The 144,179-nt window shown below is 42.0% G+C and overlaps 3 protein-coding genes and 1 long non-coding RNA gene across 5 annotated transcripts in view; all 4 read left to right on the forward strand.

Annotated features, from left to right (window-relative positions):
• Positions 1-31,005: 31,005 nt before the first annotated feature.
• Positions 31,006-44,532, forward strand: PCMTD2 (protein-L-isoaspartate (D-aspartate) O-methyltransferase domain containing 2). Of its 2 annotated transcripts, XM_075176681.1 has the most exons (6): positions 31,006-31,512; positions 36,141-36,452; positions 38,047-38,149; positions 41,661-41,832; positions 41,926-42,049; positions 43,075-44,532. In XM_075176681.1, exons 2-6 carry the CDS (start codon positions 36,146-36,148, stop codon positions 43,455-43,457), a joined length of 1,089 nt encoding a protein of 362 aa, XP_075032782.1. In that variant the 5' UTR covers positions 31,006-31,512; positions 36,141-36,145; the 3' UTR covers positions 43,458-44,532. The 2 variants fall into 2 exon arrangements, with proteins under 2 accessions (XP_075032782.1, XP_075032783.1); XM_075176682.1 differs by lacking the exons at positions 31,006-31,512; positions 36,141-36,452; positions 38,047-38,149 and adding an exon at positions 38,171-38,326.
• An 895-nt stretch (positions 44,533-45,427) lies between these two features.
• Positions 45,428-107,943, forward strand: LOC142094480 (peroxidasin homolog). The gene is made up of 20 exons (XM_075176680.1): positions 45,428-46,968; positions 65,024-65,095; positions 70,981-71,052; positions 71,169-71,240; positions 72,506-72,577; positions 75,687-75,758; positions 75,874-76,043; positions 76,883-77,000; positions 82,570-82,739; positions 85,842-86,114; positions 87,120-87,236; positions 93,940-94,098; positions 94,216-94,318; positions 94,439-94,596; positions 98,664-100,164; positions 100,890-101,024; positions 102,815-103,023; positions 105,041-105,155; positions 105,410-105,491; positions 107,034-107,943. The coding sequence occupies exons 1-20, from the start codon at positions 46,817-46,819 to the stop codon at positions 107,115-107,117; spliced, it is 3,906 nt and encodes a 1,301-aa protein (XP_075032781.1). The 5' UTR covers positions 45,428-46,816; the 3' UTR covers positions 107,118-107,943.
• Positions 81,201-81,791, forward strand: LOC142160415 (uncharacterized). The gene is made up of 2 exons (XR_012693209.1): positions 81,201-81,417; positions 81,514-81,791. It is a non-coding gene; the product is annotated as an uncharacterized LOC142160415 (long non-coding RNA).
• Positions 107,944-139,291: 31,348 nt separating the features above from the next.
• Positions 139,292-144,179, forward strand: part of SRMS (src-related kinase lacking C-terminal regulatory tyrosine and N-terminal myristylation sites) — an 18,738-nt gene continuing 13,850 nt past the window's right edge. Inside the window, exons 1-2 of the mRNA XM_075176683.1 lie at positions 139,292-139,829; positions 141,428-141,549. Coding sequence (XP_075032784.1) covers positions 139,426-139,829; positions 141,428-141,549 — 526 coding nt within the window. The 5' untranslated portion in view covers positions 139,292-139,425. The remainder of the gene's footprint in view (positions 139,830-141,427; positions 141,550-144,179) is intronic.

A 144,179-nucleotide genomic window follows, 5' to 3' on the forward strand; every position in this document is an offset into this window, starting at 1 on the left:
AGTACTCCAGTGCACTTTGTATTATGTTCAATGGAAGAGAGGAAGAGAGAGGAAGATCAGTCTTACAGCAGCATTTAGGATGGATTGAAGTGTGGATATATGGGTGTCAGGAATGCCATCTAGGAGGAGGTTGCAATAGTCAAGATGGGCGATGATGAGAGAATGGATAATAGTTTTGGTAGCATGTTGAGAAGAAAAGGGGGTATTTTGGCAATGTTTTAAGGTAGAATCGACAGGACTGGGAGAGAGACTGGATATGAGGAATAAAGCAGAGGGCTAAGTCCATTGTGACACCAAGGCAGCGGGCTTGGGAGACTGAGGAAATTGTGGTGTTATTGACAGTTAGGGAGATTTGAGAGTAGGTGGTGACTTTGGCAGGAAGGAAGATAATAAGCTCTGTTTTGGAAATGTTGAGGTTTAGGTAGCGTTGAGACATAAATGTGGAGAAAGACAGTTGGTTACACAAGATAGTACAGAAGGAGAGAGGTCAGGGGAAGTGATAAAGATTTGAGTGTTATCAGTGTAGAGGTGGTATTGAAGGCAGAATGAGCAAATTAGTGCCCCAAGAGAAGAGGTGCACAATGAAAAAAGTAAAGGGCCAAGAACACAGCCTTGTGCGACCTCAACAGATAGAAGGGGTGAAGGGGAAGATGTACCAGACATAGAAACACTAAAGGAGCGGTTTGATAGGTAGGAAAAGAACCAGTAAAGAACTGTGTCAGGAAGGTCCAATGGAGTGAAGAGTGTGTAGGAGAAGAGGGTGATCAACAGTGTCTAAAGCAGCAGAGAGTTCCAGGAGAATGAGTATTAAGAAATTACCCTTAGACTTTGTAGTAGGTAGAGCAATGATCACTTTTGTGAAAGCATTTTCAGTGGAATGTTAGGGGCAAAAGCCTGATTGCAGAGAGTCGAGTAAGGAATGTGAGGAGAGAAAGTGAGACAGGCATTTGTACACTAATCGTTCAAGTAGTTTGGAGACAAGGTGGAGGAGAGAAATAGGGTGATAGTTGGAGTGAGAGGCTGGATCGAGAGTTGGTTTCTTTAAATAGGTGAGATGAGCGCATGTTTAAAGGGGGATGTAAATGTGCCAGTGGAGAGAGACAAGTTGAAGAGGTGAGATAGAGCTGGGCATAAAGTAGAGGAGAGGGAATGGAGAATTTGGGAGGGAATAGAGTCGAGTGGACAGGATGTATGGTGAGATGATGAGATGAGTGCAGAAACGATATCAAATTTCATTACATATGAACACAAATTAAATACATGCATCTGTTGTTTTTACCTTTAAAATATCAAAAGGGAACCTTCTAACCAGTGTACAATTAAGGGTTTAGGCTGCCTTAGGCTAATACGCTCGTAGTGTCCCCTCACCTTCCACGCCAGGATAATAAGTGGTAGCAGAAACAAACTTGTCCTTAATTTAAAATGTAGAACGCAGGTGTGAAGAGTGCTACTCAGAGTGACAGCATAAAGGTGAAGGTGTGCTTGTTGCCATCCTTATCTCTGCTACTCGCTTATCCTGTAGCACCTGCCCGAGTTTGTCTTCAGCCTTTACCATGGGAATACGTCAAGATTAAAACCTTGCTACACTTTCCATTTATGTTTTCTTTTTACTTTGAAGAATATTCTCTTATTTTTTAAAATTACAGTTCATATCTGTCAAAATTTTGCACCCCCCCAAAATAAAACAAAAGCCTTGCACCCTAGGCTGTAGCCTATTGGATAATCAAGCCCTACTTCTTACCTGCAATGGTCCTAAAGAAAATGTCAGTTAAGTAATGCAAATAGACAGCAGCGAATTGATAAAATATAGCCACAATGCTAATAAATTTAGTATTCAGCTGGAGGGATCAATAAGCAGCCAATAAGAAGCACTAGATAGTTCTTCTGATAGCTGTCATCATAATTACGTATTTTTTACACCAAGACTTTACCACTCGCAAGAGGTATACCTCCTAAAAGTTGTGTCTGCGGATACATCCACATCTAATTGTTTTGCAAAAAGGGCAACACTGTGGCACTGTCGCCCTTCCCCTAAAAAAATAGTCTAAATCCGCCCTTGTTCTTTGCTCACCCGCATTCCAACTCTTCAAGTGTAAGGAGACAAGTCATTGATACACAAAAAACTACATATGGACATATGCACCCATATTTTTGATGCGCACCACAGTACGAAAATGTGTATCTTATAAAAACAACCAAAAAATTAGTTATATCCAACTCTAAAATGAGCCACATTACCTCTTATCAAGTTAAATCTTGCAGCATTGAAATTGAATAAGGAAGGTCTAGGCTGCCGTCAAGTGATATGCTAGTTGAGGAGCTGTGATACTCTACGTTTACATAATCATCCTCAATAAGCACAATGATATCACAGCCCTGGAAACATCCCAGTGCTGAAAAAGATTTATTTTCTAAATATTAAAAGGTTGATGTAGGCAATCCGTAACTGTCCAGCTGTTGTGGAACTACAAGTCCCTGACAGCCAAAGTTTGGCATTGTATGTTGGGACTTGTAGTTCAACAGCAGCTAGAAAACTGCAGGGTACGTATCTGTGCTACATAAAAATCCTTTAAGAACTTAAAAGTAGGAGTTGTTTTTTACTTGGCTTTTATCTTTTTAATCTTAACGAGGAAAACATCTAGCCCAATGTTTCGAAGTGTGAAATCTTAGGACTAAACTACATCAATAGGGACCTCTTGTGGACAAACTACCAAAATGTAGCTTATTTTTTTCAAGCCGACCCTACAGCTGTTTTTATTTGTAACAAATAAACATGTTTTTAACATATCTGATGCTATAGATCTGGCAACTGATAAATATAACATTACACTATGTTAAATTATAGTTCCCAAAACACAATTTTCCTGATATTACATAAATCATCCAGGTGATGAATTCTATTCAATATTCCTGTGTTTTTGACAATTTGCCCTCCTGTTACTAGTCCATAGCAGAAGGCAGATGCTCATCCTGTAAAAATTGCTTCCTTATTAGAATGTAACCCCAAATGAGCAGGCTCATATTGATATTATTATCCCTTAATTTTAAGTGTCCACATTTTATGCAGAGCTGTACAGCGAGGGGGAATGATACACTGATACAAATACATAAGATAAAATGGCATGCAACAGAAGGTAAAAATGACCAAGTAGGCTTACAATCTAAGATGTGTGAAGAACAAATATTACATAAGGAGGCAGAATACAACTAGTGGTACGGCATGGTCGGAATGAGGATTGAAAGAGGCAGAGGAAAGTGGAGATATAAACATTGGACTAGTCATTGTAAGACAGCCCGTTGCTTGCAACCACAATTGTCCTTCACCATTTAAATTAATCAAACTATCCTGATGCTGGGTCCTTCTTGAATTTGGTGTCAAATGGCAATGTACAGCTTGGCCATCAGTGTGTCCACAACTGTCTTGTGATTGTTGATATAGCCTTCTGCCCTTACCTTGCGGCTTGTTGTCTACTAGTTTATAGTAGCTATCTGACCTGTGTTTTTCTTTGGTATCATGCTTGGGGCTGGACACAAAGCTAGGGTGCTTGTGTGGGGGATTTAATTATCTGCACACATGGAGAACAAATCTGTCCTCTGTGATGGAACTCCTCTGCACCACTTTGTACTTTCCCACTATAGTCACACATTTTTAACTGTTTCACAATGGTCAGAAGAACATTATGTGGGCGGTAGGGTAGCAGTGCAGTCACCATTAACTGTGTCTGCATGCAAATTGTATTCCCCTTACTGCTATCAAAACTATACAGCAAAAGTTGTACATCACAGTGACATATGGTAATACAGATTCAGTGATGCCAATCAGCATATTGAATGCAATGTTAAAAACTGTAATTGCTTATTCTGATCTTTATATACAAAATAAATGTCACAACTACTAATGCAGCATTATAATAGTCTCCCATCTGCTAACATAAAAGGCACCAACTATTTATATAGTAGGTAGAACAGATGAGCATCTTTAATAATTTTCTTTACAACCTACCCTCTGTTCTAGTTATAATAATCAGTATTACTGTTTTTGTTCAGCAAAAGTACTTTGTAGAAAATAAAATATTTTTTCTTCAATAGGTTCAACACTCTATAAAAAAAAATGGATTTTTCAGTTTGTGACAATGAAAATGAGACTGACTAAATCACTTCTCTGTATGCGATTCTTCTATTTCATTTGTTTTGTTTTCCTTCTTAACTAACCGATGCCACCAGTTGACTGCAATACAACAATACCAAGTTGTTGCTGGGTATTTTCAGCTTTGATTTGATCTAAGCTGTTATTATGCTAATAAGGCTCTTAGGAATACGGTGGCAGATGGAAACCAACGGAACAGTGCTTTTATTTTGTTTTGTTTGAATTTTTTTGGGGGGGAGGGGGATTGAATTCAATCATCCCCACTCACTTATCAGAGTGAAAAAGTTCTGTAACATAAGTAAACACACGATACAGCAATAGAAAATAGGTATGTCATGTAAACACCATCTGTCACCTTAGTGCTCTACTGAGTTCCTGATATTCGGCAGTCCTTAGTGCACTCCTGACACTCTACTACCAATAGGCAATCCTGATATGCCTCTCTGGCCTAAGGACTCCCAACCACTGCAATTCTTGTATGTTTTCAAGTACAAAGAGCTCTGCACTTTCGCAGATCTCGGACTCCACTTGTGACATAATTCCTGACAGTATGAGGCCACCGCACAACTGATTCATGATAGGTGAGGGACTATGGTGTGAGCACTTCTCACACAATAATGTTCTAAATTGTTTTGGTTAGAGCAGCACTTGCAATAGATTTTCTGTGGACATCACTCACAGTTTTCCATTGAGGCAAATTAATAGCACTTAACATGCATTAAGTAGTACTCATCAGTTTAAGGAATAACTTTTTGCAGAGTCCTGCAACAAAGTAGAAAACTAAGTCTAGGACCACACAGACAATCTTTGCAGACGATGTGCACATAGCTTAATGGTTATTATCAGCTCCATTTTAATGCAAGTACAGGGGGAGCCATGTAGGGGGCCTATTAAATTAACAGTGGAAAGGGGGCCCAGTGCTCCTTAATTTATAAAGCTGAGTCCCCTGGCAAGAGGTCACCTCTTGCCGCTTCCAGGTTACTCTCCAATAGCTGTCTTCTAGATGTTTAGAAAAAGTGACAACAGTCCTTCTTTCTAGCATCGAACAAGCAGTAGAGCTGGACAAGGGTCTGCACTTCATAGGGGCAGGTGTGGTTTGCCATACATACTAGACAATATCTTAATATTAGAGATGCTCAGGCTCGTTCCAAAAACGACACCCCCGCGCCGAACATAGCCAATCCGAGTAGAAAGCCGAGCCGGCTTGGTACTTTCCCGCTTTCTCAGATCTGAATCGCAGTAAAATGTCATGGTTGCATCGTCGGATCTCACAGATTTTGGATTCTATAAGTACTCCCATCCCCAGGAGATCCAGCACCATTACTCATAAAGAAACAGGAGTAGCAATGTTATTGTCACTCTCCATTCTCCAGTACCATCGCTCAGTACCATTGCTCATACAGAAACAGGAAGGGTAGCAGTGTTCTTGTCACTTGACAAAAGTGACTGAAAATGTTATTGAGGTTAATGATAATGTAGTAACAAAAAAGAGCCAAATTATGTGATTTTAGCATTTTTTAGCAATTTTTTTTTGGTGAAATACAGATTCAAAACCAAAACACGGGGGACAGTGAACATCCCTACTTAATATACTAGCCACCAGATTGATAGTTTGCTTTATACAATAGCCACCAGACTGGAGGTCTACTATGTACTAGCAACAGATTGGTGGTATACTGTAAACTACCCATGTACAATGGTTACCATAGCAGATTACAATCATTTTTTTATTGCCACAATAATTAATTATTGCCAAGATAATCATTAATTATCTCCACGATTTAACAATGTTTTAATGCCATCACAGCTGATCGATATTCAGCTGCCACAGGAAAAGAGAGGATGCTGCTGGTATCCATCAGGCTGCAAAATTCTTGCAGAGTAAGCCCTGCAGCCAGTAGGTCAGCAAGGCTGTGTCTGACAGTGCGATGTCGCACTCCCCCCCAACATTTCACACTCGCTCGCGCACCACCGGATGAAAACAAATGTCATTTTAAATAAAGGGGAAAAAATGCATTGCACACCAGGCTACTTCTATTGGAAGCCCAGGCCCTGGTACTTTGTTTCCCCCAGCCCCCCTTGCGCACCCCTGATTTGAGCTTCCAGTTGCAATGCTATTAACATAAATAAATATATGAAAGCTTTATGAAGCAATGAAGTGATGAGATAGGATGAGATGTTCAAGCACCTAACAGGGCAGTGATGACAGGATACCCACCAAATCCAGACCTGGCAATAGCAGGATAGTAAGAATCATAGTCACATATGATACAGGTTGGTGACAGAATAATCATGGTCACAGGAGAGGTTTCGGTCCAGGCAGCAAACAGAATAGTCAGGGTTACAAGCCAGAGTCAGATACTAGAGAAGAGACAGGAAACTCAGCAGCACAGAAACACTAGCATGTGAACATTGCAACTGGGAAAATCTATCTGAAACAGGTGAATATTCAAAGCAGCTGGCAAAATTGAGCAACAGGGAATGGTCCAGACCCCGGATGACATAAAAACAATGTGCCTGCAATCAGGGCTGCCATGAGTAGGGTATAGGGAGTACAGCAGAATGGGGCCCCAAAAGCCCTAGGCCCAAACAGATTTATTAGGAGAGATGGCCTCCGCAGTGAATTTCTAGGCAACAGTTGTTCCTGAGACATGAGGGGTGAGGAGATATTACGGAAAGCATCAGCAGGACCCCCTATAGGAAGTACATCCACCTCCACTCCCAAAATGTGGGGGCCCCATGGCTGCAGCCAATTGTTCCAGTCCAAGCCACCGAGTGCACATTTTCCAGAGAGAGTGGTGCTTAACTCCCGGACAGAGAGTCACAACAAGGCAGAAGGCTCCCTGCAACATTGATGATGTCATGTAATTAATAACGTCACAAAGCTGTCAATGGAGAGGAGTGAAAAGGAGCTAACAATAAGTGACAGAGAGGTAAATAAACTACAGCGGAGGTTAGATAGGACCAGGAATGAGCGGGCTGACTGAAGATAATGGGAGGGAGGATCAAATGTTGGATAGAGGATAACTTAAAAATGGAAGTGGGTGAGAGAAGGGGCCCTGCCTGTTAGATGTGTACAACTTTATTATTGCTAAATTATTGCTCACCAATAAAAATCCTGCTCAAGCAAACTATCTTGGTTTATTAAATCTAATTTAACAAAATTCCACAAATGTTGGCATTTCGTTTAAAAAAAGTGGGGCCACATTTAATTGAAAGTCAGAAAGTGACAGAGAGAAAGAGTATTGCACAAGGTCACCAAAACAACTTGACATTCCTTTAAAAGTCTATACGCAGCTGCAGATGAAAGCTTCAGATTCATTACACTGCAGAAGGTTCTAACTTGCAGGCTGCTGAACAGACATTCAGGAACTTGTGACTGTTCTGTGTGAGCTTTCAGTGTGACAGTTTTTAACAAAGCGAGAACCTATGCACAAATGGATTAAACAAGCCCTGTTAAGGACCCAGACACAAAGGGGAAATTTAACCTTCTAACAACAGTTGGTAAGAAGTTGGTGCTAATTTATTCACCAGGCAGGAGAGGGCAGAAGAGCTGACATATGGGAAATGAGAAGGATTTTCATGGGAAACTGAGCTCCCCAGTAGCAGACAAACTTTCCCAGCTTGTTCATTGATTTTATGTACGGAACAAATGGCAGCAACCCAGCCAGTGGCCTTTGGTTTGGAGAGGCCAACTCTCTAGGGTGTAAAAACCCACCTCTCACAGAAATTTAAACATTTCAGTGGGAAGAAAAGGGTAAAAGGGCAGAAGAGATCAGTAATGAAACAAACAAAAACATGTCCTTCTCTAAATGTCACAGAATCCCAGAACAATGATAATTTGTAAGTATTTCTAGCACTCTCATATATAAATTTTATCATAACTATAGAGTTTGGCCAGTTGTCTGTAATATATTTATATATCTAACTTCATTGAACATAACTTAACTGCTATAATGCATTCAAAGCAGAGGTCATTAAAATTGCTGCAACATATCAAGGACGCTCAAAAACTTATCCAGGCTAAAGTGTGACTGACAAGTGATTGGCAGCATGAATGAACCTTTTCCGATCAGGCTTGGTTACAGACAACTCAGGAGACAGACGATATTAATCCCCATTCCCAAACATGATTTTTATTTCAATACTTTGTGTTTCTGTGCAAGACTCGCATTGAAATATCTCTGCTCAAAGGGTTTATTCTGAAAAACACACCGCAGCGCTTCAGCACTTCAACATAAATTTTATAATAACATAATAGAATTCTTTGTAGCCATTTTTTGAACAGATGGCACAGATGAAAGGCAGTACAAAATCTGTTCCTTGTTTCTTGTGAGGTCACACAACCGTTACACCTGATTTTTGCCTTTACATGTGGATTTGCATTGCAAATGTTGCATAGGAGGGTGGACTGAGCACAGTGTACTCAAATAGCAATTTACTTGCAATTTCAAGAGACATTTCAAGCTTTTAAAGATTTGTCCCTGGAAATATTTGTCTTTATTTTATACTATTGAGCAACTACACAATAAAATTATTCTGTTGCATGTAATTTCTTTTTATTCTTATTCTTGGGGCTTTATAATTATTGTTTTATTGAAGAGGAGTATTTAAAGTGCATAAAAGTATATTATAATTAAATTCAGTAGAGATGACATGATGGAGATTCTATAACAAGTTTCCTTATTAATTGATGATTCAGTATATTGAGAAAGTTGAATGAAATTAGATAGGGACAATTGCTATCATCAGCATCATCACCATTTATTTATATAGCGTCACTAGTTGCACTGTACAGAGAACTCACTTACATCAGTCCCTGCCCCATTGGGGCTTACAGTCTAGATTCCCTAACAAACACACAGACTAGGGTCAATTTGATAGTAGCCAATTAACCTACCAGTATGTTTTTGGAATGTGGGAGGAAACCGGAGCACCCGGAGGAAACCCACGCAAACACAGGGAGGACATACAAACTCCTCACAGATAAGGCCATGGTCAGGAATTGAACGCATGACCCCAGTGCTGTAAGGCAGAAGTGCTAACCACTTGCTTCTACCTAGCAATAACTAGAGCTGAAGGGTAAACACAAACTTTTAACAAACTGTGTCAGCTGTAGAGAAAAAGCACAAACAGTTTATTGAAAATTGTTTTGTACATCTTGACACTTGCAATACATTTTGACCTTAACTTTTTCTAAAGCTGGGTACACACTATAGGGTTTTTGTCCAATAATCGGATCAACCAGCCGGCATACGACCGCTCGTTCGAAATTCGGGTCAGTGTGTGTAATGACATGATGGTTGAAAGTCTGCCCAAATGGATGATTGTCGCCTCAATTGGTTGGTCGCATGGCTCAATATTTTTGTTCCAATCTCCTTTCCGTTGTGTAGTGTGTATAAATTTCCGACCAATCCACGATAATCCACCGATACTTCCTCAACCTGGGGGGCGTGTGTATGTAAATTTGTTATGCCTGTACCAGTCCCACGTGGTGCGGTGTCCGCACATCACTGACTTGTGTTTTGTATAGATATGTATTGCACCTGTCTGGTTGCAGACCATTACACTTGTGTAAAGCACGTGTGTTATTACCCTTTGCATCTATATTGTGAACCTATTCATATTTACCTTTAATAAACGTATACCTTAATAAACTATTAAACTTATAGGGGGGTATTCAATTGTTAGCTTTAACGGGGAAAAACGAGCGCTCAAATAATCTTAGCGTTAATACGGTAATTACTCGCTCAATTTCAGCTCGCCGCTCCCTGAGCAGCGAGCTGAAATTCCGCGAGTAAACTACCGTATTAACGCTTTTCACGCGCAATATTACCGTATAAACGGTAATATTTTTTGAGCGCTCGTTTTCTCCCGTTAACGCTAACAATTGAATACCCCCCCTAAAGTCATATTAACCTTTATTAACTAATATTTGTAAAATACCCAGAATAAACCATACAGTGTTAATGCAACAGTTTTATTGCAGGAAAAGTACAAAATATATTATTGCAGAATATGACAAGTGAAAAAAATAGTATTACACTTTAAGGTTGCTAGTGGTTTGTGGCAGAACAGTTCCAAACAGCATATACATTTCAACAAAATTTTTCTCAAGGTTTTTAATTTTTTTCTTGATGTCGCTTGGTTTTATATTCCCTTTGATTTCTTTACTTACGAAACAAGGAAATAAAAAATGTTTACTATTACACTTCTATATCTGTAATCTATTTCCAACACCAGAAATACTCTCATTTGCTCACTGCTCGAGATCAGTTTATGTTGTGGTCCCTCTGGCACAATCGCAATAATAGCGGCTTAACCTCCATATATTCTGGAAAACAGGTGCCATTTTGGTTATTATAATGGTACAGGTATGTGCCCAAAGCATTTAGTTGTATACACATGTTCACGGAAATACCTTTGTGTATAACTTCTTTCATATCTTGGTATTCAACATCAATTTTTTCTTGTTTGATAACAGGTGTTACATTAGTGGTATCAGTGGTATCTAAACTGGCCTTCTCACTGTTAATTCTTCGTTCTGACAAAAAAAAATCTATGTTACAAATCAGGTGTTTGCATTGCTTTGTGTGAAACTAGAATGAAATACATAAAGTCCTTCAAACAGGTACACTACACGTGCTACTCACTTTTTTTAATGTCGTAGTCGTACTGGTCCAGTACTTTTACCATCATCTACACCTGTCTTGTGCTCATTGGCAATGCTCTTCTTGAGCATCTCCATCCCCCACCTTAACTTTTTCAACATTTTTTGGCCCTACCAGCACCATCTCTGACTCCATAGCTGCAACCCCCACTGACACCTTCTCCTCACCCGCCATCTTCTCACGTTCCTCGGTGCAAGATAGGCTCCTGTCATTTTATACACCCAGACATGGGTCTTCGTTTCTGCTGTGGAACAATCAGCGATGATGCCCACAGAGAATGGAGCATTGTGGGTGATGCCTATTCGTGTATAATAACCTTGTGTATGGAGATTTTTTGCTATACCTTTAATCCATACAGGACCATTACATACGAAAGGGATTTTACGATCGTTTTTAGCTGTACATTCGTTCACATATACGGTAAGTTCTTTCTGATAGGTGCATACATGAAAAAGTGCAGTTGCTTTTTCTTTTTCTACTGTATCCATTGTAGGTTAAAAAATAGGAATGAATGACAGTGTTGTCTTCTCTTTTTATGTGGTTTTGGGTGTTAACTATAGTGAAAGCTCTACCCTTTTATGCTAATGTCTTTGGTATATCGTTACATGCCCCGCAAATGTTGCTTCAGTGTGTACAAAATTAAAATCATTTCTCATGACAACATGGCTGTAAAAAGTTGCTAATGGGACGGCCGCTCTTCCCTTTATCATCTAAAACAAGGCTAGTGTGTATGCAGTCCATGCACCGAGCAATTGGAACATCCATCGGATGTAAAATCGATCGGCATAAAAAGTTGGTGGAAAATTCTGTAGTGCTTAACCCAGCTTAACTAAGCTCTTTACTTTCCTTTCTTAAATTACATCAACTGATGTACTGGCTAAGGGGAAGGGGGGAGGAGGGTGCTATAATACTATGGCACCTACAGGCTATTTGTCTGCCCCCCCAGCAGAGAGTTAAATGCCAATGACTCCTGCATCAATGACCAAGACAGAGATTAGCGGCTTGCCCTAGTACTGTGGACGTGGGAAAATATTTTGATCCCCCACTTGTTCTATGGCTGTATTTAGTATCATCTTTGTTCGCTGGATTCAGAGTGCTATTTGTAAGGAATCATCATCATTAATTTATATAGCGCCACTAATTCTGCAGCTCTGTACAGAGAACTCAGTCACATCAGTCCCTGCCCGAAACTAGGGCCAATTAACCTACGAATATGTTTTTGGAGTATGGAAAGAAACCAGAGCACCTGGAGAAAACCCACACAAACACAGGGAGAACATACAAATATGTTGCTAATAAAAGCTCCACGTGTTGAAGGGGTGATCAGGACCCATACTCCTCTTGCTGCAGTGCATATCATTCTCCTGCTCCTCTTCCCTATGGATCATCTACATTTTGAAGGTGAGCACTCCTGTTATCAGGCTGGGTATTTGTGGAGGAAAGTCCACCACTGCTACTTCTCTTTTAAAGAATACTACTGCTAGCTCAGGGTGTCAGGAACATGTTCTGGGATCAAACACGCAGCATTTTTCATGCAATCTGCTCTGTGACTTCCTCCAAGGCTTGTTCAACAAGTTCAGGTTTATGATGTTTCCTTTGCCATTAAGTATACACCAAGAAGGCTGCTCATCTATTCCTACTTATTGGCCCCTTTACTCTTGGGGGTCTCTTGCATGCATTTGGTGGTTCAGCAAGAGAGGCAGAGGTGATTGCTACAGATATTACAGGCACAGTGTAGCTAAAACCATATGGACATCTCTCCTTCATCTCACTCTCCTTGCTGCAGTTGGGGCATTTGTTCATCCTCCTCTGAGGCATCTCTCTGGTGAGGCTGGTATCCACTACTCTCTACTGTGGGGCTGAGACACACTTTTTGGTGGGGCTGGTACCAAACATTATTTTTCCACTTAAAGGAGAAATCATTATGACCACCTTACTGTGCTTTTCCCCTGCCCAATAATCTCTTCCATTTGAATGGTCAAGCCTCACCAAGCCGGTACTTAGGCAATTCTCAATCTGTGCCTACCATTGGTTAATCTGCATGAATTCCCCCTCTTGAGTTACATCCTAATATTGCTAGTGCTTGCAGGATATCCCATCCCTTGCCAAGCCAGCATATAAACAGACTGTAGAACTAACTTATTGCTGCGGTGCCCCTTATGGAACATGGACCACTACTTTTAGTGTGAATACATTCTCACCAAGCCGGGTGGCTCACTGCCCTCGCATCTTCGATTGGCTACTCAAAATATGTTGCTTACACAGACAGGAAAAAGAGCTACATCACAGTTTACAGTGTAAGCAGTAAATGAACAAGAAACTTGCAGAGCCCCTAAATGTCTCTAGTGTATGTTCCCTTGCAGTACTTCCTGGCTTGCCTAAACGGCACTGTGTGATCCCACTACCTCCACCAAATGTCTTAATTCTCAGAATTACACGCCAATGACTCCCACACCAAAGCAATACTTACTGTGCTATCTTTCATCCTAACATTTGCCCAATACCGTGAACGCGGGAAAGTATTTTTTAATCCAGGCAAATATCTATAGTATTGGCACTGGTTCACATGCTCATGGATTTTGGGTTCAGGGAGGAAGATATTTCTGAATTAGAAGCCCTTACCTCCCAAGGGCTGGACAGGGACTAAGGCACTGCCCATCTCACTCCTGGACCCCCTGCCTATAATGGCTTTGCAATGTATGCAGATTAGAAGCTTTCACAATGGATCTCAACAAAGGAGCCTAATTACTGGTGATGAAGCTGTGGTAAACCTGTATAAACCCTGAGTTGCAAATAACAAAAAATAAATATGTACATCTCCTTTCTCACTCCAGCACAGTTAGTCACCCCCTCCTCTTTGGGAGGCTTGAGCCTTATCCTTTGGACTAGTACACATTCTTACTGTGCTTTCTCTGATCCTCCTGGCACTCTCACTTGAATTTGCTCATACTCTGAAACCTTCACCTTTGGATACACTCTCAGCCTTGTTTGGTAGATCTGACACTCTTACTAGTGTCCTCTTGCAGCCTCTTCACTCACCCCTTGGGCTATAACATCCTCAATGGTGTCCTCTCTTCCCCTCTGGGTAATATTAAATACCGCAACAACCCTCTCCATAGAGTCTTGTTACATGCTCTCCCCTCTCTAGACATGGGGACCTGTCTAGAGAGGGGAGCCACTATTAATTGGCTCCACACTGCTGTGGCTGCATTCCTCACAATGTGATTCCCCCCCCCCCTCTTTTTTTTACTCTAAGGAACTTTATTTAATTACCATTATGGAGACAAATTCAACTTCTTGTGGCTCTTTAAACTTGGGGCCTCCTTCCCTTCTTAATATGCAGCCACACACTGATGTAATTTCTCCCTCAAATCAGTCCCATTTCACTCATATTCTCTCAGTTATGATGTACTTTGGCCCGTCATGGGAGCAGGCCACAGACGTACTCCCAAAATTGCTGGTGGATCTTCATATCAGCCTTATGCTGCTAAGCAGCTGTTCCTGGTGTGCTCCTCTGGGTCCTAGTGCTGGGGCCATACATTCAGTTACTGAGAGGTGTGAATAACAATGCCAGAGGGGGTGTTACATATATACATATATGGGGAAACATAATTCAGCTACATTTAGAATAAAGCCCGGTGGGCTTAACAGTTATCTCAGCAGGGTGGTATCCCTCTCTTCTTGCCCATGGGAATAACTGGGGTAAGATATATCCCCACAGTCCATACACTTGGGGCAGGAGGTGTAGCAATAATTAGGCAAATTTAATTTTTTTGCCTCATACATCCCACACTTTTTATCCTTGTGTCCCAGTGGCTCTTAATTGCTCCGGATGGTCTTCACCTGCTGATGTCGCTGTGCTGGCATGCATGTTAGGAAAAACTAAAATGGCTAAGTGGCAGAGAAACGGGTAAACCACTTGGTGTCCTGTGGCAATGTCTAATACATAGTTGGGGCTGCCTCTGGGCTAAGATTTGAAATCCTAAACTTCGTCTCCCATGGCCAGCAGAAATGGGTCTCACAAACACCAGAGAACCTTAAAAGCTCAGCAGGGGCATATACTTGTTTTCTTCTTCCGCCTTCCCAACTCCAAATTTACAAGTTAAAGCTGACAAGCGGGGAAAAAAAATGCAGCTCAAGTGATCATATGGCAGCCCAATCCACAGGCTTGGGCTGCCATATGCCAGGACAGAGTTGGGGCCTCTGGGTGTCTGTCCTCCGGTTGATCAATCTGATCCACTAGTGATTGGAACTTTGGCTCTTCTGGCAGGTCATTTGTGGCAGATGTAGCTTCAGGATCATTGGTTCCATCATCTCTTGGGCAAAGCTCAAAGGAAAAGGATCACAGTATATGATTAGCCCCCTGTCAAGAATTGGTGGGATAATATTCGCTTGCCTCATTTCGCAATCTCAAATGAGGCAGAGCTAGTCGGAGGTCAGGATATGTGGCATTAGTAGGATCCCACATCAACAGATCATGGGTGGTATCTTCTCCTGGGTAATCCCATTCTTGGAATTTGTTCTTGAGTCCAGCTGGCAGAGAGTACTCCAAAGCTGACATTTAGACACATAATGGCTTTTCTACAACTATTTGTAATAAACTTTTATTATGTTTCCGATGTCTTCTCCCTCCTTAGGGGAATTGTTCCTACATGGATTGTAACCTGTAAGGTCCATTGAGACAGTATTGCACACCACTGATTTAAATGCATTAGCTGAGCAGCGAAGTGTCCCTGCAAATGGTTTAAACCAGGCCTGTCCAACCTGCGGCCCTCCAGGTGTTGTGAAACTACAAGTCCCAGCATGCCCTTCCAGCTATCAACTGGTTGTCTACCGGCAAGGCATGCTGAAGCTTGTAGTTTCACAACACCTGGAGGGCCGCAGGTTGGACAGGCCTGGTTTAAACTATGGCTAAATAAAAATGTTTTGCCAACTACAAAAAACAAGTATCGTAAAAACAGAACACTAAAAATATAAAGGTCTCTGGGATGTTCATGTGCTGGGCAATTTATTTTGTGTTCATGACAAAAATCCTAGAGCCCATCTGTCAGTCATAATTGTCCCACATTGCTATTTGCACAGCTGGATCTCACCTAGATGTATGCAGCCAACCACTAGTTAAGATTTTAACAATGCTATTTAAAGGATAGAGAAAACCTTGCACTTTGTCTTCTCTTTAACTACTTGTTAGAGGTGCATATTCTCAAAGCTTCCCTTCAAAATCATGCATTAAGTACTTAATGAGCATTCCCATAGGACTCCATTATATTTTACAGAAAATGACCACTTTACAATGATGCAGGCAGCATCAAAATTGATGCAAAGCAACGAAAAGTAAAAACTTGTCAGAAAGTGTGTGTTTAAAAGTCCATTTGCTTACATTACATTATGGGCTATCAGTGTCAAAGCACATTTACTAGGCTTTAAGAAAGTGCTCCAACTCTATGGATATACACATACTATATGAATAATTTAATCAGAAGCCAATTGACGTACCGGTATGTCTTTGGAATGTGGGAGGAAATCAGAGCAAACTCATGCAAACATGAGAAGAACATAGAAACTTAACACAGATAGCACCAAAGTGAAAATCGAACCACTGTAAGACAGCACTGCTAACTACTGCACCACCCAATAATAAATTTGCTTACAGATGCTGAATTTGATCCAAAATTAGTCAAACTAATAAGGGTGTTTTAGCAAGATATAGGGGCTTTTCATATTAACAAGCATCAATAAGCATGATTTTTTTTAAATTGCCATTTACTGTAGAGATAATCTGTTAACATCGACAATTTATCAATAAAATGTCGCAGAGGCAGCAGATTGTCCATATAACAATATAGGCCTGGAGCAGAAAAGGGTTAACTTATCTCTTTGCTGGGCCAGTTTCATGAGATATGCACATATATGATCTGGCTAGCTAGTTCACACATGAGCAGTGGAAGTAAAAGCACAGAGATGGGCTTTTAGTAAGACATAAAAAAAAATCAATTAAATTCTTAAAAACAATATAAAATATTGACCATTAAAAAAATGCTTCATTCAGAGAATAATAGGCTTCCTATGAGGCTGTCAATGGTGAATTGTTTTCTCTGCCAATTTTACTTTCCTTCCCTAGATACATATATGACGCATTACAATTTGGACAACTGAACTTAAATTCTGTTTTTCCTGCACTTTTAATTCACAGACGTTATGGTGCTAAAATTGCAAATACCAATTGATCATTTTTATTTTAAAATTAAGGGCGGTTTCAATTCAGTATACAGAATATTATTTTAGATTGAACATTGGATCAGCTCACAAAATGCCAGAAGGGCTTCATACCTCAGTGATTTCACTGGTTATTAGTGAACTGAGGCTGCATTTTCATGAATATTGGCTCACCCACAAAAAGGCTAACAACACTGTGTGTAGGCGACAGGTGCACTTTAATAAAAAATAAAAAAAATTGATTGATAACGTATAGTACCATTTGCTATTAGACTATGACCCATCAAGGTACTGTTCTATTGAAGTTTGTGTATAATAAACATTTACATGTTACTTTAGTTGGGCAAAATGGCAACTCTGCCCGACCTCTGCCATAAAAAAATCCCTGAAAATAAATAATACTTTAAAATCCTAGAGTATTTTCTCTAAACAAACTATAAATTATAACTGATTTGATGCACAGCTAGCAAAATTCCCAATGCGTTTGTACTACTGAAGAAACAGTAGTGTCAAATGTCTGCAGTTACAAAGAGGACAGTTGGAAAAAAATTTAAAAAATAGACACCAACAAAAAAGACCTTTTTCTACCGTTACATACTCAGAGAAATCCCAGAAAATTACTTACGCTGGAAAGTATTCATCTAGCTCTCAAAGGAAAAGAAATACCAAATATGTATACTTTAAATAAAGTTCTTAGGGAGTTTGAGGGATGTGTTGCATTATATTTCCAGTTTTTACTTTTATATTTCAGTTTTTTTACACCTTTGTTAGACCTTTTTAATTCATGAGATACTCTAGTAGAAATATATCTTATAATACAGGGAACATACCCCACATTTCTTTATTTAACTTTAATTAACTAAACTAAAGTTAATGAATCGTTTGTTAGATGATACCACAGTGCTGAAGTATCATATCTGACCTCAGTGTCCCTGCCACGGTAGTTGGGTATTGTCTTATGTGGCTTTAGCCCTAACCAGAGGACAAAAGCATATGAATGGACTTAAATGTTCTAACATGGGAAATGCAAGGTGTTCTGGAGTTTGTGACTTGCTAGGGATTACAGTTCCTGCTGGATCGACACACTGAGAGTGGAAGCGTGTGTTCCAACTGAGGTGAAAGCACAAGTGTTGCCCGTCCATAGGTTCTTGCTGTCAGCATGGGCCCTTCACTTCACCAAAGAGGAAAAGCCCCTTTATTTCTGAAACCCACGGCCATAAGGCTCAGATGAGGCAAGGCTCTTCAGACTAGTATTGCTGCAAGGCTGAAGAGGAATTTTTACACTTGTTTACTCTGAGATTTGCACAAGCCTCTCCCATAGATTCAGTATTTTTGGTTACACCTTTGTAGAGCCTCCGAGGGGGAATACATCACTTCCCCTAGGTCTGTGGGGCAGAGCTTATACGACAATGTGCAAAGTGACTTACAATGAATAAGATAATAATTAAGCGCAGAAATAGACAGCCCAAGCCTTTGGCTGGGATTATAAAAATGTTTATGTTAAACCAGAAGGACATGGCAAATTAAGTTAAAACAGTGGAGGAAATACAGCTGTTGTGGTGGGGGCAGGTGTGCTGCTCCGGGGGCCCAGAGATGGACACATTCCCAGATGAGCAGAGCAGGGGGCTTGCTGGAGGACAAGCTGCATTGCCAGGAACCCCTTCCAAATTTTGCGAAGGGGCCCGGGAATATGAAGATGTTTACTCACCGTAAAATTGATTTCTCTTACTCCAAGTTTTAGCCCGGGGGGCAAAACTAGACTCAGCAGCCATTTTTAAATGAAGAAAAATTCTGGTAGCGAATGCCCCCCTGCCCCCCAGGCCAGCCTGCCCCTGTGGGACTAGGAGTTTAGGCACTCATCAACTTGTTTGTTCCTTACACTTCTACTCTATTATGCCCCTCCTCTCCAGCTCAGACCTCAGGTTTGTATAACCAAGTCAGGAAGAAAGGAGAAGCAATACAGAAAATAGCATAAAAAACCGCACTACGTTTAGAGCAAGGATCCTCCAATGAAGTATGACTGAAGATACCGTGATCCTATAAACCGACGCTGAAATTGATGTAGAGCATTGGGAGCTGCATCTTGCAGGAACCTAGGCGGAGTCCCTTATCAGAGCCAGCTTGCTAAAAAAAACAACTTTAGGGAGCCAGCACTGGGACGAGTGAAAGCCCTGGGACTCACACCAAGCGCTGTACTGGCCACAGAGGTAGGCGGAAGGGAGGTGTCACCTCCAGCCGCCAATGTCTGAGAACTGTGCTCTGCGAGGTAAATGAAGGGCCCCAGGACAGCTGGAAGCCACACTCCTAGAGAGCTCTTTACCCATTAGATCCTGGGACTTGGAAGCGACAGGTACACCAGACCAAAGTTTCAGAGAACATCCTGGCATCGGAAAATTTCACTTAAGGGTCTCTAGATTATGAACAGTAAAGGCGGGACCCGAGAAATAAGTATGGACGCCCTGGGGACTAACCATAAAATATATAGTGATGTTTTCTCTGCGCGGTCTATCCACAAAGCTGCCTTTCCTCTTAAAATGCACAATCCCCAATTTATGCAGAAATAGTAGTCTAAATAAAAAATATTAAGAGAAATGGGCGCTACCGGATATCACATAGGAAAACACAATAAAACCAAAACTGTCCTGCTCTAGACTATGGAATGATCTTACAATGTCTAAAACATAGAATCCAAAACACATAAAGCAATAAACAACAAGAAACCAATTCCAATCGTAATACTCAAGAAAGTCTATAAAGTTCAATAACTGTGTATATTCATACTTCTTTGTTGCTCCAAATCTTTTATGGTCGCTGGTCAGATGAATGAGCTAGAGTCAGTTAGAAATCAAGCATATCACTGAACAGATGTATTCTTGTTCACTTTGTATCCGGAACACCAGATTCCACTCCACCGTTATATAAACATGGGAGAAAAACAGTACTACATAGTGTAAAATCATTTTTCAATTTATTTCAAACATATAAAAAAACTAAAAGACGTTTCTTGTACAGGAAAAACTTCATGCATACATTCTTGATATAAAAAACTCCTGCACCGAGGGTGGGTGGCCTCTTACCCTTTAGCTGAAAACGATAAGCATGATGTCAAATACAGATCAGCACGGAGTATCCCGGGTAGAACTCCCGCAACTATCGCTTCCTAAAAGGGGGCAAGGTCCTCACACCAACAGAGTCCCGGTCGGAGCGTCTGACGTCACTTACTTCCGACGCGTTTCGATTCAATAATCTTTATCCAGGATGCCTGAGCACCTTAGCCATCCATTCTAGCTGTACATACACATACAAAAAACAGCGCTGTGGATTGAGAAGTATTCAAAGAAAAATAGGTTCAGAGGATTCCAAGATTACTATATGAAAAGGATAGGTCTCAAAATTAAAAAACACATTTAATCAGTGATTAAATAAATACATCAAAATAAAACATAAAATGTAAAATATAAAACACAATAGAAAGAATAAAAAATATCATAAAAACAACTGATATAATATAATGGTGACGTGTGAAAAGAATCCAGTCTAAATTCCAGCACTATAGATCAAACAGGGTCAAACACAATCCAAAACGAAACTGCTACAGAAATAGTCTCCTGAGGAATCCACATATAGCCCCACTTAAGATGTGAAAGTGCTTAGTACTAGATCCGATTAGAATGACCAAAGAGACAGAGTTCTTGTCCGTAGTTGAAATCCAACAATAAACTTTCTAGATTATAGTATCTTGGAATATTCCTTATTAAGACAACCTTTTAGAGTCCCGATGAGAAAGGAAAAAAACTTCTTACCGGTTTAAAATGATCAACAACCCTCCAGAGGGATGGAACCTGTATATTAGTCCATGGTATCGCGGACAATCACCCGTAGACCAGCCACAATCTGGTGTATCTATGTCTGGTAGACAACAGGGAAAGAAAATTGGTTCCGCCTGTAATGAAGGGCTTGTCAAAGGATGAAGTCTGAAGCCAGCGTCCGCTCACTCACAGGTGACGCGTTTCGTTTCACAACACCAAGACTTTCTTAAAGCTGGTTAATTAGAGAACAGACCATATTTAAAGGCTGAAATAAATCACAAACTGGGTAATTAATTAAGCTCCAATTAATTATCCGACAGCTCCAATTGTGAAACTGGCAGACTCAGCGTTACAAGTACCATAGCCATAAACAGAATGAAAAATATATTAACACATGATAATCTAATAAATCATAAGATACCTTGTTTTCTAATAATCCAATTAATATTGGCCAGTGTGAATCACAAAACATAATCCTATTCAATAATTACAAAATAAATTAGAATGCCAATTGATTAATCCAACCTTTTAGCTTCCCTGGGCCACATTGGCAGACGACGAGTTGGTTTGGGCCGCACATAAGATACACTAACAATAACGGTAGCTGATCATCCAAAAAAACATAGAAAACATAGTTAACATATATATATATATATATATATATATATATATATATATATATGAGAAAAAAAGTGATATAGATATCACTTTTTTTTAAAATCCCCCTATACTTACCTTTCAATTGCCCTGTTCAAAAAATCCTCTCTAGTTATTATACTATAATCACTTTTTGTATTGTTTCGATGCAATATCATTTAAGCCAGGCATTGTATATCAGGGTGCCCTGACCAGGCCTGCGGTACCTGACATATACACCACTGTGACCCTAAATTGTGACCTGTTTTGATAATTACACCACTATGTTAGTTTAAGGTTAACAACATATAATGGGCCCATTAGTAATACAAGTAGAAGTATGTAGCAGGGAGATAAGGTCCATGATGCTCCAGGACCAGGTGACTTTTATTCACTGGTCAGCGTACCTTGAAATAATAAAAAAAATCCCCCTTAACTTACCTTTTTAATCGGCTTGTTCTCCTGTCCTCTTCTCTTCTTTTCTCCAATTCTCTGCTGCTGATTGTTCTTCTCGCGCGGGTGAATCCTTCGTGCTGCGCTCCACAATGGATGTTGGGCGTGATGACATCATGCCCAACATTCACTGCGAGCGCCGCACGTAGGAGGAGACAAGGGAGGGAGCCGGAGTACAAGCTGACGTGACCGCAAGGTAAGTAGTTTCTTTTCTTTCTTTTTTTTGCAGGATTTTTTTTTTGCCATTAAGAGCGCTGCCCCCTTGCCACAACCAAAACTCCTTCTGGGCCACATTTACAGGCATGCTGGGCCTGTAAGGGAGGGAGCCGGAGTACAAGCTGACGTGACCACAAGGTAAGTAGTTTCTTTTCTTTCTTTTTTTTGCAGGATTTTTTTTTTGCCATTAAGAGCGCTGCCCCCTTGCCACAACCAAAACTCCTTCTGGGCCACATTTACAGGCGTGCTGGGCCGCATGTGGCCCGCTGGCCGCGTGTTGGACAACCATGTTCTAGAGTAATCTCAAACTTCCTCATTAAACCAAATCCATCCCAGAAGAATGTATTAATTACAAAGTGATATGCATATATACAAGTATTCTCAGTATCATATTACTTAATATATCTTAAGTAAAACACTATTATATTAAATTGACATAGTCATTTTAAAAAATACACCATAACATATAGATACTTAAACATTGGGAATCACAATAAGGAATAAATTGTATAGACAGATATAAATATAGTGTGCCCCACTAATCAAAAATAATGTATCATCAACAATCAACCCACAACTAAACAACCTGGAGACAAAAATAGAATCAACCACTAAAAAATAATAAAATAAAAACATTCTAGACAATTACTTTTATTAAAGTAATTTTATCATTTTCCAATAAGCATTGTCTAAGCGATTTCTTGTGTTTCCAAAGAACAAACAATTTATTTAGCAGATGCAAAAGTTTTAGCAACTCAATACATAATTATAATACAGTACAGCCGATACCAAAGATACATACATACCGCTGCGCCCGCCTACGCTAGCTGCGCTCCGCTGGTACCAGCAACAGTACTTCACTCCAGAATACTGTGGTCAGAGAATGACTGCAGCTGGTCCCAGCAAAGCTGTATTATATACACTCAGTGTTACAGAGAAAACAATACAGATGATGTGGCTTGCTTCTATAAGTCCAGGCTTCAGGAGGGTCCAGTGTAAACAGGTCATAGGCCAGTTTAAACAACCCTCTCCAAGGGTGAGGGTCAACATTCCAGATGATTCTCCCACCCAGAAACCAGTTTAAGCTAGTCTATTCACAATACACAGTCAGTAACATTTTAAACATTTATTCCATATCGCTAACTAGAGTATGCAATGTGCGATCCCTTCGACGAATGAACCGGACAACTGTGGATGAATAGGGGATTAAAATGACACTAAACATGGCATGTTTTCTTGTAACCTGAACCCTAAATATCACTAAAGTGTACATAGAACCTTAATATATAAACAACTATAAACTAAATACCATCTGCTCATAAATCACTGTGGAATGGAACCCTTATAAATATGAAATATATAAATAAATGAATGTGAGAGTATGAGTTTATGCGTGCGTATTTTATCGTGCGATCGCACCGTGCATGTGTTACGTGCATACTGATCACAATCGCACGGTAAAACAATATTAACGAATATACTTTAGTTCATCCAATTATACGACTTCAACACTTTAATTCAAACAATTATGGTCCAAGGCCTCATTGAGCTCCATTGGGCACAAAGTGCCAAGTTTCAGGATCCAAGAGGATTGACTAAAACATAATTTGGTGACTATATCACCCCTCCCTACTGTATAAGCTATAAATTCTACTCTTATTAATGTTAATCCATCAGGATTCCCATCATTTACATCTGAAAAATGCCTTGGTACACTATGTACCCCTATGTATTTAGTATATTTCTCTTGTGCTCCCGAGAGCAGGCTTTTAAAGGTCTAGAGGTTCTGCCCATGTATTGCAATTTGCAAATGCACTCAAATACGTAAACCACATAGGTAGTATCCAAACTAATAAAACCTTTTATCGGGATCTCTGTCTCCAATGAACTAGATATGACCCCTTTTGATTTATTCACCATATGTTTGGATGTAATACAAATAGACTTCGTATAGCAGAAGCACCTATTGGGTCTCATAGGAATCCTTTTTAGATTTTAACATACTCGGAGCTGGAATCCTTTTTAATTCCATATTTTTCTTAAATATAACAAATTCCTGTGTTAAATCCTTACCCCCATTTCAAATAATAAAAAGGCCATCAATAAAACGGCTGTACAGGACCAGGTTTGTGCAGAAGGGACCATTCCAAATGTATTGATCTTCAAATTGACTCATGTACAGATTGGCAAAACTCGGCACGAACCTAGTGCCCATCGTCGTTCCTGACCTGTAAATAATAATTATTTTCAAAGAAAAAATAATTGTGTGACAAAATAAATAAGATAGCTTTAAGAAAAAAGTCATGCCTGCCACCTGAAATATTTGCATCAGTTTTGGTAGCTTTTATTTCTTCTTCATGGGGAATATTATTATATAATGCCTGGACATCAAGTGTCAGCAATCCATAACCTTCATTCCCCTTAATTGTTTCCAATAGTTTAATTATATGCAAAGTATCTTTAATATATGACTTTAGACGGGAGACGTGACCTTGTAAACAATAATAAAAAAATGAAGATAAATTAGGAGTCAAAGATCCCACATCTAAAATAATAGGACGTCCAGGAGGTGAAACGAAAGATTTGTGTATTTTAGGAAGGTGATAGAAAACGGGGACAACTGGGTGCTGTGTATAAAAAATGAAATTCCTCCCTGGATATCACCACCTCTTTGTCAAGAAGTCCTTTAAGTTCTAATTAAAATTTCTGAGTTGGATCACTCTTCAATGGTTGGTAGAATAGAATATTCCGCAATTGAGTCAAGGCCTCATCCATATAGGCATCCCTATCCATTACAACTAGCCCTCCCCCCTTATCAGGCTGTTTAATAACTACTGATGAATTGAGTTGCAATTTCCTCATAGCCTTTCTTTCTTCTTAACACAAATTATGTGTACCCCAAATCAAGGAATCACCCCCATTCGTATAGTTTCTACCAAAAGACTTGGTGCTGCCACCATGTTTATTTGTCTGAGCACTTTTAACAGTTGCTGCTATCAACCTTTGAAAAGAACCACACAATCGTTTTCATACACATAAAAGACTTCATATAAAACCAAAAAAGTGTCCAGCGCCACTGCCTGTATTCAGAAAACAAAATTCCATAGACATATTCTACTGAGTATTAAAATGTGTACATATTTAATTCTTCTATTATTAATTAAAAAAACAGAAATGCATAAACAAAGCAATATACTTGGAAAAATTGTACTTATATTTGGTTAAATGATGGATAGTTCTTTTTCAAAGATCCTTGAAAAAGACCTATTTTGTGAGGTTGAAACGCGTTGGTTGAAAGGGCTGTGAAGTCTGGAATAGGAAGGACCTCACTAATACCATCTAAAGGACCAGAGACTGCACAGTAATCCTGGGGATTCTTTAAAATCATTCTCTTATCTATCTCTATCTGGTAGGGATCCTTATACTGCACCATGTTCCAGTTTTCTTCATTTTAATATTTTCTATATATCTAGACTCTATGTGCAATAAATGTATTTTTCAGTTTTTAAACAGTATCACGCTAGATCCGATTTTATCTTTTACTTTCCTATATATTCACACTTCGTTATTGGACCTGGGAGGAACATCTATTAACACCTTAAAAGGAAAGACAAGACATCAAGCATTCTGATAGACACCTGTCATTAATTTTCCTCTAGTAAGCATTATCACATAAGGGGATTTGTGAAGGACCAATCAGCTCTCTACACTGTGTTTCACTTATTTTATCACTGAAGGCAACTTTCAAATCGCTTGTACAGTAAGTGGATTTCTAAAGGAGAGACACTGGATTGATCCACAACAATTATTTTGTCAACACATTTTTCTCACATGTGTATGATTATATGGTTCAAAAAATATCACACTATGTTGTATTTTTAACTTTTTTCCGCATGTTATATCACAATGAATTTCACATGTAGGAGAAGATCTTAAGGCAGAGATATAGAGATTCATCCTTTAACCAAATATAAGTACAATTTTCCAAGTATATTTTCTTGTAATACACTACTGTTTTTTTTATTAATAGAGGAATTACATATGTACACATTTTGATACTCACTATAATATGTGCATGTCATTTTGTTTTCTGCATGTGAATACAGGCAGTGGCGCTGGACATTTTGATTATCTATGAAGTCTTTAAATATGGGCTGTTCTCTAATTAGGACCAGTTTTGAGAAAGTCTTGGTGTTTTGAGATGAAATGCGTCAGCTGTGAGTGAGAGAACGCTGGCTCATCTTCTTTCTTTCACAAGTACTTCTTTACAGACATAACCAATTTTTCTTTCCCAGTTGTCTACCATACGCAGATACACGATACATCTGATGGTGACCGCGGATACTCTATGGGTGATATTCCGTGATACCATGGACTAATATACAGGTTCCATTCCTCCGGAGAGTTGATATTTATTTTAAACCAGTAAGAAGTTTTTTTCCTTTATCATTGGGACCCTAAAAGGTTGTCACAATAAGGAATATTACTGGACACTATAATCTGGAAAGTTTGATGTTGGATTTCAACTACAAACAAGAACTCTGTCTCATTGATCATTCTAATGGGATCTAGTACTAAGCACTTACACATCTTAAGTGGGGCTGTATGTGGATTCCTCAGGAGACTATTTATGTAGCAGGTTCGTTTTGGACTGTGTTTTGAACCTGTTCGATCTATGGTGCTGGAATATAGACTGGAATCTTTGTACACGTCACCATTATATTATGCTGTTTTTAAGATATTTTTTATTGTTTCTATTGTGTTTTATATTTTACATTTTATGTTTTATTTTGATTATGTTTATTGTAGTAATTTAATCACCGATTAAATGTGTTTTTAATTTTGAGACCTATACTTTTCATATAGTAATTTTGGAATCCTCTAAACCTATTTTCAATTGAATACTTCTCAATTCTTCGAATGCGTATGCTTGGTTGTTAGCAGGGTGTGCAATTGGCCCTGAAAATTAGCTGCAGGGTGATTGATTTGTTTATCCAACTGTTGGTGTTATTTTTAGTTAATTTATCAGGATTGACAGCTTTTATTAATGTTGAGTCCCTATCCTAATAGCGCCGGAGTAATCCCCATTTGTGGGAAAAGATAGTTATTTGAAATTGAATCCATTCTAGCTGCCAGAATGGGACTCCTGAGCACCTTAGCCAATTCTTCTGGGTGCCGAAATGGGGCTATGAGTACTTTAACCCATCCATTCTGTGTGTTTGAATGGGTCTTCAAATACCTTAACCATACATTCCAGGTTCCGAAATAGGGCTGAGTACCTTCGTTAGCCACTCTGGCTGCCGGAATGGGGCTCTGACTACCTTAGCCAATTCTTCTGGGTTCTGAAATGGGGCTCCGAGTAGTTTAACCATCCATTCCGCATGTTTGAATGGGACTGCAAATACCTTAACCATCCATTCCAGGTGCCAGAATAGGGCTCTGATGTCACACACAAGACCCTCTGATCTCTAACTCGGTCAGAGCCCGATGCGCTTCCCTGGAGGTCCCTTCTGGCGTCATCTCCTTCACTGACCACTGCCGCACGCTCCAGGCGGCTGCCATCTTTGATTTGGGTCTGCACATAGCTTTATTAATTAAAATCTCCTGCCATTGGCTAATGCCTTATTACTGTGAGACTATTTAAAAGCACCTGTTACATCCCAATGGTGCCCGTGCCTGATCTTTGAGTCTCTCTGCCTGTGCAGACGTGGCTTTCAGCAGCTCCTCTTACTGCAGTGCCTTAGACTATTGTACCTCCTGTGATCCAGACCCAGAGCTTCTCAGCTTACCTGGACCTCCTTGTACTTCTGTCACGACAGTCCATTTCATTCTTTGTGTTTCAACTCCGAGCTTTCTTTGTCCTCCTATTGGTTCAGTATCCATGGACTTCCTCTGCTACCATCTGGCCTCCATTTCATAGGCCTTCCCACCTTACCTGGATATCCTAACATAGCCAGTCTGCGGACTACCACGCTTCTTCCTACTCCTTGTGCTCTGCACCTGGTCTCACTTGGAACCTACTCCGAGAGCCGCGACCTGCAAGCTGGAAAGCCTATACATCCTTGCGGGTGTCCCTGGCAAACACCTTCTGCCTTGTTAGACTCTGTGCCTCCCTGTGGGTGAAGCGAAGCAGAAAACAAAGGTCCTGCAGATCCTTCGAGTACCTTAACCATCAATTCCGGGTACCAGAATTGGGCTGAGTACCTTAGCTAATTATGTCAAGTGTCAGAATGGGACTCTGAGCACCTTAGCTGTCCATTTTGCATGCCGGAATGTGGCTTTCAGTACATTTGCCATCCATTCCAGTTGCTGGAATAGACTCGGAGCACCTTAATCATCCATTCTGGATGCTGAAATAGGGTTTTATGTATATTAATCATCCATTCTGGATGCCAGAATACAGCTTTGTGTATGCTAACTATCCATTACATCTGACATATGCAGCAAAGTCATTTCAATTAGTGCGGGATGGAACTACTTTTGCAACAAATAACCAATAACAGAAACATATCACTTTTACTTAGTACTACCGGGAGGCATGAGGATATTACAGGGTTGCCAGAACATAAACACAGAAATAAGGTTAAAAATTTACATAGATATGTGCAATGATTAAATACTTAGCAGAGCAAGAGACTATGCAAATGAAGGGGGTCATGCAGAGTTAAACACAAAAAAAGCGTACCTTATGCTTTTAAAAAAATGTATGTTACTTTGGTATACATTCGCCCTGATTCAGAGATGCGTACCGCTCTGCAGAGTAAGCAAATTGCGTGTGTTTTCATTAGAAACACTTAAAGCGTATCTTAATAAGTGTAGGATTCGTTTTTAGCGTAACCTGCTCAATAACCCATAAGATCATTAAATAAATAATAACAATCAAAAGAACGAATAACCCCCTGCAGAAAGCATAAACAGCCCTAATGCTGCTAGCCTAGTTTGCTACTGATAAAATCCCTAGGGGGATCGGGCCCAAAATAAACATTCAGGACCCCCTTTCTAGGTTTAACCAGCCCCATGCTGAAAGCACAGGGGCTCTTCCCACAACCATGTGCAGCAGGTGTGGTGGTAAAAAGTTTAATAAAACATTTTGCCTGTGGTGCACTACAGTTCCCAGCAAGCCTAGGCTATCATTAAGTGTTATGGCATGCTAGCTAAGAGTTTAGGCAGTGGGAAATCCCCCAGTTATAAATAGCCCGGCAGAGATGCTAGGACTTCAACGGCGGCAGGTTTCTGTATGGAGATGTTTGCGACATCTGTGCATTGGTTTTTTTTGTTGTTTTTTACAAGCATATGGATTATTGGTTTAAGAAAAAGGATTCCATTGGATCTATGGGTTGAGGGTAAAGATGCCAGGATGGATCTAGGTGAGTAATATAGAAGGGCAAAGACGGTGGTGTCCAGGTGTGTTTATGTCAAATAAAATTTGACATAAACAAAAGTTAAGGAACCACAAGGGTTTCTCAACTTTTGTTGACATAAACAAACGGTGAGTAACCACAAGGGCCATCATGCCCATGAGGGCATGCTTACACTTATTACCCCACAAACGCTGCATGGGTGAGGGAAGAGCCCTTCTACTTTCAGAATGGGGATGGAGTTGGTTGTCACTATGGTGGGGGGATCCCATGCAGGTTTCCCTGCTATACTGCCACCAGTCCTGGCTGGCAAAGCTTTTTAATGATTTATCTAATGGCCTTACGGGCGGCTGCATAGGATACGATAAAAGTGCATCTTATGTCTGTTAAGTAGGATGCGTTAAAAGTGTATCTTATGAATACATACACAATTTGTGTATTATGCAAAGCAGGACTGATCTCTGACTTTGAAATGGGATGAATATATGCCAAAGTTGTGTATGTTTCAAAGTTGTGTATGTTTTTTTTTTTTAAAGCATAAGATACGCATGATTTTGCATTTTTTGGCACTAAACTGTAGTTGCCACTCTCTTGACCATTCCTCTAGTTCACCTAAATCATCAGTCATTTGTTTTACCCCTCCTGGTGTGTCTACCCTGTATTATAATATTGGTGCTAGTCTTTTCTAATTTTTGAACACTGTGTATCTAATTACATTTTTGGACCGTGTACAGTACAGGAGATATATGCGAGTACTAAACGCATCCTCTCTTTATACATATACACACACACATATATATATATATATATATATATAATGCTTTTTTGTCATAGAACTCACAGAACTGAGTTCCGCCACCTTTTTTCAACGGATTTTCCAAGTTTTAAAAGTAACTTTTGAACATCTGATGTGTGATCCACATGGACTTGAATTGCCCTGTTGAGTGTAGCAGGTCGGTGGCAAAATCATTAAAACGGTGCATGTGTGCTGCTTGTGTGTCGAGTCTGATGCATGCGTACTTGTCCGCGCTGGTTGTGATGGCGCTGTTTCGCTAGTGGCACTACTCAGCTTGTGATTGGTTGTGTGGTCGCGTGCAGAGAGCTTACTGCGGGTGGTGACCGTTATGTTTCGTTACACAACTGACTTGTGTGGGTGTGTGGACAGTGATTGACTACGTGATGTGAGTTGCGGCACCTTTTTTCTTACAAAAAAGTGCTGTATGTATGTGTATATATATATGTGTGTATATACATACATACATATATATATATATATATATATATATATTAGGTGGAATATGAGATATATGTAATTTATAAACCTTACACACATTACACAGAACATACCTGTGCAACATAACAGAATACAACATACAGGGAGAGAGCAAACAAAGCAAGTTTCACTCAAAACACCAAGCAGTCACTAGAGGGCGCTGTAGGAAGCCGACTCATTCCGGCGTTCCAGTATTTCCGGTTCTCACCTATTCCCCTAGGCGTGTTTAACACGTATTGTCTACTCGGGCTGTGGTACCTCAGCTGTAAATCACATGTTCCAGCATGCCCTGTGGTTAGAGAGAGGACACGCTGGGATCTCTTGTTTCACAACAGCTAAAGAGTAAAGGCTGTCTATCCTCTCTGACGTTTTTCATAGTTATTACCAACTGTACCACACGCATTACTGAGCGAGCTACACACTTGTATCCCGGTGCAGTCTGCAGGGCACCGTTACTGCTGGGTTAGGACACGTGACTGGCCAGCACTACCCACACAGTATCAGTTAATGCGGTGAGGACGAGGTATGTAAGTTGGGGGCGTGGTCAGCAAGCAGAAGGCCGGGCCACACCAGCCTCATTAGTCTGTCTGGTGACGTCACACACGGTCAGCTGGTTGTGTGTTTACAGCAGGAGGTGAGCAGTTCTGGAACGCGCGTCACAAGCAAACAGCATCTGCACCAGGTTCTTCTCTGCGTCCGCGCTCAGTCCTGGCTCCGAGGGCGCTATATTGAGGTAATATGCAGCTGAGTCCTGGGGCACCCGGAACTGGTGCGCTGTAGAGATAGGACACTGAGGAGGACGCAGGCCCGTTACACTCGGCGGATAGACCTGTGGTGTCGGGCACTGGTTCTTTACCAGCATGTGGAGCCAAGTCCCCAGTATTAGGGCTTTACAGAGGTGGTAGTTACAGCTCCCCAGTATGCAGTGCCCGTGAAAAGGATGAGCTAAGCTTATGGGAGCTGTGCTTTGGGGGGAGTACAAGAGCTCTTTTAGTGGAGGGGGCAATAGGGGGGGATGGGCTAGTTAGGGCCCTTTCTTGTGGGCATCAAGGGGGAGGGGATGTGGTCTTTTCCATTGCGATTACAAGTGTGAAGAAGCCAGGGGTCATATTATTATTAAACTTTCTAGTGCCAACGAATTATCTCTACAGTAGACAAGTAGTGCCATCTTTACAGCGATTGTTTAATTATACTCATTAGACCTTGCCCCTTTGGAGGTTTTCTGTAAACAAACCTAGCTGCTCTGGTCGATTTTGTCCAATGCCAGTTAATCTACCAGTATTTCTTTTAGTCTAAAAGGGTTTTGGCTAGCAGTCTAGGACCCAATGCTCTAAGCAGACCCAGGCCTTTTCCATTCATAGCTGATGTTACAAGTATGTCCTTGACAAAAGTTACATTAATCTAGTGAGGTTATGCAGTTTAATGCAAAATACTTGCAGTACAAAGCTTACTGTGTGTATCAAAACACTTGTTGTAAAATGTGTGCTCTAATGAGCATACTATAAAGTGTTTAAGGTTTCATAATTGACATTTTCAGTGGGTAGCAGGCCTGAAAAATAGGGAGATGGGAGAGCCCATTGCAGTCTGACACAATAGAAGGGTAAGGTTAGGGCATACAAAGTAGTTTTCTATCTATCAATCGTTAATATCCATTTCTCTAGTTCCTCTTTCCTTTAAAATAGTTTAACCTTAGCATCTGATTATAGTTAAGGACTAATGCATAGTTGGGCCCCAAATCGCAAGTGTCCAATTGAAAGCTGCAATATGCATATCGGAAACTAACTTAAGAAACTAACTTAACATGCATGTTGATCTGCAGCCTAGCTTACACCAGACATATGTCACGCTCTACCCCCAGGTCATTCACTGCTCACTTTTTTGCTAGGCATTTAAAGTTTTATTTATGGTTTGTGTAAATTAAATTTCTCTTATAAATAAAAATGTTAGGATTTTTCTAGTCCCAACAGTATTATTACAATAAACCTAAATATTAAATGAAGTGCCTAATTCTACTGGTCATCAGTGTACAAAGAGTGATACATATGGATGGATACTAGCTAAGAACATCCTGAAAATTAAGAGTATGATTGTATAATAGTGGACAGTGCTAAACCATGCTTGCCAACTTTTCTTTTGTGTGCTCCTGGAGATGTCGGAGGCATAATAGTTAGGTGGCAATTGTGGGAGCGGGCACAATTTTATCTCTGTAGCATCGCCCTTGCTGTCCAATGTCTCTGTTTGCAGCATTGTGTTGCGGGGCTTGCGCTTCATGACACAAATCTCGTCACTAAGCACCCCACCTGGGTGGGTGCCTGCTCTTCTGGAGTCTGGGAGCATAGGCAACTATGTGCTAGACTAGAGCATTCATGCATGAGAGATCAGTGAATACAGGAAATTTAGAGGTAGATTTATCAAGCTGCAAATTTTATGGCAGGTTTGAAAAGTGGTTACTATAGGCAATATCTCCATCAGATTCTAGTTATTTAGTACATTCTACAAAATGATACCTAGAATTTGATTGGTTGCTATACGCAACATCTCCACTCTTTCAAACCTGTCGGGAACTCGCAGCTTGACACATTTAGCCCTTAGTCTCTAATAAATCACAAATGTTCTCATGTTCAGTCCCTGCTGGGTACACATAGGCCAAACCTTTTGGCACACTCAAGCACAGATGTGTTTAATCATATTTTTCCTCTACCTTAAGACTAGGTACCTACTGATGTTGGGCTTTTTTTTTTTTGTCTGAGAGTGAGTTCATGTCAAAGGTGTTTATTACTACTGGCATTAGGCGCTCATTGCAGGCTTCCATAGTTCATTTAATGTAGTAAACGCATATGGATAGACAAAGATACATTCCCAATCCGGATTGCTACTGCTACTAGGTGGTAGTGGGTATGGTTAGCATTATTGACATACATTTTACTAGGCCTCATAGTCTACTTATGTCACTTTCCTTCTGTGAAAGACCTTTCAACTGGGACACTGGAATTCATTAAGTAACTGCTTGCCTAATCTCCTGGACTCCCGGAAGAGCAGACACCCACCTGCATACTGGGCGAAGGAGGGGCTTAATAAACGCATTGTAATGGCCCATTGCGCGATGCAGGGGATCGCGGCATTGCACAGCAGGGGGAGGGGCCACAAAAGGGGCAACATGATGGAGACACGTCACCATGTCCCGCCTGCACTTTCCATATGACCTCACCTCAGAGCTCTAAAAGAAAAAGTAGGCAAGTGTGAATAAGTCATGCTCACTTTATGCTGTGTAGCTATATCCTGATAAAAACATAATCTATATTATGCAGTGTTTATTTCTTCCTAAGGAAATAAAGTTGCACATTTTTTGAGTGAATGTTTTTTTGTGTTGTAACCCCTTTCGCCTTGTATAGACAAGGTGTTGAGGTTTGACCTGCCACGTATAGATGCAACCAGTTCGCATTATCATACATGGCATGATCTTTTTGTGCCTCTAGTAAGAATCTGGAAAATGTATTTTTGAATATAGCATTTTGCTGCTTTGATTTGTTTTTTCCATGATGAATGAGGCATTAATATATTATAGGGAGCATGGGCCTCTATGGAGAATGACCTTACTGAAAACACAAGTACTCCTAGCTAATGCTGTACAGATCATGAACGCAAGAAAATAATGGATACTTCGTCTGTGATCCATAGTCCATACTGTATTGGCTATGAATGTCTCCATATGGCTATAGGGCACAACATACTATGTTTTTATGCATTTCCAGGCATTGTGAATCTTGGGGGGAGGTGCATTAATGCACCTCTGATACACTGCAACTATGCCCTTGTAGCAGGGGTGGGAAAAATAATGTATTTATAGAAGTAAGCAGTATCATTTAGCAGCAAGGGAAGATGTAAATACATTTTCTTCAAGAGTAATGGCTCACAAAAAATTAAATATGAACAGTGATTATTTTGGATGCCTTGGCTACCTTTCTCCTGGGATTTGTCCAGAAAATCGACAAACACATCAAAACCGACGCACACTTAATGCGTGAGAAACGGCTTGTGCCACATTCTTAAATGATAAATACATCGCTAGAGCTTTAAAATGGTGTTGGGAGCGACACTTATTTCTAATGTTCTTTTCATACATTTATTAATATGTCATAAGACAAGCCCTGAAATTGATTGCTCCAAACAATTAGTATACAACAAAGGTAGCCAACTTGGTCTTTCCATCCGTTGTCACCACCTGGCAAGACATGCTTATACCTCTAGTTCCACAATAGCTAAAGACCCACAGAAGTATTCAAAACGTTCACTTTTTTTTTCCTCTTTAAAGAAAGTTGGGTTCTTTCCTATTTCCTGAACATCACTGATTTCTCTGTGCACTTCTATGGGATATGAAGGAAAAATCAGTGATGTTACATCGCTGTGTACATTACCTTCACATCCGTCCTAGCACACTGTGGCACATTGCGAGTAAGGATTGCCCCATTAGGTTGTGTATGTGGCTGTAAAATCACTAATGTACTACATGTGCTGAAAATAGTCAATCCTTTCTTTTTATTTTTATTTATTTACATTTACCTGTTTGTGTGTATAGATAATAAAAAATGTAGAAGGGGGGACTTCAGTTGTTCTAGAAGTATTTGTCACTGCTATTTATTACAGCCGTTGCCACCTCTGTAAACACCCATGACTAAGAAAAAAAACCCCAAAAAAATCACACATCTGGGCAAACAGTTCTCTGTAATCAGTCCTTTTTAGATAAACTACTGGCTACAGTGTCATTTAATGGGATTACTGAGGGAAAGGAAGTCTGCTGTGCAGGAAAGAAAAATTCTCCATATACACACAACTGCGACTTTATTGCAATATCTTTATCGCTAACAAGCTCTTGAAATATTTTTACATATACTTGTGATTGTTCGTATTAGTTCTTGTATATAAACCAGCTTGTGTAATGGAATTATTGGCTTTTTAAAATTATATTTAACCTACCGTATATTGACAGTGACAGCTTAATAGGTTCCTGATATCAGTTATTTTATTTCATTGTATATACAGTTAAGCACAGTAGCTTTTTTAATTGTATTGAAGCTTCAGTTGTATTATAAGGTGCCCATACACTTTCGGCATGAGTGTACTACAGCAGGGCACCAATAGTTTATTTGGACACTCGCACCATACACATTGTCTGACCACATTTACAGTTTGTCCTGATCAACTTCTGATGGTTGTTGATTGGGGTTAGCTGTTTTTGGGTACCTTCATGCTACAATTTGGCTATTAAAAGGGTAAAGGTCTTAAGAGAATGTGGTTGTGAATATGTGACATGTAATTTCCATGCAGTTTTCCTCCCTCCCCCTTTTTTTTTCCCTTTCCCAGTTGCAATGGGAGGGGCTGTGAGTGCCGGAGAGGACAATGATGACTTGATTGATAATTTGAAGGAGGCTCAGTACATCCGCACTGAGGAGGTTGAACGGGCTTTTCGAGCCATTGACCGTGCAGACTACTACCTGGATGAATTTAAAGACAATGCATATAAAGACTTGGCGTGGAAACATGGAAATATTCACCTTTCTGCTCCATGCATTTATTCTGAGGTCATGGAGGCTCTCGAATTACACCGGGGGCTGTCATTCCTGAACTTGGGCAGCGGGACCGGCTATCTCAGCACTATGGTTGGATTAATCTTGGGTAAGTGGTGACACACAGGTTTAAATAGACTAATTGTTCTTCTCCCCCTTTGAGCAACATGAACATTAAGGCATAATTGAATAAAAAGACTTTAGTTAAAGACCTTTATTTTCTATGATGGTTCCAATTACCTTGCAGAGAGATGCCATTATTTGTCTTTTTTCTTCTCCATAATCCCTTTTATCTTCTCCCAGAGCTGTGTTGTCAGTATAGTTTTGGGGTGTGGCTTATTGGCTGGGAATGTAACATCATTGGGTATTCATATCATGACTTTAGAGGCCTGTCTGTCTGGGGGGCGAACAAAGTGAAAATGTGACGGAACAGTCAGAAATACAATTATTGAGTTTACTTTAACATGCACAGTGAGATAACAAATACGTCTAGCATGTACATTCCCACTATAAATAAATAGTAAAACTAAATAAATTATTTGGGGTTAATGTCCCTTCAACCCTGGCTGCCCCATGTATATTTAAGATATGTGCTCATTTATGGACAACAGTGCTCAATCTTCTATTTAAAAAAAAAAAAATCTAAAAAGTAGCCTAGCAAATTGTTAAACTTTTTTGCATGTTCTCTAGTAATAGGGCACCTTTCACTTGGCCTCCACCCCCTTTACACGCAGCTCACTTTTCTACTTTATCTCATCCCTAGATCCTGCTGTACTCGCTATGACATTGCCCTCTCATCATCTCTCTATTAACATGTCCACTTTGTTACTCTTGTCACTATTACCATCCTTTTCCCCTCATATTCAACAAACCCCATTATCTCCTACTTTATCATTATTATGCAAATTAACCTCTTAATCCTTTTACCACACCTTCCTACATAATCATTAACGCTGCTATTGTGCATCATTATTGGCTGTCACCCTGTCATTCACTCAGTCTTCCCTCTTATTAGCCCCTCAGAACTTCCATAATACTGCAGACCCTGAGCCTGCTTTATGACGGATGTTACTGGGTCCCCCACCTGCATTCAATCAATTTTTCCTAACTCCCCGGATGTTTGTTTGCAAGAGTGTGGCCAACGAGGTACCCTAATCACATATGTCCGCCCAGGCTTTCCCTATTGGCATAAAATGTATTCTCATTGAATCCATAACCACTGTTCATATGCCTGATTCTGCGCTATACTCGCGGTTAACTAGACCTCTCACTAATGCCCCTCGCCCCACACAGAAGCTAATTTGATACATGTTGAATGCAGCAAAATGTCTTATAGTATCACACTGTAAAAATGTATCCCTGTCCTTTATGTCCACTACCATACAGAGCATATATGGGCCACGTATCAGAGGGGAGAGTATCATGCCCACACTGCACAACGTCTTTCAAACGACATGGGCCCTGTGGACCAACTACTATAAAGCAGAACTCTACTGCCCCCCTTGTAATTTCTTTTGACTGCTCTCTCACCTCACATTGAAAAGCCCTAATGTTTTGCTATTTGTAATTGTAAAGTATTTTGGGATTCCCTTAGAAAAAAAAAAATGTGTGGGGTCTTATTCATGGCTACTGTAACATGATGTACCATTAAGATAAAATGCTTTCTCTGATGGTCTGTACAATCCTCTTAACTTTATCGTTAGGACCCTTTGGCGTTAACCATGGAGTTGAACTTCACCCAGATGTCATTGAATATGCAAAGCAAAAGTTGGACCTGTTTGTCCGCACCAGTGACAGCTTTGACAAGTAAGCCTGTTATTTGTGGAACATACACAGTTGCGGGAACCTGGGGAGGGAACAGGTGTGCAAACTACAGGAAGTCTAATACTAAAACATCATGATCAAGGTTGTGTCCTGCACACACCAAAGTGTTCCGCAGCTATAAGGCAATGGAGTCGAACATCAGAGGGATTTTGTTCTAAGGTTAGTAGAAAATCTGAAAGTTTCATGTCTTGAGGAATGGGAAGAAGGGGGGGTGGGGGGAGGAACACTTCAATAAATGAGATAAGAGCAAGAGATTCCACGCAGTTTGAAAACAACATGCCAGCTTGGTCAGGGTAGTGTGCAAAATGTTTGGTTGCCTATAATTATGGTTAGCATGGCTGCAAGAGGAGATTATAGAACATGTTTGGCAGGAACTTCACTGGCAGTCATCTCATCTTGCTAATGTTTCATGAGCAATAGTATCTATCGTGATATGAGCATGTAATGCTGGTGGAAATTAATAATCCAGGCAAGGCAAAATCAAGAACAACTATAAATAAGCCTAAATTCAAACAAATCTTGTGGAGTAAGTAGCTAGGTCCATTAAAAACAAAAATAACTTTGCAGGGCAGGACGTCCTAGTCTGTTGCGCTGCATAAACTGTTCCTCACCTAGCAATGCAAGTTTGTGAGTCTAATTGTGTAATGAGCACAGACAAGGGAGCAGTGTAAGAATTTTAATATTGGGAAAGTCGTCTGTTCTCAAAGGCACGAGTGCATGTGTGGCACCAATCTAAAGAAGTCTGCAACCCTGAGTTTCCAGCAAGAGTTCTCGTCATTCTATAATCTGTTGGGTGCAGTTTCCTGGCATGGTTTGGATGCAATCATTGCCCTATAAGGCAAGGTCAATGCTTTTAGGATGACAATGCCCCCATCCACAAAACAGGTGTATTGTTGAATACTTTGATGCACATGACGCTGATGTTATCCATTGTGAGGACACCGTGGTTGGAACTGTAGTTCTTTTAGGCACATGTTTTTGTTTTTTATATTCAGGAGTCACACAGGTAAGGAGGAAGGAAGCAAGAAGAGATGATCACCTCTTTATTTAAACAAAGTGTACACAAAAAGTAAATGCAACAGTGCTCTCCAATGAGAAACGTGTTCCCCCACCAAATATAACAATATGTATGTAAAAAAACAACAAAGTTCCCAGCAAGTTACCTGTTTAGAGTCATAGCGGGCACAAACTCCTAGCAACAAAGTCCACAGATGACAATCCAGGTGGGCCAGGGGGTTGTGATCCGTTGGGTGGGTTTGTTTATCTTGCGGGTCTTGGCCAACTTTCCATCAGTAGGACTCTGGGTTTCAGTCTATATAGGCTCACCAATTCTCTAGAATCTGCGAGTGTCTCCTGGTGAAGTGTTGACAAAATCAGTCCTAGAGGTTTAGCACCTGATAGGGCTGAATAAACTCCTGCTTCAAAACAGTCCTCTGGCCCTGATAGACTGATGTTGAGTAGCCATACCCTAAGTCCTCTCTCTCTCCAAGATCCACCAGCTACAACCGCCACTACCCTCCTGGGTCTTTTTGTCTCTCTCCAAACTTACCCAATCATTGGCCATGATACATTTCCCTGGGCCATGATACATTTTCATTGGTGGTGGATGGAATCTAGGTGCTAACGGGGGTGAAGGTAGAACATGACCTCAGCAGTAGCCCACCTGCTCTTTCTGTGCTATCAAGTCTGGTTTGAGATATGCTGGGACAATGGTTAGTCAATAGTCATTTCCCAACTCCTGTTTTTAATCCCTTCCACTACTTTGTGATGTCAGAAGGTCCCCAGCTGTTCCTTGCTTTCTGTTGGCTGCCGCCCCCTCCCTCTTTGATCAGAAAGCGCTGCTGGATCCGGCCACCGGGTGTCATTTAGTAACTGAGTGGGCCAATGTTTCTCAATTGGTCCACTGACAGACTGGTTCGGCCAATATCCCCCTTGTGGTGCCTTGTCTTGTCACATCCGTACATTCTTAATTGCCAAATCTTAAACAAGTGGGTTTCCATCACCATCAGTCGTGCATCAGTTGAAGTGACCACTTTGTGGAAGAATGGTGCTGCATCCCTCCTGCAAATTTAGGCATTGGGCAGCACAGTGGCCTAGTGGTTAGCACTTCCAAAAGAAAGAGATGGAAAAAGGTGTATAGAGGGTCACTCCAGGGATGTAGTAATTGATTATTTAAAAGGTGTATGCTTTATTGTCTTCATTTAAAATTATATCAAGAGTATTTCCGGCAGAAAAAGCTAGCGAAATATAAAAGGAAAAGTGAATTAAAATTTGCGGATCAACCGCAAATGTCGATCTACCTGACAATTATTTCTATTACTGTTGCACCAATTAGTCTAACCTCATAGGTGTGATCTTGTATTGAATAATTGGCACCGGAACTAAGTTAATAGTTTTGAAAAGAAGGGCACTAATAAAGGGTATAATGCATATGTCCGCCTCCCCTGAAATTCTTTCCACCTAATATACCCTAAATAGAAATCTTATAGGGATCTTGATCGGTCTCATAATAATGTCCCTGAAGTGCTAGTTGCACTAACAGCAGGTGGTTCAGGAGGATAATGGCTTGCACATTAATATAGGTGCTCCGTATCTAGGTATATTTGTAGAAGCAATAGAGGCAACTATCTGTTCGGGTAAGGCTGATGGTGCCATACCCAATAGATTCAATATTAGGATGCAAGTCGGGTAGGACAGAGCGAACGCCTTGATCAAGCTTCCTAAGCGAAACGTGCGTCGGCGTTCGCTCGGTCCTACCCGACTTGCATCCTAATATTGAATCTATTGGGTCTGGCACCATCAATCTTACCCGAATTGAACAAACAGATAGTTGCCTCTATTGCTCTAGAAATATACCCAGATACATAGCACCTATAATAATAGATATGGTGGCAGAAAGTGGTGGGAAAGTAGTAATTAGGGAGCTGGTCTTATAGTGGGTGACAGAAGTTTAAAGTGATGTTTTTCCTTGTGCTGCCATTCTCAGTCCTATGACTGAAATATACATAAATTTTCACTCTGAATAGATGAGGCATGAATCTGTGTAAGCCAATGGCCAGTGAAAACAAGTGTGCTTGTCTAAATTGTGATGTCTGCTTTTTTTTCCAGATTGTAAAAGACTCTCTAATCTTCTTGTTTTCACCTTCCCTCACCTGTTTGCTGAGATTCTTAATATTGCAGATTGTGCTGTCACTCTTGCTATACTGCAGATGTCTGGTAATGAGACACTTTATTTGATATTGGTGACATCACTGAAGCATGAAATGCCTGTCGCACTAGTTTTGGTTCTTCATTGATGTCCCTCTTTCCTACAATTATTTGCGTATATCCACAACCTGTACCTTGTGATGGGATTGGTTCATAGGCTATGCTTTCCTAAAAGTGCAGTCTGATGTAGTCATTGAACGATGTATGCAAGAGAAGCTGTTGTGGAATGTCTTTTGTGTGTTAAATACTGATTTTCCAGTCTCATCAACCATATCTTTCCACCAAGGTTTGATTTTTGTGAGCCATCCTTTGTGGCTGGGAACTGCCTGGAAATTGCTCTAGAGTCATCTGCATATGATCGCGTGTACTGTGGAGCTGGTGTCCAAAAAGAGCATGAGGAGTATATGAAGAATCTGCTGAAAGTGGGTGGAATCCTTGTTATGCCACTTGAAGAGAAGGTATCCAAATGGCACAAATGAGTGGTTACACTGTGGCATACATAGTGTTTATTGTGGGGTTAAGTATAAATCTGTTTTTAATCTCTGATGCAGCTCACCAAGATAACTCGCACCAGCCCATCAACATGGGAAACCAGGAAGATCCTGGCTGTGTCTTTTGCTCCTCTCATGCAACCGAATAAAGCGGATACAGGAAAAAGACAGACTCTCCATTTACGTATGTGACAAATTTCTTAAAATTCTATAAAACTTAATGGGAAGGTCTGGGTTCTTGCTAGTAATTTCAAACACAAGTAAAGACACTATTTGACATTAATATAGAGAATGATGTGTATCACTGACTTGAATAATCTACAGAAACAATTGGAGTGTTTTGGACTTTTTTTTGGACTATTCGTCTAAATAGTTCCATTCTCTCTCTCCACTTTTTACTAAGATGTTTCTCTAAGAAAGCAGGTAGCATTTGAGTGACTGCTTCTCAGACTTGCTGTGAAAAAATGCATTGTGTAGTGGTGAAATCATACACCAGGCAGGGCCAGTGATCTCGGTAACTTGGTTGACTGCAGTTTCTGCTTGTTGACCTGCATGAGGTCCCATCAAGACCCCATCTTAATGATGTGAGAGGGGGCTTCAACTGTCTGTAATGGAGTGTGGAGGTAATGCATGGCAGATGAGCAATGTATGTTACCTCCTTGTATCTGAACCCTTCTTTTTTGGGGGGTTTTGGTTTTGTTTGTTTTTTGCCATTCTAGGTATTGAATAGATAACCTGTTACAATGCATTATCTTTTTTTTTAAATTGTGTTCCGTGTTTGCATTTCCCCTCAATGGTGAGGATACAATTCCTGTCCTTCACAAGCTCAATGGTTACTGACGCCTTTTATTTTCCTTTTGCCAGTCACTGGCAGGAGAATTTAATACTCAAAGGTGGGTTCTCGGAAAGGTTTCCCTAAATATAACAATAAATCTCTTGTATTAATAAGTAAAACCAATATGAAAGTATGAGACTAGCAACAGGAGTAATAAGCGTTCTCCTGTCTGATGCGCATGGAAAGGTTAAGAAGTACATCAGGCTTGCTTTCACACTCCCCTACTTCTGTCTTTATTATTCATTTTAAAACTCAACACTGCTAATAACTAGTATTTTCTGTTTCATTAAGATGACCATTTGTATAAGTTTTACATTTGTGTTATGCTGTCACTTCAGGAAATTAATTTAACAATCTCTCTCTATACCTTCTAGCCCCTCCGAATGTGCGCTCCCTCCAGGACTTGGCTCGCATTGCCATCAGGGGCCGTATTAAGAAGACTTTTAATCGGGAGACTACAAGCAGAGGAAGTGGATTACTAAGATACCCACCTCGTTACAAGCGCAAGCGTTTGCGCAGACGCCGGATGGAAACCATAGTCTTCCTGGACAAAGAGGTGTTCGCCAGTCGTATCCCAAACCCCTTTGATGACAACAATAATTGTGAAGATGTGGAAGAGGAACAAAGGGAGGAAGAGGAGAGAGTGGTCTCTGAATCAAAACCAGACCCTCCTGTTAACTTTCTGAGAGAGAGAATCCTGAGCCTGCCTCTTCCAGACCCTCTGAAATACTATCTGCTCTATTACAGAGAGAAATAAACTATATGCCTTAGTCAGATGGGAACAAGCTTATGGTTTTCTAGGCCGCAGCAGACGGCAATTTAAACTAAGTAGTTGTGTCTGGTTCCTTTCTGGTAGTGAGGAGAGTGACTCATTTGCCTTTGACCATTTCTTCTCCAGCTCAGCAACCATGTAATTTCTTTTTTTTTTTTTTTTTTTTTTTTTTTTTTTTTTTTAATATTGTCCAAGCAACCTGGTCACAGGTCTGTAAAAAATCCAAAGTGTCCACTCTCTATTTTAATCACACGTCCTTGACACCTGCTTCCTTTTTAGAGGCTTGGATAAACCTCTTACCACATTGGTGCTTCTTCCAACAGCTACTATAAGCACAACGGTTTTCCTGCTGGGTTTTTTTTTGTTTTGTTTTTTTGTCTGGATTGTAGGCAGGCGGAAGTGTTTCTACTTGGCATGCCATAGAGTAATCTACATCCTCTGCCTCAAGTGGTTTGTGGAGCTTCTGCACAACTTTGACTTCAAATTAATCTCAGATTCTTTTCGCAGTGAGGTGACCTAGGGCATTGATTGATATGTAGCAGTTGACAAGACGGAAACCTCCCTGTATGGTTTTTATTTCTTGAATGATTAATAGACATGGTGGAGGTTTATAATGCAGACCATGAATGGTTAAGCTTGGAAGGTCTTGATTGCATGTTGAACATTGCTGGCTCCTTGGAAGCTATAGACCATTTTGCACCTGAGATCTTCTGGTTATACTGGGGCCATCTGCAAGCGCATACACAATTGTCAGATGCAGCATTGATGCTTCCATGTAAGACATTTAATACCTCCTGTGTTTTCTGTATGATCTTGTGATGTAGGACCATGAAGAGGCAAGACATTAGTCAGTGGTCAGACGGGACATCGCCCTGACATCCTATTTATTGCCTCTTTAAAAGACTTTATATCCAGCCCCAGTAATGCCCCTGCCTCCACATAGGCCATCATTTTGAAATAACCATGTTTACACAGACCAAAAGAAAATGTAACTGATCCGGTTTTTGCTTGCAAGTATTTACATTTTCCTGATTCTCATGATTAAACAAACCTTGCTTGATGGAGTCCCATCATTCAAACAGTACTAACATAAATGTGTTGGCAGGTATGCAGTACATTCTTACATGTGGTAGAGACTAACAACCCTCATAAACTAAGGTTAATATTGAAATGGTGTGGCATATTTGCTTATTAACTTCTTAAAGTTGCAAAATTTATGTTGGCATTTAACAAAATTAAAAGAAGCTAATTTTGAGGAGAATTATAAACCTGAATAGTGGGAAGGTCAGTGGTACTTGCAATGCTCAATTGCAACCACAAGATGGTGCTAGATGTCTAGTTGCATTGCTCTTGCACATATTCTGTGTGTGTGACCCAAGATTAAAAGCAGTAAGAGCAATTTATTCAGTGCTAGTGGGTACTCGCTTAAGCTGTGTATGCAGCTTTTTTTTTTATATAAATTAAGTATGGAAAGAAACCGTTCGCTTGGCGTATGTGGGTGTTTGTTTAATACAATGCTTGGCATGTTTAAATCAAACAAAGCTAAAACGTGTTTTGAAAGATATGTACAAACAAAAAAGTAACGGGCGATATTGGCCGTGGTTGGTAACGTGAACGAAAGCATCTTGTTGCACTGATGCAGGCTTATGGGAACACCTATGAAAAGGTATTGGGTGTCAAATGGCAAGTCTGGGTTCTCCTTTGTGCACATATTTGTAATATTGCTGTGCTCATGATTAGGGCTGAAGTCAAAACTGCATCTTTTCTTGCTTGTGTCAAAAAAACAAACCTTCTCTGGATCTATGGTATTTTTGTCTGTATATTTCTGTAGCCTTTAACTTAAATATAAGTGTTTTTCATAACAGTCCTTCAAGTGCTGTGTTTTTGTCTTTCTCTTCCCGTCCATTATTGCAAGTGCAATGACTAATGAATGAGATGTTTCCCAAAATGTTAAGAAATTGATTAATATGACACATGCATTTTCTGAAATTTACTTAGTAGATCATTGAACTAATGCTACTGGAGTTCTCCCAGTCCCCATCCCCTAGGCCATCAGTTAGCAGATGACCCAGGCCACACGGTTATAGCTAGGAACTTCTACAGGTTATTGTTGAATCCTCCAAATGAGAAGGTCTGAAGCCTCAGACTACAGTTGAATATAGACTGCTGCACGTGAAAGTTCCATTCAGCTTACCAACCTCAATCAGCAGCAGTCTTCTTGCAAAATACAGTGAGACTTAGAGCATCATGTGGCTGCAATAGCTGGTGGGGTGAGGTGCTATCAAACTAGCAGAACTGTGGGGGGACTCCATCAGTGTTGCTGCTGCCCTTATTGACAGCCAAGAGACTAGAGTGCTGAAGTCATGCTGAGCTTTCTCCAATCCGTTCCTATGCATGAAACGGAGAGTAGTATCTTAAATTGCTCTTGGTTATAAGTACAGAGGTAAGGAAGTTGTTGCTGTGCTCTTAATGGCTGCTGTCCTAAACTGTGTGTGTTGCATAAAATAATTGTGGAGTTGTCTCTTATACAAAGTTCAATGAAGTGATGTCCCTGGTTTTGGTTAAGCTGTAAAGTATACCAGTTTCCCTGCACACATTTTATGGGCTGGGCTAATATCCATGAGTGCAACAGTTTACTAGGTACTAGCGACATCACTGAGGTACTTCATCCATCTCCACCCCTGCACAACCACTTGTATATCTATACATCAGAAACTAAAAGAATATTTCATATGCTGAGCCAACTAATCCATCAACCATAACTAAAAATGTCTTAACATACAAAGCACCTTGATGATGTTCCTGGTCAGTTGATAGGCTGCTTTCACATGTAAAGTGGTGTAAATACAGGAGAACAAATCCAAACTTAAACCAATAATTTGTGAGCTAATTTGGCTTGCATGCATGACCTTGCCTGCTTGTGCATGAAAGTGACAGGTAAGTGCGACCGATCATGTGGCATTTTGACCAGTGACGATCATAGGCAAAAATCGCCTGTGCAACCTAGCCCAAATTTCAGTCCCTCTGTCTAACTTGCTGTATGATCTTACTTTGGGGATCTGAGCATATCTACATATTATGTTTCTTTTCCCCCTCCCCAAATATGCACAACCAGAATGTGCCTGGGAGTCTGTCTGGCACCCTAGATAAATTTAATTGACAGTCTAAGGGCAAAGTGGAATATTAAGAGCTCCGTACAACACGGGAGGGAACATGTGCTTGGGCAGAGGGGTGTGAGTGATTATTAACAAGAAACACATGTTCTTAGCTCCCTCCTACAGAGCCTGAGTTTTAAGGAGGCTGCTCTCTGTTTTACAGACCCAGGGAAAACACATTTTGTTAACATGCAGTGGGGATTTTATGGGTTTCTTCTCTTGCTTTTACCACCTGAGCAGGCAGCGTGCCCTAGCAGGTGCTTGTGCTTTCGGACAACGGTCAGGTGCATGCATTTGATGCTTGATGCCATCCCAGACATACCAATCCAGACCAGCATACTGTGAGTCTTGTTCTGTTTCACATTATTGTATGTCGTGATTTGTCTGGGGGTATCGCTGCGGTAACTATAGATACAGGAACTGCTATATAAGCAAAAATAAGTTTGTCTCTTTAATACCAGTCATCAGCATGGCAACTCCTTTTCCTCCCCCTCTGCACTGCAGAGTTTCATGCAACCACCTGTGAGAAGGTAATATATGGAAGGGGTCTAAAGACTTGTTGAATGTTTCATTTCTGAAATGGTGTTTCTACTGCACTGACTATCTTTCTAAGACTTTACATCTTCTAATTCACTCAAACTTGTTGTAGTATTTCTAGTTCTCCTTGGCACAAACCTGTTCAGTGATTAGTAAATCTGAGCTTCACAGCAGAAAATATGGTTAAGAATATCTGCTTCAAATTAAAGGCTTAAGTACCATTTTGGTTAATATGTAAAATGTAATATTGGTATTCTAAAGCATTAAGAAATTTGTTAAAACCTGGTTATATTTGAGTCTGGATTTAGTAATGAAACTAAATGATGTGATACCCAGGGGCGGCTTCTGCACAACAGAAAATAGGAAATTAAAGAATCATTTCTTTGATTTCAGCAATCTTGCTATCGAGCATACAATTGCATGAGTCGTGGACATTTATAGCTAGTGAAGGAGGGGAGGAATATTACCCATAGCAACTAGATGTTTGCTCTTATTTTCTTGGCTGTGCTACAAAATATATGCTATATAGTTGTATAGTTGCTGCGAGATAGAGATATATATATATATATATATATATATATATATATATATATATATATATATATTCTCTATTTAATTTTGTGTTTGTCAGCACAGTGCTTAGCATTGATCCTTCAAGCATTTAAGGTCATGGGTTCTTTTACAACTAGGGTCCTATCTGTATGGAACTTGTATGGTCTCCTTAAACATCCAGGTGGGAGAAAAAGCTGACCCAATTGTAAAGCGCTACGGAATTTGCTGGCGCTATATAAATAAATGTTGATGATGATGTTAGGGAGCATGGCTTGGAAGTCCCACTGGGACATGGGCTGTTGTGAATGATTAAAATATTCTCTGTAAAGCTCTGCAGAATATGTAAGCGTTACAATAATAAATGTGGTGTTCATGAGTAACGCCATGCTGAATTGCCGTTACTACGGTAATTTTAACCTAGATTTTTCCTTGCGGCTCCTGGAGCCGCAAGGAAAGATCGGAGTGGAGATTACAGTACTAATGGTAATAGTGCGCAGTATGCTTTGTGCTAAAGAATTGAATTTACCCCTTAGGCTCCCCTCTAAAACTATAAACAAATGTGCGTGGTGGCCTCTGAATTCCCATAGGTTCTACACTTGCTGCTTAGCAATCCTGAGTATATGCATGCACACTGTAATCGGTTCTGCTTGTTTTGTGTCCTGAGGCCAAACCTGTAAAAGAATGCATGACGTAACATGGCTGGAAATGTGTGTTCAGTCATTTGAATTTCTTCTTGGATTGGAGCCAATGTGATTTGCGTGTATACTCTTAACAGTCCGACATGTGTGATCACTTGTAACTGATTTTAAAACTGTTTTGGCAACCTGTGACTCTCCAGCTGTTGCCGAACTTAGATTGCCAGTCTCTGACTAGTCTGCCATGCTGGAACTTGTAGTTAGCAAGCTGTGGCTCTAGGGTGTTAGAACATCTGGTTTAGACAGGAGTGTGTGGTTTTATTTTGTTTCGGGTTTTGTTTTTTTTTACTGTAAATTGGACAAGACTCTACAACTGGTAACACTGCATTGAACTGCACACCACACAAATATCATTATCCAGTCCACATGCGTCTTGTCCATTCAGCCTCTCCTTCATTGGCAGCAGTTTACTTACAAGATCCAGGGAGTGAAACCTGGAGCATCATGGGGCTGGTGTGATGAGCTGTTTCCAAAGTGGCAGTAGCATATTGTGTTTTACAGGATGAGTCCACTAGGACATAAACTGAGCACAATAGTCTGGAGGCACTTGGTCACATGAGTATATTTGGATGACTTGACTATTTTAAGAATAGTTTGATCGGATCAGCATACTACTCCAACACTCATGCAGATAATTGATTCTTTTACTGCATGTCTGCTGTTCAGAGGTGTGCCAGTGTAATCCACATGTAAGCCCATAATGGTGTTTCCTTCATTTTCTAGTGTTAGGTGTCTGAACAGCATGCATGGGTTTTAATTTGCAAATAGAACAGCCCCTGTTTTGCGTACATTAGTTTGCTAGACACACTCATGTAGTGTGTAACCCTTCATTGCAGTGTCTTCATCTTCAGGGCCACTGGTATATGCAGACTTCTGCTTTTATTACCAGTCACCACTAGAGAGTCAGACAGAAGCTGACATTCACTCTGCTGTGAGCGCAAGTGCTGTGTGTGTGTGTGTGTGTGTGTGTGTGTATATATGTATGTATGTATATCACTTTTACCTAGCACAGGGGGTAATCTTGCAAAACTATATAACTCTGATTATTAAAAGTATTCTAGCTATTGGCTCTAATATTGGCAGCTCTTAGTTGTGAAAAAAGCTTCCTGACATTCTATTACGTCTTTATGCTGTAAAGGCATTTCATACAGTCTCTTGAAAACACTCGGCTGTCCTTAGAAGCAGAAAATAATAACTAAATGTCACCATGGGTGCTAATGGATAACTAATAAAAAATAATAGCGAAACCTGACAGTAACCGCTTTAAATTAAACTGAAATGTAATGACTAAATAAATTACTTTATTAACAGAATTCAATAACTTTTTATACATTACTTTACATGTAGAAATTTTAATGGAGTATAATTAATAAATAACTATTATCGATCACTATATTAAAGGAACTAAAGCATTTCTTTATACACTACAATATATGTAGAAGTTCTTCCACTGAAGTTACATTGCTGGGCATGGTCCATGCAGGCGGCACTGGTATAGTTGGCTGCAAATAATTGTCAGTTTCAAGAGCAACCAGCAGGTTCACAGGTGTATTGCCAGCTGTCACATTTTCCAGGAGACAATGGTAATACATTGTTTTAAAGGATGGGTGGAATTTCTGCAAATCCTTGTTCCAAGACCTTTAATTTGGCATATGATGTGCCCTGCTTAGACAACAGCATCATAGAAATAAGTTGCACACAAAAGTCAGACTTATGCAATTAGTATATAGATATCATCAAGCAACTAATTTGCGGGACATTGTGTTTTGTTTGAATCGTAGGTATCGGCAACAAACTACTTTAAATTATATATAATGTGTAAATATCACAAGTTTGGGCTTATAATATATGTTTATATCTGTGATATATATAATGACACATATAATTTTTAGTGCTGTTGTTTTTGGTTTTTTTTTATTTGTCTTGGGTCACAAATATTTTTATATTTCACATTCAAATGTTTTTGCTTCTCTTTTTATTAATGGTCCATCTACTCCCCGCAGTGCCGTAACTAGCCATTTTAGTGCCCTGGGCGAGATAGGGAAGCGGCGCCCCCCATCTAAGTGGGAGTGTCAATTGTCGAGTGGGCGTGGTCAACCTACTGTGGGGGGCGTAGCTAGCTCTTTACAAGTTCTAGACCGCACTGAAACCACCTCCCTCCCCATTCTTCTCGGTCTGGCTTTGTAAGGATCTTTATGTAATAAGCCTCCATAGATCAAAGTACTTTAAATGCAGCTATCACATGCTAGCTGTATAAAAAAATGAATTGGTTATTGAAATAAAACTCACTGAAACAAATTAAAACAAATGTAACAGTACCATCTGTATCACACTGCCCCTTCATCACACTGTGCCCTCCATCACAGTTTCTTCTTTATCACACCGTGCCATGGAGCCATCTTTATCCCATCGTGCCCCCTTATCACCATCGCACGAAATGAATATATATATATATATATATATATATATATATATATACACATACACACATACAATATAAAGAGCCTCCTAGTGTCCGCCATACCTTACAGAGAGCATTCCTGTGACCACCATACAATACAGAGAGCATTCCTGTGACCGCCATGCTATACAGAGAGCATTCCTATGACCGCCATACTATACAGAGAGCATTCCTATGACCGCTATACTATACAGAGAGCATTCCTATGACCGCCATACAATACAGAGAGCATTCCTATGACCGCTATACTATACAGAGAGCATTCCTATGACCGCCATACAATACAGAGAGCATTCCTATGACCGCCATACAATACAGAGAGCATTCCTATGACCGCTATACTATACAGAGAGCATTCCTATGACCGCCATACAATACAGAGAGCATTCCTATGACCGCCATACTATACAGAGAGCATTCCTATGACTGCCATACTATACAGAGAGCATTCCTATGACTGCCATACTATACAGAGAGCATTCCTATGACCGCTATACTATACAGAGAGCATTCCTATGACCGCCATACAATACAGAGAGCATTCCTATGACCGCCATACTATACAGAGAGCATTCCTATGACTGCCATACTATACAGAGAGCATTCCTATGACCACCATACAATACAGAGAGCATTCTTGTGACTGCAAAACAGATAAATACCTAGCCTGAAATAGACCCTACCATTAAATTAAAAAGCCCCAACAATAAATTTAATTGACCCACCAGCACCCCACAAATAAAATAGTACCCATTAAATAATTAGCCCCCACCTAAACGTCACCATTAAATTAATAGCCTACCTCCCACCCATGTACTAAGACACCTAACCTCCCTACCCTCATATCACACAATAATACATCCCCCCCTTCCCTCACACATTATGGCAGCATACCCCCCCTTCCCTCATAAAGCATAGCAGCATCCCCCCTCCATAATAGCAAGATGCAGCACACATTCCTCCCCTCCATAATAGCAGCACACCCCCCCTCCCTAATAGCAGCTCACATCCCCCCTCCTTAATAGCAGCTCACATCCCCTCCCTCCATAATAGCAGCTTACATGCCCCTCTCCCCTCCCCTCCCTCCATAATAGCAGCTCACATCCCCCCCTCCCCTCCCCTCCCCTCCATAATAGCAGCTCACATCCCCCCCCTCCCCTCCCTCCATAATAGCAGCTCACATCCCCCCCCTCCCCTCCCTCCATAATAGCAGCTCACATCCCCCCCTCCCCTCCCTCCATAATAGCAGCTCACATCCCCCCCTCCCCTCCCTCCATAATAGCATCTCACATCCCCCCTCCCCTCCCTCCATAATAGCAGCTCACATCCCCCCCCTCCCCTCCCTCCATAATAGCAGCTCACATCCCCCCCTCCCCTCCCCTCCCTCCATAATAGCAGCTCACATCCCCCCCCTCCCCTCCCTCCATAATAGCAGCTCACATCCCCCCCCTCCCCTCCCTCCATAATAGCAGCTCACATCCCCCCCCTCCCCTCCCCTCCCTCCATAATAGCAGCTCACATCCCCCCCCTCCCCTCCCCTCCCTCCATAATAGCAGCTCACATCCCCCCCCTCCCCTCCCCTCCCTCCATAATAGCAGCTCACATCCCCCCCCTCCCCTCCCCTCCCTCCATAATAGCAGCTCACATCCCCCCCCTCCCTCCATAATAGCAACACACATCCCCTTTCCCCTGCTTTGAAACTTACCTTTTTCCTCTTTCTTCCTGTCCAGCCGTCGCTGCCTGGCTCCTCTCTGGTTCTCTGCTCCTCTGTTGCCTAGCAACGTCATGACATCAGACGCTGAGGCAGAGGGCAGAGTTCAGAAGGGGGTGGAGCCGGGTGCCGGCCGCCATTTTGGATGCGCCGGGCGGCCGGCAGTCTGAATCTGAGGTCTGTTTGATTTTTATTTTTTTTCACTCCTCACACAGAGGCAGGTGCGGGCGGCCATTGCGCCCCCTTGGGACTGCGCCCGGGGCGGCGGCACCGCCCGCACCGGCCTCGTTACGGCTCTGACTCCCCGGTTGCTATGAATAGAAATAAGGGTACCTCCTCTCTTCACTCTTATTTAATCTAGCTCTCGATCCCCTTCGTCTGATCTTGGCATCTCACACAGACCTGAAAAGGAGATGGATAGATAGATATATCTCAGTAATAAATTATCTGCATATGTAACTACTCTAACTTCCTGCAATTTTTTATCTGATCCACATCCTATGTTATGGCCACCATTTAATAAAATGGAGAACTACAGTATAGTCTCCGGATTCATGATTGATCAGTCTAAATCAGTGGCAATGTCCTTAGGCGCTGAGACTAGATCTCTCCCTTTTGACCTGGCAAGTCAAACTTTCACACATTTATGTGCTATTAAGTTTCCAAAACAAAACACAATCTCTGTGCTTAAAGTGAGAAACGTGTTCAAGACAGCCATTGATGATATTGATGTTGGGAAACATCTCTTGCTTTCATATTTAGGGAGCGGGATTGCTTAATTAAGATGATAATGTTCCCTAATTAATCTGTTGTATCCATTAAAAATGCTACCCATTTTATTATCGGTAAAGGACAAACTTGCTTAATAATGAATTTCAGCATTGTATTGGGTAGTCCAACTGCCCAGGTTTGTACTCTTCAAAATTCAGCAGAGCCTGTCTGACAGGCTCTTCCCTAAATTCCCTAGTTTAAAACTCTACCTGTGTGGGGACATTTGTGATACACTAGGGATTGGCTACATAAATAAGCGCCTATTTTCTCACTCTACATTACCTCCCTGGGCGATCTCATACTCTTCCTGTGGCCTCCAGTACCATCTCTACACTGATGACATTCACCTTTACATCTTTTCTCCTGACCCCCCCCCCCCCCCCCTCATTCCCCTTCCCCTCCTCTCTTCTGTCTCCGACTGCCTCTCTGCCACCTCCTTCTGGATGTTTTCACGCTTTCTCAAAATCAACATTGCAAAAACTGAACTTTGTATTCCCTCCTTCTAAATATCCCCACCAATTTAACTATCCATCACCATTCATAACACCACCATTGTTGCTGTTCACCAACTTCGCTGCATGGGTGTCACCCTCGACTCCTCCCTCTCCTCTCTGCCCCCCACATTCAATCTCTTGCCCAATCCTGTCACTTCCAACTACAGAATATTGCATCAGGCCCTTCCTCTCTCAGGATGCCACCAAAACAATCATCCATACCCTCATCATTTCACGTCATGATTACTGTAACCTCCTAACTGGCTGCCCCCACTCCCATCTCGCCCTTGTTAATGCTGCTGCAAGACTTATCTTTCACGCCACTCTTCCTCTGCCTTGCCTTGCACTGGTTCCCTTTCCTTTCCAGAATCCTCTTTAATCTCCTCTCCATGCACGTTCCCTGCGTTCAGCCAATGACTGTCACATTTCCTCTGCACTGATCACCTCAGGCCATGCCATAATTCAAGACTTCTCCCGTGCTGCCCCCCTCCACTAGAACAACCTCCATTCATCCATCTGTCTGTCCCCTAATCTTGGCACCTTTTAAACGGGCTCTCAAAACACATCTGTTTCTCAAGGCCTACCAGCTATCTATTTAATCTTCTCCTTTCTTGTTCACCTCCCACCTCCCCTGTCTCCTCCTTTGCTTAATCCCCTCTACTGTTTCCTCTCCTGCCTGCTGTCTGTTTCCCCTCCCTTTCGTATGTAAGCTCTTATGTGCATGGTCCTCTTCCCTTTTGTCTCAATTCTATTTCTTCTACTCCTACACCCCTACTTGCTATGCTTGGAGATTTTGAAATCTTGGTTATACTCGTTTTACTTTGTTCTATTGTACCTTGGTTTACTGTCTGTATTGTATTTTTGTACTCTGTATGATGCTGCGGATACCTTGTGGTGCCGTATAAATAAATAATAATAACCTATGTTAATTAGGACTAGGAACAATCATTCCTGCCAAATATGCTCTGGACAGGTTTCTCATCCGTTCAACTAATGGTAATAGTCCAGACTAGGCATTATGTACGTGATATTTTGGGATCTTTATCACTCCTAGGAGTAAATATATCATCCTCCCATTTCTGCAAGTCACCGGAAATTGGCGCCTTTGCAGTGAAAATTTAAATCGGCGCTGGCTTGTAAAGGCAAACTTGCTTGTACAAGCCATCACAGCTTTAGCTTTTCACTGCAAAGTTGATGATTTCCGGTGCCTTGCAGAAATCTGAGGATGATGCATTTACCCCCTAGATTGGTCTAATGACCTTGATATAGTTTTAGATAAAATGCTCAGTGGTGAAAACCAATTTCATTACAATATCAATCATTGATATGGTTGTTTTATTTAGTTGATACTTGTTTTTATTGAAAAGTTTTTTGGGGTTTTTTTTGTTTTAAATTTCCCCAGTAAAGACAAAACATCCCTAGACCAAGATCTCCATGTTGGAGAAAGTAAACTAAACATATATAATCAAACAATTTACGGTCAACAATTCAATGTACTACTTGAATGGAAAGAGCAAAGTCAAAAGCAGATGTAAAATAAATCATTTAAATAGAACATTTCAAAAGAATATCTCGTAGAAAGCCCAGAGCACGTATTACACAGTGTATGTCAGATGGCATTTGAATGTCAACAACCTATACCCAATGCACGGCTGGGAAACGACTACTTACTATTATCATGAACAAGAACAAAGAAGATCTCCCTTAAGTAATTGAATAATATACCGGGACTGCATGATGCTTAGAGAATTTATAGTTGGACTGTATGCTATGGTGTTTCTTGCAGGCTTTTCTGCTATTGTACATCAATCTCTTATGGTTCATTGTATCAAGTCTTACCTGAAGAAGCAGGCAGAGGTCTGGGAAACGTGTTGTAGTGGAGAAGTACTGCCGTTTGTCATGCTTTTATGCAAAATACTTTTATTGCGAATCTGTTGTATTTCTAACTTTTTTTTTTTTTATATATAGATATTTTGGATTTTAGATGATAAAATCTATGTGCTGTTAAATACTTCTTGTCAAAAAAGACAAAAGTATTATAGGAGTGATACCTTTTATTAGCTAACCCAAAAAATTATTATATTTGGTAGCTTTCAGAGCACAGAGGCCCCTTCATCAGGCAACTTTAGAAATGAATGACTAAGGAACAGACACAACATTTAAGAGCTATTACACTCAAATTTGTACATGGGTGGGGTGGGAAATATATCATTAAGGTAAGCTAAAGTAATAAAACTGAGATTTTTGTTACAGGTGGAAGGAGAGGGGGAGAGAGTTTTTATTTAAGCAGACGTGCATAGAACACAGAAATTCTGTATAAGCAATGGTGTGTTTTAAACATATCAAAGGGCAAGGTTAGTCCATTGCGACACCAGTTCTTGGATATTAAGGGTTAACAGTAGTACAAGGTGCTAGTAGGCCAACCAGGTTTCAACTACAAATGCAGGTAGTGATTAATGGTTCATGCTATAGCAACACACATTCAAGGTTGGATGTAATGCCAGTTGTGGCCTGTGTGGTTATGGTGCTGGAGAGCAACACAGTACAGCAGAGGGCAGATAAAGATGCAAGTGTAGATGGTGGAACACAGTGAGCACAGGTAAGTCTAAAGAAGCAGACACCACAAACCCAATGCTTGGATGTGAAATTTCAAACAAAAGTCAGTCAAATAGCAGGTAAAGTGGTGCTCCAGGCAGCAATATGTGGAGTAGGGGGTCAATCCAAGCAGCAATCAGGGATGGTCAGGTTACAGGCAGATGTCAAACTGGAGCAGGTTAGTCACAAGGATAACAGACAGGAAACAAATGAACTTCAAGGGGCAATGGCTGTGGCAGGTATATAAAGCGGTGGAACAGGTGCAGGCACAAAACAGGGAAGAGGGTTAATGCCTGCAGGTGCAGTGGAATGGTCAAAGGTAAAACCATGCCATCTCTGGTGGGAAATGGGTACTGCCAGCTAATTACAAACTAAAAGCAGAGTCCTAACAGTTCACATAGACTAAACAAAGCTGAATTCTGACAACCATTGGTTGTTAGCCTAAAGCATTGATATTATCAACACTCGAAATTTAAGGATTTAGTGCCGGAATAAACTTTCTGAATTTCTGCGATATTGCCAATTTAGCCAGTGTAGTTAAATTAAATATGTACTTAATATTGGTCTACACGGAAGTTTTCTTCTATTGTGTTACCAAAGTGACAGATCCTAGGACATAATACGGGGGCAACCGGCAGTGTAGTGTGTACACATTTTCAAATGGAGATGTAAAATTTGTACCCCAAAGGGCAGGCCTAGAGCATATACCAGAAAGTAGCGGTGGGGGAATTGCATTTGGGCAGTTAAAAGGCCTACCCAACGTAAGCACACTACACTGAAATTTACCCTATGAAATATGTAAAAACAAACAAACTGATAACGTAAACAAGTGGTGGCTTTCCTTTTACCCCGTAGCATCACCCTCCAGTCCTCAGATATGTGGACAATATCCCCTGTCCATTACGTTTTTACTGGAGTAAGGACTACTGGGAGGTGTGAGTTAGGCGGTCAGAAGAAATTACTGAGATTTTCCGGCACTGACCTAAACCACAAAGAAGGCCTTGAAGAAGGCAGTTCCTCAACCCAACTGGCCCATCGGCAATTTGTGCACTTATAGCATCTCTCTGTTAGGGATATCAAAAGCAATGTGTTCTAAAATCTGGTTTCAATTGCTCATTTGGGCCAATAAGGTGGCAGATGCTCTCTTAATCATTTTCTCCCAGGTAGGGAACTGAAAGGAAACGTTAACTAATCAGGGCACACAGTTTATCTAACTTAATACAGAGCCTTTGTAAAAGGATGCAGGTGGAGCACCTCATAGCCAGCCTTTACCACTCCCACTGTATTTGTCCGTGGGAGCATTTTAATAGCACCCTCAAACCGATGCTCCAAACTTTTGTGGAGTCCCAGGGAAGTGACTGGGAAGAGGGGGGTGAGAGTAAATGTATCAAGATCTGTGTTTTGTTTTTTGTTTTTTTTTTACCCTAGTGATTTTTAAAATCGTGGCAAATCGCGAGAGATAACTAGCTCTTTGATTCCTCATGTCGCTATGTGTATTAAGTAGCGTGGGTTTTTTGTCTTTTTTGTTATCAACTGCAAAATCGCTGTTCATTTCTCGCGATTTGCAGTGCATTAAACTCAGCCTGCGGTTTAGCTGACAATCGCCATTTGCAAACAAATAGTCATTTGGGATTGGTTGAATGTGTAAGATTGAAAAATCTCACGCTTTTGGCCTCTCTAAATATGATTGCAAAAAAAAATTGCATGTGGTCCCCCTATCCAAGCACTATTAACCCTACCTAGTGCTGCCAGCCTACTGCTGGTTGCACGTAAAAAATAAATAAAAAAAAATGCGGTCGCCCCCTCTAGGAAAACCCAGGGCAGTGCCCTAGCTACCCATGCCAGCCAGGGCATGCTGGCACTTAAAGAACCATAAGTGCCAACATGCCCTGTCACCTATGACTTGCAGTGACCTGTAGTTCCACAAAAGAGATGAAATAAACTACAACACCCTCTTAAAAAGATCATTTTAATAAAACCCCAATAAATACACAAAACACCCTCTTTAGTACCACATCTATTTATTAAAGAATATTAAATACCCATATACTCACTAATCTGATGTTTTCATCTTTAGTCAGCAGCATTTAATCCACAATGGCTTGATACTAATGTCCAAAATAATTTGTAATTCCAATAAAGGTCCATGAAGATGTCCCCAAATAATATGTAGATCCAAATAGTCCATGCTTGAAAATATCTTCTGTTCCTCTGGTCACATTGACCTACATTATGTAATTCCAACTTGCTTGTAATCTTCAATTCTGCAGGGCAGGAGCACCCCCGTTTTGTAAATCCACATGGCTTGAAAAGTCTTCTTTCTTCGGATTTAGAGGACCCACAATTTGTAAATCCAGTCGGAACATGCTTGACGCCGTTTAATTTGCTTGTATCTAATACAAGCTACCCGTCGCAAATGAGTTTTAACAGAGTTGTAAGCTCTTTATAGTCTAAGTGGAATTTCCACATTGCCATGGGAAAGCCCCTTAGACTATAAATAAATGATTTTACTTCAAATTGCTGGTTCAAACATCGGCAAGTTTAAACTCGCCTGAGAAAATCGCAGCTTGATACATTTACCCTTGGTGGTGGTTTCTACCACACCTCCTGTTTGCTTACAGGGCAGTGTGGGAGGAATCCACTGGCATCTTCCCATTTGAACTACTTTATGGGGGTGCTGGGTGCACAGCCCCTTAGATCTGATCAAGGGGGAGTGGGAAGGGAAATGAATCGCCCCTGAAACCTCAGATGTCCACGGTGTGGTGCACTTCAGAAATAAAATGCAAACCCTAATTGGGATGGTGCATAGTATCTGCAGGATGCCCAGATGAACTGCTGTAGCTAGCATGGGCTAATTACTCTATAACCATTATGGATTTGAGTAGGGGGTAATGGCAGATGCCTCTGATGCCTGAGGCTCAGGAATGGTCCGACTTTATCTCTCCTTTTGGGCTGTATGAGTTTCTGGTCATACCCTTTGGAATGAAAAATGCTCCTGCCTCCTTCCAGCGACTTGATGACAGCCTGTTATAGGGCCAAGAGAGATATGCAGTAGCCTACCTGTGCTGGTTTCAGCCAGACCTGTTTCGAACATTTGATCCATTTGAGTAGTGTGCTGAATAAAAGCGCAGCAGCAGATTTAACCATAAAACCAGAAAAAATTACATGCGTTGGTTGCATTATTTGGGGCACCGAGCTGTGCTCAGCCAAGTGAATGAGCAAGGTGAACAACACGCCATACTTTACCTAAGAAGAAGCTGCTCCACAGCGAGGTGGCCAATGCAGTTGTGGAAAAAGAGTGTTTAGCTATAGCCTGGGCCATGCAGAAGTTGCAGTCCTACAGGCATGGACTGGACTCTAATGTGGTCACCGATCACAACCATCATGCTGGTTGCACAGGAGGCTGGGGACAATGGGAATCAGCTTAAGTGCAGCCTGACCCTCCAGCAATACACTTCTGTGGTCCAGCACAGAAAAGGGAATGGCCATGGTAATGCAGACAGACTATTGCATCAGAACACAAGCATTGTGCCAGATGAGCAGGAAAAATAGTCATGCAGGTAACAATTTCCCTGCCACCCTCTAGAATGGGAAGGTGTCATATGCAAACTGTGAAGATACCGTGATTTCTGGCCCAATTCTACCCACGTCACTCTGGCTGGCCACCTATGGGTGCCTTCCTAGGCCAGGGAAGACTATTCAGTACCTTTTAAGGTTCTTATTAGTCACTCAGGCAACTGCAGTTAGAAAGTAAAGCATTACACTTATTGTAATAAAAACAATGACTAGATTATTATGTACTCACAGTAAATAAATGCCAGGCAGGTTTACCACATCATCTGTCTCTTGCCTGTCTAGCTTAAGGAGTTAGTCACCTGGCTGTCCAGACTTGACGACCTGTGGATCTGCCACTGTATTTCACTGGTAGGGAACGGCAACTCTAAAACCAGCCACCCTGCAACTTCCAGTTCCAGAATGAATATCCTAACCCCCTGGAGTGGCTCCTTATATCTAGGGTCTAATTTCCATAGTGTTATCCCCTTCCTGGGCAAAAGCCTGGGTCTATCCTTCTTAACCATTGGTGGGTGCTGTTTCAGGGGGTTAGAGGGGGAGTGGAGATGAGCTGCACTTCCATAGAAGGTCCCCTGCTGGACTCTAGACAAAATGTCTGAACTAGTCATGTTGAAAACAATGGATACTAATTGGCCTTCCCCCTTACCTGTATTCTGCAATCTGATTCTTACCCATAACCCACCTGGCTTAACTTTAATGACAATGACTAATTAGCTTTCATGCAATATCAAAAAGATACAATAAATAATTTACATATTTACAATGAGCTACATTGTCCCCTTATCCACATGTAATTAGACACTGCAGTGGTATTCTGTTGAGCTAGGGAACAAAAGCAAGGTCTATAAAAATTTCATGCTATAATCCACATTTTGTGAGAAACGAAGGACAGGCTGGTTAGGGTGATATTAATACCTTGTTTCACCACACAAACTTATTTCTAGTCCTATATAACTGCAAAAATGTGTATGTGGCTTAACTTGTAGTATTAGCTTGATGAAGTTTAGAGGAACTTTGTATCCAGGGGGGTATTTATGGATACCTCATGGTGAGAACCTGACATGTGGTTACAGACGAGTGTCCTCTACCAATTTATGACTGTGATCATAAAAGTTGAGATCTTTGCAAGCTCTATTTAAACTTACATTAAAAACTTCTGTGCTATCTCTGGACACCTTCACTGTGGGTGGGAGGCCATTGCAGCTAGGATAAGGGAGAATGAATTTAACTAAGGACACAGGAAGATGAAATATCATATTTTCTCATATTATTCTTACAAGACTAATGTTTGTATGCAAATGAAAGGAAACTTATGACCTGTTGCCTGAAGGTAAAATCATCTTTGTAAGGAATGCTGGTGAGAAATAGGCTAGTGTAAAGGAAACATGACTTGTAAGGTGTTTGAACAGAAGTCATAAGCAACTAATTTACATTTGCACAGACATCCTATTTCTTACATCACAGTGGAAGGGGGGCTGTGGGTAGCTGCAACATGTTATAAATGTCTTGTAAACTTTGACAGGATCGACCGCCTATGCCACCCTGTTGTTGCTGGGAACCGGCTGGGCTTACTTTGCCACCGTTCCTTTTCCTTATCCCAAATGCACCCTGTAACTGCAGTAGGATGGGCTTAAGCTGCTTCCACCACTGGACTCCTTCATGGCATCCAGAACTGCGCTCCTTCTGGGTAACTGCTAGTTTACTTCTGTGCTGGTGTACTTGGGCTGGTACCCCTGACCTCTTCCTATAAATCAGGGTTGGTGTTGATGGATCCCCCTGGCCTATCACACTGGCCAGAGCTGCTGGGTAGCGGGCAGAGCTGTGGTACCGGAAAGCTGGGACCAAACCTCAGAACAGCCGGAAATGGATTAGATTTGGGTATAATCTGTAGGTCACAGGAAATACAGCAAGGAAGAAGCTATCAAGGCAGGTTCTTTAAGCAAGAGATGTTTATTCGCTCAAGTCCTGATAAGGACAGTTCACACTGGTTGAAGGTACCAGTGATCAGAAAGTCAGATGGAGTAATAATAATACATTTCGGTAAAAATCAGTGCTGTTTTATACAGTTTTGGACACAGTTTAGCAGGGAGTAAGCCAGCCCCCTGAACACTTTGCTGGCCCCAAGAAGTCTGAGTTATTTTTAGTTTTAGGATGCAATATGTTTCCCCAAACATGGATTTAAATGCAATTTATACTTAACAAAATTTACACTTATCTGTGATATCCTACATCACGTGCTCAATGTTCAGACATGTTCTAACATTTTAGACAAAAGGCCACTCAGGAACAACAGTAACGACCTCCTGTGGTGCATTTAGACTAAAAAGGACATGAGGACATGTTAGTTACTCAGATGAATAGATTTGCCTGAGGACTTCCTCTCGAAGCTACACAAAGGACTCCTCAAATACATGCTCATTGCATCAGACATATACCTCAGAAATGAATGCAATTCCTACACAGAAATATAAAACAATTAATAAAATAAGTACATTTCTAATGCACAATATCAAGAATCAGTACATTTGCAACAATATAAATTGGCACACTGTGCTAATAATAAATTTAAATATATTATTACAAGGAATAGGTGATTCGGCCCCATAAACCTATCAAACTTTGTCACTTTTTGGAAGCCAATTTCATATTGAGAAGTATCCCTTTTAATTCTCCCAGCAAAACAGAAAACTGAATATTCAGACGTTTATCATTACTGTTGTTTTATCCCATTTTATTTTACAAGAAACTACTATATGTCAATTGGTGGTGGCATAATTGGTAAGGCAATGTTAGTGTGTGGCATAAATAGGGAAACTTTAAATCATTTTAGACAGACCAGGTGGTTGTTTTTGATTAACCAATTGTCACACACGTCATGCAGGCTCAGGTGAGCGCTGATTTGTGACAGTGGGATTAGTGCACCTTTAGCTGTAGCTGCAACTGTGGTAAGCCTAAACAGCACCTGAGATGATAACAGAACATGTACAAGTACTGGCGAGATACTTGTTAAATATGTTTCCAAGTGCAAATACAATCCTTCCACTGGCTATGGTTACTGCTGGCAATAGCAACATTATCACCTGCGGTATCCCTTTGAAGAGAGAAAAAATCCTATTGATTTATTAAAGGGCTTTTCGCCTGAACCTTCCAGTGCATACAAAATCTTCAGTGAGCAATCCCTGACCAGTACTAATAGGGTTTTGAGCATGATGAAAAAGACCCATAATATAACACAAATTTACTATTGAGACACTCAGCAAAACTTATTAAAATCAGAAAATTGTGCTTACCTGCCATCCTTGGGTTCAATTATGTGGCGTAGGACATGGTTGTGCCTCTGTTTGTCCACGTCACTTCTGATCAGCAGGCTCCAGCACCACTTCTACCTATTATAATGTAAACTCTAGCGGAAGAGAAGGAAGGAAAGGCATGAAGATGGGAGAAGTGGAAGATGGGGTAAAGGTGTGGCGCAAGACCACAGTGGGTTTGGGGGAAGATGGCATGGAGAAACAAAGGAAGACATAGATACAAAGGGGAGAAAGAAATGGACAGGAACTTTAATGTGGAGACAGATACACATATTTTAAAGTGATAAATTAATGCTTTATTCTGACAAATCAGTTTTTTAATTAACATATATGTACAAAAATAAAATCAGAGATAGAAATAAGCACATAAAGGGGGTGGGCGGCAGAGGTGCACAGACTCACAAGCAAGGGGGGGGCACGCCTAAACAGGGAGGCGCACATACAAAATTGGAGACGGAAACACAAAGGCCCGCTGACACAAACTGGAGACAAACATTGGGGGGAATAAGTTGGGCCTTTGAGGAGAGAGGAAGCTATTCACATTGTGTTCAGCTTTCTGCCGGGGACAGGACTCAAGCAGTGTGCATACAAGTCCCAGCCAAATTATGAAGCAGGGGAGATTAGGTCTCCAGAGGAGGGGAGATGCACAGGCTTCACTGCCTAAGCAAAGTTCTGCCTCTCTGGGTCAACAAGCAGTGTGCAGCTCAGATTAGAGATGGCAGCCCAAATCATTCAATTCATTTTGGGACAAGACCAACCTTTCCCTGCCCCCAAGCAGCCCCATGACATCATGGAGTGACCATCAGCCTACCAGGAAAACTCCCGGTAAGGTCTACGGCCAATCCACCCTTTGTCCTGGAGGATCCTCTGTAACCCATGGTACCTATGATCCCAATGGATTCAGAGAGAAGGATTTAACATAATTAAATAGAACAGAATAATAGAATAAAAATCCTGTTTTCCTTTGAGTCTAGTGTTGCATACCAGTCCTGTTCCACTGGGATTGTAAGCAAAGTCTTGCTAGCCTCTCAATGTTTGTTTTGGCAGGGCCACACGTGGAATATTATGTTAAATGTCATTGTTTATCTCATTTTCTTGCAGTTTCCTGGCTCTCATGTCCTCAGACCTGAAATATTTCCAGCTAAATTGACAGTGATTGCATATATTTACAATGCCTGCTGTTAACCTTTTGTTATTTTAAGAGGGGCACATCATGTTCTTTATGGGTGATGTAAGTAAGTGCCTGTGTGGGGGTGGTTTAGCTATTTATGCACATCACAAAGTCATGATCCACAACTTCTCTCTGTTCCAGGAATCACAGAATCATTGTATATTCAAATGATCACCTAGAAACCTCGCTGGACACTGATGTTCCCTGTAATCGTTTCTGGACATTCTTATAAAAATGTGTATTCATGGTGCTGGCAGTACATTAGTGACAGATTTGATTTACGTACACACTAATGTAATAATTGGAAAGTAATTTGCTGAAGTAGGTGGGGTATAATGCCTTTGGCTGCCAAATCGAATGATGCTGTACGAACCAGGACTTTTCCTTTTTGTTCTTGAAGTTCTATATTGTTATTATACGTGATCCCTGTAAAATAAATGTTTGTTTTTATTTTCAGTTAGATATTAGAATTAACCATCTTTCCAGGACTATATATTCTAACATATATTCTGCTTTCTGTCTCTGCAGGGATTTGCGGTTCAACCACATCAGAGAGATAAGTTCAGATAGCCTTCAGAAGCTGACAAACCTCAACACTTTGTAAGACATTTTGTAATACATCGCTCTCTCTTGGTTTTGTAATCTGGAAGTGTTGCACTCTTAATTTAAAAACTTCTGTAAGCATTTCCTTCTAAGAAATGAAACAAACCTTAAGTACAAGTAGTAACAGCTTCTATGGGGGAATGAATGATTAGGGAGAGAGACTGAGAATTTTGCATGCCTCCAGTATCTTGTAATTGCTTTGGCACTTAAATGCAGAATTATAGTGATATAAGGTTGTCAAATGTGTACTGATCTTGGGGTTATGGATTTTTGCATATGCTTACAGGCATAATAATAAGGGTAATAAGGGGCCATACTAGTGAAGACAAACTATTGCTAGAGATGTGGTAGCATGGTGGCTAAGTGGTTAGCACTTCTGCCTCACAGCGCTGGGGTCATGAGTTCAATTCCCGACCATGGCCTTATCTGTGTGGAGTTTGTATGTTCTCCCTGTGTTTGCGTGGGTTTCCTCCGGGTGCTCCGGTTTCCTCCCACACTCCAAAAACATACTGGTAGGTTAATTGGCTGCTATCAAATTGACCCTTATCTCTCTCTCTGTCTGTGTCTGTGTGTGTGTGTGTGTGTGTGTTAGGGAATTCAGACTGTAAGCTCCAATGGGGGCAGGGACTGATGTGAGTGAGTTCTCTGTACAGCGCTGCGGAATTAGTGGCGCTATATAAATAAATAAATGATGATGATGATGATGATGAGGCTCGGTTCCCTGAGAACCGAACACACCCAAACTTAGCAGATCGGTAGTTTTGCGCGCCCTTGGAATTGAAAACGAGGCAAAACGTCATTGTTACGTCATCGGATCTCTGGATTTTTGGATTCTATAAGTACCGCCCTCCACTACGATCCAGCGCCATTTCACAGAGGGACACAGAAGGGGTAGCACAGCTCTTGGTAGTCTGTAGAGTAGTTGGGCAGCGGCATAGGTAGAATAGAAAGAGGAGGGAGTAGCAGTGTTCTTCAAAGTCTACAGTGACATTAAGGAGAGGTCCATTACTCCATTGCTAATTGTCATTGCTGAAATAGAATTAATAGGTCTGGCAGGCTTGGTCTTCTAAATCTGCATTACCATAATGTACAGTGTTATATAGGTTACACACAAAGAGGAGAGCTCCATTGCTAATTGTCATTGCTGAAATCCAAATACTAGGGCTGGCAGGCTTGGTCTTCTGAATTTGCAGTCAAACTGTACAGTGTTATATAGGTTACACACAAAGAGGAGAGCTCCATTGCTAATTGCACTACTTTTCTTTATTGACACTACTGTGTGTCAATGGTTCCTAGATGTGTTAGGAACTGCCGTGTTTTTGAGTCATTGTTCTGTCGCTTAGCATCCAGCCAGGTTGCTGCAGTCTTTATTTGTGTTATGATTCCTAGTAACCTCAGCAAGCAACCACGGAAGGATAATACAAATGTCTTTATTCCAGCAAAATATATAAACAGGGATTCAGTTCCAGGAACATGCAGGTTTTCATAAACAGGTATAATGAACAGGTATGGCAGGAAGGTACACAGAAATGAATGGTTCCAGGAACATGCAGGTTTTCATAAACAGGTATAAGTCTTTACCCCAGTCCAGAAGGCGCAAGGCTGTTCAGGAAAGTAGATAGAGTCCAGGGATATTGTGAAATAGCATACAGCGGTGGTGAAGTCCAGGCAAAAAGGTCAGGGCTGGTGGCAAACAACAAATCCAGGAAACAGGCAGAGATCGAGGTCATAAGCAATACAGCAGAGTCCAGTACACGGTCCAAGGTCATACACAGCAAGATCAATCCAAAGGCAGAGAAGGGGAACTGAGCAGCAACAAACGGGAACACAAGCAGCAGCCAGGTAAACAAGGATGAACTGCTCAGAGCACAGCTTGAGGCAGGTACTTAAAGCAGTGCCACAGGTGCAGTTCCAATTAGATCTCAGGTAAGGAAATTAACTCCTTCAGGTATGTTGCAGAGTTCAGGAGCAGAACAGCAGCACCTCTGATGGTATGAGGTACTGCTGCTAGGTACAAATGACAGACAGAGTTGTAACATAGCCCCCCCTTTAAGGAGCGGATTCCAGACGCTCCATACAAGCTCCCTTCAGGTTTTCCTCCTCTTCTTTTTCTTTTTATGGGATCTTCCTTAAGACACAATTGGGCTCTTCTCCAAAGGAGTACAGAGAAGACCCAATTCCTCAAAAGAAAAAGAAGAATTGCCAAGTTCGTCCACCAGGTCTCTAGCATCTTCAATGAACTCACTTTCAGAGTCTGAGTCCCAGCCAAGGGTCGGGATAGGACTTTTTATTCTATTAGAGGATGGTGATAGGCCCAAAAAGCCAGTCACCAAGGTTGGTGTTTGTTGTGACTGAAGTGGCAAAGCAAGGTTTTTCCCGTTCTTGCTAACCTTCTCCCTAGGTGACCTAGACTGTCTGATGGAAGACACATTCATAGAGGTCTTATGGACAAGAGCAGGAGCTGACTCACAGGCTGGAATGAGAACAGAAAAATCGTGATCAGATGACTTTACTGTGGATGGAGTGTACTTCTGACAAACAGCATTAATAAAGTCCATGGTATTATGAATAATGGGGTCATCAGAATTTAGTAATGAGAAGGCCCAGGTTTGTGGCTCCCCTCTAAAACACAAAATGATTGAACCCACTTGGTTAAATTGGTCAACCAAATAATCTGGACATTCTTGAAACTGTTTCATGGAAAGTTCGAGTACTGTAACAAACTGTTTGATGTCTCCATCAAAGAAGGCTGGCAGAGGGTCTGAAGATTCAGAAGCAGCTTTTGGGTGTTCAGGCTCAATGGCAGACTCTAGAGAGTCCCTACCTGGGATGGCAGGGCAGGGGTCCCCGACTGGAACGGCAAGCTGAGTACAGTTGACGGGAAGCCTGGATTGGGCACAGCACTCCCACTGGATATCAACGTGGATGTCAACGTGGACAGGCAACTCGGGCTGGACCGCGTGGACAGGCAACTCGGGCTGGACCGCGTGGACAGGCAACTCGGGCTGGACCGCGTGGACAGGCAACTCGGGCTGGACCGCGTGGACAGGCAACTCGGGCTGGACCGCGTGGACAGGCAACTCGGGCTGGACCGCGTGGACAGGCAACTCGGGCTGGACCGCGTGGACAGGCAACTCGGGCTGGACCGCGTGGACAGGCAACTCGGGCTGGACCGCGTGGACAGGCAACTCGGGCTGGACCGCGTGGACAGGCAACTCGGGCTGATTCGCACGGACAGGCAACTCGGGCTGATTCGCACGGACAGGCAACTCGGGCTGGACCGCACGGACAGGCAACTTGGGAACGGGCTGGACCGCACGGACAGGCAACTCGGGAGCGGACTGTAAGGGCAGCGCCCCCTCTGGAGCGGACTGTAAGGGCAGCGCCCCCTCTGGAGCGGACTGTAAGGGCAGCGGCCCCTCTGGAGCGGACTGTAAGGGCAGCGGCCCCTCTGGAGCGGACTGTAAGGGCAGCGGCCCCTCTGGAGCGGACTGTAAGGGCAGCGGCCCCTCTGGAGCGGACTGTAAGGGCAGCGGCCCCTCTGGAGCGGACTGTAAGGGCAGCGGCCCCTCTGGTGCTGAAGACTCAGGAGTAGAGGCAGCGGCTGAAGACTCGGGAGTAGAGGCAGCGGCTGAAGACTCGGGAGTAGAGGCAGCGGCAGAAGACTCGGGAGTAGAGGCAGCGGCAGAAGACTCGGGAGTAGAGGCAGCGGACTCAGGACCGGACACAGCAGCAGGAGACTCAGGACCGGACACAGCAGCAGGAGACTCAGGACCGGACACAGCAGCAGGAGACTCAGGACCGGACACAGCAGCAGGAGACTCAGGACCGGACACAGCAGCAGGAGACTCAGGACCGGACACAGCAGCAGGAGACTCAGGACCGGACACAGCAGCAGGAGACTCAGGACCGGACACAGCAGCAGGAGACTCAGGACCGGACACAGCAGCAGGAGACTCAGGACCGGACACAGCAGCAGGAGACTCAAAGCTGGAGGCAGATGATGTGACCTCAGAGCTGGAGGCAGATGATGTGACCTCAGAGCTGGAGGCAGATGATGTGACCTCAGAGCTGGAGGCAGATGATGTGACCTCAGAGCTGGAGGCAGAGGCTGGCACCTCGGCACAGGCGGCTGGAGCTGGCAGATTGGGTCTCTTCCCAGAGAACAGAAATGGTGGAGTATAAATAATTTTGGAATGCGGAGAGGAAATAACAGGAGATGGTTCAGTAAGCTGACGTGGTCTACGGACAGGACAGTCCTGCAAGAAATGTGCATTGCTGGCACAGTAGAGACATAACTTGTATGTTATCCTACGCCGCCGTTCCTCTTCGGTCAGATGGGGGCGTGGACCACCTGTGTACTGGGAATTTGTTACCCCATAGTTCATAGAAAACAGCAAATTTGTAGAAGTATTTTTAAGAGGTGCTGTTTGCACAGGTTCATCAGCAGAGAAGGTGGATTTAGACAGATCAGCAGCTTCTGAATTAGGAGAGACAGAATCTGACAGTCTCCTGAGCGGGTCCAAAAGCAAAGTGGAAAATTTAGCCAGCTGGGAACGTAGCAATATAATGTCCATCTGTAAAGTTTGTAGCAGTGGCAATTCCAAGACTGGTGAAACAGACATGTTGCAAACACAAATGAAAACTTGATTGCAGAAAAAGGTCCCAGAATAAAACAAAACTTTCACCTGACTCCAAAGCTGTTTTGTGGGCTGGTTATACTGTCCCGGTTCAAATACAAAAATACTAGGAATCCCAGGACTAAGCAGAGGGCGTGCAATCAGCAGGCCTAAATAGTATGGCAGTTCATCATGTTATGATTCCTAGTAACCTCAGCAAGCAACCACGGAAGGATAATACAAATGTCTTTATTCCAGCAAAATATATAAACAGGGATTCAGTTCCAGGAACATGCAGGTTTTCATAAACAGGTATAATGAACAGGTATGGCAGGAAGGTACACAGAAATGAATGGTTCCAGGAACATGCAGGTTTTCAAAAACAGGTATAAGTCTTTACCCCAGTCCAGAAGGCACAAGGCTGTTCAGGAAAGTAGATAGAGTCCAGGGATATTGTGAAATAGCATATAGCGGTGGTGAAGTCCAGGCAAAAAGGTCAGGGCTGGTGGCAAACAACAAATCCAGGAAACAGGCAGAGATCGAGGTCATAAGCAATACAGCAGAGTCCAGTACACGGTCCAAGGTCATACACAGCAAGATCAATCCAAAGGCAGAGAAGGGGAACTGAGCAGGAACACAAGCAGCAGCCAGATAAACAAGGATGAACTGCTCAGAGCACAGCTTGAGGCAGGTACTTAAAGCAGTGCCACAGGTGCAGTTCCAATTAGATCTCAGGTAAGGAAATTAACTCCTTCAGGTATGTTGCAGAGTTCAGGAGCAGAACAGCAGCACCTCTGGTGGTATGAGGTACTGCTGCTAGGTACAAATGACAGACAGAGTTGTAACAATTTGAAAGTATATGAGAATAATATTGTGACCTGTAAGGTGGTCAAAATTGACTGCAAATGACTTGAAATTAGTGTTATTGAGGTTAATAATAATGTAGGGGGGACAAAAAGCAAAAATATATGTGATCTTAGCAAAAAAAATCGGGATCCAAAACACGGGGGTCAGTGAACATCTCTATTACTGAAAAATGTAAAGGCTTATTTTGGGTATTCCTTACTGAGGCTCTAGAAGGAGTAAATTAAAAGTGCTGCTGACCTCATGGTTATTGCTGTACACATGTAAAATAGGCCACTGGTATGTGTGTTTTTTGCCTGCAATGTTGGTTAGTTGCAGAATAAGGAATAAGACTGTCAAGAAGGGGAGAACATTTACTAAAGAGCACTATTATATTAAACATGGTCTTTTCTTATTCAGATTGCTGAACAACAACCAGATCAGACGAATTTCACAGAGATCTTTTGAGACACTGGAAAGCCTGAAACACCTGTGAGTTTATGAAAACAGTACCCCATCATTCCCTTTCTCGCGCACAGGCCCCTTGCCTGCTTTCCCGTGCGCAAAGAAGTTCATACACCAGGTTTTTAAGTGCATGTTTTCCACAGTTATCTTTACAAGAATGATATCCGCAGCATACAGAAGAATGCTTTCCATGGACTGCGTTCACTGGAGCAGCTGTGAGTATATGGAATCAAACCAGCTCTAAATCAGAAAGGCGACAGGCAAGCATACGGTCACTGGCAATCTTTTATAAACAAATGTCTTTTACATTGAGCATGGGATTCAAATTTGGCCTACAATAAATAATATGTGCTAATTCAGATGGGTGTTCATGAGCCAGTGATTTTAAATAAGGATAAAGGAGTGTGTTCATTTAGAAATCAGTATATAACCTCAAGATGTGAGCAAGCAGATCATTCTAACTCCACCAATTCATACATATACAAGAAATCCATAGTGACTGCTAATAATCTTATAATCTAGTTAAAATCAGGGCCGGTGCTAGGGTCCTTGGCGCCCCAGGCACACTTTCACATCCGCGCCCCCCCAGGCACACTTTCACATCCGTGTCCTCCTTCCCCCAGGCACACTTTCACATCCGCGCCTCCCCACATCTTTCCTTACCTTTACTTGCCGCCATAAAGCTGCTCCTCTCTGCTCCGTCTCCTCCCCTCCACTCACTGACACTGTTGGGTCATGATGATGATGTCACGCCCGACAGTCAGTGAGTGGAGGGGAGGAGACGGAGCAGAGAGGCGGCGGTGGTGATCTATAGCCCCTTCCCCCTAACCGTGGATTTATCGGTAGCTATGCGGTGGCCGGGCTATGTATGGTCAGCGGTCGCCGCACAGTTTTAAAATTATTTTTATTCTGTGGCGCCCTCCAGAGCCTGGCGCCCTAGGCAACTGCCTAACCTTGCCTAATGGGAGCACCGGGCCTGGTTATAATCTACTATGGACAATTATAATCCTCAAATATTCCTAGTGCTGGACAACTTGGCATTTATAACACTGATTTACAAATTAAATAAACTTATACATGCATATATTACTATCACTATTGTAAATTATATCCATATGTATAGGGGCACACAATGTAATAGTCCAACTATCTGCCCATGGGCCAGATGCGGAACTATCAGATGTCTCACCTACTATGACAAACTTTATAGACTTTATTGTATAGAGCTCGGCCAGGACTATTGCTCTAGATTATTAATACACATTGAAAATCAACACAATGGCACAAGTGTGTAATTTATTATAAAAGACATCATTAGTTTCTATTAAAACAAATGATTTACAATAGGCTATTACAATATATATATATATATGCTTATTAAATGTAATTACACAAAGAAATGCCTTTTTCTTTGTTATTTGTAGTTTTTGTTTTTCTTTTGTCCCCATCCCCCACTTCCTCTTGTATCTGCCTTCACCAGGTATCTTCATTTCAATAACCTGGAAACTCTAGATGCAGAGACCTTCAGTGATCTTCCTAAACTGGAGAGACTGTAAGTAAGATGTTTGCTGTCCCTTACAAGACCACTTGGTAACCATAATTTCAGGCCTTTAAAAAGTAAAATAATAGCAGAGTCTGATTGCTGGACATATTTCTTAAAATCTATTAAAGGTGTTTGCAGGGAGTCACTGGGAGCCGAAAATGGACAATAGTGTAAAATAACCTAGATAAAAGGTTACATAAAATATCATGTTATAGATCTTTTCTCTGACAACTCCTTCCTCTATCCTCTCCAATCAGGATTCTGCCTCATTCACTCCACAGAAACTACCCTAACCAAAGTAACAAATGATCTTCCATCAGCCAAATACAAAGGCCAGTAACTCCTTACTTTTTCTTTTTTACCTATCTGCAGCCTTCGACACAGTTGATCACCCTCTTCTGCTGCACACCCTTCGCACTACTGGCCTTTCTGACACTGGCATCTCCTGGTTCACCTTCTTTCTCTCTGACCACTCCTCTGTTTCTACCTAGGGCTCCTCCTTCCCCTCTTCCCTTCGAACTTCCTCAGTGTTCCGTCCTTGGCCCTCTTCTCTATTCTCTGTATTCCTCTTCACTGGATGAACTTATCAGTTCCTTCGACCTCCAGTACCGCTTCTAAGCCAATGACACCCAAATCTAACTCTCAACTCCTAACCTCTCCCCTTGCCTTCTCACTAAGGTGTCCTGCTGCCTCTCTGACGTCGCCTCCTGGATTTCCCATATTTCCTTAAACTCAACATGGTCAAATCTGAACTTCATATCATCCCTCCCTCGAGAGTCTCCTCCCCTCCCACCCTCTCCATTACTATTGGTAATTCCAACATCCCTCTTTTACCCAAGTCTGATGCCTGAATGTCACCCTTGACTCCTCCAACTACTTCACCCCCATATCCAATCCCTCACCCAATCCTGTTGCTTTCATCTCCACAACATAGCTTGCACCCATCCCTTCCTCTCCATTGGTGCCACCAAAACTCTCATTCATTCTCTGATCATTTCCCACCTTGACTACTGCAACATCCTACTTACTGGCCTTCCCTGCTCCCATCTCACTCCTCTTCAGATATACTCAACATTGCAGCACGACTAATCTTCCTCTCTCTCCGGCCTATATCTGCCTCATCTCTCTGTCAAGCACTCCACTGTCTGCCCTCCGCTTTAGAATCCTCTACAAACTCCTCTCCCTCACCTACAAACTCCACTGCTCCTTACGTCTCCAACCTTATCTCCATTCATACTCCCTCTAACCCTCTGCAGTCAACCAGCGACCGCCACCTTACTTGCCATCTGGTTTCCACATCTCACTCCCGCATTCCAGATTTCTCCCATGCTGCCTCCCTTCTCTGGAACGATCTCCCTCATTCTATCAGGCTATCCTCTAGCCTGCAAATCTTCAAACGATCCCTCAAAACCCACCTGTTTAGTACTCCCGTGAGTAGGGCCCTCTTATTCTTCGGCACCCCAACCTCACAGGTTCAGCCTGCTTTGTTGTGCCCCCATCCCCCTCCACCTTCCCTTTTCTAGTTTCTAAAGTACTCTGTAATTCACTCAAACCTCTTTGCCCAGTGCACTTCTTCTCAGCTTGGTCGATAATTTAATTGCACATTGATTTTCTTTTTTTTTTCCTCCTGTATTCTGTAGACTGTTTCAACCTATGCTGTCTGTACGGTGCTGTGGACCTTTTTTGGCACCTTATAAATAAAAGATAATAATAGCAATAATAATAACATATGTATGTATGTATGTATGTATGACTGCCACATTGCTTTGAGAGTTATGTTTAATTTATGTAACTCAAAAGTGCAACAAGGGTTAAATTGATATTTATTATAATTTCAGTTTTGTAAGATTCCCTGCTTGCCTAAGGGGAAATTTGAATACTGTGGCTATGGTCTTCAATAAGGCTAAGTTTTCATATCTGGTAAATACTTGTCTAGCTTTACCATGCTGTGACTTTTAAATATTATTTTGTGTTTTTCTCCATCTGAGGGGTTAAATATGTAGGCTTGTACATGTTTACTTGTCACCTTTTTTCTTTTATCTTATGTGGTCTTCATAATTGTCTTTATCTGACAGAATTGTTAATTTTTATTGTTGCCGTGATATACAGCAGAGCTCTGGTCTTCCCTGTTCTCTTGCATACAATAGTATCTAAAGCGCAGCTTTGTCGTATTCCAGGGCAGCAAAAATAAACTATTTGTTGATATAAAGACATGGCTTAAAATCACAGAAGTACCTAGAAAGAAAAAGCAATTATTTAGTAAAAATTATGGGAGGGTGTGTATAAGCCAATACATTAGTTGGAAGACCCCATAATTAAAATGTTTGTTTGGTACTTTGTAGAACAGCATTGAGAAGAAAAATTTGGATGTAGTAGAGTTTTATTACTTGTGATAGCACTAGAGGACCCTGACGTATCTGCATCCATCGTTCAATGTACCAGCTTGACGATTTCCAAGATCCAGTCTTCAGAGACTATAAAGGGTGGGCGTGGGCAATACTGGTCTTTACATGCACAATTGTTTTTTCTCTGGATACACAGGAAGACATGCATTACTAAAATTGTGATGACCATACACAAACTGCTACAATAGTGCTTAATATATACTAAACCAGTCAAAACCCCTTAATATAAAGATGAAGCTGAATGAGGCAAGGCAAATGTGTTGGAAGTAACAGCAGGTTAATAGACAAACAAGTAGGTATACTAAAAGGTGTATCTATAGAATAATCTGACATGAAAAGGTGCTGCTGTATGTTGTGGTTCACTTGGTATTTATGTTCATAAAACTCCCTAACCAATTGTTATGAAGACTGGGGTTCAGTTCCAATGCAATGTGCTATCTGTATGGAAATCTTTTGGGTCTCAGTTTTCCTCCCATTGCCCAAAAATCTACTAATGGCTTTCTGACTAACCTGACCCTGATCTGTGCCTGTGTAAATACTGGTAACTAAGTTGCATTGTAAGATCCATAGGAGCAGGGACTGAAGTAAAAAGTCTAACTGTAGTGCTGTGTAATATGTTGGAAACATATATAAGATGATAACATAAAGTATAATATGTGTAGTGTATTGTTACTCTTTATAAATGGACTGGGAAAGTCATGTTCTCTCTGCAGATTTCTGCACAATAACCGGATAACCAGGATTCAGCCAGGAACCTTCTCTACGCTCCAGTTTCTGACACGTTTGTAAGTGATCGATTAATTACTCTGGAAAGCTGTATTTTCCTGCTTATTAATAATAAAGGTAATAGAGGCACAGTGGCGCCTGACTCCTGTCCAATTAACGTCTTTGTCTGTCCAGACGCCTGGATTCTAACCCCTTCTTCTGCGACTGTGAGTTGGTGTGGCTGGTGGATCTCCTCAGGAAGCTTACAGAAAGGAGTAGCACTCAAACAGCTGCAACATGTGAACACCCTATCCATCTGCGAGGGAAGTCTGTGAGCTTGTTGTCTGCTGACCAGTTCAACTGTGGTGAGCTGGAGGATTTTATTCTGAGTTAGGGTACTGAAGTGTGTACGTGGGGTTGGTTGGAGGGGTACAAATTATGTAAGGCAACAGAGGAGGATATTTGCCAAAGGGAAGAGTAATAGAGAAAGAAACTTGGTGCCCCTGAACTTTGAAGTTCTTTTTTTATATCATGCTCATCAACTATATAGCGCCACTAATTTCACAGCGCTGTACAGAGAACTCACTCACATCAGTCCCTTCCCCACTGGAGTTTACAGTCTAAGGGCTAGATTTACTAAGCTGCGGGCTTGAAAAAGTGGGGATGTTGCCTATAGCAACCAATCAGATTCTAGCTGTCATTTTGTAGAAGGTACTAAATAAATGAAAGCTGGAATCTGATTGGTTGCTATAGGCAACATCCCCACTTTTTGAAACCCGCAGCTTAGTAAATCTAGCCCTAAGTTCCCTAACACAGAGAGAGAGAGAGAGAGAGAGAGAGAAAGAGAGAAAGACTAAGGTCAAATTGATAGCAGCCAATTAACTATTGTAGTGATATCCTATACAAAACTACTAAAATGGAACCAACGCAACCTTGTCTGAAGTATAGAAAAATACCATCAAAACTGAAAAAAACCCCAAAAACTTTAACATAAAATTATCACCAATTTATTGTTAAAATATTGTATCACCATGTCACGACTGCTTTTGCATAAATTAATACATTGTTTTGACTGTTCAGTTTATTATTTTTCTGGTTAATGTTAAAGAACATCTTTAACTTTGGAAAATATCCTCCCAGAGTACAACTGTTAGGGTATTGGGGAATGTAAGCTGCTGTTATATGGGATCACTTTACTTTCTAGATATACCCCGTATTCTGTTAGAACCCAGAGATGCAGATGTCATTCTTGGGAACACTGTTTATTTCATCTGTCGGGCAGAGGGGAACCCAAAACCTGATATCCTTTGGCTACACAACAAGTGAGTCACTCCTGGGATCAGACAGCAACTAAAGCTTGTCATGGACAAACATTGTATATAGCACAATTACATGTTCAGAGCATACTGCACCACGCCTTATCAGTTATGCAACTCTTCACAGCTTTATTGCAGCCTTTACTATGGGTTTGCTACCCTTTTGTTTAGCTAGAGACGGGTCAAACAAAGACGTCCACTCAGTGAGAGTATATAAGCCCGCTCCTCCTCCTTCAAGTCTTTTTCTGTCTCAAGCTAAACAGATCAGCTAGGAGTTTATTGTAACAAGTTGGTACTGCAGAGTGATTATATACTACCACTGTTCCCAGATGGAAAATTGGGCCAAACTTGACCACACCCCTAGATCAAAGTGCCCATGCCCTATAGCCCATGTGACATTTTAATCTTAGATAAACTAGATGGTCTTTTAAATGCACTTTGACATAGAGTTCTTAAGTGTCCATAATTTATTTGCAGCAGCCACGGAGTGAGGCTGAAGATGGGGGACTTTACTGCACATTTCCACTTTGCTAGTAAACAACTCTTAGCAACCAATAAGATTTGCTTAGTTGATTAGTTGTCCAACTTACACTAAATTAGTCAACTCTAATGGACTACTTATGCACTTTGTTAAGCTGGGTACACACTACAGAAATTTCGACCAACTTTTTATGCTGAGCGATTTTACATGCGATCGATGGTCCGATCGCTCGGTCCATGGACTGCATACACACTAGCCTTGTTCAGAACGATAAAGGGAAGAGCGGACGTCCCTTTAGCGACTTTTTACAGCCATGTTGTCGTGATCAATGATTTTAATTTCGTACACACTGCAGCGACATTTGCGGGGAAATGTACGAGATACCGGAGACATTAGCATAAAGGGGCGGACTCTGCACTATAGTTAACTTCCAAAACAGCTTAAAAACAGAAGGCTACACTGTCCCTTCATTCATTCCCATTTTTAAATGTACAATGGCTACAAAACAAGAACAAGCAGCTGCACTTCCCATGCTTACTGTGGCAAGAAGACTGCTGGTACGGTACCGAAGAGAAAGAAGGAGAAAGAATAGATCTTGTTGGAGCAAAGAGTGGTTCAAGAGGAGAGACACGTTCTGCCATATGCCCCTGCTACAGGAGATACGGACAACAACCCCGATGATTTCAAGAATTTTCTTCTTATGAATGATTGAACTTTTCAGGAACTGCTCCAACTTGTAATCCCTCTCATCCAGAGGGAGAACACCCGTTTAAGGAGACCCATACTGCCAGAGCAAAGACTGGTGGCAACCCTACGTTTTTTGGCAACAGGGAGAACACTGGCAGATCTGAAATACAGCACGGCTATTTCACCTCAAGCTCTTGGCATGATAATACCTGACACCTGTGATGCTATCATTGAAGTTCTCAGTGACCAGTATATGAAGGTTTGTGAAAAGCAACAGTATTTATTGTAAAAAAATCGTTTTACATATTAACATATTTAACGTTGTAAAAATACATTTAACTTTGAATGTGCAAATCATAAATTGTTAGGACCAGCGCAACAGTTTATAAATGTTAGTAGTGCAAAATTTCGCTTGTGTCCATACCAGGTGTGTCCCCAGCGTAATGTGGCATCCTTACTGATGGTAATGGCATGGATGTCATACAAGGTTGAGACATGCCGCTTTGTCCACCCATGGTCTGAAATGTGTATGCTTGTTGGTGTCTATGGTTAGTTGAGGAAAGACATGTGTCCGGCCACAAATCTTCAGTGGAAGCCCTACACATGACGTCGCACAGCAGCCGCTCCATTTCAGTTTGTATGCGCTTGCTACTACGTCTCATTTTTCTAGCTACTGTTGATGCGAGTAACTCAAATGTGTCCTGTTCCTTTCTTTGTATTAGCAGACTGTTAGCGCAATCAAGCATCCTTTCTGCCAGTGCATCACTTTCTGCTATTTCATGTATTCTGCGTCTCTTTCGCTTCTGATTTATTTTTGCTGGTGTATCACCTTGGGTCGCATCTTGCCTGTCTGCAGTTAGCTGGCTTTCACATGGAGTGGGATAAATTGTTGTAGCATCCGGGTCTTCAACTTCCAGCAGGAGCCCATCAGACAGTAGTGCAGGCTGAAAAAGAGCAAACGAATGAAGGAAATGCAATTGCATGCATGTTCAAATGTAAACTATGTACACATCTTTGTTTCAGTTTCTATCGAGCGAAGCAGACTGGAAAGTGATAGCGGAAGACTTTGAGAGACTATGTAATTTCCCAAATTGCGGTGGTGCTATTGATGGAAAACATGTCCGAATCATGCCACTATCAAACAGTGGATCTTTCTACTACAACTACAAAGGGTTTTTCAGCATTATTTTAATGGCCATCGTGGATGCGAACTATGAATTCCTATTTGTGGACATTGGGAAAAATGGAAGAGTCTCAGATGGTGGTGCATTAGATACTGCCTTCCATAACAAACTAAAAAACAATGCCCTAAACCTTCCATTGCGGAGCAGCACTAAATATGGATTAAACTTTGTGTTTGTGGCAGATGATGCCTTTGCATTGCATGGGAATGTATTAATACCGTACCCGCAAAGAAATATGACCCATGAAAGGCGTATATTTAATTACAGACTGTCACGTGCTTGGCGTGTCGTTAAAAATGCCTTTGGGATTCTAAGCAACAGGTTCAGAGTTTTTCAGTCGACAATCAACCTGCGTTTGGACAAAATCGACAAAGTTGTGATGGCCTGTTGTGTTCTGCATAACTTTCTGCGGCGTAAAAGCATTAGTGGCCGTACCACTCAGGTCAATGTGGAAAGTAATGGCGAGGACATGGAGGTAGTGGGCTTGACACCATTAGAGTGTGCCCACTCTAAAAACAGTTGTTCAGTGGCAAAATTAAAACCGTGAGGCCTACCTTTCATATTTCAACGGTGATGGTGCCGTGCCATGGCAAAATGATTGTATATGACTATTTATAAACATGTTATGCATTGTTATTGTGTTGTTGATTGTTTGAACATTAATAAATCTGTTACATGGCAACATCATAATGTACTGTACTTACTGTGCCGCTTGCAGGTATATCATATGCTTGCTCTACCTCTGGGGATGAACTGCTGTCTGTGGGCATGCTGCTAGTGGACGTACGTGGTGTTTCTTGGTCCTTCACAAAGTGTAACATATCAAAGTACCATAGCTTTGGCACATACACGTCTTCAGCTGCAGCTCCTGATTTTTTGTATGCTTCAACTTTATTTAATTCTTTTTTATAGACAGTCCCAAGGTTCTGGATCTTGCTTTTTGCCCATTCAACAGTTGATCCAGGGTGATATGGCAGACATGCTTTTACAAGCTCTTGCATCGCCATGTTTCGCATCATTCTGTTAGAATACTCCTTGGATTTGGCTTTCCACAAACATGGGTGAGCCCTGTAGGTCTCAATAAAATCCTTCATTAGGTCAGCATTTCTTTCATATGTCATTATGATTATCTGTTTGGGTATAATAAAAAGAAACATAAGTCCCATCCGTGCTGTAAATTTCAACAATGCAAGTACACATGTATGTATCAATCAGAAATAACTTACAGTATATGTGAACGAATGTACAGCTCCGAAGAATCGTAAAATCCCTTCCTATGTAATGGTCATGAACGGGTTACAGTTATAGAAAAAAAACACTGATACACGAGGTTATTATACACGAATAGGCATCACCCACAATGCTCCATTCTCTAAACAAACGCCCATGTCAGAGTGTATAAAATTATAGAGGAGCCTGTCTGGCGCCGAGGAACGTGAGAAGATGGAGAATAAAGAGAAGGTGCTAGTGGGGTTGGAAGCAATGGAGACGGAGACGTAGGCACAAATTGTGCCGGAAGGGCCAACAAATGTAGGAAAAGTTACAGAGGGGGATAGAGATGCTCAAGAAGAATGTACTACAGGTAAAAAAGCAAAGTCAATGAGCCCTAGAGAGATGGAGATGATGGTAAAAGTACTGGACCAGTACGACTACGACTGTCAAAAGTGAAAGTACAGAAAAGTGAATAATAGAAAGGAATTGATAATGCAAAAACTACTGCGATTACTGAAGGAAAAACTTGGAAAAAAAGAAATAAATTCCAAGTCTAGAAGAGGTGGTCGTACCTTAAAAATAAAGACGCTAGGAGACTGGAGCGAATCCGTAAAAACATAAAAAAAAAGTGAGTAGCCCGTGTAGTCGTGTAATGTACCTGTATGAAGGACTTTATGTATTTCATTCTACTGTCACATGAACCAATGCAAACGTATGATTATTGTTTTGTCAGAAGCAAGAATTAACAGTGACAAGGCCACTGTAGATACCACTGATGTAATAACACCTGTGATAAAACGCGAAAAAATAAATGTGCCCGAGGGACCACAACACAAAGTGATCTCGAGCAGTGTGCAAGGTGAGCACATGTCAGGTGTTGGAATAAAACTTGTATTAACTTTAGTACAGAGATAGAAGCGAAATGGTAAAACCTTTGTATTTTCTTGCTTCATAGATACCATCGTCATATCAGACGAAAGTTCGGAAGAGGGAAAAAATGTCGCCGAGCTCTACGATCATTTGAAAAAAATGAAAGACAATATTGCGAACATTAAGAAAAAAATCAAAATCCTTGGTAATACTTTCGATGATATGTATATGCTGTTTGCCACTGTTGTGCCACAAACCAGTACCACCATTTCAATATAATACTACTTTTTGTTCACTTTTCATATTGTACTAGAGAAGTTTGACATTGCTATTTTTTTACCAGCAATAAAAGTGTTGCGTTAACACTGTGTGGTTTATTCAGAGTATTTCAGACATATTGGGGCATATTCATTATGTAATAAAGGTTAATATGGCGTTATAACTTTAATAGTTTGGAAACTTTATAAAGGTTAAATGAGAAATGATTGCCAACATACATCCAAAGGGTAATAACCCACGTGCTTTATACACGTGTAATGGTCTGCAGCCAGACAGGTGCAATACACATCTATACAAAACACAAGTCTGTGATGTGCGGATTCCGCACCATGTGGTACTGGGATTGACATCAAAAATTTACATACACACGCCCCCCAGGTCGAGGAAGTATCGGAGGATTGTCGTGGATCTGTCAGAAGTCTATACACACTACACAACGGAAACGAGATTGGAATGAAAATATTAAACGGTACGACCAACCAAATGAGGCGACAATCGTCCATTTGGGCAGACTTTCGACTATCGTGTAACTGTACACACTGACCAGACTTTTGAACGAGCGGTCGTATGTCGGCTTTTTCAGCCGATTATTGGACGAAAACATTGTAGTGTGTACCCAGCCTTAGTAAGTAACCCCCTGTGCCTTGGTAGAAGCAATGCTTACATTTGGCATTCAAATTAAATCACAAAGCCTACGTTATTAGCAAGATAACATTCCACTACAGAGAATGCAATGATTCCCTTTAAATGTAAAAGTTCATCAGGAGTTCAAACGCAGCTTGTCTACATTTATAGTTTTTCATGTACTGAACTAAATCTATTTACTCAGTCATGTATATTTTGTTTTATGGTTTCCTCACAGCAATGAGATTGATATGAGTTATGATGGTCGGCTAAATCTTTTGCACGATGGGACCCTGATGATTCAGAACACGCAGGAATCTGATATGGGAGTTTACCAGTGCGCAGCTAAGAACATAGCCGGAGAGGTGCGCACACAGGAGGCCGTCCTGCGTTACTCTGGCAGCCGGTGTGAGTAACAAACTCTGAACTCTAGGGTGTAGCACCAGTATAGCACCTTCAAAGGTTACCAGTCACCTGCATACAGTGGAGGAATCCATTTTAAGGGCTGAACCATTATTCATTATAATGCAGCAGATAAGTTACAGTCTTATGAAATTTGGTTCAACCCATACAATGGCTGCGTCTACTGTGTAGCATACTGGTACACTATATAGAGAACTGCGTTGACCGTATTGCCTTCTATACTTGAGTGAGGCACATCATACAATACTGTCCAAAAATATTGACACTCTTTTTTAAATAACTCTTGATTTCCTCTAAACATAAGGTGAAATTTACACCAGTAATTGGTCTACATAATTCTTTCTCTGTCAATATACAGAACCTTTTGTTATTTTCATATAAAACCCTGTCACTGTGTGTAGTGTTGAGGCGCACAGGTTAGGCAGTGCACCTCCTTCTCAGCCCTGGCTAGCTCCTGGAGTGGATGTAGATGACCAGAGGGTCCCTTCACATGCAAGTTATTTTATTACAAAGTCTCTGTTAAGATGTTGGGACACAGGTGATGTAATTTGGGCTGCAGTGCAACCAGATGTCTCAATAATTTGTGCGCCAGACCATCTCTATATTGCAAAATAAACTCTCTATTTACACGCCTTCTTCACTCCAGCACATTCTTAAACGGTTGCAGTGATAAAGTAAATATGTACAGTTACTATATACATCTCCTGTCTCCTCTTGCACAGTTCTTAATGGCTACATGGACAGAATATCAATGGGGCAGTCACATCCAAAATGGTGACTTTTTAGCTCACCCTCATCTCTCTCTCACAGCAGTGTTCACTCACCCCTCCTCTGCGGGGGTATTATCTCTCTCCCATCCTTTGCTAGGGTAATATCTCTCGCCCGTCCTCTGCCGGGGTGATATCTCTCGCCCGTCCTCTGCCGGGGTGATATCTCTCTTCCGTCCTCTGCCTGGAGTAATATCTCTCTCCCGTCCTCTGCCGGGGTGATATCTCTCTTCCGTCCTCTGCCTGGAGTGATATCTCTCTCCCGTCCTCTGCCTGGAGTGATATCTCTCTCCCGCCCTCTGCCGGGGTGATATCTCTCTCCCGTCCTCTGCCTGGGGTGATATCTCTCTCCCGTCCTCTGCCTGGGGTGATATCTCTCTCCCGTCCTCTGCCTGGGGTGATATCTCTCTTCTGTCCTCTGCCTGGGGTGATATCTCTCTCCCGTCCTCTGCCTGGGGTGATATCTCTCTCCCGTCCTCTGCCTGGGGTGATATCTCTCTCCCCGTTCCTTTCTATCATCCTGTCACTTTCTGAAGTAATTTATCCCTGAAATCTGCCCCATGTCACTAGTATTCTGTCTGTGATGTTGTACTATGGCCCCTAGTGGCAGAAGGCGATGGACCAGCTCCCCAGATTCCAAGGGGGGGTCCCAGGACTTCTTCCCTTCTGTCCTTTGACCCTGGCTGTCCTCCTTCACACAGGTTCTGACCCCCTCAGCTCATACCAGCTAGGCAACATTCCCAGTGTGTCTCCTCTGGGTCCTAGTGCTAGGCCACACACTCAATCACTGAGAGGTGTGAACAACAACAACAGAGGGGGTGTTACATATATTCTGAATTTAATACTATAAATCCCTTTAAATTAAAAGACATGACATAATTGACACCATAGACTTAATATTTGGTAGCACAGCCTTTGGTCAAAATAACTGAAATTAACAGTTTCCAATAGCCATGGATGAGCTTTCTGCATGTCTCCACTGCCAGTTTGGTCCACTCTTATTGTGCAAATTGCACCAATTCCCTCAGATTAGAAGGTGCTTTCTCCCAGCCACTGTTTTCAGATCTCTCCATAGGTGTTATATTGGATTTAGATCTAGACTCATTGCTGGTCAGTTGATAAAGATGCTTTCTGCACCATTCAAACAATCCTGCACTGCAAACTTTGATCAAGTTTTCTCTTTCCAGGCAGGTTGACTACAGTGCCATGGGCCTTAAACTTCCTAATAACATTATGTCATACTTGCCAACTCTCGGAAACAAGTTTCCGGGAGAGGGGGCGTGACTGGAGGGCAGGAAGGGGGCGGGACGAGGCCAAACGTGTCATTTTGGTCCCGCCCCCCACGAAAACGTAATTTATGTCGCGGGGGCAGGGCCAAAATGACGCGATTGGCCTCGTCCCGCCCCCTCCCGCCCTCCAAAATGGCGTCAATCACAGAGAATCGCGTCATTTGACGCGATTCTCGGTGAAATCCAGGATGTGGGAGAAATGCCAACGAGCCCGGTAGCCCAGGAGACTGAACCGAATTTCGGGAGTCTCCCGGACATTCCGGGAGAGTTGGCAAGTATGCATTATGTACATGGAAATGGGAACATTAAGCTCTCTGATTAGTAGCATTAATATTGTTGGCTACAATCTTCTGCTTGACCTCCTCAGACAATTCTCTGGCTTGCATTCTATTTTTGATCTCACTGCAGTACACATAGTGACACAAAACAGGAGAATGAACCCTTTTCTCTCGTCCAGGTTGTTTTTAAGGAGGGATTTGTATATTGCAGGCACTTGCTACTCCCCACCAGTGAAGTGAAGGAGGGTCACCTACTTCAAATCTAACTATATCTAACAGTTTCTAAAAGGTGCCAATAATTTTGGCCAGCCCAGTTAAGGATTTCTGTGTGGAATAAGCTACAACTTAATATTTTTTTTTCTTGTGTTGCTTTTTATTTCACTGCAAACCAAGGGAAAAAATATGTTAATACCAAAATATTTTTGGTATCAACACATGTAGTTTTGGTAAATGAGGAGATTTTCATCTATAACTCCTTATTTCTCAGCATATTTGGATTTATAGATGCCAAGCTGTACTTTGGCCTTAAAGAGGTGAAATATCACCCATAGACTCTACTGGAGAAGAGCCCCTGGTGGCTGCTTTGAAACTTTTGTGAATTTTTAAAGCAATGTTAAGCAATAGATGTGAAGTTCTACTTTTATGCTTGTTACAATATGTACTGTTGCTGTGTAACGTCCATTCAAGTGACCTGGCTGCAGTTGTTTTCATGATCATGACGGTTATATAAATAACGCCATCTGTCTTCTGCAGCAAAGCCGGTTTTTATAATCCAGCCTCAGAACACGGAGGTGCTAGTAGGTGGCAGTGTAACTCTCGAATGTGGCGTATCAGGGGACCCTCAGCCAAGCATTACTTGGACCACAGACACTGGGAATCCTGTCCCCAATAATGAGCGCTTCACAATAACCAGCTCTGGGGGATTGTACATCCAGAATGTCACTTTCTCTGAACATGGACAGTATCAATGTCATGCAAGCAACAGCGAGGGTTCGTTACAAGCAGCTGCTTCTGTCATTGTACAAGGTAAGCTCTGACTATGTGTTGTGCATATAGAAACTAGACTAGAAAATATTATTTGTTAGTGGTTTCAGGGGCGCACGCAGGATTGTCACCGCCGCGGACGCTTCTTTGATAGCGCCGTGGCTGCTGTATAGGATAGTGCCGCTATGGCGGCCACTTAGTTAGCGCAGGGGGGGGGGGGGTTTCTGGAGACTCAGAAACCCCCCCTGCGTGCGCCACTGGGTTTATGCGCTTTCTTACTGCCTGCAAACTTTATTTTTGTTTGGTTTTTTTGTGAAGTTTAAGTGCAGCTAAAGCAATCTTTCCTCAAATATCCTTTGAAATACTAATGGGTTGTTGCTGGCTAGCTTATGAATGAATTGCCAGCAGATAGAATTTCTTTATATTGTACCTGCCACCTGCACACATTGGAGTCAGCCATTTTGTGGGTCGGAACAATATGATAAAATGGCCTATCAATTCTCTTTGTGCCTTAAGCACGTCACTAGTGAATTTATAGGCTGCTTTCTCCTAAATATTGGTTCAGCCCACAAAATGGCTGCCTAGAATCAGAGGCGGATCTAGACTATTGATATACTCGGGGCGATTTTAGCGGGGGCAAATTTAGGCCCCGCCCCCTTTCTGATTTCTACTGCTGCTGGCGGCTACACACCATGTGCAGGTCCGCTCGGCAGTGGCAGTGTGCTGTCCCGCTGCTCTGATTGTGTTTAAAACACAATCAGAGCAGCCGGGCAGCATGCTGTCACTACCGAACAGACCTGCACAGTGTGCAGCTGTCGGCAGCAAGCCCCTGCTAGGGGGAAGCGATCGCCCCGATCGCCCCAACCTGGATCCGCCACTGCCTAGAATTCATGCAGCCGGCGTTTAGACTTTCAGTTTTAGCTTGAAAATAGATTCATTAGATTGTATAAGTTAAATATGGTCTGCTCACCCTGTGACAGCCAGCTGTGGTACAAAACTCCCAGAAATTCTCCTTTTGTACTCTCTTTTTTTGATTTTTGTATTTAGAAGGGCAAAAGTTTACAGTGGTTCCCATTGACCAGACCATGACTGAAGGTCAGGATGCACAGTTTCCCTGTTCGGCCAGTGGACGTCCTGTTCCAGTTATAACTTGGACAAAAGCAGGTAGTGCACATTGTAATCTCCATCTGGTTTATTGTGACCCTTTACAAACCAGCCATTTGCTAACCAAATTGTCATTACTTCAAGCAATTTTGAAAGTTAATTTTCTTTATTAATCCTGCATCTCTCTGGCAGTCCTTGCACAGACTGCATTTTATCCTTCTGTTTCTCGTCTCAAATACTCAAAGATGCTGCACTCTTCTACACCTCTTTACTACACCTATATACATTATTAATTTATTATTATTATTAATTTTTATTTATAGGGCGTCACAAGGTGTCTGTGGCGCCGTACAGGGACAAAAACGAATTACAATACAAGGTGAGACAGCACAGTACAGTAAACATAAAGCACAGTAACTCAGTAAGCTCAATGCACAGCTAGTGAGGGCGGGGGGAGTATCCGCAAATGACGGGGCCCAAAAGGAGGGCGCGGAAGACAGGGAGACCCCCAGAGGGGGGAGGAGGGCCGTCGAGGAGGAGGGCAAAGTAGCTGGAGAGCAGAGTTAGAAGTGGTGGAAACAGGAGGAGAGATGGCCCTGCTCAGAGGAGCGTACAATCTAAGGGGAGGGGTGGACAGACGGAGAAACGCAGGGGAGAGAGGGAGAGTAGAGGGACGGAGGCAGGGAAAGGGAAAAAAGGGGGAGAGGCAGAGGATAAGGTAGGTAGTTAAGTGGGAGACTGGAAGGCTTTAAGAAAAAGGTGGGTTTTTAAAGCCCGTTTGAAACTGGACAGGTTAGGGGAAGTCCTGATGGAGGGAGGGAGCTTGTTCCAGTGGAGGGGGGCAGCGCGGGCAAAGTCTTGGAATACGCGCGTGGGAGGAGGTGATGAGGGGGGAAGATAGGCGACAGTCATTGGCAGATCGGAGAGGACGGGATGGAGCGTGAATAGATAGGAGTGTGGAGATGTAGGATGCAGTGGCGTTGGCGAGGGCCTTGTATGTAAGAGTGAGGAGCTTGAACAGAGTTGTTTAGGGGAAGGGGAGCCAGTGGAGGGATTGGTAGAGGGGGGAGACAGAAGAGAAGCTGCGAGAAAGGAAGATAAGCCTAGCGGCTGCGTTAAGTACAGATCGAAGGGGAGCGAGATGAGAGAGGGGGAGGCTAGTAAGGAGGAGGTTGCAGTAGTCCAAGCGGGAGATGATCAGAGAGTAAATAAGGCATTTGGTGGCATCTTGGGAGAGGAAGGGCCAGATGCGAGCGATGTTACGCAGCTGGAAGCGGCAGGATTTAGCAAGAGAGAGGATATGGGGTCCAAAGGAGAGAGAGGAGTCGAGGGTGACACCAAGGCAGCGAAATTGGGGGACAGAGGAGATAGAGGAGTTGTCGACAGTGATGGAGAGGTCGACAGGGGATGAGGTATGGGGGGGGAGGAAAAACTATCAGCTCGGTTTTGGCGAGGTTGAGTTTGAGGAATCGAGAGGACATCCAGGAGGAGATGGCAGAGAGGCAGGCGGACACCCTAGAGAGGAGGGAGGGAGAGAGATCAGGAGAGGAGAGGTATAGTTGAGTGTCGTCAGCATAAAGGTGGTAGTTGAAGCCGAAGGAGCTGATGAGTTCACCCAGGGAGGAGGTGTATAGAGAGAAGAGTTAGGGGCCCAGAACAGAGCCCTGGGGGACCCCGACTGGAAGGGTGGACGGGGGGGAGAGAGACTCAGTGGTGGTGACAGAGAAGGATCGGTCAGCGAGGTAAGAGGTGAACCAGGACAGGACAGGGCCAGAGAGGCAGAGAGACTGGAGGGTGTGGAGGAGGAGGGGGTGGTCAACGGTGTCGAAGGCTGCAGAGAGGTCAAGGAGGATGAGAAGGGAGAAGTGGCCCCTGGCTTTAAGCAGAGAGGAGGTCATTGGTGACTTTAGCCAGGGCAGTTTCAGTGGAGTGAAGGGGGCGGAAACCAGACTGGAGAGGATCAAGGAGGGAATGTTCAGAAAGGTAGGAGGTGAGACGGCTGCAGACGAGCCTCTCGAGAATTTTGGAGGCAAAGGGGAGAAGAGATATGGGGCGATAGTTCGAGAGAGAAGTGGGGTCGAGATTAGGCTTCTTAAGAATGGGGGATACGAGAGCATGTTTGAAGGAGGAGGGGAAGATGCCGCAGGAGAGGGAGAGATTAAAGAGGTGAGCGAGGTGGGAGCAGGTGGTGGGGGAAAGGGAGCGAAGTAGGTGGGAGGGGATGGGATCCAGGGGACAGGTAGTAGGGGGGAGGAAGAAATGAGAGAGTGGACTTCCTCGCCCCTGGTGGGGCGGAAGGAGTTGAGGGGAAGGTGTTTAGGGGGGAGAACGGAAGAGTGGGAGGGGTAGAAGAGAGAGTGGAGGAGGAGATTTCAAGTCGGATGGCCTCAATTTTAGAGGAGAAAAAGGAGGCGAAGTCGGAGGCAGTCAGGGAGGAGAGGGTGGGGGGAGGGGAGGGGGCCAGGAAAGTGCTGAAGGTGGCAAAGAGGCGGCGGGGGTTAGAGGACTGGGAAGAGATGAGGGATTTAAAGAAAGATTGTTTGGCGAGAGAAAGGGCAGAGCTGTAGGATGAAAGGATGAATTTAAAGTGGAGGAAGTCAGCCAGGGAGCGAGATTTTCTCCAGTGACGTTCGGCGGTACGGGAGCATTTTTGGAGGAAGTGGGTAAATTTGGAGTGCCAGGGTTGGGGTTTGGAGCAGCGGGGGTGGACGGAGTGGGCAGGGGCGACTGCATCCAGAGCGGAGGTGAGGATTTGATTGTAGAGGGAGACCGCCTGGTTGGGGCAGGCCTGGGAGGAAAGGGGAGAAAAGAGGGTATCGAGAGAGGAGGACAGAGAGACAGGGTCGAGAGCATCGAGGTTGCGTATGGACAGAGTAGGTCTGGGCAGGGGGAGGGGAGCAGGAGAAGAGGAGAGGAAGAAGGAGAGGAGATGGTGGTCAGATAGAGGAAAGGGAGAGATGGAGAAGTCAGAGAGATTACAAAGGTAGGAGAAGACAAGATCAAGCGAGTGACCAAGGCAGTGGGTAGAGGAGGAGGTCCATTGGGTGAGACCAAGGGAGGAAGAGAGGGTGAGCAGTTTGCTGGAAGCAGGGTCGGTGGGGTTGTCGATGGGGAAGTTAAAGTCACCGAGAATGATTGAGGGGAGGTCGGAGGAGAGGTGGTGAGGAAGCCAGGCAGCAAAGTTGTCAAGGAAGAGGGAGGTGGGGCCAGGGGGGCGGTAGATGACAGTGACGTGGAGGTGGATGGGGTAGAAGAGGCGGATGGAGTGGGCTTCGAAGGAGGAGAAGGAGAGGGAGGGTTCAGGGGGAATGACACGAAAAGTACAGGTGGAGGAAAGGAGGAGGCCCACTCCACCACCTGGGCGGGCACCAGGCCTGGCGGAGTGGGTGAAGGAGAGGCCACCATAGGAGAGGGCAGCGGGGGAGGCAGTGTCAGAGTCGGAGAGCCAGGTTTCAGTAATGGCAAGAAGGTTAAAGGAGCTGGATAGAAAGAGGTCGTGGACAGCAGTCATCTTGTTGCGGACGGATCTGGCATTCCAGAGGGCACAGGAGAAAGGGGGAGAGGAGAGGGGGGAGATGGGGATAAGGTTAGCAAGATGAGCAGCGCGCGGGGAGGGCGGGGAGGAACTAGAGGGGTGTGGCAGAGGGAGAGTATGGGTATGGAGTGAGAGCGGGGAGGCATAGTAGGAAGGGAGAGTAACAGAACAGTGAGAAAATGGGGACAGTAAAAACAGGTAAGAACAATGGCAGGAAGACAATGACAAGGTGGAAGACAATAACGAGATTAGGGCGTGGAAGGCATGGAGCAATAGTGCAATGAGATAATAAGGACAATGAAGACAGGTAATAAAATTAACAGGTAAAAAGTAATTACTGGTAAATATGGAGTCAGGAAAACAAAATAATGGCATATAAAATAATAGGATAGTAATAGGTAAAAAGTAGTTACAGGTAAATATAAAATCAGGAATCCAAAATAGTGGCATATAAAATAATAGGATAGTAATAGGTAGAAAGTAGTTACAGGTAAATATAAAATCAGGAAAACAAAATAATGGCAGATAAAATAATAGCAGGTAAAAATAATCACAGATAAGGATAGTTACATGTAAAATAGACCAGGTACCAGTCGACTCTACGGTGCAGGCAAGGGGATGAAGCAGGGTCACGGTGAGGAGGACGGTTCAGTGGAGAAAAGTAGTAAGAAGAACCTAGAGTTGCTTGGGAGCAGGACAAAGATGAGATCCAAGCTGAGGGGGAGAGGCAGAGACACAGTTCCAGGGAGCTGAGAGGGTGAGGCAGAGTCACATTTCCAGGGGGCTGAGGCAGAGTCCAGGGAGTATCAGTTCCAGGGAGCTAAGGGGGTGAGGCAGAGTCCAGGGAGTTTCAGATCCAGGGAGAAGGTTGTGGAGAGTTAGGGGGCTTTAAGTACATCCATAAATATGCTCTTTGACTCAAATAAAGTGCAATATATTTGTTTCTCATTCTACAATATGGCGTACACAGATGGTTGGTTATGTTCTTCCACCTTGGAGGGTGGTGCAGGGGACAAAGTGGAATCTTCCACACCCTTGCACCTACTTCAATAACAACTACTTATTGTGAAACTATTTGTGCACAACTTATGTTATACCAGAGACTTTATTTGCCATTGGTCATAGTCGTTTATATTATTTCATTACCAGTATTGGTGTACACATTTATTTAGTGACATAGGTCAATTCTAAACATTGGATAATCCAGGACACCACAGTAGGGAATAGTTCCTTCTTCCCACAGAACAGGTTTAAGCTAATCAATTTTTGACTCCAGAGATAATTTCATCTCTCAGGCAGTAAGCAGTCCTTGGACTAGCTATAAAGCTATATGGTTTCTTCAGGAACTTCAGAACCAAAAACAAGTCCATCTGGGCTTCAAAGAGGACAAGCTCAAAGTCTTCTGACATAGGCAAATCCAACTGACTAGCTGGTGGGTCCTGGGGCTTAGGTAGTGCTAACTCGCCTGCTCCTCTTCAGTAATGCATATTGTCCCTTGGTATCCAACCTGCGGTTGTCAACATGGTCACATGGTAGTACCAGACATTATTCTAGAAGATCCCTTCAAGATTATTCATGTTCACACTCTACTACAAGCACCAAAAAGCCTACTATGACAGTCCATGTGCTCCTGGAGTTGGCAGTCATCTGTCTAGTTCTGTAATGTAAGGGGAAGGGCCTTTTATATGGAACTCTTTTTGGTGCCCAAAACAATGGTTCCTAAGAAATACATTTTCTCCTTCAAGTTATCAGGTCCTGGGACCTAGGGGTATATCTCACCATGATAATTTAAGAGAAAGGGTCTTGGTGATTCAGAGATTGACACTATGCTGCATGTGCAGAAGTCTTTCTTCTCCTGCATCTGTCTGGAGATTGTTTCTCATGCCAGATGAAGTACATTCTCCCACAAAATAACTGCACTTTATTTTTCAGAAACACAGAGAGGTCATATGCACATTGCATTTATTCATTACAAATAAGATAACTGGTTAAGATGAGGGAACACCCATTGCTTGCATTCCATTACACTTTCATTATTACAGGAGCTGCATTTTTCTAAAATTGTGCATGGGGTGCAGTGAATTCTCACAGCCTGTTTGTAATGTTCAATGTTGCTAATATATGGGTGCCAAGTAGGTGGTCAGACTCCCAGAAAGCAAGGTTACTTCCCAGGTATGGTAGATGTGCTCTTAATCCTCCAGATAATGCCCTTTCTCTTTATTAACTACATGTGAAGCTGCATTCTTGTTTTTGACAATCCCATTGTAATGCTTCTAATTACTCTATAACTGCTGCTTTGGCTCAGACCCTATCTCAGCTGATCTCTGCTTTGTAGGGATGGGCTTTCTGCCAAACGTTTAACAACTGCCAAAACTCAGCAGGCTATAAAGCACATGATAGAGTATCATGTCCTAAGAAGACGGCACTTAAAGGAGATCTATTGCCTACATATACAGTGAAGGCAACCATTTTTTGAGCTGAAACTGTTTTCATGAGATTTAGAGTCCATCATCCTGTTCTCTAGAAAATGCAATTACATGAATATGTAGAATGCACTGAGGCGATAGACGGTAGTCTGCACTCCGTATACTAGGTATTTACAGAACACAATAGCCCCTGCTCTTTGAACTGAAGATAGAAACGGAATATACTAGACAAACCGGTTTTAGGCCAAATATGCGTTCTCATGAAAAAAGGTCAAACAAACAGTGAAATCCCTTTCATGAGAATGCAGCCAATTCAGTAGCAACTGGGAAGGCTGTGTTGGAAGGCTGGAGGCAGATATGTTCTAAAACTGAAGGGTGGTTGAAAGAAATGTGTGGGAGGTTGGGGGGAGGGGGACTAATATGTTGCAGGAAAGGGATGTGGCCTGATCACATCCTCTCATGCCCTGTCATTTCTCTAGGAACCAGTGACATCACTAAGGCACAAAATGCATGCCGACTGACTCCTAGTGGATTTTCGTGAAGCATTCCCATGTATATAGGTTGGACCCACACAATGGCTGCCTCCAGTGTGTGTGCGTGATGATTATATTTTAGCTATAACATTTCTGCAGCTCGCTTCATTTAAATGGTGCAGTTAATAGTTGACTGAATGAATGGGAGTATAACATTATGCTTTTCTTTCCATACAAATAAAAAATGTTGCATATATTATCGGGTCTGTCAATACCTGTTATTGATAAAGGCTGAGTACTGCGCTAATGCTGCTAGTGTTTCTCACTAGGAGAGGAATTGCCAAATGATGGAAGATTCATAACTCTTGAATCGGGAACACTCCAGATCCTGAGGGTCGTACTTCAGGATGAGGGTCCATATGAGTGTCATGCCACTAGTTCCATTGGGGTTAGCTCCGTCTCAGTACAGCTTTACATTCATCCACAAGGTAATACTGTTGGCAATCCCATAAACAACTTCTGTAAAAGTTGGTTTCACCTATACCACACCTGACCAATAGATTCTGAGACATTGTTTGATAAGAGATACATCTGTTTCCTGTCAGAATTAATGCGAGTTGGAGATGCCTATGTGGAGAAGTCCTTGCAAGAAGCTATCCAAAGTGTGAACATCAGCTTCAACGCAACCCACAGACATTTGTTCAGCTGGTAGGAGAACCACACAAGGGTGTCTGCTTGGTGGGCAATGGGTCCACTGCTTTGAAAACAAAGACTGAATGTGACAGTATTACTAAATATATACAAAAGTCAGGCTTTGTCTTTACACAGGCTCCCCAAATCATCAAGTGACCTCTTTGCCCTTTCCCGTTACCCCCGATATCCTCAGGCTGTTGAGAGTGTAAGAGCAGCAGAAATCCTGGAAAGGACACTGGAATTAATAGAGCAGCGTATACAGCAAGGAGTTCCCAAATATCTCAACAGCACAAGTATGTGATCCTGATACAAGCGATAGTGACTGGTTGCTTTAGTGGTGATATTTTCAAAGTGTCAAATTAAATCATAACACATTTATCAGCATAGCACTGTTGAGCACAATAGATAAATGCATTTGACGGACCTGGTGCAGTTTTTGTAAGGTGTCTCTTTTAAATTATTTTTTTGTGTCCAATGAGAGCTCCCACTTCGACATAAGTTGTTGGTTGGTTTGATGTTGCTTTTTTGTATGGTCAATGTGAGCTTGAAATTGTCTGCTCTGTATATTTTCCTCACATGTGCTATTTTGAGGGTTTTTTTTCACCTGCATGCAGAGAAGCAAAGTCTGACATATTTTAGGAGACTAATGTGATTTTTAGGTTGGCTCACAGTAGTGGCACCATTAATTAAATTTCAAATTAATACTACAGTTCTACATTTATCAAGTGTTACATTAGGGAACACAGGACAATGGATATAAACTCTGCCTCCAAAGAGGTTGGATTCTAAGGAAAATATTACAATCCCTTCCTAATCCTGCAGGCCAAACCCACAGACATGACACTGGGAACTCTGTTTATACTTTGGTGGACAAGCCCAGTCCAATTGGCTTGTCAATATTTTTTCACATTTTCTTAACTCATAGACAAGAGGGAGGGACAGGCTTAAATCCTTGTTCAGGCAAAGGTCCAACTGGATTACCTCCATACTTGAATGTGCCTAAGTAACGCCAGCTCTCCTCTACTGCTCTCCCTTCCACAAACACAAAGGGGTCCTTCGCACACTCCTGCTGCTGACTCACTGTTTGTCTCTTTCTTCTGAGGCTCTTGTGGTTGCTGCTACAGCTCTTTGGGAACATGAATGTTGCTGCTCGTTTGGGCACTCCTCTGAGTGGATATGTTACAGGTCTTGAGCAGACTGTGGTGACACGACAAAAGACTGCAGTGCACACAATAAAAACTCTGGCATAATATTTGTCCCAAAGAAGAATCTTCCTGGCACAAAGCTCCTCCTGGCTTGTTCCCTATTTTGCCTGTGAAAACTGGAAGGCTATGCTATTCTATGGACAGAATGAGCTATTCTGCACCTCTGGCGTGCATTCCTACCCCACATTACCAACTGCTAGTTGCAATGCTGATGCCAGTTCCTGCATGGGTGAACCAGCCTGGGCAGAAGTCTCTTGGCAGTCTTTCCAAGCTGTGATAAATTCACTGTTAAATCACCTGTCAGAAAGGGATGTCCTAGATCAGACTCTAAAAAACGACTCCCCACCTCTTCCTCAAAGTCTAAGTTTAAAGTTGTCTTCAGTATTTTATTAATATGGCGCTACAGAATCCGCAGAGTCGCTCAATGAACAAAAAACAAACAACACAATATACAGATAAGTAGGGGACAAGAGAAACAACAGAATCAGTAAAAGTCAATACATGAGACCATAGAGAAAGCAACTCTATAAGAAGACACAAATAGAACAAAGGAGACATTGCAAAGAGGATTAAGAGATGGCCAAACTTGTGAGAGTTAACATTCCTTAGAATTAGGGATGTAAACAGATACCATGAGGTGTTGACAAGTGAGGAGGAGAGGCGAAGGTCATTGACAGAATGAATTATGTGAGAAGGGGAGTATTTCTTAATAAAGTTGGGGATGTGGGAGGGGGAGGCCTTAAAGCTTTATTAGTGAGGGTCTGCAAATTGTATTCTGGTGGGAATGGTGAGCCAATAGAAGGCTTTGCAGTAAGAATCCTAAAATGTCAAACAAACGGGGGCGCCTTCTTGGTGCATTATCCAAGATAAAATGGTTTTATTGATGAGAACGTTTGCACATACCAGATAAAAGAAAAATACAGGCATAGATCACAAGATCAGCTGACTCCTAATCTTCTGCAAATGGACACCATATGGGGAGCAGCTCTTTTGGACATTGATCCATGGATGTGGTCTTCAAGCTCGCTTTTCCAACTTAGGCTCTGCATTGTCCAATATCATTGAATGCTATTGATTGTAACAATATTTCTCACAGCAATATATTATATTGATCTGCGCCGGTGACTTTACATGTAGGAGTCTTGCTAAAGGAGACTATTTCCTTTTATCATATTCCTAAGGTTGTTAACCCAATCATGTTAGGTCTTCCCTAGCCTCGCCAACACTCTCCAATGCTGAAATAGCAAATTTGAAGGTATTGGGGCCTTGCTATCATCATAGTCTACAAAAGGTGGTTCCTCATTGCTATTAGCCTTCTCTCCACCAGTATGGACCATATTTAACCTCCCAGTCTTCCTTCTTTTCTGATTTTTTTTCAGAAAGCAAAACAACTTCCCCACCACTAATGTGATTTTGATATAGATCTTCTATCTGTTAAGACTCCCCCCATGGACATGTTTACCTGCTTCTTGCCATCAAATTGGCTGTAGAAGAGTGGAGGCTTACGTTTCAGCTCTGTCCTTCGACTACTCTGATTTTGAACCCTCTTTGGAAGGTAAACCTATTTTGGATACCAACTGCATTCTGCCTGTCACACCTTCCCTACCCCTAATCCTCCATATGGGAAACTGTTTATCCCTCTGGACCTTCGTCACCAGTTCTTACGCTGTGCTCATGCCTCCCAAGTCATGCATGTATTAAGAAGTCCAAAAAGTTAATTGTCCAGAGCTAATTGTGGTCTTGGTTCCAGGATGTGAAGGAATTTGCCTCGGCTTGTTCAATTTGTGCATAAATTACTTCAGTAGAGAGCTCTCAATCCTTTATTCCCACTGACAATCTCAAAACGACCTTAAACCCATCCATTAATAAACTTGATCACTGCTTTACCCTCATGGAAAGGCTTTTACACCAACTGGATAGTTACAAACCTTTTCTTTAAAGCAGCCCATTTAGTTTCTTTCAAGGGTCCACTCTCAGCTACCACGCTGACTTCTCTCTTAGTTAAAAAATTATATTGATTACACGACTGCCCCAGGAGAATGCATCAGAACATGGAAACCAGTTTGTATCTAAATTCATGAGGACATTTTAAAAGAAAATAAATATTAATATCAACTTATCACCCTATCTTCCACAATCTAACTGACCAAGAAATGATTCAAGATCTCGAGAAATTCTTAAGATTGTACATTTCAGTGAACAAGGATGATTGAGTTGACATAATACCCTGAGCAGAATTTGCCCAGAACCATCATTCTCACAAAACCTGTCCTGCTTCTGAGCAGCAGGTGAATGGCACTTCTGGGTCTTCATACTTGCAGCCAGCAGGCCGCTAACATCATTAATTTAACCTCTCTACCTCCATAAAGGTGTTTTTCAATCTCCTTTTCATTGCACCACTGAATGTGGCCCCATGTGGTGGCAATTCCCCATTCCTAAATTAGAAGGTGGGTTAATCAAACCTCCTTGTGGTGCCAAATTAAGGACTGTTAAGTTTTGTCCTATTTTGAACCAGAGCCATTTCATCAACTTCATGAGGACTTTCTGTTTCAAAGTGGAATAGGTGCATTGGTGGAGACCATGGAACAAAGCCAGAAAAGTCATTTTCTGCACCAAAACTAAAGAGAACCCCTGGGGGCTGATCAACCAGGAACAGCTATGTGTACGCTGGCTGTATTCTCCTCCATGAATTGGGCCTTGATGAGAAGAAACCCAGGTAGGAGATTCACTGGCTTCTTATAGTTTATACACCACCACCATTACCATCGCTTTCAACTTTTATTAACAAACTTGCAGTAGCTGATAAGCCAAATAGAAGCAGCACAAATTGGAAGTGCTGGTGCTAAGAGCAAATTGAAGGAACAGCTGACGTGAGACTCAGATGGGATGTGTGTGTGTAAGCGTCTTCAATATCCATGGAAGAAAGATACTACTGTGCATGGCCTGCAGGAGGACAGGTTTTAGTTTTATTTCTCACTTGTGTCAAACATAATGAAAGCAGGGCTTGTACTCACTTGTCCTGTGTCCCCCAGCCTGTATATTAGAGAGACATTTAATGGTAAGTACAAAATCTTTTTTTTCCCCTTAGACCTTTTAAATTGAGTTCTTATTTAGTGGTTTTGAATTGATTAGTGATTTCAATTTTATCTATGCAGGCTACCACTATAGTGAGCTGGTCTCCCCTCACTACATCAGCATGATCGCCAATGTGTCTGGCTGCACTGCTCAAAGACAGGTCCCTAACTGCTCCGATATCTGTTTCCACCAACGGTACCGCACCCACGATGGCACCTGTAACAACCTGCAACACCCAACATGGGGGGCATCACTCACTGCCTTCCAACGTCTGCTTAAACCCAAGTACCAGAATGGATTCAATCTTCCCCGTGGACTTGGTGCCTCAGAGTCTGGGGTCCTTCCTTTACCTCTTCCCCGTCTGGTGTCCACAACCATGATTGGCACAGAAACTATTACTGCAGATTCCCAGTACACACACATGCTCATGCAATGGGGACAGTTTCTGGACCATGATCTGGATCAAACTATACCAGCCCTCAGTATGTCCCGATTCTCAGATGCTGTGCCTTGCAGCCAGGTGTGTACTAATGACCCTCCCTGCTTTCCCATCAGTATACCTGAGAATGATCCTCGTGTGAGCAATGGGCGCTGTATGTTCTTTGCACGATCAAGTCCAGTTTGTGGGAGTGGAGTGACTTCCCTTCTTCTGGACTCTGCCTATTATCGAGAGCAGGTAAACTTGATTACCTCCTACCTGGATGCCTCTAATGTCTATGGAAGTACTGAGCAGGAATCCCAAGAGCTCAGAGATCTTCATAACCAGAAGGGGATGCTGAAGGTTGGCCGAATGGTGTTTAGTTCGGGAAAGAACCTGATGCCTCCTGCCAATGGACCACCTACAGAATGTATGAGAGATGAACAAGAAAGCTCAATTCCTTGCTTTCTGGCAGGAGATCACCGTGCTAATGAGCAGCTTGGCCTTACGTCCATGCACACATTGTGGTTCCGGGAACATAATCGTATCTCAGAGCATCTATTAAAGCTTAATCCTCACTGGAATGGGGACAAGGTCTACCATGAAGCTAGGAAATTAGTGGGTGCTCAAATGCAGCACATTACATACGGCCACTGGCTTCCTAAAATCTTTGGAGAAACTGGAATGAGCATGTTGGGGGAATACAGAGGCTATGACCCCAATATCAATAGTGCTATTTTTAATGCATTTGCCACTGCTGCTTTCCGATTTGGGCACACATTGATTAACCCCATTCTCCATAGACTAAATGAAAGCTTTCAACCCATCCAGCAAGGGCCCCTCCCACTGCACAAAATCTTTTTCAGTCCATACAGGCTACTACAGGAGGGAGGGATAGATCCTGTACTGCGTGGACTCTTTGGGGTTCCTGGAAAGATGAGGGACCCCACAGAGCTGCTTAACCTGGAACTTACAGAGAAGCTTTTCTCCGCTGTGCATTCAGTGGCTTTAGACCTTGCTGCAATTAATATCCAGCGCGGTCGAGACCATGGTATCCCACCTTACAATGACTACCGTGTCTTCTGCAATCTCACTTCAGCTAAGGACTTTGAAGACCTAAAATATGAGATCAAAAACCGGGATGTAAGGCAGAAGCTTCGCAGGTAAGGAGATTTCTACTATGATGTTCTTTTCAGAACGAGAACTGGAGTTTTGCATTCAGTGTTGATTTATAATAGGAGAGTATGATGCTCTTACAGCCTGGGGTCTAGACCTTTGCCATTCAAACTTGTTTGTACTATGAAAGTATGTGGTTTATGGTTTATATTAATACACTGGGTTTAGGGCAGTGATGGGCATCAGGTGGCTCCGAGCCTTCACGTGCCACCCCAGTCTCCTTCCTGCTTTATTTTCAAATTTGTTATAGCTTCTAACATATATTTATAATGCCTGCTGATATGTTATTAAAGATATGTGTCTCTTTCTTTGATTTAAATGCATTTTGGAGATTGAGCGTAATGTGTGTCCCTTTTGACTACTAGAGGGCCGCCCAATCGGCCGTTGAAGTGTATCAGGTTGCCTATTACTGGTTTAGGGGCTGCTATGTGATGACTGTTTAAATCTAAAGTTGGTTAGTGTGAATATTAAAAAAATAGTGGTTCAGCTGAAACAAAAAAAGTAAAGAACATAACTGTAGAGTAGTAGTAGTCTGCCACTATTTGCACCACAAACTTATGTGTCATAATATTGGGTTTGATCATCTTGGGCTTCATTAAACAGACACAAGTTCACTTGACATTGCCTGTAAATATTTCAGCATAAACATAAAGTAAAGAATGTTCAAGCCCAACTTGTTCATCACTATAATATTTTAACTACCCTCTTCTAGCCTGTATGGAACAGCTACAAACGTGGATCTTTTCCCAGCACTTATTGTGGAAGACCTTGTGCCTGGGACTCGGCTGGGACCCACTCTAATGTGTCTTCTAGTTACTCAGTTCAAAAGACTCCGGGATGGAGACAGGTAAAAGTGTACAATATGTGACAGTGACTTCAGTAAACCATTTCTGTTTATCCTGAGAATGCTCTTTAGATCCATCTGATCATTGGGCCATCATTGTATGCCTGTGTTAGCCAGTTCTGTGAGGTTAGCATTTTTAACATCTTAGTAAATAAGTTGGTTTAAAAAAAACAAATATTGCTCTTCAATACTATATCCCTTTGAAATACAGGTATGGGATCTTCAATCTGGAAACTTGTTGGCCAGAAAGCCCCACAAATGATAAAAGTAAATAGTTGCTCCAAGAGACTGTCAAGACAGTATGTGGACAGTGGTCATTTTGAAAGAATAAAGTTTTTAGTATATTTTAGGAATAGATTGACAGAACACCAAAACATTCCAAGTAATATATGGTACATGTCTTTATGTTAACTGAGAGTGTATGTATCATCAACATCCTCATCAACATTTATTTATATAGTGCCAGCAGATTCCATAGCGCTTTACAATTAGGAACGCACAGTAATAAAACAATACTGGGTAATATCTACATACAGAGAGGTAAGAGGGCCCTGTTCGCAAGCTTAAAATATATGGGACATCATTAGTGTAATATATATTTTAAGTGAAGGGGCAAAAATGCACCAACTTAGCTTTACCGAACACCTCAGCGATGTTCCTAGTTCATCGATGGGCTTCAGTCTAATAACTATTCGGTTAGACCACATAATAATGGCAGCTGCATCTGTGTAGGTGACATGTCCGCTTTATCCTCATTTTCATTGCTACAACTTTTTATTGTAAATAATTTTATTGGTTGGAATTTAAAGACTCTGACAAATTTCTATAGTGCGCTGAGTAACTTTCTAAGAAAACTATTATTGTTTTGATGTATTCATCTTACAGATCTATATATAATTAAATCTGCTGCATGCCAGTGTTAAGTACAGATGCAGCCTCCAAGATAAATCAGTTCAGTAACCTGGAGAACAGTGTTATTTATGTTTTTCATTGCTGAATATAGAATTCAATTTAACTTTGTTTTCTGTGCTGTGAGTTTACATGTTTCTAGTTGCCAAGCGACAGCACAAAAGCCAAGAGCTGTGGACTGCGCTGATTGTTTCGATGGCTGCAGAGGTTGCTAAAATTGGTGTGTTGGTACACATTTAACACCAGACTTGCCAACTCTCCCGAAATATCCGGGAGACTCCCGCATTTTGCGAGAGTCTCCCGGGCTCCCGGGCGAGTGTGGCAATCCCCCGCATCTGGATAATTCTGCCCACTTCCTAGTGAAGTGGGCAGAATTAAGTCCCAAACGCCGCGATTCCCGGTGAATCGCGGCGTTTGGCCCCGCCCCCCGCTGTCAAATGACGCATTTTGCGTCATCACGTCATGGGGGCAGGTCCAAAATGACGCCACTTGGAGCCCCGCCCCCCGTTACGCCCACCTCCTCTGCAGGCTCCCGGATTTCACCAACAGAAAGTTGGTAAGTATGTTTAACACATGCTCTTTAAGTATAAATGAATAGGCTTTAGTATTAAGTAGCTTAGAACTCATCTTTTGGCAGAAGTTATCACTGGTAACTATTAACTTATTGACTAAGTTATGGATGACTTTTAGATTACATGTTGTGAATCCGCTGTTAAATAGTTCTGTAAAGTTATATTCTGTACAAACTATAGCGTGTATAGATGGAGTGTTTTTTACAAGCTATAATGAACACATTTATGAAAGTTTTTATTATCCTTGCATTCATTAAAGTGTTTCATGTTCAGCATTTTGCAGATTTCAACACCTCAATGTATTTCCTGCAGATTCTGGTATAGTAACTCCGGTGTCTTCACTCCAGCACAGCTCACCCAGATAAAGCAGACGTCACTAGCTAGAATACTCTGTGATAACGGGGACAACATTCAACATGTCCAGGAGGATGTTTTTCGCTTAGCCTCTTTCCCCCAGGGTATGAAGAAGTGTGAAGATATTCAGAGTGTCGACCTCAGTTTCTGGAAAGAATGTTGTGATGGTGAGTGGGATAGGTCAGATATTTATGCTGAGATTCTATAAAGTTAGCTCATAGATTATGTTTTTTGTTATGGAGTAACTTGTTAATGTCTGTTCTCCTTAAAAGGAAACCTTTTTTTCTGGCAAAGATAAACGATTTTATAATACAGTATATTCATCTTGTTTTTTAAATGGGACTGTGATTTGTTAAATGCATTTCCACAAAAGAGACAGAAAAGGTAATTTTAAAATATAGGAAAGATGTTGAGATGCTCCACAAACATATTTTAGCCATCTTTTTTGTGCCCATTTCTGCATTTTAGCTATTTTTTTTAGCTGTTTTTGCCCTGGAAAAACAGCTTGATCAGTGGCATTTATCAGGTGCTGGTCATTTTTTGTAGTGGGATGCGTTGTGCACTCCAGTTTCCTCCCACACTCCAAAAAAAAAATACTAGTAGGTTAATTTGCTGCTATCAAAATTGACCCTAGTCTGTGTCTGTCTGTTTCCCTCTCTGAGTGTGTGTCTATATTAGGGAATTTAGACTGTAAGCTCCAATGGGGCAGGGACTGATGTGAGTGAGTTCTCTGTACAGCGCTGCGGAATTAGTGGCGCTATATAAATAACTGATGATGATTATCATCATCATCACCATTTATTTATATAGCGCCACTGATTCCGCATTGGAGCTTATAGCCTAAATTTCCTAACATACACACACAGACAGACAGACAGAAACTAGGATCAATTTTATAGCAGCCAATTAACCTACTAGTATGTTTTTGGAGTGTGGGAGGAAACCTACGCAAACACAGGGAGAACATACAAACTCCACACAGATAAGGCTATGGTCGGGAATCGAACTCATGACCCCAGTGCTGTGAGACAGAAGTGCTAACCTATAGGCCACTGTGCTGGCCTAGTGTTAGAGGTGAGGAATAGCTTTTCTAGTAACATAGTGTCGTGATGGAATTTGGTAACAGGGACACAAGACCTCAAGTAATAGTCTAAAACCAGCTGCAGATCTAATACTAGCATAGTCGCCATGACATCTGTGATCCGCTTTGTGACTGGGTGACATCTTTCATATTTGCTTCCTCTTGCAAAGGATTGTTTAACAGTCAATTGTTGTAAACTACTAGTGGTCTGCTTCTGGGATGAAGATCCACCCCAGCAGCAGCAGCGGGACTAACGCTCAAGAATTCTTCTGAGGAACCCAGGATAGTGGAGGAGTCATCTAGACTTAGTAACTTGGATGCAAGACTAACTCTGATCGTTATTGAGGATATTGATGAGGACGGTGTTGTGATTGCAGGTGTCGGGATCTAGCTGAGAAAAGGGACCTAGCTGATGCTGGACTGCATGTTGTTATTTTTTTTATTTTATTTTTTAATTTTTTTAAAGTTTCCGATTTTCCCAACAGCTTGTGTCTTTACAAACACTTCAAATGGCTAGACAACTGTTGTCAGGATTTAGGTAAAAATAATTCCACACATAAGAGGTTGCTTTTTGGTCTTATGCCCAGGCATGACAATGGTCTTCTTCTTATCATATGCAAGAACTGCTTCCACTGGTGCAGGACTTACATAAACAACATTATCCTCATTAGCGCCCTCATCAGCTACACAAATATCCCCTTCATCCTGTTGCAATTCCAATTAACCTACCAGTATGTTTTTGGAGTGTGGGAGGAAACGGGAGCACCCGGAGGAAACCCACGCAAACACAGGGAGAACATACAAACTCCACACAGATAAAGCCATGGTAGGGAATTGAACTTATGACCCTAGCGCTGTGAGGCAGAAGTGCTAACCACTTTGCCACCGTGCTGCCCATATGCTGCACTATTCATGCTCGTTGTTGTAAGGCATATTTAAATGCAAGTAAAAACCAATTGAGACATGAATATGTAGAATTTTGACACATAAAATAGCCTGATGTCCCTTATCTTCATGACTTCAAGTCTGTTTTTATTTTTTCCTTGATCGTATTTTTTTGTGTCTATATCAACCTCTAACCAAATGTTTCTATATGGACCCAGACTGTGGGACTCCAGGTCAGTTTGATGCTCTATCGTTACATTTCCGGAGCCGGAGGGATCAGAAATTCAGTTACACAGAAGATCATCCCCACATATCCAGCGCAGAGGATCCTAGGTGTGTTGTGTTTTTTCTTGTAATTCTTATCTTGAGACAGGGCCCCATGCCACATCAGTCAGAACTGTGATATCTGATGTCCTGATGCCTAGATGCCATTTCTATGCAGATGAATGTAGGGTGCCCAGCAGGGTATGGCTGAAAAGGAATTTTGTCGCAAGACTGTGACAGTATAAAACTGTTTTGTTTACATTTTATGCACTGAGACCGGGCATATATAACCTCCCTGTACACATCCTGCATCTTTATTACAGTCAAAAAGGTCCTACTGAAGATTATCCTGCAGAAGATATTGTGCCCAGACTGGAGAGAACCATCTCTACATTGCAGAATAAGGTGAAAGTTTGACATTATAGAGATGAGTAATCTGAATAACAGGTCACTAAAGAGGAACTCTCTTCAAGCCTCCAAATATATTCATTGCTAAGTCTGCTTTCTTATTTCTAAGGTGCCACAAAGGGTGAGCAGAACATACAGTAACAAGTATATATTAGGGAAGAGCAAAGACAGATTAAATAATGAATTTGCAGTAATGATACAAGGAGGGGGGCGGAGGAGGCATGGAGACAAGACAGGGCGAGTACCAGCATGTGGGCACATTGAACCAAACTAAAGATAATAAGGGCTGAGACTTCAGGGACCTGGAGAGAAGGTGACTGTCATTGGTGTGTAGGTAAGTAGTATGGTGTAGGCCATAAAACACAAGGTAAAGAGTGCCCTGCTTGTGAAAGCTTACAAACTGGAGGGGCAGACACAAAGAGGGTGACACATTTTGGGGAAGTAGGTGCTGAAGTGGATAGGTTAGGATGAGGGCTGGTAGACTTTGAAAAGATGTGTATTTAGAGCATATGTGAAGCCTTGGAGACTAGAGGACTGTCTGATCGGGCATGGTAATGTATTCAGAAAGTGGGGAGCCGCATGGAAGACATCTTGGAGGCAGGAGTGGGCAGAGGTAATCAGAAAAGGTAATGTGTCGGTTGTTGGCCCAAAGTCAACAAGATATCCCCTTTGGGGGATGAAAACTTGTGTATGCCCAGCTTGCATGTTTCTGAACTGAACTCATCCTATTAGGAATATCTTGCAATAATCTGGTCAGTTGCTTAAAGTAATGTTTTTAAAATCCAGTGGTGTTTTACAGGTGAATTATAATTTTTGAATATGTTCTAGAAGACAAATACTATTTGTCACCATTAAAGTTGAAGAATAACTTTAAAATGTTTGGTAGAGGTTAACGTGTATGAGTTATTGACTGTATGGTAAATGCTTGGCTGAGTAGGGCAATACTGTCTGTAGGTAGCGTTATGATATTGTGTATACATAAGTTTAATTGATATGGTCTTAATAAAACACCTTCATACATTGAATAGGTACTATGTAAAGGAGCAGTATGGACAAAACCTAAAAGTACAATATGGTGGCACAGTAATTTGCATTGCAGGCCGATTCATTGAAAAGGCTGACCCGGGTACTGCATCTGTGGGGTTTGGTCTCTATGGTAAACACGTTGTCAGTGCGCCGACACTTTCAAGCACTTGCCAGACCTTGAACGATTTGTGTTCTATTTTTAAACCTATCTATATTGATAAATCTGTCTACTGACAGCATGTAAAGTATAGGTAAATCACATTTCTGTATATTAAGGCTGTGTTCACCATATGGTGATCTCAGCAGGACTGGTATACATGACAGATTGGACCACACTCTTTCCACAAGGTCATTCCCCTTTATCTACTAGGAATTGGGACTATCTGACCAAATTATCCTATTGGTGTTATATGTAATATTTACTGGCCTTTTATTACATTTCCATAATTAGTGGAAAGGACCCTCAGCTATACATGGGGAAAAGCTGATGTATCAGATGTTATGTCTATATAGGTGCGGGCGATTGAAGCTCAACTGAGACACTGGCAAAGGATGTTCCCAGGCAGAGAGGCGGAACGCCGGAATCTGTGGCAATGATACATAGTTGCACTTTGTTCTGTATACAGAGAATAAATTATAATTAAGGACTCTAAATTTGTATTGAAGAATTGAAAGGATCACTTCAACATCAATATCTGCAGTCCAAGATCAACCTTGAGAACACCACAGCATGTGTATATATTGTTCAAATTTATTAGTGACACAGATTTATACAATATAAATTTATTTAAGAGAATACTATCTGTTCCCTCGTCAGAATGTTGCAAGATTTCCAGAGTGGCTGACTCATGCTTTTAATAAATTCTGCCCTTTCTCCCACCTTCGTTGTCTAGACTGTTCTCAGGAACCTGCAGTGCTGACACCTCTGTATCTGTTTTTTAGTAATACTATTCTAAGGTGATGTTGCAGATATATAAATTTAAGTTTCTCATTCTGTAATCTGGGGCATTGTAAATGTGATTCTTGAGTTACTTTTGATGGTAGCCAAATGTTTTGTGCCAAGTTGTACTCATGGTGACAGCCCCAAACAGTGGAGATATCCATTTTGTGGGCAGAATCAATATTCTCAGGCATGCACTATTTCAGCAGTGGCCAACCAGATAAGCACTAAGAACCCAAAAATATCTATAAATACTGCACAGAGCCAACTTTACCTTTTATATGTGTGTATATATACATATACACAGTATAAACACACACACACACACACACACATATACATACCGTACATAAATTGAAAATATAACATCATTTGCAATAAGTGAAAAAGAAAATATCCAACATTGGTAAAATGTTAACAATAATCACCAAATCAGCACTGTATAGCTCGTACCTTGCTGCTGTATCTAGTGGAGGAGAGTTCTCTTCACAATAGCTCATGTTGCTACTGCATAGATAATCGCTGTGGAGGGAACTGTTGAAGTGGGGATAAAAAAAAGTCATAAATGGCCAACATGCCCCTCAGTCCTTTACATACCCATCAGTACTACCCACATGCCATCAAAGTTAACTCAATGTCCCTTGCATGCCCATCAGACCTCCCCACATTTCCCGACATGTTTCTTATATGCCATTAGACCTCCCCACCTGCCCTTTACATGTCCATCAAATTTCCCAACAAGCCATCAAAGCTCCCCACATTTCAGCAGATTCCCAATATCATCAAATCTCATAACAAGCCCCTTAATTGCCCATCAGACCTCCATACATGGCATCAGATCTCACCACATGCTCCTACATGCCCATCAGCATCCCATGCCACAAAATCAACCAACATGCCCCTTATATGCCATCAGACCTCCCCACGTGCCACATGAGACTAGCCCACATGCACCTTATATGCCATCAGACCTTTCCACATGCCTAACAATCTTTCCATATGGCATAAGATCTCCCTAAAGTTCATCAAATCTCACATCATGCCCCTTACTTACCAGTCACACTGCCCACACAGCTGCTGGCGCCTGCGCTGCACTCTCTCCTCCTCCTTCCCTGATTGGTTTCCATGTGACACTGTGACCTCCTTGCATTGTGCATAGGAGGTCACATGAAGGGAAGTTGGCTGGCTGAGGTCCAATCTGCCCCTGTCAGTGCCCAGATCACTGTGAAATTCAATCAATTCAAAACACTTTTTGCATCTGTGCACCTGGGTGGTCTGCACATCAAGCTGAGCTCCTGTTGTCTGCTCTGGGGAAACTTATCTGCACCTAGTTTTCTGGGCAGGAAAAAACAATACAGCACTCTTCAAACATGCAAATTCCACATTAGAACCACCATCAGCATTGAGTGAGAAACCTTACTACATTGTACATAGAAATGTGCTCTTCCGACTAACATTGAGGCACAAAATGGGTCCTGTTAAAAGCACAGTACGAAACCCAGAAACTGCTAGCTCTGGTTGCAAACTGAAACTTATTTCATTTTGCATAAGTTCAAAGAACTTCCTTGTATGAGATGTTCCTCACATCCAGGTCTATTTACTTTTGCTGACATTACATAACTACAGTATAAATATTACATATTTTAAAGGATGTTACTTATATTTGTCACTTGTGTATTTTTTATATAATATATACGCACAATGTAATGATATCTTTTCCTATATTAGATAATGCAACAATAACAATTTAGAAATTAAACATTGAATGGTGAATGGTCTTGTCAGTGATTTGTCTTTGATATATGTACTGATTTGCAGTTACTGATCGTGATAAATGTTTTGTCTACAACATATTTGGGAGTAAAGCTCCTATTCATTTGCTCACATTTAAACAACTGTAATGAATGATAAAGACGTGTGATGCTGCTTACTGAATAATAATCCATCTAGCTAAGCTGGACAGTCAAGGATTCTGCAATGCCGGAGACTGGTCTGGATTACTCCATTAGTGGGTTACAATGAGCTGACAGGCTGTGTCTGGTCTGCATGCTCAGTGCTCATTGTTACGTACTGCAAAATTTCAACTTGCTCTAGTCTACAGAGCAGGAGGTTAACCACACTTTAAACCTGAAGGAAAATAAAGCTATCAAGGGCATATTGTCCCTCTATGACAAACGATATTCTGGATTGTAGTGTGTCTGCAGTAATGTACACCTAAATGAGCAGCCCTCGTTGTAATGTACACATAAATGAAATGCCTTTGTTGCCCTGACAACTATAACCTTTTTTCTTTGAATTTGTCTTGAGGTAAGAAATCTCCACTCATTTTTCTGCACATCGCTATGGGACGCGAGGGAAAATGAGCAGATATTTCATTCAGAGCATCAAGGCCACGTGTCTCTCTATGGACTGTTCCGGAGACACATCACGCTGACTTCAATCACCACCTTGGAGAGCCCTTTATCAGTGTACGTAAAATGGAGGAAGATTTAAATACTTTGCTCAGGTGACTTATTGACCTCTACTGACTAGTAAACATCCTATTTTGTTTTGCTCATCTTATCCTATGGGTTTATCAGAACCAGAGGTAACAAATGCCACCACTAGGATCATGGGTCCAAGCACTCATTGCTTGAACTATGCAATGCATTGATTTGGATAGGAGGGGAGTAGGCATGTTCTTTTGTTTTTCTTGGTCACCTTTCTGTACAATAATTTACACTACTTACTAAAAATGATGGAGCACAGGTAGCAATGGTGATATTAACTGCCCCCTCTTGACTTTAGTACAAATTTGCACTCTTCAAACATTAAACACCCGCAGCTCCTGGTTTTTGTCAGGCAGGGGTATTTTTTAGTTATTCTACTTTCCAAAACATCGATGTGATAACAGAAAGAGATAACATGGGTATATGCTGACAGCAGGAAGAACTCTGACGTGATTGGTCTTTGTGTAACTTGATCATAAACAAGCTTTTCCTGTAGTCTGCTTATATGTGGCTTGAATATCTGAAAGCTATAAGCAAGGAGCAGAGAGATATCCTGTTATCTCCATTTAGAAAGTCCAAATCAACAGGCTTCAGTGAGAATGAAACTGCATCTTTAAGAACATCATAACAAAGTAGAACAAATACTAGAAGTGTAATAAGCAAAAAAAACAACCTAAAACAATAATTTGTTAATAAGTAAAAATTGTAAGTGTAAAAGTAACAAGTGATAAATTTATGGTTTATTGACACAATTGTGTATTCATCTATTGAATTATATTCAGTAAGGGTAATTTATGAAGCTGCAAAGCTACAGGCCGCCCTCACAGATTCTGTTTTGTGCCATTCTGAACATATGTGGCAGAATTGTACAAGTTTATGTAGGCAAGTGGATTAGTGTGTCAAGATTGCATTGACTGTGTTGAAGCGTGTGTAGGGGAATACAAGCATTTTCTCCTGATCACAAGACCTGGGCGGATTGAACCATTCATTGCTGAATACATTAAAGAAAGGAGATTTTGGGGTAGATTTTTAGTTTCAGTGCTCCAAACATTTACTATAGGATGGTTTGAGGATATCAAAACAAAAATAACTATTAAAACATACAGTATATTGAATGAATCATATAAACGTACAATTCTATAACAATATATCCAATGATCTGATTTACATAAGTTAAAAAAGAAAGAATGAAATCACTATAATGATAATACCAGGGGGTATATTTCGGTGGGTTTGAAAAGTGATGATGTTGCCTATAGCAACCAATCAGATTCTAGGTATCAATTTGTAGAATGTACTAAATAAATGATAACTAGAATCTGATTGGTTGCTATAGGCAAATTTTACTTTTCAAACTTGCCAGAAACTCGAAGCTTGTTAATATTACAATCTGGGGATAATGTATCAACTTCAAAATCTATTGATTATGAATAATATATTGTATTTGTCACGAACACGCTCCCAGCTGCCATGATTTTGGGGTGTTTGCTACATGAGGTCACACAATTCCAGCCCGCAGTCTCTCTCTACCTATCACACAGGTTATAGACCTACGGAATCACCCCCAAACAGCGCTCACACATCACACACTTCAGGTTTGCCACCACCTATTGAATACGGGCAATAGGACCCCAATATACTGTCCCACACTGGCACACAAGGCTTCTATCTATCCACAGACTAGCAAGAACCACACCAGCAAACAAAGGGTTAAGTCTTCACACCTTCAGACTGTTACACAAATGTAAATGGAAGCACACACAGCTTGTTAATAAAATGTATCAACAAATCACACACTGGCATTCCAAGGGTTAACTTGGTCGAGCTCTCTTCTTAACAGGCTAATGGATTTGTTAGAGTATCAAGGACGCAACATATTAAATTATAGATTTAATATTCAAAAGTACAGGGCATACAGATATAAACAATAATGAATAACAATTAATAGATTGACATAACAAACAAAACAGTTTAAAATAAAATGAATTAAATTCAGAGCATACCTTACAGATAAGTGATATATTCTGGCCAAGGGAAATTGGCTTGGAAGATGGACAGCTTATCAATGTGAATTGATTTCCCAAAGTCTGACAACTTGTCCCTTCAAAACACAGGTTTTTAAGCAAACTCAAATGGGACGGCATTCACAAGCAGTGTGAATGCTAATGTTGGGGCGGAAATGTCCCTTTGGGTGTCACCTAAGGCTTGTTCAAAACTATTCTGAAGTTTTGACCTGTCTTACCTTTTCTCAGATATGTCCCAGAGACATAACTTTCACTTCAATAAACCGGTCATAACTTCCCACACATTTAAATACCAAACATGATGGAATTTTGACAATGTGACATACCTTTTCTAAAGATATTTAATTTTAGCTGTTCACGGATACCACCCGTACCTGTCATTCACAACCCTGGTGTGATTTCTGCTCCTCAGTACGGAATGAAACCCGGATTTCCCAAAATATGAACTATGAAGGCATTTTTCCTTTGAAGCTCATATTTCTATATACCTGTATAAGCCTGCAAAATGCTGCCTTGGGCTGCAAGGATGTCCAGCTGTGACCAGCCCCACAAAGTCTATTCAGGAGTCCAAGACTAACAGCAAGAGCGCTTTGAAGCTGCTACAGGTGACATGGTTATCTTTTCACACTGGGATGTGCAAAGCCATCAAATACATTTACATCAGACTCTCTGTCTTCACATTTTACACTATAGCTAAACTTATCAATGGATTCATTTGCTAGAACATATTTACCCTGCAGTTATGATTTAGCCCTTATAAATAACTGTAAATTCTCTATGTTTACGACAGTATTGTATTATTCTGATAGAAGATTTCAATCCTTGTTTTATCTTTGACTTTAAGAAGTAATATTTTTGCATGTATGTTTGTATGATTATATATTTTCGATATATATACAATTTATTAATAATACATCTTTTTGGATTAAATATTATTAATAAATTATTAATAGTTTTCTTGAGGAAGCGCCTGATTAGATTGTCTTTTGGTGTTTGTGTTATCCACTATGGGGTTAATACCCCTTTGCAAGTGATTCAGAAGCTGTTTGTTCAGAAGAATTTAATTTCAATGTGGATTTATTGGAAATTCTGTTAAAAGCTATTGACAGAGTGATGGGAACTGAGGATGTTTCATAAAGTACGTCTTTGCAGGAAGCATTATTTCAGGCACCTAAGAAAAAAGGTCACACTTTCCCACTGAACAGTTATAAAGGTGATTTTGTTAGAAGAGTGGAAATACCTAGACAAACGTTCTTTAATATGAATAGACTTTGTTTTATGTATGGTTTGTTAAGCACCCCCAATATTACACACAGCAATAGCTAGATTGTCCAAAATGACTGCTATTTCTCTTGAGGATTTTAACGCTTTGAAATATGGTATGGATAAGAGAGTTGACGGAGGAGCAAAAAAATGGAATCTTATAGTAGGGGCAGCCTTAAAAAGACCTGTAGTGGCTGCAGCTGTGACAGCCAAAGCATTGCTTATCTGGGGTATTGAATTGGAAAAATGTATACAGGATGGCATAAAGAGGAGTGCGCTTCTTAAAATTGTCCAAGAAATACAGTTAGAAACAGAATATCTTGTTTGAAGTGTCCCTAGATGTAATCAGGTTGGTCTCTAGGATAATGGCTTCTTCAGTTGCTATCAGAAAAGATTTATGGTTGTGGATATGGATGGCTGATATACAGGCCAAGAATATGTTGATATCACTCCCTTCTGAAGGGGATTATCTGTTTGGCCATTAATTAGATGTTCTAATTTCAAGGTGATCAGGGGGCAAGCAAATTGGCTTCCACAGGAAAAGGCTAGTAAAAGATTTCCTTTGAGGCACTGAGGTAATGAAAGTCCACAAATCTTTATAGGCCTGAAAGAGGTCATATGAGGTACATCACAGCTGTTTTTTTGTCGGGGGACCAAGGAATGTAGTAGTTTGAGAAGGGACAGCACTGTAACAGACCTTTTGACAGACTGCTACTCTCAGAGGATCCCACTATCTAAGGCCAATACTGACACAGCCCCTGGAGCATGGGGAAAACGACAGGATATAGAGGAAAGAGGGAGAGCCAGGGCAGATTGTTTTTGCTTTCATCCTGGGAAGAACTCCAGCACTGAATTCTAGGTTTCTGAAGGACAGAGCATCCATCTGGCACAGTTCAGAAGAACTCAATGGGTCTTGTTGTTTTATGGGCCTGATCTAACACAGACAACAACGGCTTAACTCCTACCACAATAGTAGAGGACAGATTGTCAGGTTGAGTGGGCGGGATTCAGCAAGTCACAACATCCAGGTGACTGTAGCTCCTTAATCTAAGGGGGTAGGGGACATATAATGTGGTAAACCTGTCTGGCATTTACTTACTGTTTGTATATAGAATTCTAGTGATTGTTTTTACTACAATAAATGTACTGTTTTACCTTTCTAACTGCATTTGCCTAAGTGACTAGGATCTAGAAAAGTACTTGGTATGCTTCTCTGGCATAGTAAGGCACCTCTGGGTGGCCAGTTAGTGTGAAGTGGTTATAAGAGGGCAGATAAACCCGGTATCTTCACACCCTGAATAGCCAGATTCACTTGAGCTTTTTGCCTCACGATTAGGCATGTTTTACAGGCAAAAGAGAAAATTATAATGGGATTTGATAGCATTGAAACATATTTATAGTTCCTCTGGGGGGCTCAGACATATTGTTTCTCAAATTTATAAACTACTTCTAGAATCTCTTCCTAAATACACTGGGGTGTGGACAGGGCCGGACTGGGACTAAAAATCAGCCTTGGCATTTCAAGCATACAGGCCCATTTCTGTTGATGAGCATGAAAAAACTAGGTGCCGTTAAGGGCGTGGCCACATTATGTTGGGGGCGTGGTCAACATGGGGCATTGATACATACATTACATACATTATAATAAAACATTACATTTATCAGGCCCTCGCTATCATGCCACCCCTCCACCACAGAAGCACATTGCAACACCCCCTGTCCACTGTACTTATCTATGCTTCTGATGCTGCTGACATCCATCAGAGTGGGAACGTCCTGTAGAGTGAGCAGAGAAACTCTTAGTCTCACAAGATTAATAAATCTCATGAGACTTAGAGCTTCTTGGCTTGCTCTGCAGGCTGTGTTCTGTCCGGGAACTGGGAGTAGCTATCCGCTCCCTCCTGCTAACCAGAGCTGGACTTAGTCTCAGGGGGCCCTAGGCACTTAAGACAGGGGGCTCCTATGATGTAATATGGTTATTAGACACATTTTCAACAAATACATAGGCAATACTGTGAGCACTACTTTTAGGTGCACACAGTTCTGCCTTCACAAGCAGTACAATGTGAAGTAGGACAAACCTTCCAACTGTCCTTGCAGTCAGACCAAATCCTGACTAAGCGAGACAGTCACCCACCAAATTCAGGACAGTTGGCAGACTGTCCTGCTCTCTCTTACCTGTCTTGTCATTGTCACCACTTGTGGCTGCTGATGTCTTTAGATCAGTTGCTGCTTGTCTGGATCCTGGAATGTTGGGGGCCCTATTTGGAAACAAAAGATGGGTACATGAAAGTTAGAAAACTCCAAACAGCACCAGTGTTAACTCATTATAGCACCCACGTTATAAAATTAGGCCTCACTCCAGCCCCAACATTAAAATAATAGTATTCCAATTTAATAAATAAATCTATTTCCCTCCCTATAACAACCTCAGCAAGAAATTAAATAGCATTTATGTTTAAAAAAAATAACCATTTCCCACAAACATCCCAGGCATTAAATAATTCATAATCACATTTAATAATTAGACCTAATTTTCCCCAAACAGCCCACATTCACTTAATAGCACACATTATAGTCATAAACTGTCCCCCACACACATTATAGTCATATACTGTCCCCCACACACATTGGCCATTTTTATTTTCCCCCTCCTACAGCCATTGCCCCCTCCTGCAGACATTTTCAATCACCCCCTCTTCCCCCTGCAGACATTTTCACCACCCCCCCTCCCTGCACACATATTGCGTTTGTCGCCCCCCCTCCCTTCACACATATTGCGTTTGACTCCCCTCCTCCCTGCACACATATTCCGTTTCTCTCCCCCCCTCCCTGCACACATATTCCGTTTCTCTCCCCCCCTCCCTGCACACATATTCCGTTTCTCCCCCCCCCTCCTCCCTGCACACATATTCCGTTTGTCTCCCCCCCCTCCCTGCACACATATTCCGTTTGTCTCCCCCCCCCTCCCTGCCAGTGGCGGATCCAGGGGGGGGCGATCGGGGCATTCGCCTCCCCTAGCAGCAAAAAGCTAGGTCTCAACCGCCGATCAAAATGGGAGGGGCGGGGCTAAGCGCAAGCGGAGGGCGAGGCTAAATGTGGGCCAGCCAATCAGAGTGGTCACAGCCGGCGATCACAATGGGAGGGGGCGGGGCCAATCGCGGGCGGAAGGCGGGGTTTAATGCGGGGCAGCCAATCAGAGCAAAGGAGGGGCGTGATTATGCAAAATCGCCCCCCTAAACATAAAGTCTAGATCCGCCCCTGCTCCCTGCACACATATTCTCTACACTTACCTCAGCACTGACAGCTGCCTCCACTGCAGCTAGTGCTAAGCGGGTGCCGGGCCGGCGCACAGAGCCGTCATGACGTCACACGTCATGACGGCTACACACAAAAAAATTTTTTTTATTTTAATCGGGGTGTCGCAGGGAGCCGGACCGGCCCACACTGCCATCGGCCCTTCTGGCCAGAAGTGCCAGATGGCCAGACCGGCCCTGGGTGTGGAGCAGAGAGCTGGAATTGGTTCTAGAGTTGGAACAGTGGTGTCACATATTTTCTTTCACACATGGATGCTCAAACAGTGTTCAATATGCAGTTTAAAATATTTTCCAAATAGTACATGTGTTTGAGCATTATCAGTAACACATTTCCTGGTCTCTCAGACCACTGTTGGAGATGCAACCAGACCTCTTGTAATCCCATCCACATTTGGTGATGATGCACAAGTTATTGCTGTTTGTTAGACACCTGGGTATCTGGGACCACCTCCCAATATAGGTGTATCAGAAGTCAGTAGTCTTTTCCAAGCTTTATTTCTAAGACAGACATAACATAACTCAGGAAGTGAGAATGCAGCGTAGATCTTCATTACATGCAACTCAGATATTTGTTAGGTTTATATCCAGATGTTTCTGATCAACAGATCTCAAAACAATGTTTTTATACACTTTAAACACTATACTTTCTTATGCAAACATCAACAGGATTACACAATTCTCATGTCCCACATAGCTATCATACACCTTACACAAATAACTTGAAGTTTTACTACTTAACAACATTTCATGGACCATATGTTTTGTGGTATCTCTGTGAAGAATTCTAATTTCACAAATGACCTGGTCCTTGGTTCATCTGAGATATTTGCTGTTTAACTTGTTTCCAAATACTGAGTTAAGCAAATTTCATTTGATACTTTTAAAATTACATTACAAACATTAATTAATATAGTAAAAATTTCTGAACTATAGTCCATCTTTGGGGCTCTATCTGCTATAGTACTCTGTCCTGAAATTAAGCACATGTCACAGGAGATCACAAGTGAATCACTCACATTGATCCCAGAGTTTAGACTATTAAATCTTATGAACTTCTCTTGAAATATAAGAAATCATTATTAAACACCTGTTGAATGCTGCTATAGCAGTTATTCCTATTAAGTGGAAATCCTGTAACCCTACAAACATTTTTGATTGATTTTTACATGCTAATAAAATACTTTGACAATGTGCAACAATTCACAGCTACTCGGTTTCAATGGTTGGACTATCAAGACTCTGTTGCAGAGGATACTTTGCAACCACTCGATATTTGGATTTTACACAAGCTATCAATAATATAAACATTTCACAAATAGGAATACAAGCTCTTTTTTTGAGATATAGAAAATCATTGACAGCCTTGATATAGAAATGATTAGGTAAGTCGCCCCCACTAAGGCAAGATATACCCGGTAAGAATCCCTGACCCTTGACCTTTTATATCCCCCATCACCATATTTGTTTCTCATTCATATAACGGTTGTGATTTGTTACATACTTATTTTTCCCTTTTTTATGTTATAAAATAAAAAAAACTTGTTCAAGAAATTTGATATTGTAAAAAAGCTTTAATTTCTAAACAAAGATTATATAAAAAAGACTTAAAAAAAAGCAGGTCTGCTACAAAATTTTGGTGACCTCCCATCACCTTTGTCAAGGATGGCTTAGAGGCCTCTAACAATAACACCTGTTTAATAAGGGGTAAGAGGTAAGTAAGTGTTTCTATAAGTTTTTACCTGTAAATGGCCATAGTAAAGTCACCAGAGGTGCAAGTTACACCGATCTCTACAACATTAGTTACTTTAGGACTAAAGGATATGGCAAAATAAATAGTTGATGAGATTGCATTCAGTTTGTTAATGAATTCCATCAGTTGACACTCCTCCCTAGGAGCCAAGAAAGGTTGGCAATGTAAACCAAAATGTATTTTTAAAAATATGGACCCTTTAAAATGTATTATATATATACTCCTATTGGTACATATAAAGATTAGCATATGGCAGGATAATGTTTGACCACATTGCTGTATCCTGCAATTGCAAATAAAAGGAATGTCTAAACATAAAGTTATTCTTATGATGAATGAACTCAGAGTAACAACAATAAGTCAATTTGAGGAATGGAGGAATGGTGTGGACTGGAGGTAATGGAGTGTCTAACTGTCTGAACCTCATGAATGTCTAGAATGATATTGTAAAAGTTAGAAACATCTAAAATAGCCAAAATACAAGTGAAAGGAACCAGTGGAATATGAGACAAAGTCATGTGTTGTACAACCATTTGTAGAAACAAATCTGCATACTGAGAAAGTAGTTGGAATACAATTCATACCCCAAACTTCTAATTGCACTGCTCTTCTTTCCAACAATTGAAGTACTTCGCTTTCTTATAAGACAATTTGAGGGGAAGGTGGAGGGAGCAGAAGGGACCTCAGAGGAATACTCACTGTTCAGTGCAAAGAAGCTGCCACAGAAACAAAACATACGCACTTGCTTTGCTATACACAACACAAATACAGAACGTAAAATGTTGAAATTAGAGTCTGATACCCATTCTTTTCTTTACAAATAGTAAGCAAGACTTTGGATTTACATTTTTCTGGGAGCCAAAGCGAGTGTAGCTTTGTGTAATGTAAATGTAAATATGTGTATTTTGAATGTTATAGCAGTGTATAATAAAGGTTAAGAATGCTTACCCTGTGCCTGGGGCTACAGGGGCAGCCCTGGATCTCCTTTACCCTCCGGCAGCCAGCTTAAGTGGCTGCAGGAGGGACTTAACAACCAGCCTCCTGGAATCAAATAGGTCCAGGAGTTGCAGCGCCTCCTGGGGGTCCCAGGAAGCTAAGTCCCTAGTTGTAGCTCAAAGAGCTTCAACTAGCAACATGGCAGGGACTGCTGCCCCGGGATCTGGCTGCTCTACCCTGGTACTATTTTCGGTCAGGGAGCAGAGCCAGACCCCAGAGCAGGGTCCCTGGAAGTAACTTTGGGCGAGAGATTTAAAAGATAAATCTCTCGCCCCAGACAGAGAGGCACCAGGGGAGGAGAGTGGGCTGAGCCCCCCTCTTCCTGACAGCTCGTGCACAGGGGGGAAGTATACCCCCCCTTCCACTAGTTAAAGGTGTTAAAGCTTTGTGGGTTGATTCATGTGCAGGCTGCATGAATTAACCAAGATTGGTTAAAGGGACAGGAGGACGGATTACCTCCTGCTAAGACTAGTCTCTAAATGTGTATGTGTATAAAAAGGCTCTGTTTTGTATTAAAAGTTGTTCTTCTTGTCTCATCTGACCTGATCACTGGTACCTTTAACCAGTGTAAGAGCAAATAATCATCACTTGCTTTAAAGACCTGCTTGGAAACTTCTCTATGCTGATTCCTGTGACCAACAGATTAGATCCTACTCTAATCCGGTCCCAGCTGTTCTGAGAGTTGGACCCAGCATCCAGTACCACTGCTCTGTCCGCTACCCAGCAGCTCTGGCCAGTGTGATAGGTCAGGGGGATCCATCCACAGCAGCCCTGATTCATAGGAAGAGGTCAGGGGTACCAGCCCAGGCACACCAGTAACTTGCGGCGCCAGTCATCCAGAAGAAACCCGGTTCTGGATGCCGGTACAAGAGTCCAGTGGTGGCAGCATTTGTAAGCCCCTCCTACTGCGGTAAGAGGGTACATTTGTGATAACGAAAGGGAACAGTGGCAAAGTAAGCTCAGTCAGTTCCCAGCAACAACAGACAGGGTGGCATAGGTGGTCCACCCTGTCACAATATGTCTACATCAAAATCGGAGGTGTCCTACACCCTTACTGTTCTGAACATGTAACCATCCCAGACCTGCACTTGCAGGTGCAAGAGGCTTCAAGAGTCAGGTAAGTGCAATTGAAAATACAGATGCAAGATGTGCGCATGGGCAATTTGATAATCTTTACCCATGTTGCATTTCTGCATGGCACAGATGGACTTGCTTCCAACTCTAAATCAGGAAGCAAAATATAGCTTACCTAGGCACTCGGTCTAATGATTTGCTAAGTGATGAGAATGATGTAAACTTCACCAATTAAAGCTTCACCACCTGTCAGCCTATCCTAAAGTTATCCTTAATATACACAAAATAGCTAAAGATGATAGCACCTGATGGTATGATATTGAAACTAACAGCATCCCAAATGGTGCAATACACTAAGAATAGCAAGGCAGTTCTTAAATGACTGAAATAATATTTTAGCATGTAGAGTAACCAGCTCATCCTAGGCAAAGGTATTTTCTTAAACAAATCTGGACAATCAGAACTGTCATAATGCTTAACCTCCTCATTCCATAAACAGCGGTATTAAGTTTAGGGATATATTAAGTACAAACGGGCAGGTTTTTCCGTACTCCTCCTGATGATATTAAAAACATTTGACATGCTCAGTCAACTCATTTGACTTTATCAAATATGTTACTATATCGAGGGGTCTATTTAAGCAAATGGTGAAGAGCCAAAATAGCAGCTTAAATGCCAGCAAAGACTCTTTCACTTTATTTAATCAACGTTCAGCATATTACAGCATTTAACAAGGATAGACAAGATGTCAAAATGTTATTGCATCCTTTGAGTTATTATACATGCAACATTTATAATAAGTATGAGCAAACAGTTACAAAATATAAATATATCATATATCTAAATGGTTGAAGGTAAAATGAGCTGATCTATTTATTAATGATAAGAAAAAGAACAAAAAGGAGGAGAAAGAGCAATTAAGAAATAAAATGGTAAGTTGTTAGGGTGGCGTTGTGGCTTGTCACCCTGGAGTGGAAAGATGGGATTAAGTGGACTACCAGGTGAACCAGGTCTAGAAGGTTAGGAAGTCAGATTGAGAAGGGAAGGTGTATGTGAAAGTATAAGGACCATGGTGCCCACACTTTACTGAATGATTTAGTGGTATTATGAAGAATACTGGTTATATATATATATATATATATATATAAAATACACATAAACAATGTATGCCAGGTTCAGCTGATGACTGCCTGCATTGTTGGAGCATGGGCTAGTTTCCATTCAGTGGCTATTTGGCCCATGGCCGCTGATACAATGTGCCTAAACATTTTGTTCTGGTGGTTAGTGGCTGTCAGGAGCCCAAGTGGATGGAGGAAAATCCTGGACGCTTTTTGTTTTTTAACAAAGGATTAATGCCGGAGAAATCAGAGATTTACTTAACCTAATTACTGACTCTTACTAGGGTCCCCATTAACCTCTGCAACAATACATAATGATGGTTACCACCAACTCATGAGAGATCCCTGAGTATATAAACTCTCCTTTAACAGAGTATTGACTAATCAACACAAATCTTAATTAGAATAGACAGTGGTGTCCAGGTCTTTGTATTCACATCAGCTACTACTTAGTTACAGAGCAAATTCATAATACAAATAAAAGATTAAAAGAAAAATAGCCATTACCTTGTAATACTCACATGAATTTATATATGCATAGAATCAAAATATTTAATTAAACTTCTCACAGGGGTTATCATGTTGTATAATATGTGACCTTAGAGATAAGTTCTTTCTGGTTATTTAAACAATCAAGTTCCCAGCAGTACCCAAACCACAGAAAATGAGTGCTTACACATATCTCTTAATATACACTGGTTATGTAAGTAATCATTCTCTTTAGAATTACAGTATCATGGAAGCAAAACATAAAACTAAAATAATCATGCTCAACCACTGAACTCCATTGTTTCATTGTGACCTTCGGGATGGAGTGTGAGTAATATAAAAATACAAAAGACTTCTCTTCAGCATAACTTCCAAAACCTTTCACCACGGGAGGTGTGTTTAATAGATTCTATGGGGTAATTGTCAAAGCTGCTGGATCTGCATTGTGTGGTTCCACAAAATGTTTTAAGACACTATGTGTAACCACTCTGTTCAGGATGTTCTTCCTGTGCTCCATAAATATCACCTTCAAAGGTCTAGTTGTTCTGCCAACATATTGTAGTTGGCAGGATCATTGCAGGAAATATCACAAAGGAAAAAGCTTGAAATTCTCAAAACTTTCTTGGTCCTACAAGCCATAAGTTTTAGCCTTTTTTTTGCATATGTGTGCAAGTAATACACTGAGATTCATTGCACCAAAAGTTCCAGGGTGATTTTCTCAAAAAGTTTGCATTAGGTTATTTAATTAGTTTGTCCAATTAGTCTAAACAGCTAGGTACCAGGATTTTCTTAAGGTTTTTATCCATTATAAAAACAATGTCTATCAAGAATAATAGAGGTCAAAATAGGTTGGAACTTTAATAAATTATAATTTTTATTCAAAATTATTTTAATTTGCTGGGATTTTGCATTACATTTAGATATAAAAGGTATTTCATCATTTACAGAACTGTGCAAACTTAGTCCCTAGGACATAAGACTAAATCAAATAAAACTAGTTGCAAGTCAAAATAAAAGTGATAGAGTTCTGGTATAATGTCTTGTTGCCTCTCAGAGATCCCACCTTCAACAAGAAGAAATCATTTGACTGCTGCCAATCCTGCAGCATGAGGGATGTTTGTATACTTATTCATCCAAAGTGAGGAAGCTGTATGCTGGTTTCCAATTTATATCCTTAATAAGATTAAGGATGTAAGTAGTATGCTTGATTGTTTAGCTTTCTTGTTTTTGATTGTTTATTGTTATTGAAACTAGTAATGCTAAAAAGCATTGAACCAATTTGAAACTCGAATGGATTGCATAGCCATAAACATGTTCACTGTGCAATCACTAACTGATCCCAATTTTATTTTTGTGGTTCTTAATTTGTAGGTTCGCATTTTAAATATTTTTTTGTAAACACTATTTAAATGATATTTTTAAATAATAAGTGAGAATGTTACCATTTTTTACATTCTAAGTGTGAACACTATTGTATTTGAAGTTTGCTGTTCACCAGTCACATTTGAAGTTTGCTATTCCATTTGAGGTTTGCCGTTCGCAATTAAAAAATGTCAAAACATATCAATCTATGCTTGAAGCTATTGTAGCAGGGTCGTTTGTGATCAAATTTGGCTCAACTTCCTCTATTTTAGCTTGATATTTTTAATATTTTAAAAATTTTTGGGTTGTGATGGAAACAGGAGTGTAAAATCGCTTGAATAAAGTATTTGGTTTAAACATCACCCAAGTCCTGACATAAATACCAAATATATGTAAAAACATTAAAACGCGTAAATAATGTTTAGATCCAGTGTAGGGGAAAATACTCTTTCAATGAGTTGTATGTGTAAAAGAAAGGGCAGGGTAAACAAATTAGTTTATTCTGTTCAGGACACAGCTTTACAGGAATTTAATTACTAGTCAAAAGGGAAGTTGATATATACTTCCATAAAATTTAATAACTATCCATTGTTGGTCATTTCACATACTACTGTTTCTTGTACTATCTTAGTTTTAACCTTTGCTACTGTATGGTGGTACTAGGCATCAATATATTTTTACTAGAGATGTTCACTGACCCCCGAGTTCTGGTTTTGGTTTTGGATCTGGATTAACTTTGTGTTTTGGTTTTGGCAAAAAACGCCCTTGCGTGTTTTGGTTTTGGTCCCTATTTTTTTCTAAAATCCCTATTTTTTCCTAAAATCAAATAATTTTGCTCTTTCTTTCCTACATTATTATTAACCTAAATAACCCTAATTTCAAGTCATTTTCAGTAAAATTTGACCAAGTCACAGGTCACAATATTATTTTTATACACTTTCAAACAAAGACTGCAGTGACCTGGCTGGATGTTAAGCATTGACACAAACACACGGCAGTTCATAGCACATCTAGGAAACATTGCTACACAACAGTGGCAGGAAAGAAAAGTGTTGCAAGATGGAACTGTCCTTGGGCCCTCCCACCCACCCTTATGTAAGATATTGAAAAGGACATGTACAGTATAGCAAACCAAGCACTCCAGCGACAAGGAGTGCCACTTTTGTGGCTGAAGTGCTTGGTTTGTTTGGGCCCCCACAAAACAAGCTACCAATAGCTTAGCTGCCTTAAGCCTAACAGTGCTGTCAATGAACTCTACATTATTAAACCATGTCTGCTCGTGCTGCATCTCATCCCTGAAGAACTGCAAAGCTTATGTAGACACAGGAATGGATATTACAACCTGAGTGGCATTAGATCTGCTCCAGACAGACTGTGACACGGAACATGTGGGCAGCATGGAATCTGCCATTTTGGAATACGCTGCATTGAACAGAGATTTAAACCAATATATAGACGCAGTTGAGGAGGCCATACTTAAGTTAAAACATGACCCACCGGATGAGATCCCGGTTGTAAGAGAGCTTGTACACGAGAGATACACTGCACTTCAGAAGAATAATACAGAGGAGGCCCTGAGGCAGGATGATAAATATTTCCAGTTTAAATAACAGCTAAGAGACCTGAGAAACAAATTGGTGTGTCACAGGTCCCTGCAGACTAAGCTTTGGAAAATGAAGACGGAGATCGCCGTCACTCAGAGCACATGGTGCATAGCTCTTAAACCTAGGATCAAGCACAGTGGCCAAAATGTAGTGATCCGATTTCAAGATTTTGATAACTCTTGGATCCTGGAGAAGCGAATAAAGTACTTGATCTACAAGTCCGACATACTTGGCGTATTTGCTTCATTTCACCTCCTCCTTCAGTTTCTATTATTATTATTATTATTATTAATTTTTATTTATAAGGCGCCACTAGGTGTCCGTAGCGCCGTACAGGGACAAACAAAATTACAATACAAGGAGAGACAGCACAGTACAGTAAACAATAAGCGGGGGGGGGGGAGGGGAAGGTCTTCGTACGACGGAGCCCAAGAGGGAGGGCACGGATAATAGGGAGACCCCCGGGGGGGAGAGGAGGGAAGGGACAGGGGGAAGAGGGTCCTCGAGGAGGACGACCAGGTTGCTGGAGAGCAGAGTTAACAGTGGTGTGACAGGAGGAGGGGTGACCCTGCTCAAAGGAGCGTACAATCTAAGGGGTAAGGTAGACAGACAGAAAGACACGGGGGAGAGAGGGAGGAATGAAGGATAGGGGAAGGGGAATGAAGGGGAAGAGGCAGAAGAAAAGGAAGGTAATTAGGCGGGAGACTGGAAGGCTTTTTTCTAAAACTGCTATTCCAAAAGTCTAATTAAGGGAATCACTTGGCTCAAGCTAGCAGTGTCTGAACTCACTTCACAGGTGACTACTTTGGAGAAAAACGAAATTAGCGACAAAGATTGCCATGGCCCTTCTAAAAAGCCAAGTGGAACTGAGTTTTGAAAACATGGGAACATAAACATTCAGGGAGGGTTAAATTAAGGATGAGTTTGGTTTTACCTACTGTGCATCAGCAGGGCGTGGAAGGCAAGAGGACGCTAAGATTATATTATCCCATGGCATTCTGACCCTTAATCAGGCCCTGGCTACATGCAAAAGCCGCCAGTAGTTTTAAACCGCTTATGGTGGACCACATACAATACCATCTTTTACCTTTACCAGAGTAAACTTACAAACTATAATAAAGACACAGAGACTTGAATTGGCATTTGAAAGATCAGGAATTTATTAAAGGCAAACCTGCTGGGGAAAATTGGTGGCCAATATAAACAGACCAATCAGCATCCAGGCCACACCTACCAGCTGTAAATTCTGTCCAAACTAATTTGGACCCAACGAGGCGTAAAATGCCAAACTCCCCCATTTGGCATATTAGCTGAGGCCCGCCCGCCTAAGCGGAGCCCCTTAACCCCGAAGGGCTATTCTGACTAATTGCCCAATCCCTTAAAGGGGAGAGTGCCTACTACACCTTAAATGTAACAAAATGGCCGCTGATTGGGCTGCTTACCGCCACAGCTAAGGTTCCCCACCAGGAACCGCAGCCCGCCACCAACTGACCTCTCATAGCCATCAAGAAAACCAAAAATCTGCTCTATAAAGTATGCCATACCCAAATCAGACAGGTGCACACCAGCGTGCCTATAGTACTGCGTCAAAACGGCGCTTATGGAAGGATAACTAATGCAACCACCGCCTACCTCCTGAAAGATTTTCCGTACCGCCCTATTTACCTTTCCACAAGCTTTCTCAATACGAGCTGGCTTAACCGCCCCTCTCCAATTGCGCCTAGGGATATTGTCGGACCAAACTAGTCGAACTGTTGGCCAATGTAGCTTAATGGCCCCGACATCGGATTTTATCTGCTCAATGAGCTCTAAACTGGACCACTTACCCAGATCATTCCCCCCAAGGTGAATAATAAGTTCTGAAGGGTGCCCAAATCTACTCTCGTTGTCTTTTAGGATATTCAACAGAGACGCCCACCGCATTCCCCTAACACCTGTCCATCTTATTGACTCCGCCCGGGGGAATTTGCTCAAATCATGAGCAGGGCCGCTCTTACTGGCCCAAAAGATAAATGAATAGCCGACCAACCAAATATTCCTCCCATCCTGACATGCACCTGCAACATGGAGTAATAATGCATGTAAATGAAATGACAAAACATAATATAATTAATACGGAAAAACAAAATTAACCACATTCGCACATGACGCAGGGTGACCCATACAGAGGTAAAACCGGAAACCCCGGGGTGCCACCGCCAATCAGGCCCCTGGAGAAAAGAAATGGCAAAACCCTCCGCGCTCCCTTTCAACAAGGTAAGCAACGCAAACGTCATGGGTCAGCCTTACTACATCGCACTGTCTAAGCCTATAGCGCCACAGCTGGCCTCACATACCTCTTAAAACCCTTAGACCTCCATCTACCCAAAGCCATAATGCTCTGTTCAGACACACCTTCTTCCGCCGCTACCGTAGCTGCCCCTATCCTAAAGGAATGCGTCCCATAGTCCGCTGCACTCAAACCAAGCTTAACCACGCAACTCTTGAACACTGCTGAAAATTGAAACTTCGTAAGGGGAAGACCATCACTATGTCTAAGCCAATTACCACCGGGAGCAGGAGACCTATCCCTGTACAATCTTGTCAATTCTACTGGACAAACTGCTGTATCCTGGTTCCGCTGCAAAGTGATCCACTTCCCCCTACCCAATGAATCAGTCTTCGATCTATGAATTTTACAAGCAATACTCTCATCTTGTACCACAACATTCCTAAACAGCAAGCCCGAACCAACTGCCGTCCTGGACGAGGCTACCAACTCACCAATTCTAAAAGCCCCGAAAAAAAGCCATAACAAACGCCAGCCGAAACAAAGCAGCCTCAAACTCATCCGTCGCCACAACCGTAATAACATTCACAAGGTTCACTAACATTCTCTTATCAATCGGTCTACGTTTATCCTCTAACGGGGGGGGAAATTCTAGCCCAACCTCTTAAAACCTTGCGCACCAATGCCTGTTTGGTAACATCCCAACTACCTGTAATCTGCATAAAAAACGAAATACCAGCCAAAGCAGACACCATATATGTTTTAGATCTACCCGCCTGAAAACAATGCCACACGTATGCAAGCATGCACTGTCGCCTCGTCTTACCTTGAGCCTCATCAGATCCACAAAACCCCTCCCAGGACGACCAAGCCTCCCGATATTTCTTCAATGTCCCAGGTGCAATCGAACGCCTAGCAAGCTCTTCTACGCCGGCCTTATAATCTGCCAGACAAAATCGGGGCATGAAACACCAGAGACATTCGCATGAGGGGCCAACAAACGAAACTTATTCCAATCAAACCTAGACAAAGCATCCGCAATACTGTTATCTACCCCAGGTACATGCCTTGCCCTAAAAGTGATGTTAAGAGTCAGACATCTATAAACCAAATGTCTCAACAGCCTCAGAGCTGGCAGGGAAGTGGCCCTCTGATTATTAATAGCATGTACTACCCCCAAATTGTCACACCAGAACGATATACTTCTATTGAGCAGATCAACACCCCACAACTCGATAGCTACAATGATGGGGAACAACTCCAACAGCAAGAGATTCCTCGTGAGGCCCTCCTGACGCCAAGCACCTGGCCAAGCTGCTGCACACCACTCTCCATCCAGGTAAGCCCCAAACCCGGAAGACCCAGCAGCATCAGTAAACAATTGCAACTCCACGTTATTGGCGCCAGGCAGGGGCCACAAGCAAACTCCATTAAAACGTTCCAAGAACAAACGCCACATAGCCAAATCATCCTTAATCTCCTTGGACATTCTCACAAAATGCCTTGCCTTTGTAATGCCAACCGTAGCCCTCTCTAGCTTCCGACAAAAAACCCTCCCCATGGGAATGACTCTACAGGCGAAATTAAAAAGACCAAGCAGCGACTGCACCTGCCTCAACTGCACTTTACACTCACCCTGAACCGTCTCAATTACTCACCTCAGCTTAGCCACTTTCTCTGCTGGAAGACTACAACAACCCGCAACCGTGTCAATCTCAATACCTAGGTATGACAATCTCACAGTCGGGCCATCAGACTTGTCCGCTGCCACCGAAACTCCCATTACTCTAAACAGCGCCTGAGCAGAAAACAACAAATCCTGACACACTGTTGGGCCCATGAACAGAAAATCATCAAGATAGTGGGCCACACCCTGATGCCCAGACCCGGCCACAACACACCAGTGGAGAAAAGTGCTAAAACATTCAAAAAACGCACATGACACCGAACACCCCATAGGTAAACATTTATCCACGTAAAACCTATCTGACAGCCGAAAACCCATATACCGAAATGAAGAAGGGTGCAGGGGCAACAACCTAAAAGCGACTCAATGTCCAATTTCGCTAACAGCGCACCCACGCCACATTGCTGCACCAACGCCAAGGCATCCTCAAAAGACTGGTAACCGACTGAACATTCAGACTATGCAATCGCATCATTCACAGATGTGCCCTGCGGGTGAGATAAATGCTGGATTAGCCGAAACTTCCCCACCTCCTTCTTTGGCACCACTCCCACCGGGGAAAGCACTAAATCCTGAATTGGAACCGAAAAGGGGCCACACATTCTGCCCAAACGACACCTCCTTACACACTTTCTTGTGCACTACCATTGATAATTCCGAAGCCGATTTCAAATTCCGGGGCGTACCAGTCTGCACCACACCTGTCACCGGCAATATGAACCCAACATTGAAACCATTCCATAAAAACTCAGCAGCCCTCCTATCAGGGTACCACCCCAGCCATTTCCCAAGTTCGACCAATACAATGGGCGATGCCGCCTTACCGAGTCGCGCCTCCAGTGGCGGCTCTATCAGTGGTGGCAGGACCGTTCCTCCTGGGGCACTCCCTCCTTGGGTGACCCCCACTGCAGGCTGAACACGCATGTCTGAATCTGTAGGCCGCACCTCTCTCACATTGGCCCCCGTTGAAAGCAAAGCACTTCCCTCGAAAGGGCTGACTAAACCGCACCGGGGGCTGCCTCTGTCTTGCCACACCCACATCAGTACCAGCCATCCTCGGGTGTGTCACATCCAACCACACCTCCACATCCTTACATCCAAAATCCATAAATGACATTCCATCTTGCTTAATCCAGAAGGCCTCATCGTACCGCCTCCACATAATACCCCTGGATCGGGTAAACATCCCTTGTATTAAGTATATGTACTTAATCACGCTCATGTGCTCAGCTGGCCTGGTTTCCAGATAACATGCAGCAAAAACTAGGAAGCCCTCCAACCAACTCTGAAAACTCCGATATGCTTCCTCTCCCACGCCAGAGCGTGACCGTGCTGCTATTAAGCCATCCTTGGCCTTTTTCGTGATGGCAAACATGTCCACAAAACGACCAGCGCGTATCTTACTGCGCACACTGCTCCTGATATCACGGAGGACCTCTGTATTAGCACAGCGCACCACATCACCTCCCGAGGTACCACTGTCCTCCTGAGGCCCCCCGCCTCCAACCTCCGCCCTATGGCGGGAACTCTGTAATTTCCTCCTCAGGAGCCTCACCAACTTTGCGTCTGCTCTCTCAGACCTGGCCGGAACCTCACTCTCTGAGGCTGAAGAACTTAAATCGGAGCTAGAACCAGACCCCCCACTGGCATGCTCACCGATTACACGGCCACCTCCTTCCACACCGGATGATGGGCCCACGGTGGCCAATGATGCGGCTTCCGTGGAAGAAGCACGCCCAGATCTCCAACCCGATCTCACACGCCCCTGTATACCTGCAGATGGGGGAACAGAAGAAGAGCCCTCCGACCTGGGATCCCCGGTTCCTGCACTCACGGGCAGTGCCAAACTCTGATCACTAACACTCTGGCTAGATGCCACCACTGCACTTGCCTGTCGACTCCGTGCACTTGTTGCCGCCATGCAGGGAACGACCCGAAGACCAGCCGGGGAGGACGCTGCACCCAGCCCCGAAACCGCCCCCCCAGACGTCAGCTGCACGTCGCTAGGCCCTAACACCACCGCCGGTGAGGAAACGGGAACCTGAGGCACCTCCGATCCTGCCGCCCCTAGGGTGATGGCCCCTGTGGAAGAAGCACTTGACGTTAACACAACATTACCCGGACAGCCAGTACCCGAGAAATACGGCCCATAAGCCGAAGGAGGAGGAAGATAAGGCGGGGCAAACCCCCAAGGTGGGTATGAGTATGGAAAAGGAAAATTCGGAAACCCTTGACCCTGCGGCCCCTTGACCAAACCAGACCCTTGCCCCTGTAAGGGAAACTGATGGAAACCTGTAGTTGGCACCTGACCCGGCCCATACCCCATGGCCCATGGAGGATAATAACCAGCCCGGGGGGGCCAGACATAAATGTGTGCCCCATAGGTGCTCCGGGGTCGCGCCTGGGAGGAAAAGGAATGTGTCCCCCTGGATATAAAGCGCCCGTCCCCGTTGAACTAACCGTATCTAGACTCTGTGTGGCACACACTGCAGCAACTGGAGGGGGAATGGGCAATGAAACAGAAACAGGACTGGGGAATAGGGGAGGAAGGGGGGGAGGAAGCAAAAGGAACCCCAGGGGGGAAGAGTGCCCCAGAGGAGGGCGGAGGGGGGGGGGGGGAAGAAGGAAGAAGAAAATGCTGAGGCTGGGACAAAGAAGTGGGAGGGACCTGAATGGGACTGGATGCAATGAGGGGGGAGGGAAGGGGGGCAGAAAAAAGCGCTGTTTGATGGGGGGAACTGCCAGGTGGAAAAGGTACAGTGGCCTGGGAAAACGCTGCAGCAGGGGACTGCTGACAGCCAGAAGTTATGGTGGGGGGGGGGGTTTATAACATTTCCAGCCCCCTGACGAAAAATGGCAGAGCCTGCAGTCTCTCCCCCCTCCGCAGCCAGGACCACCTGGTCCCGGCGGGGGGAGGATCAACAGAAGCCAGTAAAACATTGGTGGCAGCGGTGGAACTGACGGGCGCTCCGTGGGCCCCTGATACTACAATGGCCGCCGGGACCCCCGCACCCGACAGTGCATGCGCGGCAGAACGCGCATGCCCCTGGCCACGCGCGCGCCTCCAAGCATGCGCAGAAACCTTCTTTGCCGCCGCAGTCGCGGCGGATGTACCCGGCCTGCTCCCATCCAGGAGGGGCGGGGGCAGGGAGAACAGTCTGCGGCGAGTCCCAGAGATGGGCTCGCCGCTTGGTGAGAGGAGCGGAGGAAAGGGAAGCCTCAATAAGGCGGTGGGGGGGAACCCGGACCCGTTTAGCATGGAGCATGTTGAAAGCCTGGGGAAAGGGGTGAGAGAGGATGGAAAGACAAGAAGGAGGGGTGGGGGGGTAAACCCAGAAAAATGGGGGAAATAAGACAAAGAAAAGGGGGAGAAATAGCAAAGAAAGGCAGGAAAAACGAAGAAATATAAAGAAAAAGGCAAAAAACACAGCCACAGAAATAAAGTACCATATATACTCGTGTATAAGCCGAGTTTTTCAGCATACTTTTGTATGCTGAAAAAGGGCACTCAGCTTATACACGGGATAACTTACCTGGTGTTCGGTCCCTCGGCTGTCAACTTCTACATAGGCGTTCCAACAACAGGAAGTTCGGCATTTGGAACGCAAGTTTGCGTTCCAAATGCCGAACTTCCTGTTGTTGGAACGCATCTGCCGGGTAAGTGAAAAATCTCCCGAGGAGAAGAGACAAGAGCGAGGGTGCGGGAGGCTGAGTCTCTGCCAGCAATGTCATGCTGCATCCCTGGGTGACCATTCTGGACTCGGATCGGCTGCTCTTCCTCCAGCCTTTTGTGGTTTCTTCTGGGACCTTTTCGGCGAGAGCACCAGTAAGGAGGGATCCACTTCCTTTCAAATGCTCGGAAACTTTGTTGTGCGGCCCGTCCAGTTAGGGAACACCTCCACACTTCACTCCGCATTGTGAGTCCTGGTTGTACTTAATGGTGATATGTGAGTGGAGGGGGTCACAGTTCTCAATCACAAGACGACCAGTATAGACTACTAGATGTGGGAAGATGTTGACTACAGAGAGAGGAGCTGTGGAGGAATGGTCATCTGAGTTTAAGACCCTGCCTGAGGCATCCATTACAAGTTATGCTGTAAGTTTGAAGGAGAAGAGTTCTTTGGTCTCTGCCCTGTATGAAGTGATTCAGGAACCTCAGAGTGAGCTGCTGGAACCAGTCTGCCACCAACTCTTTGAGTTCTACCGCAGCAAAGAGAAGCACTTGACTCACAGACGGAGCTCTGTCACAACATGGCCTTGCCAGGGTTGTGTTCAGCGGACCTCATCCACAGAGAGAGATGTTAACAGCTCAAAACAGGTTTGAAGTATTGACATTTCTCTTACTGTGCTATAATGCTGCCTTAAACTACATGCCAGCTCTTTCCCTCCGATTAGGTTGTACCCAATGATTTTATAATCATTTATGAATGTTCCTTGTCATCTAGCTACAAATGATTTCATACATTGAAACTATCATTTTTATTTAGGTTTTTAAATTAGCGCTCTTTTCCACCCTAGGCTTATACTCGAGTCAATAAGTTTTCCCAGTTTTATGTAGTAAAATTAGGTGCCTCGGCTTATATTCGGGTCGACTTATACTCGAGTATATACGGTACTAAAAAAAAAGAAAAACACCGCTATAAAACAGAATCACACAGTATTCACAGTATTACACAGCATATAACAGTATAACACAGCAACACAGCATAAAACAGTATACAGCAATACTAACCAGGACAGCAGAGAGCAGATACTCACTCTAACTATTTCAGAGGCAAGAGGACGTCATATCCTTTTCCTATATGTTATAAGCCTCCAATGGGAAACTAACCCCTCCCCTTCCAGGTCTACTGATTGGTAGCTCAGATTTTTACCACCACCCAGATAAGTTAACTCCTGGTATGCCTGCATTTTTTCTACTGCCTGCCCCCTCAGTGTTTATATCACTTCGGTCTCATTCAATCCCTCTGTTATATTTCTGCATTGTTTTGCTTTGTCTAGGTGCACCCTTTAGCTGCTTTTACTCCTAACTTTAAGCAATGGTATGCCAATGGGGCCTAAATAGCTGGGAAACTCAAAGGGGTTCAACAATAATCAATGTCAGTTTGTTTCCTTTGTGTCACGCTCTGACCACAGTTATGTTTATGATACCCTAGTAAACTGTACAATGATCAGTTCATATGTTAGATAATTTACTTTCTTTTCTAGTGCTACTGCTCATGAATACATTAAAATTTTCTCTAAAATGCAATACAGATCCTAGATGGACATCAAAAGCACAAGCCATAAACCCATTGTATTTAGAAACAGGGGAAGTAAGTGAAGTCTCTAGATGTTATAGCAGACAAGTCAGCAAATGCAAAATCATTGACAACTGTATCTGATAACTGATTTGTGTACTCAAGTCTGACTGCACAAATCAGTTATCAATTTATATGCCCAATAGTTACCTGGAATATTAACCTTAATCTTATTAATTGCATCAAAATGTGCAAGCTAAGAGTCTGTCTTTAAAGCAAGATTCATGGAATAATATGTTGCTTACGAGGAAATTGTGAGTGATATGAAAAATATTCTCCCACACTAAGCTGAAAAAAATTGGAGTTTAACATTTCCAGAACCTAGAACAGCTTTCACCCAGGACACATAAAGAAGTCCATCTTTTACAGCCAAGCTCTGAGATAAATTCGGTTTTGTTCAGACAGTGAAGACAGAAAATAACACCTGCTATCACTGATGAATACATTCCTACAACAAGGATACCATCCAATAGTTATAGATGAACAGATCCACAGAGCCACAAGAAAACCAAGGAGTAGCCTCCTGGATTACAAACAGAAGGAGGACTACAGCAGGGTGCCCCTAGTGGTCACTTACAATCCCCACATGAACATCATGGGGAAAACTGCGGCTGATCTTCAGCCCATATTTCAGAAAGACAATAGACTGAAAAAAATATTCACAGATTTACCTCTCCTTTCATACAAACAGCCTCCCAACTTAAGAAATCTCCTCATTAGACTGGCACCTCCCCTTGCAAAAACAAAAAATGCAAAACCTGCACCCATGTCCTACCAACAAACACAGTCCACATACTCAACACACATCGGGAATATAAAATCACTGGCACATTCTCATGTACATCCTCCAATGTGGTGTACACGGTACAGTGTACAAGGTGCCCTGCGGGAATATACATTGGAGAGACAAAGCAGAAACTACAATTCAGGATGAATCTACACAGACACACAATTAAGAAGACTCTGGACACCCCGTTGGTAAACACTTCTCTGGACCAGGACACAGTATGACAGATTTAAAAGTCTTATTACTGAAAGGTTTTTTAAAAAATGACAGGGAGAGAAAAGTCTGGGGGGCATATTCAATTAGGATTCCGGTCCGCGGTAACGTGCATTACCGTGGAAAGTGCGCAGTATTTCGGGTAATACGGTACCGCAATAACGCAGATTTTCATACGCAACCCTATGGGGTGCGAATGAAAATCCATGTTATTGCGGTACTGTGGATTAACTTCGCTGCCCGTTCCGGCGCGATCCTGCAGCCCGGAAACGTAATTGAATATGCCCCTGGGAATTCAAGCTGATAAGACTCAAGAACTCAACCTAATACCTGGATTTATGACCCCCTACATGGACACACTTTGCACCCCACAGCAGAGTGACTCCAGTTCTCTGAACTCTTAGGACTTTCACTCTTAAATGTTCTGCCCTTTTCTCAGTCATTCATTTGTAAACTTGCCTGATGAATGGGCCTCTGTGCTCTGACAGCTAGCAAATATAAAAATGTATTTTGGTTAGACAATAAAGGTATCACTCATATAATACTTTTGTCTTTTTTGACACGAAAGTATTCAACATCACACAGAATCTAGAAGAAGAACTTAACAAATCAGATGATAAATCTGCAAGTATATCTGCTGACCAGCAATTTGGAATCATAATTAAAATGTTGTATATATCTTTAAGATATCCTATATATTAAGATATCCTTAAAATTCAGCAAACACAGAGTTTCTATCCAGCTGTCACATATAACGGTTTGCTTCCTAGAAGACTACCAGTGACACTGAAATATAACGAAGATTTAGTTGGCAAATTTAAATACAAATGGGCCCTTCAGATTTTCTACAATAAATACATGAATATTCCCTTGTAGAGTCTAACTTGAATTTAGAAGTTGGTTTATCAATTTTTCTTACTTTACATAATTTGATTATAGAATTAAATTGGATGATGGCCCATAATTGAGAAATGTATGACCTGAACCCCATTCCTGGAGTTCCCCATTCTTTACTGCTTATCTAGCTTCCCTCTTAGGTGTGATCTAACCACGGCTGCAGGCACCTACCCAGGGCCTTAGGTTTCTCTGGTTAGCTGAGTCCTTTCTCCCCTTGTCTAAAGTTCTGTGGGCTTTGTAAAACATCTATTACACATGCCTGTTTGATATATTTGAGGTTACCCTGGTGTAGTTGTGCAGTACATATACTGATGATCTTTCATATAAGATTTAAATGACTTTATTCAATCCTGCAGCACATACTTGGTTGCATGTAACAAATACATCAGACACTGATGCACAGGTATGTCTCAGAGCTGACACTTACATATCCTGAGGATTGCCCCTCAGTCTTTCACTCTTTGATAACTGGGCTCTCCCTATTTCCAGATGAGCAACCTCATTAAAGGTAAATAAGTTTCTGTCCCTCTATACTGTTATTCTGTCTCTGCAGACTTAACATGGCCAAAAGTTTTGAGAATGACACAAGCATTGATTTCAACAAAGTTTGCTGCTTCAGTGTTTTTAGTAGAGATGGGTGGGCTCGGTTTCTTTTAAACCGGACCCACCCGAACTTCGGGGATCCGAGTACCGAGCCGAGTCTGTTCGTTACCCTTGCGCCTATTCGGATTCCAAAACGAGGCAAAACGTCATTGTGACGTCGTCGGGTCTTGGATCTCGCGAGTTTTGGAATCAATAAATACCCGCCTCCACGGCAAACAAGCGCCATTTGAGAGAGGGACAGAGAAGGATTAGGTCACAGTAGAGCAAGCAAAGTGATAGAGTAGAAATAGGAGGGTGTGTATTTTTCTGAATTTGCACTACAAAGTTATTGGGGTGTCATATACCCCCTTTTAAATAAAGCTGTATTTTGTGAGTGCTGAAATCCTAATAGCACTGTATTTTTGTGAATTTGCACTACAAAGTGTTTGGGGTGTCATATACCCCCTTATAAAAAAATCTGTATATTCTGAGTGCTGAAAAAATCCTAATAGCACTGTATTTTTCTGAATTTGCACTACAAAGTGTTTGGGGTCTCATATACCCCCTTATAAAAAAAGCTGAATTTTCTGAGTGCTGAACTCCTAATATAGCACAGTATTTTTCTGAATTTGCACTACAAAGTGTTTGGGGTGTCATATACCCCAATGAGGGTGAGGATGATGCTGAAGATGATGACGACAACATCTTGACAGTGTAGAATTCATTTCACAGCACTGTTGGTCTAACATGCCTTTATGGCATTGATTGCTGGTTTAGTGGGGGCCCAAACAAATCAAGCACTTCAGCCACGAAAGTGGCAGCCCTTGTCGCTGAAGTGCTTGATTTGTTAAAGTGTGCATGTCCTTTGTAAGATCCAACATATGGGTGGGTGGGAGGTCCCAAGGACAATTCCATCTTGCACCATTAATCTTTCCTGGCACTGATGTGTGTTTCTGCCATTACTCTAACAAGCCCATTGTTAGCTTATTTAGGGAGGGCCTAGCAGTGATTAAACTCTATTTTTCTGAATTTGCACTACAAAGTGTAGCGTCTAATATACACCCAAAGACGAGTGCTCCATTGCTAACAGTGTTGTCCCTTCTCCAGACCTCTCCAATTTGCCCCGGCATGCTGTCAATCAACTTATGGGCCACATACTGAGTGATGGCTGCCCATTCTTCCCTAATCAATGCTTGGAGTTTGTCAGAATTTGTGGGTTTTTGTTTGACCTGCCTCTTCAGGATTGACCACAAGTTTTCAATGGGATTAAGGCCTGGGGACATTCCTGGCCATGGACCCAAATTGTCGATGTTTTGATCCCCGAGCCAAAAAAATAGAGATTTTAGAAAAAAATCGGGATCCAAAACCAAAATCAAAACAAAAACACACAAGGACGGTTTTGCCAAAACCAAAACACGAAGTTAATCCAGATCCAAAACCAAAACCAGAACACTGGGATCAGTGAACATCTCTATTAAATAATGGCTGTTTTTTCATGTAGCACACTAATACTTGATAGCTTATTTTTACACTGAAATTTAAAGTTGATTTAGGACATGCCTTACCCCAATTATAAATCTGTCCCCACATTTTATATTTACCTCCCCCTCCAATGCAACATGGTTTTGCCAAGGCGCAAAGTTACTCATTTTTTTTACTTTACTGTTCTTAATGAATCAGGCCCAATCAGTTGTATGTTACAGTTGCCATTATCTACAAAATTGGTGCTGTGCAACTGTCCATACACAGAACAAAAACAGATATAAGAGACTGGAAACAGAACAAGAAGTTGTATTGTACAACTGTCCACAGATATAGAATTAAAATATTCTGAGGATTATATGGAATGAGAGAAGTTCTACTATGCAGTGGTCCATACGTATAGAATAAGAGCAGGTCCTAATATTAAGGCATCTAACATATTAACCATGAAAGGGTAGTATGCAGTTTCTCATACAGAATAATACCACATAGTGATAATTGTACCCAGTTTTGTATATACCTCCATGCTGTATTTGGTCAAGAGGAACCAGGGCCTGATTCATTAAGGATCTTAAATGAAGAGGTATCTTATATCAGTCTCCTGGACAAAACCATGTTACAATGCAAGGGGTGCAAACTATTTTTCCGTTTTGCACATAAGTTAAATACTGACTGTTTTTTCATGTAGCACACAAATATCAACTTTAAATTTCAGTGTACAAATAAGGTCTCAAGTATTTGTGTGCTACATGAAAAAACAGTCAGTATTTAACTTATGTGCAAAACAGAAAACTAGTTTGCACCCCTTGCATTGTGACATGATTTTGTCCAGGAGACTGAAATAAGATATCTCTTCAATTAAGATCCTTAATGAATCAGGCCCCAGATGTGTTTGTAAATACAAATATGTTAATGAAGAAACAAATGTACTAGGTGAAAAGCATGACAAGAATTAGGAAATACTGATTTTTATTTGGCTATTCCTGCCACCTGTGGATTTGTTCCAGGATGCCCACTCCACTTCTGCCCGGGAAGAATTGCCCAGTTTTGCAGATACTGGTTTGTTCACATTCTTTTCAAAAAACTTCCTGGTTGTAGTTAGTTTTGTTTCTGAAGGTTCAGGTGATCAGGAAGTGAACAGAAAAATAACTGCACTGATAGAAATCAGAGAGAAACAGAAAGCCAAGTGACAAAGTACAGCATGCCTGCAGACAGGTGACCAGTAACCAGACGGGTAAAGCTGGCACAGACCTTACCACAGGATGGAGGCTTTCTTTAGGGAACAGCTGAGCTGTTTGGGGTGTCTGTGGGACAAGATCTGGCCTCATTCACAGCTAAGCAGGCAACAAACTGTGTCTACTATACACCAATCTGCATCTACCAGTCTGCCAAACATCGACATAGTGACTGCTCTCTATGACTTTGATGCCAGGGACATAAATGAACTGAGTGTGAAAGAAGGGGAAGAACTCTGCAAAGTCAGAGATGAAGGAGATTATATCATGGCCAGGAAAATGACAGGGACCATGGACATGGGGCTCGTCCCAACAAATTATGTGACTCTATCAAGTTTTTCCTCCAGTCTCACGGTCTCAGACAGTCCCACATCAGCCACGTTTTCTGGTCTCCCAATCAGTTCTGGTCTTCAAAACATGAACAACGAGCCGTAAGTACCCAGTTTACAAAAACTTGAACACTAAACCGATTAATTTATTTTGTGACTGCAATTGGGTTGATATCTCTGTGTATTCCAGCTGAAGAACCCCATTTCCTAAAGAAAAATCTCTGTCTTTTTACCCCCTAAGTAATTTGTGATTTTTAGTGGTGTGGGGTATTCCTGAATGTTGAACCACCTGGCACCACCTTTTATAAAAATACTACCATAATAAGATTAATGTGGCATACATATACAAACTTCCATACTGAACATGAGTTCCAAAATGCTTTAGGATGTAGATTTGTGTGTATCATATGCCTGGAGAGGAGAGACTGGTGCAGACAAGTGTAAGTTTAGTACAGTAAGGGCATGTTTACATAATAAGACTTGGGTTCATCACCAGATACAATTCTCATGAGTGTATCAATTCACACCCATGTATTTGGAAGACCCATTTGTCATTTGCATTTGGACTACTGCAGAAAAGAAGATTCTTATTGGATTTATAAAATGATAAACGATAGATGTGGGGGATATTTTACATTTTATATGGAAAATATGACTTTCACATTTATTAATAACATTGTCAAGACACTACTCTCTGTATATGACACTTTATTATATTATATTGTATACAAATCGGGTAATGTGACTTTTTCTACTAACACGCATAACTTCAATATCGTTGAGTGGAAGTATAAGCAATTGTATGCCTGACATAGAAGGTTGAGTTGGACTTGAGATATGTGCGAGCAGGGGCTGGCTGGCAAATTGTAGCCTGGGGGTTGAGACTTGGCTCAGCAACCTATTAGAAGCATTTCCATGGGAAAAAAATGCAGGTATTCCAGTGACCGAGCCAAAAGCAGCCCACTATGGAACCGGCAGAAGCCCCCTTGCCCAGCCAGTCCCTGTGTGTGACTCAACATACAGACATAAGTATGCATTTTTTTGTAGCAGAATAATTATAGGATCGTTTGGGGGCGCAAAATGCAGGGTGTAGGAACATGGAGGGGAGTGATAAAGATACTTTCACCAATGATCTTTTTGCGTTGGCTTATAATTGCTGACCGAAGTAATCAAGGCGTACGTTGCAAAATATAAAAGCTGAAATTAACGAAAGGCTCCTCCTAGACTGGAAGTACGTTGCACATTGACATTGTTTCTCTTTTCACCATGCTCATTTTAGGTAGATCCACAAACTTGCAAAAGTAGAAGCATCGCCCCTTATATGGAGACTGTTCAGAGAACTGAAAATTGTTCGTGCATTTTGAAATGCTATTGGAAAACAAATAGGCGCATTTGCACAGTAACAAGGCCGTTCCATATTTTTTGTGGTTTTTAAATTATATGATGTAACACTTAATAAATAATACAAAATACTTAGGAGATGCTATTCCTGACTGTTAAGTGGTATTACTGTTCCCATTTAAAGCTATGAAAAGGTATCCTTAATATATTCATGATCTAGAAACTCCTATTTATCTATTACAATATTGGATAACATCCAGGCTGGAATACTTCCTTTTTTCATTTTTTGCTTTCTTCTTTAGTACAGTCTTTGTTTGTCATTTGCTGGCTCTCACTTAACTTCTGCATGTTTGTTACAGCTGGTACATAGAAGTATCTAATCGTTATGAAGCAGAGAGGCTTCTACTGACTCCACCTAATGCCAGTGGTTCCTACCTGGTGCGGCCCAGCGATACCAACCCTGGACAATATTCATTATCAGGTAATGAGTGAAAAGCTTCCTTACAATGAGAACCGTAGCACCTACAAGGCTGCAGAAAGATAACACCCACACAAAAAGCTTCTGGAGTATCGAGTCTCTGTGATGTCAATGATTTCTAGAGAATTTACAGCCGGCATTTTCATGACTATTGGTTAACCCACAACATGACTGCTTACTCCCTTGTGTAACCGACAAGTATGCTTTATTTCTGGCTAACCTTTCAAATTGTGGTCCACACTATTGCCATTTTCTCCTTCTGCCCTCTAAATAGCAGAACACTGATGTCTGATTGCTGAGATGCCCTTTGTCATTCACAAAATGTGTATTTTCCATGTCCAAGTGCACTTTGCCCCCTAAGCCAAGTGATCTGGAAATGATAGTGTTAAAATATTTAATTTCTCAGAAATATCCTAGAGATTGTGAATGGAACCCTTCAGAGTGGAAACCTCCATAAAGTAATCTTTTAACTCTTTCTTATCTGGATAACTCAGCATAGAGGGAATATTGCCTAAGTGGGACTGGTGATGGGCATATCAAGAGTTTGGTGGTCAACTTTGTGAGATGACTTAACCTAAATAAATAATAAACTTGGCTAGTAACTCTATTTCTGTAATCAATTAAATATTTGCTTTGATCAAATGCCCCATACGTTTTTTTTATAGTGAAATAGTACAAGTTAAAGGAAAATGTGCTTTTTCACACTTTGTAGAAATGGTGGCATTCCAGTTGCCTTTTAATATATTTGAAGAGATCTGGGGGTTATATTTACAGGTGCAGGTTTGAAAAAGTGGAGATGTTGCCTATAGCAACCAATCAGATTCTAGCTTTCATTTATTTAGTGCTTTCTACAAAATGACAGCTATAATCTGATTGGTTGCTATAGGCAGCATCTTCACTTTTTCAAACCCACAGTTTAATAAATATACCCCTGGTTTCTGAATAATTAATAATTTCTCATATGTATCACAACCCTCACTAGCTACAAAACACGAGTAATAAAAGTCTAAAGGTCTGCACTTTCTTTGCATTAAATCTCTCTTACGCAGAAAAGGTGTGTGGGTCTGTTATATGTCTTGTTCTGATTCTAATCTATGCAAATATCAGAAGACACAGGTGCCAATCTGAGCCTCTCTTCATTGTATATAGTGGTACATATCTAACGTGTTTCTAAATGAAACAAAGTGCATGTACCCAACTTGTTTTTGCTTGCAATGCTATCTTGGGATTAATTTGCACTATAGCATACCCCTCAACAGTTCTGTTTCTGGTCAGGCAATCCGTTGGTTGAAAATGAGCAAAGCACCATAATCTGTCAAGGGAATATTGCAATTTTGGGTTCTGCTATAGGTGGATTGAGAAGAGTCCTTGATGATAGGGGGTGTGACTAGAGCCCTATCTGTGTGGAGTTTGTATGTGCTCCCTGTGATTGGGTTTCCTCCCACAGTCCAATGAAATACATGGTAGGTTAATTGGCTACATATTAAAATATTTGTGTGATAGGGAACTTAGACTGTAAGCTCTAATGGGGCAACGACTGATGTGAAAGGCAAATTATTATCTGTACAGTGCTGTAACCCCTATTCTCTCTGTAACTGCTTACTAATTTCTCCGATCAGCCACAGCAATAAAACCAGTGACTAGTGTAGTGAGTAACATTGATAATCTTGTTAGACTGGCACCTGTCAAGGGGTGGGATATGTTAGGCAGCATGTGAACAGTCAGAGATGTTTTGACAGCACAAGTTGGACCTACACAATATTAGGCAGGTGGTTTTAATATTGGGGCTGATCGGTGTATGTTTTGTAGTGGAGTGTACTTACCTCTCCTGCAGTTGCTGGTGGGCCAAATGTATTTAGTGCTCTGTTTATGCCCTAAAAGGAGAATCATTTTGCCGATATCATAAATTTTGAAAACAGTAGATTGGAAAAAAATATCTCCTTAAACTCAGTAACATTAGATGTGTGATGCTGTGGAGGCGGCCGGCCACAGAAAAAGAGACTCGGGGGTATATTTACTAAACTGCAGGTTTGCAAAAGTGGAGATGCTCTGTACAGCACTACAGAATCAGTGGCGCTATATAAATAAATGGTGATGATGATGACGATGTTGTTGCCTATAGCAACCAATCAGCTATCATCATCATCATCATCAACATTTATTTATATAGCGCCACTGATTCCGCAGCGCTGTACAGAGAACTCATTCACATCAGTCCCATTGGGGCTTACAGTCTAAATTCCCTAATACACACACACACACACACACACACACACACACACACACACACACACACTAGGGTAAATTTTGATAGCAGCCAATTAACCTACCAGTATGTTTTGGGCAGCTAAAATCTGATTGGTTGCTATAGGCAACATCTCCACTTTTCCAAACCCGCAGTTTAGTAAATCTAGCCCTCGGTCTTTATAGCAAAATGTTACATATAGGATATGTGCTGTACAGTGGTCGAAGTAGGGTGGTTTACGGCATACTCTCCCGGGAGTCCGTGAGACACACCCAGAATTCGGGAGTCTCCCAGACACTCCGGGAGAGTTGGCAAGTATGGTTTACGGTGGTATGCTATACTTTCACATTACCTACTGCTTTCATTGTAAAACTATTACATTTCATTC

Source organism: Mixophyes fleayi, chromosome 6 (assembly GCF_038048845.1).
Source record: "Mixophyes fleayi isolate aMixFle1 chromosome 6, aMixFle1.hap1, whole genome shotgun sequence".
Classification (NCBI taxonomy): domain Eukaryota; kingdom Metazoa; phylum Chordata; class Amphibia; order Anura; family Limnodynastidae; genus Mixophyes; species Mixophyes fleayi.

Coding starts and splice junctions, on each gene's coding strand:
- PCMTD2 (XM_075176681.1), top strand. CDS start 36,146: ATGGGAGGGGCTGTGAGTGCCGGAGAGGACAATGATGACTTGATTGAT. Junction 38,150..41,660: donor ACCAGTGACAGCTTTGACAA/GTAAGCCTGTTA, acceptor CTTTCCACCAAG/GTTTGATTTTTGTGAGCCAT. Junction 42,050..43,074: donor AAGACAGACTCTCCATTTAC/GTATGTGACAAA, acceptor TATACCTTCTAG/CCCCTCCGAATGTGCGCTCC.
- LOC142094480 (XM_075176680.1), top strand. CDS start 46,817: ATGCAGTGGGGATTTTATGGGTTTCTTCTCTTGCTTTTACCACCTGAG. Junction 101,025..102,814: donor AGACTCCGGGATGGAGACAG/GTAAAAGTGTAC, acceptor TATTTCCTGCAG/ATTCTGGTATAGTAACTCCG. Junction 105,492..107,033: donor TCTCTACATTGCAGAATAAG/GTGAAAGTTTGA, acceptor ATGTCTATATAG/GTGCGGGCGATTGAAGCTCA.